General features: G+C 47.9%; 5 protein-coding genes and 1 long non-coding RNA gene across 6 annotated transcripts in view; 1 reads left to right on the plus strand and 5 right to left on the minus strand.

The window, feature by feature from the left end:
- LOC136009074 (ly6/PLAUR domain-containing protein 2-like) overlaps positions 1–7,820 on the minus strand; it is a 9,013-nt gene extending 1,193 nt beyond the window's left edge. The window contains exons 1-2 of the mRNA XM_065669163.1: positions 7,754–7,820; positions 394–513 (exon numbers count right to left, since the gene is read on the minus strand). Coding sequence (XP_065525235.1) covers positions 394–513; positions 7,754–7,820 — 187 coding nt within the window. The remainder of the gene's footprint in view (positions 1–393; positions 514–7,753) is intronic.
- Positions 7,821–20,244: 12,424 nt separating this feature from the next.
- On the minus strand, positions 20,245–26,814 carry LOC136008992 (lymphocyte antigen 6E). The gene is made up of 3 exons (XM_065669053.1): positions 26,430–26,814; positions 22,142–22,261; positions 20,245–21,072 (listed from the first exon to the last, which is right to left on the minus strand). Exons 1-3 carry the CDS (start codon positions 26,803–26,805, stop codon positions 20,864–20,866), a joined length of 705 nt encoding a protein of 234 aa, XP_065525125.1. The 5' UTR covers positions 26,806–26,814; the 3' UTR covers positions 20,245–20,863.
- Positions 26,815–33,643: 6,829 nt separating this feature from the next.
- LOC136008998 (uncharacterized) lies at positions 33,644–68,531 on the plus strand. The gene is made up of 2 exons (XR_010610303.1): positions 33,644–33,905; positions 68,290–68,531. It is a non-coding gene; the product is annotated as an uncharacterized LOC136008998 (long non-coding RNA).
- On the minus strand, positions 52,540–58,693 carry LOC136008993 (lymphocyte antigen 6E-like). Its single transcript, XM_065669054.1, has 3 exons — positions 58,608–58,693; positions 54,883–55,002; positions 52,540–53,700 (listed from the first exon to the last, which is right to left on the minus strand). Exons 1-3 carry the CDS (start codon positions 58,657–58,659, stop codon positions 53,492–53,494), a joined length of 381 nt encoding a protein of 126 aa, XP_065525126.1. The 5' UTR covers positions 58,660–58,693; the 3' UTR covers positions 52,540–53,491.
- LOC136008996 (lymphocyte antigen 6E-like) lies at positions 62,709–66,710 on the minus strand. The gene is made up of 3 exons (XM_065669063.1): positions 66,607–66,710; positions 64,046–64,165; positions 62,709–63,191 (listed from the first exon to the last, which is right to left on the minus strand). The coding sequence occupies exons 1-3, from the start codon at positions 66,656–66,658 to the stop codon at positions 62,983–62,985; spliced, it is 381 nt and encodes a 126-aa protein (XP_065525135.1). The 5' UTR covers positions 66,659–66,710; the 3' UTR covers positions 62,709–62,982.
- Positions 68,532–79,397: 10,866 nt separating the features above from the next.
- LOC136008997 (lymphocyte antigen 6E-like) lies at positions 79,398–84,446 on the minus strand. Its single transcript, XM_065669064.1, has 4 exons — positions 84,395–84,446; positions 82,092–82,211; positions 80,951–81,213; positions 79,398–79,605 (listed from the first exon to the last, which is right to left on the minus strand). Exons 1-3 carry the CDS (start codon positions 84,444–84,446, stop codon positions 81,056–81,058), a joined length of 330 nt encoding a protein of 109 aa, XP_065525136.1. The 3' UTR covers positions 79,398–79,605; positions 80,951–81,055.
- Between the last annotated feature and the right edge of the window lie 20,477 nt (positions 84,447–104,923).

The following is a 104,923-nucleotide window of genomic DNA, read 5'->3' on the forward strand; positions in this document are numbered from 1 at the left end:
CCCACTTTACCAAGCCTTGCTCATCTCTATTGGCCTCTCTACTCCAACCAGCTTTCACAAACAGATCTCGGGTCAGGAGAGCACTGTTTAACCCACAACCATGTAAACGGCCTGGAGGGCCAGAACTCTTTATCTCAATGTCTCAGGCTCAAGTCAACAAGTTCTTAGTGACCATGATCAACACTGAGCATTAACTATGAGCTTACATTCACTAAGTATTATTGCACATGAAGACTGCTTTCCACAGCAGCAGAAGGCTGCTCTATGCCTCAAAGTTCTCTTCCAGGCTTACATATTCAAGGGAGAACAGGGTCTGCTTCCCACATGGGCAGTCTTCACTTTAGAAACACTGACTTGTGTTAAAAATATGGATAAAGAAGTAATTGCCCTTACCATCCTCCAGGGAATACATAGTAGTCTTGCACATGGTTTCGTTACTCTTGCAGGTCTGGATCGTCGTACACTGATCGACACTGACAGGTTCAAGGCAAGTGTAACATTCCAAGGTTTGCCCTGCAAGGAGGAAAAACATAGGCTGGCATTAGGTGGACCACCATATGCTGTCCATGTTCCTTCAGCTACCTCTGGGGAGGGTATCTTCCCAAAATTCTTATACCAAGAACAGGGATGGAATAGACAAAGGTATTTATACCAATGGGAATAAGAAATTCAGTAGACTGGTGGTCAAAGTGCAGCCTCAGATGTGGGTTCAAACCCATTGTAACAAGTTGAGCAAGATAGAGTCACACACATAGAAGTCCCCATGATTCAGAATAGACCTTGTAGCTGGTATACCTCTATTCTGTTCTTACTTTGTAGTGTTTTTCTTCTTGCTTTTGCATTAGTAGAGCATCAGAAAGAGATCATAAACTCACAGAATCACAGAATGATGCAGGTTGGAAGGGACCTCTGTAAGTCATCTAGTCCAATCCTCGTGTTCAAGCAGAACCACCTAACACCAGTTACCCAGGACTGCGTCTAGATGGGTTCTTACTATCTCCAAGGATGGAGACTCCCCAACCTCCCTGGACAACCTTCCTGTTCAGTCACCATCACAGTAATAAAGTCTCTCCTGATGTTCAAAGGGAACCTCCTGTGCTTCTGTTTGTGCCCTGTGCCCATTGCCTCTGGTCCTGTCAGTGGGCATCACTGAAAAGTGTCTGGCTCTACCCTCTTTGCACCCTCCCTTCAGGTATTTATAGTCATTAATAAGTTCCCCCCTTGAGCCTTCTCTTCTCCAGGTTGAACAGTCATAGCTCTCTCAGCTTTCCCTCAGAGGAAATGGCTCTTCACTGAATTCTCTCCAGTCTGTCCATGTCTCTCTTGTACTGGGAAGCCCAGAACTGGACACAGGACCCCACATGTGGCCTCACCAATGTTGAGCAGAGTGGAATAATCACCTCCTTCTGCCTGCAACGATTCATCCAATGCAACCCAGATACAAGTAACCTTCTTTGCCACAAAGATACATGGCTGGTTCATGTTCAACTTGGTGTCCACCAGGACCCCCAGATCCTTCCAGCTATATGGCCACCAGCATGTAGTGATGCGTGGGTTTGCTCTTTCCTATGGGCAGGACTCTGCGCTTGTCCTGATGTTCCTGTCAGCTCAGCTCTAAAACCTGCCAATGTCCCTCTTGATGGCACCTCTGGTGTATCACCCGCTCCTCCCACTTTTGTGTCATCCACAAGCCTGCTAGGGATGAGCTCTGCCCTATCATCTGGATCATTAATAATGGTGTTAAATAGGACTGGACCCAGCATTGACTTTTGGGGTCAATACTGGGTTAAGTTACTAATCTTCAAGTGGACTTTGTGCTGCTGATTATCACCCACTGATCTTGGCCATCCAGACAGTTCTTTATCCACTTCACTGTCTGCTCATCCAGTCTGTACCTCAACAGCTTGTCTATGAGGATTCTATAGGAGACAGTGTCAAAGGTCTTCCTGAAGTACAGATAGACAATATTCACTGCTCTCCCCTCATCTACTAGGCCAGACACTTCATCATAGCAGTTTATGAAGTTGGTCAAGCATGACTTCCCCTTGGTGAAGAATCTGGATACACGGAAAAATCAGACTTGAATGTGAGTTACAGCAGGGAGAACTTCACCTGATGCTGTCCAGTCTGTCAGCTCTTTCCAAAGACTGGGAGCTCTCAGACAGGAGAGTGTCCCAGAGAGAAGGAATTGTCTGCATAAGATTTACTGAGCCATGAGAACAAATTAAGCACAATCCTTCCTCTGTGCTGAGATTCTGGTTTTGTGAGAAAAATGTGTAAGAAGTTGTTTTAAAAGGATGACAGTGACCACAATATGCATGGGGCATGTACTGCTCTCAACAGAGACTATAGAAACAGCCTTTGGTAACCAAGTCTCCAAACCCAGTCCAAATCCACACTGCTTCATCCTTCATCTATGCACTTCACCAGTGCAAAGATGCTCTTCATCAACTCCCTGTTGAGCTGCAAAGGCCCATCCATGCAAGCCTGCAGGTGCCAACTGGCTCCTAGACACGCAGAATAACCACAGTCCAAGTTTTTCAGTACCTAAAGAAGCCAACAGCTGATCTGGGTCCTTTCTTCCACCACCCTAGCAGATACCTGCATGTGTGTGCCTTACAGGCATAGCAATGCATTTTGGTACCCTCACAGACCAGCAGCCCCTCCTTGCTCTAGAAAGCAGTTCTTACCCCATCTATGTGACATCCCTGCCGAAATCCCTTTAAACCCCATTGAAAAGGAGAAACAATTCATCTTATCTCAGCACGCCTAACGTGGGGTGTCACAACAGCAGGCTCAGGCAAGCAAGCCGCCTTATGAAAACAGACAATGCAACTTCACCCTAACTAGTAAGCCAGAAAGAGCCCTTTTCTAAATAGACACAGCAATTCTCTTCCTTCTATTCAAAGCAAACTTTCTGGTTCTGTTTGCCCATTGTGGGCTGCTGTTTTGTTTGCATTAATTCTACGTCTGACAGCTGTCAAATGCAGCTTTAAGGAGCAAGCTTCATCATTATTCTCAGATTTCATTATATTCATCACTGGATAAATCAAAGCCACAAGATTTGTGTTCCTCTTTGGAAAGAAAATAATGCGTGTCCCTCCCCTGCAGAATCCGCTTTCAGGCCCAGTGGTGGAAGAGGGAAAATGTCCTTACATAAGAAGCAAAGAAATACAAAGGAAAAGGTCTTAACATTGCTCCACATCCCAACCAGGCACAGTTAAAATCACACTTTACAGTGCCTGGACCTGGAAGAGTTGTGTAGAGCATGCAAATATAAAATCATAGAATGGTTTGGGTTGGAAAGGACCTTACGATCATCCAGTTCTAACCTCCTGCCACGGGCAGGGACACCTCACTCTAGACCATGTTGCCCAAGGCTCTGCCCAGCCTGGCCTTGAACACTGCCAGGGATGGAGCATTCACCACTTCTTTGGGCACCCTGTGCCAGTGCCTCACCACCCTCACAGTAAAGAACTTTTTCCTTATATCTAATATCTATTTATCCTTCTATGTAATAAATCCATTAACAGCTCCTGCAGTGACCCTGCATAGGAGTTATCTTGGCCAACCAGAGTAACACCAACTCTGAGCTTGGGATCACCAGTATAAGATAAGGGGTTTGTTCAAGAAGTTATTCTGGTGGGAGGATGGAGGGATGGGGAGTCTATGCCATGATGTCCTTTCCACTGTGCAGTCACCTTCCCCCAGTTGAGGTTATGGCATCACCACTTGTGGGTCTGGTGCAATGAGGGAATTCCCTGCTTTTTAGGGAATGAAAACACCAATATCCCAAACATCCTCCCATGCTTGGCTTCATGGAGGTGGTGATGGAGAAGAAGCAACTGAATCCTACTGATGGAAACAGGGGGGTAAGACTTGCATGGCATATCTGGACAGCCTAAACTCACAGGGCTTGATCCCTATCTCCATATTCCATATAGGTCACCGCCAGTATCGGGGGTGGTTGTCTACTCAACCTTGACTGTGTGCTTCAACCCTAACCCCTCCAGCAAGGAGATAGGGACAGAAAGGAGGGAGGAAGGATGGTGAAAGTCACTCCTTGTGGTGACACACTCTTAAATTCTCCTGCAAAGAGGAAAGTCCCTGAGGGAAGTCCACAAAATGCTTCACACTTGGTTGTCTTCCAAGCTGCAAGTGTCTTTGACTTCATGCAAACCACAGTGTGTTAACTATAGAGCTAGAAACATCAGCCCTGCACTACCTGGACCACCAGCTTTGTGTCCCAGCCCATCTTTCCCAGTTCTAAATGGCTGAAGATTAATAAGCCACACGTACAACGTATAACACACACTGCATTAAACTGGCTGGGTGACTTTCAGGGTTAAGTATCAAAACAGGAACAGAAAGTTAAACATATGTATTTTTTATATTTTTATTATGAAATACATAAATATTTCTAAAAATGGATTTCTATTTCTAATTCTAATTATATTTATATTTATGCTCATGCTTATATTTATATATATTTATATATTTGGTTTTGTATTATCAACTAATACCATTTTTTAAAGAAAGATGAGAATGAAATGGAGCAAGAACACATGAAAGTGAGAGCTGAGATTTGTATTAAAGAAATTACATGGTATAATTACACTTTGCCTTGTAACACTTCCTAAAGAGCCTGAACTAACAATCCCAATGAGACCATGATGGTCCTTAACATCTGACAGGCTGGAGATATTCCAAAGGCAGATTGTGTTGCTGAAAACTGCTCAAAGTGGGAGGCATGGATTTGAGAGGGAAAAGATCAATCTCATCCCATCATGTTGCATCTCCAGGGATAAATCAGAGCAGGAACTTACCAAACTCCATGCAAGCGATGGTAACCAACAGAAGAGACAGAAACACCTTCATCTTGCACAGCCCCTTGTCTCCTGGTCACTGGGCTGACAGCGCTCTTCACCAGTGGCTTTAATGGCTCACGTCCTGGTGGCTTGCCATATACCGATTCTAACCCCCAATCCAATTCTGCTGGAAGAACGAGTCTGATTGAGCTATAAATGAATCAAATGGGTTACAAAGCAGGCCCCACCTCCTGCCATGCCGTCATCTCTTTTCATGTTCCTTGGAGAAGAAAATGAGGGTTTGTATAGTGGACAACTTGTGAGATTTGTTTAAGCCAGGTGATTGTGGTTAGGCACGATGCGTAAACCCAGGGGTGTTAAATAATCCCAGTGGCCATGCCTTGCCTTTCAGCTTGGTGACGTTTCTTCTGTTTTTGAGCTACATCAGTGGTTTCCACGAATCCTGGGGAAGAAAACAACCTGCGAACAGCAAGACGTTGAACCTCGTGTACTTTCCTCCTCTGGGTTTTTACCCTCAGCAAGAGCCAGAGGTTATCAGGAGGAAGAGGAGAGCTGATTGCAATCCCTTACTCACTGCAAACACATGGTTGGGGTTTTGGCACTGTAATATCTCTGCCTAAGCTGAGGGCTTGGAGTGCACTGCCTCTCTCTCCTCACCTTGCGCTTTACAGACTGAGCTGGTAGGAGCGCTTAGAAGACAGCATAGAATCATGGAATGGTTTGGTTTGCAAAGGACCTGAAGATCATCCGGTTCCAATCTCCCTGCCAGGGGTGCCTCACACTAGACCATGCCACCAAAGGCTCTGTCCAACCTGGCCTTCAACACTGCCAGGGATGCAGCATTCACAACTTCTCTGGGCACCCTGTGCCAGCGCCTCAGCATCCTCACAGTAAAGAACTTCTTCCGTATCTCCAACCTGAACTTCCCCTGTTTCAGTTTGAACCCATCACCCCTTGTCCTATCACTCCAGTCCCTGATGAAGAGCCCCTCCCCAGCATCCTTGTAGCCCCCTTCAGACACTGGAAGCTGCTCTGAGGTCTCCACTCAGCTTCTCTTCTCCAGGCTGAGCAGCCCCAATGTTCTCAGCCTGGCTCCATACAGGAGGTGCTCCAGCCCCTGCTCATCCTCGTTGCCTCCTCTGGACTTGCTCCAACAGCTCCATGTCCTTCTTATGCTGAGGACACCAGAACTGTGCACAGTGCTGGGAGTGGGGTCTCACAAGCGCAACAGAGCCAGGCCATGAAAGTTTGGTCCAAGGCAGTTCCTCAGGTTCACTCTCCCAGTCCGTTCAGGGAAGACAGTGCATGGAGAACCCCCTCTGTTCTGAGCCAACCCTCTCCGCGTGTGACAGTTTGCCAAACAGTCTGGCTTTCCCATTGCTTGATTTTGCTGCTCCAGGCATCTTCCCACTTTTCCTGTGCCTCAGGCCAGCCCTATGTTAGTAAATCCTTCTACAACGTGTGATGAGCAAGTTTGATTGTGGAATGGCAAAAACTGAGAAAGAACAACTGTGGTTATGCCAAGTACCCACCCAAAAGACACTTTTAATAAGGAAACACAGGAGGGAAAGCTGAAACAAAGGTCTTGGAGATATTCCCACCGCCTATGTTATCTCTTACACCAACTTTATTCGGGGTTAGTATGACTCAAATTTGTGAAACATTAAAAGGTCTTCTGCTATTCCAAGATAAATAACCCCATCATCACCTCTCCAAACCTAAAGCTCTTGTGGCAGTGGTCTCAACGTTTTAGCAATCTCAGCCTCATTTACTAAAACCACTTCTGTGTGATCTACCCCCTCAGGAATTTGGACCCATTGTTTTCACACTTACCTCCACAATCACAGAATCGCAGACTGGTTTGGGTTGGAAAGGAACTGAAGATCATTCAGCTCCAACCCGCTGCCATGGGCAGGGACACCTTCCATTAGACCAGGTTGTTCCAAGCCCCTGTGTCCAACCTGGCCTTGAACACTGCCAGGGACAAAGCATTCACCATTTCTTTGGGCAACCCTGCTCCAGCACCTCACTACCCTCACAGTAAAGAACTTCTTCCTTATCTAATGCAGTCATAATGTTGATTATGAATGTTTGCCAGTTATTTCCAGCCCAGAATCATCTAGAGAAAGGCATTTTGGTGTATTCTTGGTTTGGAATTTCTTGTGTTTGGCAGAGAACTTCACAATCTTACTAAGAAAGGAGAAATACATTGATGATGTCTCCTTTGTTCCTAAGGAAAGAAAAGAAAACCCTAAACATGGAAAGGGTGTAGTTTCTGGTTTCTGGTATTAAGTGACCTCAACTAATGTGTGCCAGATGATTGGTTTCACATGCACATCTGAAATGTGATCTTCATTACATTGTACGATTTGGGATGGAAGAATAGATGCCAACACCCTACTTAAATCCCATGACCTCCTTCAGTGAGGAGATGTTTCTTGGGGGGGGGGGGGGGGGGAGGTTACAGCATACTTCACTTGTTTATAGTTTCTGTTGATCTTATCTGAGTCTTTAAGCATGGCCTGAAATGTTTCCTCTGTTATGCACACCCTATGCAATTGTCTTGCAGTGCTGGCAAGCCACCAGAGAAATAACAACAATTAATGGGAACATCCAAACAGGGCTTTGTTGAATTCTTTTTGTTCTTTAGTGGGTAATCACAGCCTATTGTGTTGGGGGGGGGGGGGGTCCATTAATAACAGAGAAGGAAAACAGCAAAGACACAAGCTGCATAAATCTGCTTCAACAACCCACAACCCTCAAGGGCCTTTGAGAAAAGAAGACATTTTGCAGTGCATTTGTTCAAAGGAAAACCAGGACAAGAAATCTCCACATTTCAGAGGAGTTTGTTACAACTTAGAGCTCAGAGTCAAATTTTTACTTTGAGCCTGAGAAACCTGTGCTGATCTCCTCTCCTGTCCTACCTGGCCAGCTGAGACAGTCTCTGATGGAGGCATCTTCATCTGATGTGCAGTCCTGCAGCAGTTGCATCCACTCTGGAAATGGTCTCCAATCATAGAATCATGGAATGGTTTGGGTTGGAAAGAACCTTAAAGCTCATCCAGTTCCAACCCCCTGCCATGGGCAGGGACACCTCACACTAGACCATGGCACCAAAGGCTCTGTCCAACCTGGCCTTGAGCACTGCCAGGAATGGAGCATTCACCACTTCTCTGGGCACCCTGTTGCAGTGCCTCAGCACCCTCACAGTAAAGAACTTCTTCCTTATAGCTAACCTAATCATTTTAAACTCTCCACTTCCTTGATTCTATTCAGTTCTTCATATATCTCCTAGGTATTCCACAGCTTCCCACTGCAGATGGATGCAGGAGCAAAAAGCTATGATTGGATTCAAAGGTAGATGTAAACAGGTGCTGATGTGACAGTATCGTGTGCTAGTGCTGAGCTTCGGCTGCACACCTACAAGTAGGTTAAATCCCAAACCCCTCCTGAACGATGAGTAAATATGATTATCTCATCTCCTATCTTATTATAAAATCAGATATCAGGAAGCTGAGACGCAGAGAAGTCAATTAGGTTTGTGGAGCAAGGCAGTAGTGTCTCCAGAAACAGAGCCAGCATTGTATTCCACATGGTTTAACCATAGTTAATGCTCCTTTTTCATCAGTGCTCTTCAGCTCTTTTGCAACCCTGATAGGAGGTGCATGAGTTACTATAAGCAACATTGCTGGCCTGAAAGCCACATACTTAGAGGTTTATCCTAAGCTCTGTCAATTATTTGCTACCTGGCCTTGGAAAATGAACCTCAGTTGCTCCATTCTAGGTATTAAGTTGGTACATGTTGCAAGGTTGATCGTAACTACAATATAAGCTATGCATTAGAAAGGCTAAAGAGATTCGTGCAAACAATTCATGCTTTTCTCCTAGTGGCTTCAGAATAGTGTCAATCACAGAATCCCAAACTGGTTTGGGTTGGAAGGGACCTTGAAGCTCCAAGCCCTCTCCAAGCAATGATGAAAGCCACTTGAAGAAGCCAACAGCAAGGATGGGTCAGTCTATTCAGCAGACCTGCTGGCATGAAGTGTGCTGGGGATTAAACTACCATGAACTTAGCCTCTGATGCAACATGTCCCCCAACTATCTCTTATAGGAATCACAATTCTCCAGAGATGAGAACCACTTTGCACCACAAAGAGAGAATTAAACACTTGTCTTTGCCCTCCTCCATTTCCTCCATTGAGGAGAAATGTCTTTAATAATTAAAAGAGAAACCTGAAAAAGCAAAGTAAAAACTAAGCAGTGCCAAGCCTGAATGCGGCCTATCCCTATGAATAATGCATCAGGAATCCAACCCTGCAGCTCTTTTAAGGCCGTTTCCACTCAGGCATCACTCATTAGCTCATTAGTCACAGCAGCCTTATTCCTACTAATTGCTTTTACTACAATTCCCTACAATGTATGGCCAAGATCCAGCATGTCTCTGTCTGGCTTTAAAACCATTACATTGGCACAGCTTTGCAAGACACTTCAGCCCTTTTTCAAGCCTGTTGAGCATGTAAAGGTCAGGTGATTCCTGGAACTGAGTTGTTGGAAGGTGTCCTTGGGAAAAGGCCATGTGTCAAAATGAGGAGCAATAGGCTAAAGCATCCTGCTGAGCAGAGAGTTGTGATTGTCAAAGTCAGTAGTAGGTCAGTCTGCTATAGATTGCAGCTGCAGGTGGGTACAGGAAGCTTGGCAGCTCTCCCCACACTGGTTTCCACCTTGGTACTGGAGTAGGACATGAGGGATGCTGGTTAGTGCAGGGCCTGGAGCACAGATCAGACCAGACCACAAGTACAAAGGGTTTCTTCAACTCTGATGCTCCTCCTATGTTCGCACCAGACCTCACTGTATCTACCCCAGCCATGTGTAGTGTGCCGTGCCTCACAATTACTGATGCTTTGTATAGTCACCAGGACAGGATGGAAGGAAACAAGATGATTTCTTTCTATAAGGAGTCCTCTTCTTTGTATGCAATGATTCACCTGCCTTTTTTTTCCCTTCCCAACCTGTTTTCACCCCCTTTGAATTCAATGCAGGCACCTCTTATCTCTAGGATATTATTTAGACTAACTTTGTGTAGCACTGGACTCTTTCCAGATGGCACCTTCACATTTATCTCTTGCCTGGCCAGTGGCCATCGTATGGACACAGTGGACTCATGGGGGAATCCTACAGGACTTAATAACTGTTAAAGTGTGTTCTCCCTCTCCGTTCATAATGCATATGAAAGGATTGATCCTATATTTATAACTAGTGGGAATTTGTCTTTCCTGTCAATGTTTTCTAGTTTCCTTTGTTCCTTTTGGCTTCCAAGCTGGTATCTTTCCCCTTCCATCAACCATGACTGACTGAGGCAGTAATCACTTGCCTTGAGATTATTTGTTCCATCCAGCTTTCCAAGGCATTATTAATGGTGAAGGAACTTAAATCACTTGCTCAGCATAGCTGTCACCTGCTTTAATTATCCCCTACCTCCCTTCAAGACTTAATCCAATGAACAAGGGATCCTTTCCTATCTGAGTCACTTCTCATTGACCCAGAAGGACAGAACAAGGACAACACATGTAACATAGTAAAGAAGGCAGCTTTGCCTTCAGGCCCTTTTCATCTTCCTTTAATACTGCAGTGCTTGGCATTGAAGCTGGAAATATCCATATGTCTCGACTGGTACGAGCATGTTCTCCTTTGCAGTGTTCAAGGCCAGGTTGGACAGAGCCTTGGGTGACGCGGTCTAGTGTGAGGTGTCCCTGCCCATGGCAGGGGGTTGGAACTGGATGATCTTACGGTCCTTTCCAACCCAAGCTATTCTGATTCTGTGATTGTATTCTATGTTCTCAGGTTCAGTTTCTCCAAACCAGGAAAGAACCCAAGTGTCTTGAAGATATCTCCACTGCCCATGTGACAGGCTCAGCCTGATTCCCACCAGCAGCAAGACACACTCCAGGTTTGGCCTCCACATGGAAGATGCTTCTGACCCAAAAGCTTCTGGTTCCCAAAGCGCTTCTCCCTGGTGAGGGAAGCAGCCCTATGATGATGTTTTCCAACCAGGTGAGCAGTGATGATCCCAGAAAACAGGCAAAGGATGGTTCATGGGACACAAGAGCACTTTATGGGCACTTGTCACAAGGAGAGGAGCACAAATGCCCCCAGCCTTGCCTTATGTGCAACTCAGTGTCCACTGAGAGACCACTGGAGATTGTCTAGTCCAACCCCTCTGTTCAAAGTAGAGTCAGTACAGCAGGTCAACCAGGGCAGTGTCCAGTTGGGTTTGAACATCATCAAAGATGGAAACTCCATGACTTCTCCAAGCAGGTTTTCCCAGCATTCAACCACACTTCTCATATTTAAATGGAACCTCCTGTGTTGAAGTCTGTGCCTGTTGCTTCTTGTCCTGGCACTGAGCACTGCTGGAGTCTGACCCCATCCTCTTTGTACTCTCCTTTCAGTTATTTATAGACTGGTAAGAGGTAAGATTCTCCCTGAGCCTTTTGTTTTCCATAAGGAAAAGTCCCCATCTCTCAGCCTCTCCTCATAGGATAGATGCTCCAGCCCCTTCATCATCTCCATGGCCCTTAATTGGACTTGTCTCCAGTATAATGATGTACCTCATGTGCTAGGGAGACCAGAACTGAACATAGGATTCCAGATGTGGCCTCACAAGTGCTGAGTAGGGATGGAAGGATCATCTCCATTGACTGCTGGCAACGTTCTGCCTAATGCAGCTCAGTGGCCTTCTTTGCCTCCAAGAAACGTTGCTGGCTTATGTGCAACTCGGTGTCCACCATGAGCCTCAATTCCTCGTCTGCAAAGCTTCTTCTATACTACACAGCTCACAACCTGTCCTAGTGCCTGGGATTATTGTTCCCCAGATGCAAAGCTTTGTATTTCCGTTTGCTGAATGTCCTGAGGTTCCTCTCTGTTCATTTCTCCAACCTGTTGACGTCCCTCTGAATGGCAGCACACTCATCTGGTGTATCAGCCACTCCTGATACCATATATATATCCTTATCTATATATCTTATATATGTATCCATATATCATCTATACTGTATAACATCTGCAAACTTGAGCTTTGCCACATCACCAAGGTCATTAATGAAGGTGATGAACAATGTAGCCCTGTGGTACCCCACTAGTGACTTGCCTCCAACTGGACTTTGTGCCACTCATTACAAGCCTCTTGGACCAATTGCTCCACCAGTTTTCAGTCCATTTATCTAACCCATACTTTGTCAGCTTATCTATGAGGTTATTGTGGAAGACAGTGTTGAAAGCCTTAAGTTAGAGATAACCGACATCCAAATCTGTCTCATCATACACCAAGCTGGTCAACTCATTGTTGAAGGCTATTAGACCAGTGAGGTCTAATTTCCCCATTGTGGGAAACCCATTCTGACTCCAGGGTTGTGATGCTGCCTTTTATCTTGTTCCCTGCTCTCAGCATCTTGGACTCCACCACCTCATGGTCACTGCAGCCAAGGCTACCCCGGGCCTTCATATCCCTAACAAGCTCTTCTTTGTTTGCATGCATGATGTCCATGAGAGTACCTCTTTGTATTGGTTGTGTCAGGAAATTGTGACTTCAGAAACCACCTATATTGCTACTGCTCTGCTGTGTTCCTCCTCCAGCAGATACTGGGACAGTCAAAGCCTTCCATGGGGACCAGGACTTGTGAATATGAGACTCGTTCCTATTGTCTGAAAAAGGAAGACTGCATCTATTTCTTCCTGATTAGGTGGTCTGTATCAGACACACAGTACAACGTCACCTATGCTGACCTGCCTGCTCATCCTGACCCATAAGCTCTCACCCATCCCTAGGCAGAGCTTCATCACTTCAGCTGATCTCTCACATATAAAGCAATTCTCCTTCCTTACCTTTCCTGCTTGCACTTCCTAAACAGTCTGTAACGAGCCATGGTAGCCCTCACTTATTTGAGCTATTCCACCATACCTCTGTGATCCCAAGTTTTCATGTGGTTTGGACAGTGACTTGACCACAGGTAATACAAGGATTTGTCCAGTTCTGGTGCCCTCAACATAAGGACATGGAGCTGTTGGAGCAAGTCCAGAGGAGGCCACGAGGATGAGCAGGGGCTGGAGCACCTCCCGTATGGAGCCAGGCTGAGAACATTGGGGCTGTTCAGCCTGGAGAAGAGAAGCTGCGTGGAGACCTCAGAGCAGCTTCCAGTGTCTGAAGGGGGCTCCAAGGATGCTGGAGAGCGACTCTTCATCAGGGACTGCAGTGATAGGACAAGGGGTGATGGGTTCAAACTGAAACAGGGGAAGTTCAGGTTGGAGATAGGGAAGAAGTTCATTACTGTGAGGGTGCTGAGGCGCTGGCACAGGGTGCCCAGAGAAGCTGTGGCTGCCCCATCCCTGGCAGTGCTCAAGGCCAGGTTGGACAGAGCCCTGGGTGACATGGTCTAGTGTGAGGTGTCCCTGCCCATTGCAAGGGTTTCCAACCCAAACCATTCTATGATTCTATGACCTACGAGCTTGGATTGTACAATCTGGAAAACAGGCTGAGAATGGGCTCAGGCGGTCTAACAGCATCTGACATAAAAAGGGAGTGAAGAGGAGGCTGAGCTGGACTCTCCTTGAAGATTCCCATTGACCACAAGTTGCGGGAAGGGAAATTCTGGTCACACACAATGAAAAAGATTTCCCCGTGTGAATGTTCAAAAACCGATACAGGAAACCAGCACGGCCGTGGTGTCTCCATGCTTGGAATGTAGGGAAGAGCATGCTGAGCTAAAGCACCTCTTCCTCATCTCCAGGCTCCAGATGAACTTCTTTCTGCATCATGTCCCTCAGTATAAGGGACTTTTCTCGACAGGTCAGCCCACCCATCCCAGGATATCTTTCAGGCATTGCACTGGGAGATCTGGGGCCTGCCGCTGCCACCTTCTGACAAGAGAAGAAAATGCAAACGCCTCGTCCCAGCCCAGTTCCCAAGGATGGAATGGAAGAATTACCAGGATTTATTTTGGTAGGGTTCAATTTTTGCTGTTTCCAAACTACGGGATCATTTGTTTCCAACCAGCTTTAGGATGAGATGCCTCCTTGTGGAACTAAAACAGGGAGAAACAATCAGAATCTAAATCGCCTTGGCCAAACTAGGAGTTGAATCCCAACTTGAGCAGCTATACCTCGCCCTTACAAAGAGCCTGAGCCCTGCAAAGGCTTTTAACACTGTCTCCCACAATAACCTCATATACAAGTCACCACCACCCCATATCTATTCACTGCTCATATTTGGGTCTTTGCCATCTTTAATAGTTGGACTATGATATTAAATGGGTGCTGTTCCTGGAACCAACAGGTTTAACTGGTCTGAGCTCAGCGAGGGGTCATGATGCAAAACTCAGTCTCCTGTGTGAGAACGGGTGACTGAATCCCTGCTATTTTAGCCATGAGAATACAGAATCAGAGCCAGGAGCACCTGGTCATGAGGGCATGCAAAGATTCTGGGTGAAATACAATACACCAGTTGTTGTGTTTCGTGATTGCATGGAGAAGGAGAGCAAGGCAGCTACTCAGACCTCTCCCCCTATGGGTTTGATGCTGTGTGTTGCCAGTCTAACTCCTTCTACACAAAAGACAAGAAGTATTCACTTATCAAGTGTCACAGGAAGCACCAGATCACCAATCCCAGGGAGACCAAGGTACATTGTACATCGGTTTAAATCCCTTTTCCTTGTGAAATGATGAGCAGGAAGATTGGATAAGCCACGCAAAGCACCTCCCATCATTCCACTATCCTCCCATTTCTGCTGCTGCTCAGGTCAGCATTGCAGCCTGGAGGTGGCATCTTTCCCCTCGCTCGCCATAGCATGTGGACCTCAATGCCCATGAACTGGGAATGAAAGGAATCACGAGGGTTAGCACTGGCAGGAAGGTGGAGCTCTTGCTTCAGTCATTTATTTCCTTCCTTTAGCACCACTCATTTTCACTTGCAAACCATCTCTCTACACACTTCCCTTGTCTCCTCCACGTCAAAACTAGCAAATACAGCCGTTTTCTGGAGACTCACCAACCTATTTCTTCCTCCAGAACCTGTGTTTGCCGTGGAGTCATGACTCCATAGACTGGAGGCATGTCCAGAGGGACAGTAAAGCGAAGGGATGGAGAAGAAGGAATTCCCCTACTTCAGACCCATTTGCTAGCACAGTGTCTCATACCCTGAGATGATCTGCACAGCCTTGGGATGACAGTGAGAAATGTCCACAGAGCCAGATGAAACGGAACTGGCAACAGCTTGTGTTGTTTAGTTCCCAGAAAGACCTTCAGGCATTGGGCATTACTATATCTCTGAACAGGATATGGATCTTAACAAGGGAAGTTATGGACCTTAGCAAGGTCCATATGAAAATGAACCTTATATATGGACCTTAACAAGGGAAATATGGACCTTAACCAGGGAAGCACCTCTATTACCTCTGTGTCATAGCATCAGTGGTGTCCCCTCTTAGATCTGGAGAAATGGCACCATTTCCCTTAACTTTCTGAACCTGAAATGTGGGAAAGCCCATCCTGGGCCTGCCTAGGGACAAGCAGGTCTCCATGGAATAGCAGGAGCAGGGAGAAGAAAGGAGAGGAATGCCAAGCAAGAGGGAGGTGTGACCTCTTAGGAGCAGGTTTCTTCTTTGATCGCCTTCTGTGCAATGCCCTTCAGTCCCCAAAATACTCCCTGTCACCGCTGGTGCCCTCCCATCCCCAAAACCACTTACACATTGCAATATACAGATTGCAAGGAAGGAGAGCAGTGGAGAAGACCCTTTCCCAGGAAACAGATAATCCAGGCTGGCATTATCCAGAGAAAAGGAATAAATACCTTTCTGCCTTTGTTTCAAGGCATAAAAAGAAACTAAGAAACTCTTGAGAGCCGTTGCCGTTATTCTGCAATGTCTCACATTCCCCAGGGAACATCATCTCCTTCTCCCACGGGATCCAACCGTGCTCCCAGAAATAATAAAGCTTTAAACAAAGATCAGGATGACACATCTTTACAAAGCAGCAGGAATTCTTGCTCCCAAGTTCAGGAGGATGGGGGGGGGGGGGGGGGTGCGTCTCCAAAGCAACCAGCCCCATGTCTGTGTGTCCGTGCGTGCATCTGTCCACAGGCAGGAGTGGGAACAGGGAGCCCCAGGGAGCTCAGGAAGAGGAGCAGCTGCCCATGGACACCCACACAGGGGCTATTATGTGCCCAAAATAGCCACCCTCTCCAACAGGAAGAGCAGAGGCTCGAAGGACAAATCCCATCTCCATTCCCCATAAGGTCATGGACAAGTCAATGATATTTATGAGCACGCCTATTGAAGGCAAGGACAAACCCTGTTCTTTATCCATCACCAGGAAGAGACTCCAATGGCCTTGAGATGGCATGTATGGATTTATCCCTCACTGTATCCTATAGGGAAGGGATAACTGTCTTCCTTTTGGCCTGCAACCCCCAGCCCTGGGCTTTGAATCCAACCCAAGCGCTTAATTTTCACGCAGCAAATCCATAATATCTATAAAACCATCCAAAAACATTGTTCCAATTGTACCTTTTTTATTAATTCCATATATTTTTATTAGAGTATAAGAAACAATATGTAACATACGCTACACTTATACTGGTGTTAATATATTTAAAGGAATCAATGCTGCTTTATTCTGCTTATTGTGTTACAACAAAGGTAATACACGATTACAAACCTCACATACATGTATTAGTAAAATCGACATTGCAGTGGAGCCATCTCAGTGAAATGAGATCATCCAACAAAGTTGAAATAAAAGCTGTCAATAGTTTTCCTGCAACACTTTATTGGCCTTATTATATTTTCATGGAGTGTTTCAGTTGTGATGAAAAGGTAGGGTTTGGGCTGGAAAAAAGTGTTCCTTCGGAAGATGCTGGACTTGGGAAACCTGTTTAAGCCTTTCATGTCTCAATTTACACTATTAAATCTGGACAAAACACTCAACTTCATCCTGATGTTGCTGATTTGCTGCTTCACATGCAATTATCTGGTCAATGGTTGCTAGCCCTTGGCTCCCTATTCCTTCTTTCATATGCTAAGGGTTCCTCCTCGTGCAATCTGGGCTTCAAAGCTTCTCTACCAAGTCTACCAAAAGCCAGTAGATGGCAGGACTGACCCACGGCTTGGCTTCCTTGTGCACCACGATACTCCCACAATACAAGACTGGGTGTGTCTACGCCCATTCCAGGTTGATAGCCTCAGACAGCAGCTTTCCAGGGGTGAAATAACTCCTCCAGGATCAAGGAAGGAGGCAGAGCCATCTTCATCCCAAACAGCCAAGACCCACAACATGGCAATGAAAGCACAGCCCCGGCCATAGAATCCTACGGATTGAAGCAGGGGGCTTGTGATAGGGCCCTAAACCACCAAGCATCTAGATGTGCACCACACCTGCCTTTCCCATAAACAGGAGACCACGGATAACTATATCTCATTCCTGCATGAAGGCACAGCCACCCGGACCAGAACTACCAGGCTTCCCAAAGGCATGGTGGGACCACAGCCTCCATGGCAAACAGGGATCCTGGGTGGCAAGTCATTTCAAACAACTTGAGTACATTAACACCAAGCAAAGACATTCTTTGAATAACGATGTGGATCCTTTGAGTAATGATTAAGCAACTCTGCCTTATTTGTTCTGGCTGTTTGTGCAAGGAAGTCACATCAGGTTCGTGTTATCCAAAAGGAGAAAAACAGTTGGAAGAGCCTCGTTTCGTTCTTAAGCCCTCCTTTTTGGCAAACAGCAAACCCAATAGACATGGATGGAAAGGGCTGGTGCTGCAGTGAGCTTTGAGCATGTACAGACAATAGACAACGAGAGCCCTTGTAACGCTGGCGTAGTGGTAGACAGCAGCAGCTGCCGTTGAAATACAGCCATTTCCAGGACAGAAGCACAGAAACCATATTCTCATTAGCTCCAAAATAGGCAGACATTTGACTTAAGGTCTTATTTCCCAATGAAAACTGTTCCAGGATATTTTACACCTGTTTGGAGCAAAGCTGCCTCCCTTTACAACCTCTCATCATGTCAGGAAAGATGAAGATCTAAGTTCTCTGCTGAGATTTCCCTCTCGAATTCCACAGACCAAGTAAACACATTCAAAGCACTTAAGGGCTGTCCCACCATGGCCCTCAAGTTCCAAAGCAGGCATTTCGTTTAATAAGCCACCAGTTTCAGTGCTCTATAAATGCTGGGGTCTTACTATTTATTTCCTTATTATTATTAATGGTTTTAATTACTACAGCTGCATTTTCAGGCCTTTTACTCCTGGGCTTTAAAGGTTCTCACGTTTTCTGCTGCTGGGTATTTGAGGGCAAAGAAACATCCTCTTATAGTTGGACCAGAAATGTGATAGTTGGCAGAAATGATCATAGGATGCTTTGGATTCAATTGCTGAGTAACTTCTCTCACATTTGACAAGCTGTCATAACCTCCTGCTCTCTCAAATGTACATGTATCTGTCAAAGAGATCCTTGCCACGTGTTTGAAATATCTCCTCTTCCATCTACAAAGAGCACAGGAATACAGCACATGAGGAAGACAGAGTGAAGAGGGAAGAAAAACACGATCTATTAATCAACTATAGGCTTAAAAGCATGCGTGAACTGACCTTCAGATCTGTCCCCTGGCAATAGCATGAATATAACTTGTTATTCGTATAGCGCAAGTAGCTGGCTAAATGCTCCTCCCACCAGCCCTTGCTCCCTTGTATAACTGAGCCCTTGGCACGAGCAAATCTGCTGAAACAGGAAGGAGATGGCCATTAGAGGAGACAGTCAGGTCTCTCATAACCCTGCTTGTTGCTTTAGCCCAGAGGGCTGTCCAGTGTGGCATCCTGAAGAGCCTCATAAAGGCATGAACAAGCATCAGGACCCAGCTATGCTGAGGCATCAGGACGTGGTTATGCTGATGGCTTTTAAATCGCTCACAGCAGAGGTGTTGTGAGCTCAAAACCAAGATACCTTTTACCAGGTGACTTAGAAGAGTTACAGCCTCATTACGTGCAAGGTAGAGTACTTCAGGTTCGCCTTAGTCTCACTACAGCATCTACTCACAGCTAATGGCAGGGAACAAAATAACCCTGCAAATGAGATTTGTAACCCTCTTGGGAGAAAGGCTCAGGCAGAGGAAAACTAGGGGATATTTACTGCATTTCTAGTCATGTATTCCCCAGTTTTCCCTGTTCTCTATGTGCATAGCAGAGGTTGGTGGCATACCTCAAGCCCTGTGGTCCCAGCAGGCAAGGGAGGATGTATTAACCAGAGGAAGGCACATCCAAGGACCAAGGAGACAAGCGATGCATTCTTACCAAGCTCCTCACCTAATTGTGGGTCATGTCACGATGGGACCAGTCCCTCCTGTTGTAAAGGCTGTCATTAGTATGTGTCATTTTAATTAAAAGATGGGGAGAAGGAGGAGGAAAAAGCATGTAACCACTTTTGGTGCTAATGTTTCCATACATCTGCACCCCATTTTCCAAAAGAAGCTGTTTATCACTCACTTAAGTGGGAATAAAGGTGTAATTTATCAGTGTGTGCAGCTTTTGTTTCTTGTTTGACAGAAAACAGAACCACATACAAGGAGGGCATGACTAAAGAGTGCCAATGTCACACTTCATTTTTGCTGTTAGATGAAGCAAAAAGCCCAGTGCACCTCTGATCCATCAGTGGAAGTGACAGCAAGCTTTCACCTGACAGTTTAAGGCTCAGTTTTGGCTTGGTTTGTGTTGAGCAGGTCCACAGGTAGGCAAAGCAGGTAGGAAACCAGTAGAAATGGCAGGACACACTTCCCATGGGATGGCTGAGAACTTTGAGGAGCAGCATTGCTGGAAGACCTGGGAAGATGCTGGGAGCTGAAGGACAGCAGGAGTGGCAGGGTTGGTGGTGAGGTCACCTTCTGCAGTCCATGTTGCACCATCAGCCAGGGATTGCAGGTTGAACCTAAGGATCTTTGCCATTGACTTCACTGTGTTTTGCAGACCTGTTGCCCTGGATCATTTAGGTATCATTGTCATTATCACCATCATGAGTCCAAAGTGGGGAAACTGAGGCACCAAGTCTTTGTATCATGCACACTACTTGTTGGAGGTCCTGTTCTTCACACACTTGCTCCTTTAGGAGTGATGGGGTTGATTCAGACCACGATAACTGGCATTTTGCACTGAATCGCACCTGGAAAAGGTGATTCCCAAGAGAGGTGAAGCAGGCTGTGGATCAGAAAGAAACGGACTTGCTGCTCAGAGGTGAACTGGAAGGAATGCTGAGATGAAGCCACTTGAGAGGGTAAGAAGCCCTCATGCCAGGCATAACATTTGGGTTTTCCATAAGAGCTTTTCTAATCTCTGCGTCCAGAGCAAGGAAACACACACAGCACACGTCCCAGCTCAGGTAACAACAGGAGCATGTTTATTCAGGTCTGGCACTTACAGAGCTTGGAAGGACAAAAGGACATGTCATTTTCCAGAAAAGTCAGCCCAGCATCAGAAGAAACAATAGGATTTTATAAAAAAGAGACTGCAGCTGCAAGGGGCTGGGAATGTGTCTCCCTTTGGGTCATGCATTCCCAATCCCCAGGCCATCCATGTGCTGGAGCACACCAGTGCCAGGCACCTCCATAGAGGTGAGAGGCAGGAAGGTCTGAACACTTCGACTGGGTGGTGTCTGGGGTTCAATCGGTTCTCAGCGAGTCCCAGCTTTGATTTAACCAACCTTAGAAACGAGGGTGAGGGGGAGTATTAGGTATAAAAGCAGAAACCCTTCCAAAACGATCCACCTTTGCCAAGGAGGCGTGAGAGTGCAGTGGGGTATGTCCACAGAAGGAAGAGAACAGCTTGGCCAAACCGCCCAGGTCTCCAATGCTGGAAGAGCATAAAGTCTGGGAAACAATCACCTTGGAAGCCTGTTGAGAAGTAGAGGATCTCCTTGCAGACAGCAACAGAGAAGATATTGGCTAATGAGACCTGCAACAGCCTATGGAAGACGGCTCTTCCTCGGCCAGCCCCATCACTCGTGAGCCCTGAGGATATAGATGAAGCTAACGAGGACCCCCAAGGCCAGGACCGTGTAGCTGGCTTTCACGCTGCTGGAACCACTGATGTTGCAGAGGAAGGAGTCGCAGCAGTACACGGAGGCAGCCGCTATGCCAAGGTTAATCCCAGCACTGGGGCAAATGGGAGAGCATCCTTTCGAGATGGACTGGCCAGACTTGCCGCCTGTATTTAGGGTGAGGTAAGAGGAGGAGAAAGAAAAGCAAAAGGAGATTGGGTTTAGAATGTTCCACCTACTCTGCAGAGGAAGCAACAGCATGGAAATAGCCAAAGCATCACAGGAGCATGGAGAGGATGAAGTGCTTCTAAGCATCAGGCTATGACATTAAACTCAGCCAGCTCAACACCCATGATAACCTCCCTTACAGACACTGGAAGCCATGCAGCACTCCAGGGACACCCCTTGCAGGCCATCAGCCAAAGTTTGGCCACAACAGCTCCAGTGAAGAATCTCAAGTATCTCACTCAAGCTTCACCCTGGGACTCCTCAAGCGAGACACGGGGCGTAAAGCACCAGGGAGGCACTTAAGAGTAAAGTCTGCGTTTCACTCGTTGGCTGCAAGAGGCACAGCCTACACTTAGCAGCAGGAGATAGGAAACCATTAGCACTGCGCTAAGACGACAGGTTTATAAAAGCTCCCTGCCTCCATTTGTGCACGCACAAGCCACCCACATCAAGGGCTGTGCAACTCAGACATGCAGCATCCCTCCCTCTTGCAAGCTGGGCTCTGGGCTCTGCAATGGTGCTTCCTTAGGAGCAGCAATCAGGAAGCACAGACCCCACCAGATCTTTCCTGTCTCTTAGGGAGGAGACCTGCAAACCTCCCTTCCGGGCAACCCCACCTCATTCACAGGGAGCGAAGAAGCAAAGGCAGGACTGAGGGATGAACTAAACCCCAACACAGGGCAAAAAGCAGGAAGGGCAACCCTGGAGCTTCCTCCAGAGGAAGCCTGCAGCATCCTCCACACTTTCACTTATTCATCAGCAGGCTCCCTGCCCCCATTCCGGAATTCCCTTTGGATTCCCTGCGTCGGTGCAGGCACGTGGGCTTTAACATGACTCCGTCTGGCAGCACATCCCTCCTAAATCCCTTGGGATGGTCCGACACTCAATCTGATCACAGAACTTTTCCCCTTCTCCCACCCAAAGGGAGGAAAACCTCCCCACAGCTCACGAGGAGACCCGGGAGAGCAGCCAAGAGGGGCAGAAGATGCCGGTCCTGTCAGCACTCACCGATTCCTACTCCGACGTATGTTGTCACACAGTGGTTTTCATTCTCCCCGCACTTGACAGGCTTCAGGCAGGCCCAGTTGGAGGATGCATCCGAGCAGGAAAAGCAGATGAGTGTGTGGGCTGCAAGAGAAAAGCACACAGCAGTCAGGGGATGAAGGCAGGAGCTCTCGACATGGTGGTCCCCATCGCTGACACATGGCACGTGGCCACAGCCACACTTGCTATTTTGGCTGTATCAATCTACCTTAGGTTTTTCCCCCCCAAAAAATGGCGAAGTGAAGGGTTCAAGCATAAGCAAGGGGTGATGGGTTTAAAGATAAACAGGGGAAGTTCAGGTTGGAGATAAGGAAGAAGTTCTTTACCGTGAGGGTGCTGAGGCACTGGAACAGGGTGCCCAGAGAAGTTGTAAATGCTCCATCTCTGGCAGTGTTCAAGGCCAGGTTGGATGGGGCTTGGAGCAATCTGCTTTAGTGGAAGGTGTCCCTGCCCATGGCAGGGGTTGGAACTGGATGATCTTAAGGTCCTTCCAACCCAAACCATTCCATGATCCTATGACAACGGATGCATTTTGAGCTCTTGCAGGATCAGCCTCAATACAACCACAGGTAAACCTTTATGGCACGCTCCTGTTTGCACCACACATGGGCCCAAGGTACAGCTACCAACCTGAAGCTAAACAGCAGAGGCAAGTTCAGGCTTGTAACCTAGAGCCTGAGATCTGGGTTTATTCAGCTCAACTGCCACGGGCATTGACGGGAAATGCTCCAGGCATGACCACAGGTTTGAGCTTCCCATGACCTGCTTTTGGCAGCAGGGTACAAAGCTCAGGCTATGCTTGAGTTAGTGCCCGTGGTGGAAACAAGTTCTTAGCTAGAGCAAGGCAGCACTGCAGAAGGACCTGCAAGGACCTGCCCTGTCCCACTCCCCAGGGAGTTATAACGCCATGAAGGCAGCGTATGCAACCAAGCTTTTAAGTTGGAGTAGGGGGATAGCAAAGAAACCCATGCCTTCTCCATGGCAGGTCCTCTAAGATGGCTTATCCTATGCCAGCAGGAGGACTAAACCAGCTGCTTCCCATCCCTCATCCCTCAGATCTACCCAAGGAAGAGAAAAGATTGGAACATCCCATTCAGAGGTGGGAAATGGTTGCAGAAGGAGCCTGGACCTGTGACTCAGCAGGGACACATGCACTCTGCAGTGGCTGGATGCTCTTGTCTGCATTTTACATACAAGAACATCACAGCCACACTGCAGTTGTTGACCTACATATGAAGACAGATCAGGTTTGTTTTGAGCACTCAGACAAGCCCTCCCATGAGGCACTGCCTTTCTCTGCTGTGTTAACAGGATGTAAAATGGAATGGGGGCTCATCCAAGATGGGAAGTGCAAGGCAGCATCATTCCTGCTCTTCCTATCTCCTCCCGCCCCACCACAAACAGATTATCCTAAGCCCTGGGAGAGCTCACTGAGGCTCAGCAGTCCCTGTCATGGAGTATTTGGAAGAATGGATAAATACTGGTCAGCATGACCAATGGGACTGAATGACTTCTTGAGGTTCTCCTGATTACTGTTTCTATTGGGAAAATAAAGCTTTTTATTGGGGAAAAAAATACCAGTAGTTCTGGAGGAATGACTTTTGGGCAGCCATGGCCAAGGCAGGGAAAGAAGATTAAAACATAATCTTAAAGAAACAGGTTAATGGGAGATCCTGAACATCACATCAGGACAGCCAAACAACTCTGCTTTGGAGACAAAGCCAACAGCACAACCCCCTAAGCAAGAATTTCCTGGGCTGTCCCATACATATTCCAATGATCATCAGTGTGCCAATGACCCTTGCAACAAAACCGGAGCATGCCAATGCAGCAGCCACAACCTACACACAGCACCAGGATTACAGGGCCACCAGTTGAATCAAAAGCCCCAGGGGAGATGCATCAGCGAACCTTGCCTCTGGATCTATGACAGGAGGAGGAGGGCAGAGCCAGGCATTAAGTCTACAGCCTGTCATTGTCCCTGGGTGTCATTGCCCATGGGTTGTCCAAAACTCAAGTCTGGAACCTCAGAGTTTAGCCCAGCTCCCTGCTGCTCCATTGTTCCCAGCACATTTCTGCTCTTCAGTCTCTGGAGTGACCTACCCCAAACCCTTCTCCTTGCAACCATCCTGAGGGCAAACTGAGGAGGCAAATTGACTCATCCCATTGCAGGGGAACCCCGCCTGCAACCAGGAATGATGTGGATTACAGGCTTCCTGTGGGCATTATGGCAGGACATGTGTTCCCATACGCATTTGCTCACTACGCTGAACGCAGGAGTCGAGGGGTGCAGTGCTATTCATTGAGGCTTAAGAGATTCCAGATACGAACACATGAGAAATACTTGTACATGCACACAAAGGCACCTTTAGGCATGAAATTTACTGCCACGTGACTAAATCTATGCTCCTACCACAGCATCTCCTACCTATTCCCCTGTTTTCCTTTGTCACACCTGCACATTACCCCTTAATATAGACAATATCTTCCCAGGAGAAGCAAGTCTTTCAACATAGTTTAAGAGGGAATAACTCAGAACCGGTGCCACGTTCTGCCCCAGCAAAGCACATCACTGCACAACCCACCGCAGAGTTAAAGAGAGCAAACAGGCTGAGTGCTTTGGACAAAAGGCACAAGAGGAGTAGCAGGATTGTGCCCCAGCTGGAGACAGAGCAAAGAGTTGGAGCTCAAGGCTGTAAGGAGGAAAAGAAAAGAGGGGAAATAAAGGCCCAAGACTGAACAATGCGAAAGGGAAGCCTCATATTCACCAAGTGCACAAGAATCCATGTGTTTATTCCTTTGCTGCTCAGCTCCTCTGAGGAACAAAGAGCTCCTAAATCAGAGCGGAATCAGTTGGGGGAATTCCTCAGATAAGAGGTTGGATCCATTCTCGCATAGAGCAAGGAGAAAAGGGAAAGAAAAGCCTTTAAAAACCCGCTCTGAAGCTGAGCAGCAGTGAAAAACGCTGTTGCTTCGGCACCTCTTCAATTCAGTCCCTGTGCCGAGAGCTCTTTCCTTTTCCATAGCTCTTAGAAAAGATCCTTATGTATATGCAAGATCTTTAGGACACTTGAAGCAGGGGGTAAAGCTCATCTACAATAGCTTTGGATGTGCTGGAAGCGTTTGGAGTTAAAGCTACCTGGAGCCAACCCTTTTGCCTGGCTAAGAACTTACTTTCAAGCCGAAAGGGGTTTTTGGAAGGGGGGGAAATGAAACCTCTTAACAGCCTTGGCCTGGACAGCCCATCCTCCCAGCTGGAACTGAGCACACGCCAGCTGGCCTCAAACCCAGACCCAACGCTTGGATTGCCAGTTGCTTCCCGGATCCCAAAGGGAACGGGGCATAGGAAGGGCAGCAAGCAACTAGTTTCTTCTCACCGGTGTCCTCAGGAGACAAGGAGGGCCCGTGTTAGAGCAAGGCCCAAAACTCTCCCGTTTGCTCTTTGTTTGGCTTCTCCGAACATCGACATATGGAAACAATATGGGGGTTTGGACCGCCCCATGGAGTTTGGATAGTCAGAAATGGAGTCGATGGGAAGGCGGGGATTGCAGACCCTGCAACTCGGATAACTTGCGGTTTAACACCCAGCAACAGGAAGCACGTTCTCCCCAGCGTGGTTGGCAGCCCCAAGATGATGCTGCTCCACAGGGCATGGTCCCTTGGGGGTCACCGCCCCACACGCTGGCCACCACTGCCTGCCCCGAAGGATGGGGGGGGGGGGGGGGTGTGTGCAGCAGTAGCCAGAATCACGACTGGCTCTGGCCAGACTTTGCTCCATCAGCCATTGCCGCGGCTGGGCTCCATCTCCCCTCCACCCTCCTTCCCCTTGACTACATCTCTGCCCGTTCCGGCGCCGTTATCCCGGCTCGCTGTACCGAAAAGGGGGGAGCGGAGCCGGCCCTGGTCTTTGTTCGAGCTGCAACTGGGAAAACCTCCAAAATACCTCCATGCACAGCTGGAGATGCGCACTTACACTGGCACAAGAGCCCTGAAGTTCGTGCTTCAGGAGGGACACTGCTGCGAGGCAGGTCTTGAAAAGACACCCCCGAACCCCGGGCTAAACCGCAGCACGGCTCAGCTCTATCCCCCGCAGCTCCTTTCCAACCCTCAACTTCCAGAACCCACCCTGCAAGACGCAGCACACAAACACAGCCCCATCTGCTCCCAAATCCAGGGCTGGGGAAGGACTGGGGCACCCCGGGAAGAAGTGATGGTTGTAGGAACGTAGTGTGAGCATCCCTCTCCCCCTTACCTCTCTCCACGCACAGCACCGCAGCCAGCACAGCGAACAGAAGCGCCTTCATGGTGCGGCGGTGGGGCCAGCGAGATGCGCAAGGCAGCGAGCGGCGCGCAGGGCTGGCAGCAGGGGGCGGGGAAATGACAGCGGCCCCGCCCAGCGGGCCGAACCGCGACCCGCACCGCCTCCCCCCGCCGCCTCCCCCGGCCGTTCCTGGTTTCGTTTCCCCGCTCCGGAGAACCGGGGCCGGAGGCCAGCCCCCTCCTGGCTCCGGATCGACCGAGGCGGCTCGGCTTGGCAGCGCCGAGGCCGCCAAGAGGGGGGTTAGAGACTCGATGGAGCAGAACCAGCTCTCCTCTCGTCTCGCCCCGAAGACTTTTTCCATCCCCATTTTATGGAATAATAGAAAAAAAAAAAAGGTTGGAAAATTATCTTTAAGCTCATCAAGTCCAACCATTCCCCAGCACTGCCAAGGCCACCACTAACCCATGGCACTGAGGCCTCGTCTCCACAGTGTGCAAACCCTTGCAGGGACGGTGACTGCAGCCCTGCCCTGGGCAGCCTGTTCCAATGCCTGAGCACCCTCTGGGGCAGGAATTGTTCCTCAGCTCCATCTAAACCTGCCCTGGTGCAGCTTGAGGCCGGTTCCTCTTGTCCCATCCCTTGTTCCTTGGGAGCAGAGCCCAGCCCCTCCTGGCTCCATCCTCCTGTCAGGCACTTGTAGGGAGCCATTAGGGCCCCCGTGAGCCTTCTCTTCTCCACACTGAACCCCCCCGCCCAGGTCCCTCAGCCGTTCCCCATCACACTTGTGCTCTTTCAGGTCCTCTCTGTTTCCCTGAGGAAAGAGACAGGGTAGGAGGGCTCCCTGCATGCTAGACCCCAATTATGCATAACCCTTTTCAAGCACATCCCTAATTCGCTTCACCTGCAAGGACCTGCTGCATTCATGCCTCTTCTCCTCCTCTGTGCATTTTCATTCACAGATCCCCCGAGCACTACCCCATCATACATTAACAACCACCCTGAATGCACACATCCTGCATGTACAAACCCATGTGTGCAGGACTCCCTTTATGCATGGATCTCCTACATGCAAGCCCCTTGCATGCATAACAGCCCCTCTTCATGTATAACCCCTCTGCATGTGCAGCCCCATCCAAGCACATAGAGAACCAACTTCCCTAGCTGTTTACCAGAGCCTAAATGGGATTAGACATACAGGATTGGGAAGCTTAAAGATACAAGGGCTGTGGTGCAAGGGACAGCCTGGGCTGCTTGGTAGGATGAGTTTCAGAGCGTAATACACCAGGAAGCTTTGTTGAAGAGGCCCAGGTTCAGTAGGTCCCATAGAAATAACTGAAGTCCTCTAGGAAATGAGCTGCAGGGCATTGCGGGAGGGACCTTGGCTGTCAAGGAAGGCTGGGAGTAGAGGAAACGGCTGGTGAGCCAGCAAGACACGAGCAGGTTTGACAAACTGCATGCCACAGATGGGTTTAATTCTGCATAATCAGCATTCCCTGGCAAATGCATCTGCCAGAAGAAATCCCAGCTCCTGACTTGTCAGAGCGTGTTCAGAGTCCTCCACATGGAAAACAAATCAGTGCCTGCATCCCCCCGCTTCCGTTTGCTCTTCTATGGCTCCGTGTTATTTGCCATTGCCAGGTATTCCCAGCAGGAACTGACTGCGAGCGGTGTGTTTCTGTGGTCTAATATCACTGGCGCAGGCTGCTAGGACCATTTCGTTCTCTGGTTTACAAATCAAACACTAAGAAACTGGGAAGCTTCAGCTTTGTGGCGATTCAGATGCACTCACAGGACCCCGCTGTCAGACCAAGGTTGTGCCCGTAAGAGTCAGTCTGGCTTTTTGTAGCCTATATATGAGCAATGACGCAGGATTTATCTCAGCTTTGAGGTGCAGCACCTGAGGTTTAATATCTGGGTATCAGGAAAGCATAGAATAATAGAGACATGGAATGGTTTGGGTTGGAAAGGACCTTAAGATCATTCAGTTCCAACCCCCTGCCATGGGCACAGGTGCCTCACAGTAGAGCAGGTTGGTCCAAGTCCCATCCAACCTGGCCTTGAACACAGGGATGGAGCATTTACCACTTCTCTGGGCACCCTGTTCCAGCACCTCAGCACCCTCACAGTAAAGAACTTCTTCCTTATCTCCAACCTGAACTTCCCCTATTTCAGTTTGGCCCCATCACCCATGATGTGTTCCTTCAGCTCTCCTGTTCCTCCAATGTCCTGTACACTCCACTCAACCCCATGAGATGCGAACAAGGGCCTTGAGCTTTCTGGTTTTCTCCCCACCACAATTTAACCTTATCAGTTCCATTGTTTCCTGGAGAGGACCTGTGTGCTGCTAGGAAGGAAAAGAGAGGACCTAAGAGTCACAGGGGACACAGCTCACCACGGGATCAGGAGTCACCCGATACTGCTGAAATGGCTGGGTTGGGACAGCATTAATTACAGGATGCGGCAAGAAGAAGAGGTGAGCAGAGCAACTGGACTATGGTCGAAGATGCTCCAGGTAAACGAAGCCCTTTGAAAGCTTGCTGGTCTGTGTGTGCATCTCCCACCTTCTTACCAAGGGTATGGCACAAAGCTCAATCCCCTGACTCTGGTGTCAGGGCTTTCTGTTCTAGACCATCACACAGCAAATCACTGCACTGAATGCTCCAGCCTTTCTTCTTGCACGTTGTTGGAGGGCTTCATTGAGCCACTGGCTTCATAGTGTGAATGCAAGGCAAGAAAAGGTCTCTTCACAAGAAGAGGGAGGCAGCAGGGGTGGAGTCCAGCAATAGGAATGTGGTCTGTGCTGGGAGAGGTGAACACAGGCACATAAACACACTTAAGGGAAAAGGAGATAAGGAGGAAGTTCTTTCCTGTTAGGGTGGTGAGGCACTGGAATGGGTTGCCCAGGGAGGTTGTGAGTGCTCCATCCCTGGTGGTGTTCAAGGCCAGGTTGGATGAAGCCTTGGGTGCGATGCTTTAGTGTGAGGTGTCCCTGCCCATGGCAGGGGGGTTGGAACTGGATGATTTTGAGGTCCTTTCCAACCCTAACTATTCTATGAAACAGCTGGATCATAAAGCAAACTGATGCTAGAGTGAATCATGCAAGGTTTTCTTGCATGATGAGGTGAAATGGCTTGTTCTAAAATCAAGAGATGAAGAGTATTGCAGTTCTATTCATGGACCAACTAAGAAGGGTAGCAGAGAGGGGTACAGCAATTAAAATTAGGCTTACTAGGCCTGCAAAGCTTCAGTGCTGAGTTTGAGCTTGAAACATGGGCCCACTAAAGGCTTGGTCAGCTTTGAAGGAGGTGATCCTGACCCTCTACTCTGCTCTTGTGAGACCCCACTTGCAGCACTGTGTGCAGTTCTGGTGTCCTCAGCATAAGGATACAGAGCTGTTGGAGCAAGTCCAAAGGAGGCCACAAGGATGCTCAGGGGCTGGAGCACCTCCCGTATGGAGCCAGGCTGAGAACATTGGGGCTGCTGAGCCTGGAGAAGAGAAGCTGCATGGAGACCTCAGAGCAGCTTCCAGTGTCTGAAGGGGGCTACAAGGATGCTGGAGAGGGGCTCTTCATCAGGGACTGGAGTGATAGGACAAGGGGTGATGGGTTCAGACTGAAACAGGGGAAGTTCAGGTTGGAGATAAGGAAGAAGTTCTTTACTGTGAGGATGCTGAGGTGCTGGCACAGGGTGCCCAGAGAAGCTGTGGCTGCCCCATCCCTGGCAGTGTTGAAGGCCAGGTTGGACAGAGCCATTGGGTGACATGGTCTAGTGTGAGGTGCATCTGCCTATGGCAGGGGCTGGGAACTGGATGATCTTCAGATCCTTTCCAGCCCAAAGCATTCCATGACTCATGCAGCCGGGTGCCACGCAGTCTCCTCCACCACCACGTTTCTGTTTCAGGGCTTGGGTGAGACTTCCTGAACCCCCAGCAGGGCTGTGCACGTGGGTTTCTGTGGGGCACGGAGCCCCCAGCTGAATTTGCAAATGAGGTGTTTCCCTAGTTAGTGGAGCAGAACTGGCTTGTGGAGCAAACCTGCTGATACAGGCTGGCAGAGGTACCATGGGGAGGGGACAAAATCAGTCATTTCAAAGTCATTCATTTGCCATAGTTACATCGTTCCCTGGAGATAAGAATCATCCAGACTCCACTTCTGCTGGAGAGGATGGAGACTGCTCTATGGAGGAGTCGTGTCCCACCTCCCAAAGCTGTCTCACTGCGAAATGTGCAGTATTGTTTTTGCAGAGCAGAGGAGTGGGAGGACATGGTCCTCTCCAGCCTGAACGAGCAGGATCCCAAGATCTCCATCACTGCTGTGAGGTGTTTCCTCTCAGTCTCCTATGCACAGAGCAGGCTGCTGCAACATACTCATGGCCTAAAGGTGCTCACTACCGCAGATGTGGCATAGCCTTCTACACAGCAAAGAGTGCTGGAGTTGTGATGCACCATCCCTGAGCCTCCTGCTCACGCTATCCTGCTCCATCTGCCTGAATGAGAGGGCTGACAATATGCCATCCCTTCCCCATCGTCCCACCCCTGGGTGTTTCTCCTCCTGAAGCCTCTTCTCATTGCTCTGGATCAGAGTTGCCCTGAAGACCTTCAGGAACAATCTTGGATCACCCAAGGATGCTCGAGACACAGGTTTTTTTCATGGGTTCCTGAAAAAGTGGGCACGTTACCAAGTGCACCTTCGGGCTGCACCCTTTACTGGAACAGACTTTCATCTGCCCACCTAAAGCACAACCTCCAGTCACAATCAGGCTCTCAGATTTATGTACTTTCATTTCTGTTTGACAGCAATGCTTTCGTTTTCCTTCTCTCCCAAGAGCTGTTGAGGTGAAGGCAGTTCACTGGCTGGTGCATGCTCAGTCGGTACCCAAGACATCCATATTCTCACACCTCCTCTGCATGACTCATCCTGTCCTACTTGTTTATTCCAGGCTTTCAACAGGAAAATGATTGTGAAGCTTTAAGGAGGGGTCATTAGGCTAAAGGTTAAACCCTGGTTGTTGCTGTGATCTCTCCAGGCTTCTGGAAGTGTTCTGGAAGATCTGGATTGAAAGGTCACTGAGTGTGATCCAGCATTATAAGAGATTATAAGAGATAATATCTCAGCATATAAACTGGCTCCTCTATGAATGGGCTCATGTGGATCCATAGACCTTAAATGCCCTGACCAGACTCACCAGGGATCACTTCAGATTGTGCCCATGGGCCCAGGAGCCCCATTTAAGCTCAGATCTGAGCCTTTTGTCCTTGCCAGGACTATGCTGCAAGCGTGCCCATCTCCAGCCATCTCCTGGATGGACCTTGGACCTGTGCTATAGGTAGCTTGTCTTCAGGCTCTGTTTCTGGCCTTGTGATAGCCACTGGACCCCGGTTGTGACCTTGTCTCCCATCCTCTCAGCTGATGGCCTTTGAGCTATTCAGTGGGTATACCTGTCTCCAGTCCTATCTCCATCTCCTGGGTGAACTTCGGACCCATGTTGTAGCCCTGATTCCTGTCCTGGCCTCTTTTGACCCATCAATATCATTTTGCTTTGACCTGCAAAGGTTCCTGTGCCTGGGGGCATCTCTCTCACAGCAGTGACCACTAGGTTGTTTTGGGGAGGGAAGAGGCTTTTCAGGCCTTTTCCCATCCCTTCTATCAATATATGTGCCTCTCTGTAAACAAGGAACTCACCAGGCTCCAGGGAAGCTGCAGGCAGGGTATTTGTAGTACAAATGTGAAGTTTGGCATGGAAGACATAGGAGTGGGAGCGTGCAAGCGTATTAAAGCATGAGGAAGAACCAGCAGAGCAAGGGTTAAAAGGAAAGGCATGTGTTGTGTGCTGTAGAGCACCCTCCATCTGACTTCATTCAAATAAAAAGGAGGAACAAACTGACCTGAGATAAGAGTCTTCAGAAGACAAAGAACAGGGTGGGAGCCATAAAAATCTTGGATAAAGGAAACAAAAGGGCTGGGAGATTCAGGAATTTCACAGAAGAGGAGCAAAATTAAAGGGAAAGAGAGCCAAAACTGCATCCTTCCTGTAAAAGCTGTGAAAGACAAGCCCAAAACAAGTTTGTTGTGCTCTGCCAAGCACCTCGTGATGAGAACCGTTTAGCTTCTCATCATGGCTACCTATGGCATAGAAGTGATACTGGCCAGATCATCATGTCGGTGCTTGTGAGAACAGGGATCAAATTAAACCTGTAAGGATGAGCGCAAAATGAACTTTGTTTGAGATTTGGTATGATCAAATTGCTTTCTTCTCCCGGAAGATGCCACAGTGAGTTTTATTGCATTCATTTCCTGTAGGCTGCAGAAGGGAGTTTCTGCTTCCCAGGAACAGTGTCTGCATGTTATCTAATTGCTGATTAATATCTAATGCTGGAGCAGGCCCTGGAGCTGGAGGAAGGTTCCAGATGAGCTATTGTGAGCATTGGGCATAGAGCCAGTGCCTGTTACTGGCCTTTGTGGGCAAAGGAAGATCCAACCCCTGTCACCCCTTTGTGTGGTGCCTGAGGACTTCCCTAGGTAAGAAATAAGCTGGAAAGGGAGAAAACCATTTATCATTCATATTACACTCACTGCCTCAGCACTGCTATTGCTTTTACTGTTGATTGGAGGTGTTCTGGAGGTTGAACAACCTCTGGAGTAAAGTTCCTACATGATGTCAATGGAAAGGCATCTTTGGGTCACCTTTGCTTCAAGACATCGCAATATATTTGACTCTGAACAGCCCAGTCTAGTGGAAGGTGTCGCTGCCCATGGCAAGGGTTGGAACTGAATGAGCTTTAAGGTTCCTTCCAACTCAAACCATGCTGTGATTTTATGATAGGGCAAAGTCAAGCCTGAACATCACAGTTCTGCTCCAATGCAGGGAATCAGCAGGGGTTCGTAGGTACACAGGAATGATACATAAGGTACATGGGAATGAAGCACAGGAGATGATCAGGAGAGACAAGTGAGTTCCTTCTCCAGCCCTAGTGGAGATACCAATGAGATGCTGAGGACCTCATTTTAGCCTACATAGAAACTTCCCCATTGGAACTCTGAGATTCCTCTCTCAGTCATTTCCCTTATTGTGCTGGTTTTGGCTGAGAGAGTTGTTTTCTTCGTAGCAGCTGGTACGGGGTTATGTTTGGGATTTGTGCTGGAAACAGTGGTGATAACACGGATGTTTTCATTATCACTGAGCAGAGCTCACACAGAGTCAAGGCCTTTTCTGCTCCTCATGCCACCCCAGTAGCGAATGGGTTGTGGATGCAGAAGGAGTCAGGAGGGGACACAGCCAGGACAGCTGACCCCAACTGACCCAAGGGATGTTCCGTGCTTTATGACACCATGCTCAGCATATAAAGCTCAGGGAAGAAGAAGGAAGGAGGGGACATTCGGGGTGATGGTGTTTGTCTTCCCAAGTCGCCATTACACGTGATGGAGCCTTCCTGGAGACGGCTGAGCCCCTGCCTGATGAGAGGAAGAGGTGAATGAATTCCTTGTTTTGCTTTGCTTGTCTGTTCAGCTTCTGCTTTACTTATTAATCTGTCTTTATCTCAACCCACAAGTTTCCTTGCTTTTACTCCTCTGATTCTCTCTCCCATCCCACTCAGGGCACGGTTAAACTATGACAGTCCTTTTTGGTACCCAGTGTGAGGCTTGAAGGGTTTGAGATAATGACAGATTTGATTGGAATGTGCTGGTTTGAATTTATAGCTGTTATTGCTATTTAGCTATTAATTGCCAGGCTTCTGTGCTTGATATGGGGCTTGCTTGTCTTGCTGTATAGTAGAATCTAGTGTTTGTTAGTGGCTACTTTTCGTTTTCACTGCTTGCTGTACCATTGTACTGCTTTATCGTGTTACTGTGCTGTGCCTGGGAACATTGTGATATAAGGGCAATGGCCACGTGCCTGGGCTGGGAGATGGCCAGGGCATCGCTGCTGCTTCTGTGCTGCTTTACTGGGCAGGCTGGAACTCCATTGATGGAAGGGACTGTGACCTATGGATGAGTCCATGCAAGAGCAGGACACCTCAAAGACATTGTGGTTATATCTATGCTGCAGCAGATGTAAGGATGCTGGGGAGAGACTCTTCATTAGGGACTGGAGTGATAGGACAAGGGGTAATGGGTTAAAACTTAAACAGGCGAAGTTTAGATTGGATATAAGGAGGAAATTCTTTATTGTGAGGGTGCTGAGGCACTGGCACAGGGTGCCCAGGGAAGTTGTGAATGCTCCATCCCCGGCAGTGTCCAAGGCCAGGCTGGACAGAGCCTTGGGTGACATGGTCTAGTGTGAGGTGTCCCTGCCCATGGTAGGGGTTTGGAACTGGATACCTTAAGGTCCTTTCCAACCCTAAGTATTCTATGATTCTATGTACCTTTGAAGGCATTGTGGTCCAAGGATAAGTCCATGCTGGAGAAGCTACACCTCAAAGCATCTATGGCTGTGGATAAATCCATGCTGCAATAGGTACACCTTGATGCATCAGTGATTGTGCATGAGCCCAAGTTGGAACAAGTTAACTTCTGAAGGGACTGTGGCCCATGGATAAGGCCACACTGGAACATGTACATCTCAAGGAGACTGTGGCTATGGAGAAGTCTGCACCACAGAAGGAATAGCCCTGAAGAGACCTTGGCTCATAGATAAAGCTTCACTTAGAGCAGGTACAACCCTAAGGGACTGCAGTCTGTGGATAAGTCCAAACCAGAGCAGGGGCAAGAGGAGGAGTTAAATGCAGTGTTAGACCCAGTGGTCTGATCCAAAGGGACCATGGGTGGAGATTGTCATGGAAATACCTTTAGATTGTATAACCTGGGACCTGAGATGCATGTTATAGGAATTACTACAGCAGGAACCACCTGAAGCAGTGGAGGACAAATCCTATGTGGAACAGCACAAGTGCAGCAGTGATATTGGTGAGCTGGCATTGGTGCCCAGTAACTCCACACAACACACCACCTCTCCTGTCCTAGGTGACCACCATAACAGATGGAGCCCAAAGTCCCACCATGGGGGACTGAGCAAGAGACTGTATTGGTTAAGGTTAGTCGCTGGTTAGGGCTAAGCCAGGACACTAGTACAGCTCCACCCCATGAGTAATGCTGAGAATGTAGATAGAAAGAGGTCAGTGGATTTTTTCCATCACCATGACATGAGCTGTTATTAGTGCTTCACCTGCAAAATAATGCCACAGGCCCACAAATAGAGTCTGTCTATGAGCTAACAATATTCATACCCAGCCACGTCCTCAGAGATTGATCTGTTCTCAGAAGCTGAAGATGCTTTGAGGGCAGCAGCATCCAAAACAAGTGCAGTTCAACAGAGGTGTCTGAGCTATTGCAGTGTCCTATCAACATCATGAACATAATGTCAATGACATCTGAAATGAGCTGCTCTTCTGAGACCTTCTTCTCCATGTCCTTTTGAAGCCCATTCCTAAGTGAGTCCCAGGAATGGATATGCTTTCCTCTACCATCAGCCACTCAGCTCCGTGTCAGAAATAGTTGCGTTTTGTGGGGACATTTGATCTTGTACCTTCCAAGCCATCAGAAAGTGACTTTTTACAAGGGCCTGTAGGGACAGGCCAAGGGGAATGGCTTTAACCTGTGACAAAAAATCAAGCCTGAACATCCCAATTTTGCTATAGTGAAGGGAGCCAGCACCAACAACAGGTACATAGGAATGACAGAAAGGAGGCTGAGAGAACCAGGAGAGGCAACTGAACTCACTCTCAACCCACAGTGGAAACACCAGTAAGATGCTGAGGACAGTATTTTTCTCGCATGCTTTGATGCATCTTGGTAATGATGCTGAAGCTGCTGATGCTCGAGGCAGTTCTCCAGCTCTTTACCATTCATTAGACACTAGGAAGTCTTTCTGATCCTATCTAAAAGCTCCTTTGATGCTGTGTGAGCCCTAAAGCAAAAACTGGGGAGAATGGAGGTGCATAGGCCTTCCCTTTGGAGAAGAGACTGGAAGGATCTCACCCCATCACATGCCAGTTTACACTTCCTAGTGTAATATGTAAGACCTTCCAATGAATTGTAGTATTCCAAAAAGGAATTCTACCTTCTTTTTCTTAGTTTTTTCCCTGTTTGACATGTTAAACCTGTGACCAGTTAAAACTGCAGCTTCTTTTTCTGGCAGCTTGCTGCAAGGGGGATATCCTCCTCCTCCATTTGTGCTGATCCACGCTAGTGGTAGAGCTCTGTGTTTGTCCTTCCTGAGCTACATCCTCCTCAAACCATCGCTTCCATTTACCCGCATCACCCAGAACTCCCCTCTTTGCAGATTCTCTCCCTTTGTCACCCTCAAGCTCCATGAACTTATTCTCTAATCCATCATTCAAGCTGGTAATTAAAACATTGCATCGTACCAGAGCCGTGCCAAGCAACAGAAGACCTTGTTTCATAGATCATTCCAGCTTGACAGCAAACTGTTGACAGTTATTTGCTCATGATTTCAGCTAGACAGTGTGTTTAGTTGTGCTGATGAGACTGTCATGCGATACGGTGCCAAAAGCTTTAGTAACACTGAGCTATGTGACAGGTACCACTTTTATCCTAACTAAGATTTTGCCAGCTTGTCACAGGTGGGAATAACACCCATCTGTCACAGAGTTCTTGCTGTTCAGCCCCATCTCTTTGATAGCCCCTGCACATTGCTAATTGTGTGATGATTGGGCAAAGAAGAGATTATTGGGCAAAGAAGAGATTCAGAGCGGCCCTGCGGTGAAGGACTTGGGGGTGCTGGTCGATGAGAAAATGAACATGAGCCGGCTGCAGTGTGCGCTCGCAGGCCAGAAAACCAACCGTATCTTGGGCTGCATCAAAAGGAGCGTGACCAGCAGGGCGAAGGAGGTGATCCTGCCCCTCTACTCTGCTCTTGTGAGACCTCACCTGGAGCATTGTGTGCAGTTCTGGTGTCCTCAACATAAAAAGGACATGGAACTGCTGGAACAAGTCCAGAGGAGGCCACGAGGATGATCAGGGGACTGGAGCACCTCCCGTATGAAGACAGGCTGAGGAAGTTGGGGCTGTTCAGCCTGGAGAAGAGAAGGCTGCGTGGAGACCTCATAGCAGCCTTCCAGTACCTGAAGGGGGCCTATAGGGATGCTGGAGAGGGACTCTTCATTAGGGACTGTAGTGACAGGACAAGGGGTAACGGGTTCAAACTGAAACAGGGGAAGTTTAAATTGGATATAAGGAGGAAATTCTTTCTCATTAGAGTTGTGAGACACTGGAATGGGTTGCCCAGGGAGGTTGTGAGTGCTCCATCCCTGGCAGTGTTCAAGGCCAGGTTGGATGAAGGCTTGGGTGGGATGGTTTAGGGGATGGCAGAGGGGTTGGAACTAGATGATCTTGAGGTCCTTTCCAACCCTAACTATTCTATGATTCTATGATTCTATTCTATGATATATTTAAGAGTTTTTTCCAAGACCAGGGTGTGGGTTGACTCCTCTGTATGTCCCCAGCGTTTCCCCCATCCTCTATAATGATGACAAGGGGTTGGAACTGTTTAATCTTAAAGTCCTTTCCAATCGTAACTATTCTATGGATCCTGCACTTGGTGGTATCCGATCTTCTTAGACACCCAGATTACCCTATTGCAAAGGAACAGGAGCAGGTGAAACAGGATGGGTTTGGTGGCTACAATAGAAGCCAAATACTACTTATATCAATATCTCCGTGCCTGGATACCACTTAGTTTGGCTGATATTCCTCATGGATGTGCATATTCATATTGAAAACCCAACCTTTGATTTGCTTGCACCTGATGTCTCAATTCATTTTAATGTTCTTGCTTTTGATGTGTTAGTTGGCTGATCCATGTCAACCTCATGAACATCTGCAGCAGCAAAGTAGCTCTTTTGCTCTTGTGTTAGATGTGGTTAGTGTCTCCATACCTTTCTACCCTTTTACTCTGCACATACTCCAGGCTGGAAGCAGAAACACATCTCCTGACTCCCTATGTGCAGCTCAAACGTTGTTGTGAGAATCCTGTGTTGAAGTTGCACCTCCAACCATCACCTGGATGTCTTCTTACAAGAACAACTAAGTCTGGAGAGCACCACCAATGAAACCTCACATTGCAGCTTCATTTGAAGAGGTGAATGTGACTGATTCCTCCCATGGAGGAAGGAGAGAGTTGGCTGTGCCTAAGCTCCTACACCACAGGAGCTTTGATCTTCTACCTGCACCTTCCTCTAGCCACAGCTACCAGTGTGGAAAGGGAGCTTTGACTTTGTAGTTCAGACCAACACATACCCCATTTCTCACCCCCATCAAGAAGGACAGCTTTTAAGTGTCCCTATTTCTTCTTTATTTGAAAGAATTTCACTGACTTCCCACTCAGAGCATCAGCTCTGGCAAAGTCCATTCCTAAATCCTACCCCCATACTCACTGTCAGAGACCTTCAGCTCCTCATTCACAGTGCGCTTTCAGTCCAGGAACCGGATGGGTGGTGGTGTGACTGGCAATGCAATGAGTAAAACCTTTTAAACTCAGTGCAAACCTGCAAAGGATCGATCAGCATAATCCTGGTATGATCTGGAGCTTTGGCATCCAGAAACTTCCAGAAAAGAAAAGGTTCTTCTATATTTCTGGATGAGGAGACCCAGGAACCCCTCTGTTCATTTCATCTGGTGGGAGGCAACCTCCGTTTGGGTGCTATCAGCAGGCAGCTCTTGCACTGGTGTAGTGAAGAGGAGGGGAAGGGCTAGGGAGGCAATAAGGGCCTGCAAGGGGGTATGACGCATGCAGTAATCTGCAAGCAGGAAAAAGTCCCTGTGAGCAGAACCAAGCAGCTTCCTTAGAGTGCCCAGTTGCCATGGATCCCAATGGAGAAGTGGAACATCACAAAAGGGAGTCCTCAGCCGTAGTTGCTGGTTTCACCTTGATTCAGGGCAGAGCATCCCTCCTTCCAAACCCTGCAGCAATTCCCACTCTACTGCTCTATGGCACAGATGAGGTTTGCTCCCCCTCATTTTCTCTGCCCATCCTGGTCCCCCACATGCCACCAGCCTCAATGGGCTTCTCTTGACTCATTTCCTCCCCACCAGCTGGTCTCACCCGCCACGTCTTTGCCTTGCGACATCCACTGAAACTGGTGGAGATATCAATTGCTCCTTCTGCTTCCCCTGTCCTGTGCCAGCTTGCCTGGTGGTTAAGACAGTAACGGCTTTGGCTCTGAGCCCATCTTTCCTGGAGGTTTCTGAAAGCACACAATATATTTTCAGGGAAGAAGTGTCTTCCTTCTGTGTGGAGTATTTGTGGAGCACATGCTCATGGCATTGAGATACAGCATGACCTTAGCCCCTGCCAGTGCTGCCAGCCCATGCCCTTCGCAGCCGGACATCTCTACCTTCCTTTTGGTTTAAAAAGTCTTTTTCTTCACCTTCTCCTTCCCTTTTGTGTCTGTCTTTGGTGAGAGAAAATCAGTGTGTTCTGCTAACATGTTCACACCTGGCCCTTTTGGCATCTGTCATCTCTGGATATGGGTCACCACTCAGGTCAATGGGAGTCAGCATCTTGTCCCTGCCCCGCGCTGTGGTGTCACCTCCTTCATTTGCTTTGTTTCCCTCTTATTCACTAAAGATAATATGTAAAAACCAGGCACCAGGCTTCAAGGTTTACAATATGAAACATGAAGTTGATGGAGCATCTTTGGCTGATCGTCCTCCTGGGAAACCAGTTGCTTTATAATCCATGTGAAACATCTCAAGGGGGCCTACAAGGATGCTGGGGAGGGACTTATTGTACCTCTGTAGTGGTAGGATATGGGGTGATGGGTTCAAACTGAAACAGGGGAAATTCAGGTTGGATATAAGGAAGAAGTTCTTTACTGTGAGGGTGCTGAGGCACTGGAATGGGTTGCCCAAAGAAGTGGTGAATTCTTCATCCCTGGCAATGTTCAAGGCCAGGTTGGACAGAGCCTTCGGTGACATGGTCTAGTGTGAGGTGTCCCTGCCCATGGCAGGGGGGTTGGAACTGGATGATCTTAAGGTCCTTTCCAACCCAAACTATTCTATGATTCTCTGTGCCTCCTTCCACATGTGCAACCAAACCACAGCAGAATTCCAAGGCAATGCTTCACACAAACCACATTTAGCCATAACCCCCCATGAAAACTAAAAGAAAAAACCCCCAAAGAGACAAAAACTAGCACCAACGACAAGAACGCCCCCCACATACGCAAGAAAAACATGCTCTGATTGTTTGGACAAGTTCTGGTTTCCCTATAGCACAGCTGAGCTACTGATGCTGCCAGCTCGCTTTGTTTTGCTTTCTAGAATAAGAGCTTGCACAGGGATATGATTGAGAAGCTCTGGGCTGTTTGTGTTAGTCGCTGGCTGCCTGCCCTTCTTCTTCTCTGTAGACACCCTTACGTCTCCTACAGAGCTTTTCTGCCTTCACTTCAGCTGCAGCTCTCTCAGGGAGAAGAGGGAACAAAAACCAAACAAAGCCCAGCACAATCAGTCATTTCTAGGCCAGGAATGTGGTTTTGTAGAAGCCATCTCACTAAATGGCTGGGCTTGGCAACTGCTGTCAGGTTGGTTTGGCCCTGCAGAAGAAGAAGGAAATAGATACGGGGACATCATTTCCAGCTGGACCAGGTCCATGAGGAGCAAGTGTGCAGGCAATTCCCAGCACAGTGCTCACCATGCCACTTCCCCTCTCACTTCCATCTCCCTCCTTATACCCTGCTGCTGCCTTTTCCTCTGTCAGCCACGTCTGCTGCTCTCTGCCTTTTCCCTAAGCTCAGCCAACACATTGGAGCTGGGCGATAAAGGATGCTTATTGCAAAATGAGAGCAAAGAGCCAGTGGAGCCAGAAATTGCTCCCCACTGAGGCTGAAGGAATGTCAAAACTACGACCAGGAATAAGCTTCACATTTACTTACTTGGTTTTGACCTGCTTGACTGATGCATGATAACCAACTGACTGTGAACAGAAGACACTGAAGTGCTGACATAACTATTGAGCTATTACTTGTGTTTCAGGCAGGTTGGGTTGTTATTCCTTACAGTGCTTTGAAACTTTAAAGGACAAAAATAGGTCTTCAGCATCTCTTTAGAGCTGTAATGATTTGAAGCCCAAACATGCTAAAAGGTCTGTCTTTTCTCTGTTCCCTTTGGTGACTTGAATGCCTGGGGACACTTAGGATTCAAGTAGGCTTAGGAAATCAATGGGAGTTCAGCACCCAACTCGTTTAGATTCTCTCAAAGCACAACTGATTGATAGCAGCAGTTATCCCAGAGCAACACGCTTTTATTTCAGCCAATGAAGCCATCATGGAGAGTTTTTCCTAACCCATCACAGTCCACATGCAAGTGATACTGGCTAGGACACCTAGGGACATCACTCCATAGCTGCTTTGCTTGCTGCTGACTCCATTCACATTGCATAATGGTTTCTCACAGCAAGAAACCCTCTGATAGCGTGGGGTTTGCTGCTGGCTTGTTGCAGGACACGTTGGAGAACACATCTTAGAGATGACGTATTTAGGCTTGTTGGGCTCTAATGCAGAAGAGAAGGGTGAAAAAAAGAAAGGGTAGAATGTAAGAATCATGGTTAAATGTTTCCATGGCTAAATCTGCAGTGGTAAATAAAGGAAGGGTAAGCACAAGTCCCCAGGGCAAATATATCCTCTACACAGGACTAGCAACAGCATGGCCATGTCTACATTGCTCCAGCATGACGCTGGTTTCCCTGGGCTCCATGTTTCATGTGTCCCTGTAGTGGATGCATGAATGGGTGGCTTTTAGTTCAAGTTGCCTGAAATGATGCTTGTGCTGGGTTTCTGACCTCTAAGATGGTTCTCCTTCAGCATAAAACCAGGGGGAAAGTATTGCATGACCTGAGATTTGTCCTGAGAGCACATGGAGGTCTTTGAGAGTGCAGAGCCCCAGGGACGGATCTGAAGGATTTTACATGGCAGAAGGAATCAGCCATGGTGCAGTTTACATAGAATCATAGAATCGTTTGGGTTAAAAGAGATCTTAAAGCCCATCCAGCTCCAACCCCTGCCACAGGCAGGGACCCCTTCCACTGGAGCAGCTTGCTCCAAGCCCCTGTGCCCAACCTGGCCTTGAGCACTGCCAGGGATGGGGCAGCCACAGCTTCTCTGGGCACCCTGTGCCAGCGCCTCAGCACCCTCACAGGGAACAGCTTCTGCCTAAGAGCTCATCTCAGTCTCCCCTCGGGCAGGTTAAAGCCATTCCCCTTGGCCTGTCCGTACAGGCCCTTGTCCCAAGCCCCTCTCCAGGTTTCCTGGAGCCCCTTTAGGCACTGGAGCTGCTCTAAGGTCTCCCCTTCAGGAGCCTTCTCTTCTCCAGGCTGATCCAGCCCAGCTCTCTCAGCCTGGCTTCAAAGCAGAGCTGCTCCAGACTCCTGAGCATCTTTATAGCCCTCTTCTTTTGCCCAAACTTCTTTGGAAACAACCCTGAGAGTGAATATTGGCATGGAAATCTTGGGTGACATGGTTTAGTGCTAGGTATCCCTGCCCATGGCAGGGGATTGGAACTGGATGATCTTAAGGTCCTTTCCAACCCAAACTATTTTATGATTCTATGATTCTATGGTTAGGGTCAGCAGAAAGCTGGGGGGAAACTAACAGTGAAGCAGTGCACAGACCCCCAGGCTTGAGTTCATTCTGTTGCTGCTATGTATCTTCCATTTCCCCAACTCCTGGTAATGACATCAAACATATAATGACACTGCAGTGACTCTAATAGTGAGCAACAAGGTGGATGGTTCCTAACAGTTGGTGATCGTGGGCTATTGTTTCCATACGTGGCCAAGACTGGGATGAGAGCCCATTCCTTGGACTGTTCTTCCACAGCACAAACAAGGCGGCGTTCAGCAATGTACCTGTTCCAATGTTGTTACGGATAGTCACGCAGTATTTGTCTTCCTTTGAGCACATGGAAATGGTCAAACAGTCCTTGTTGGACTCCTGTTCTTGGCACACGTAGCACATAAATGAGTAAGCTAGGAGAAAAAAAAATAACAGAGAAAAAGCACATTACATGGTTTAGGAACCACAATCCCTACAATCTAGACATCTTCATTTTTCTTGTTATAGACTGATGAATGCTTGTGTGTGAATGACCAGTGACTTTCTTTATCCCTTGACCTGTGGCAGCAGTTAAATCCCTCTCTGTCTCTTATGTCTCAGACTGCAAAGTGTTATCGATCTGTTTGCAATCTCTGGCAGCAGTAGATGTGAGTGGAATTCAAGGACTTGGGGTCTTTTATGATGGAGATTATTACTGAGCAATAGCTTCTCTGTCCTGAGGGCTCTGCCATGTGAATTGCCAACTACTACTCCTCAGTTGCTTCTCCTTTACGAACTTAGGTAGGGTTTGCTAGGGAGAGCTTGAGGATGCCTGGAACATTTAATGTGGACAATGCCCAGTGTCCTACTTGTCTTTCATTTGGCTCAGAGATTACTGTCACGTATCCTTTCTTGTGGTTGAACTCCACTACCTGAACTGGCCTAACCTCAGTCCTGGGAAGTCTGCTGACAGTAGTCAGATGCTTCGCTGAACTTCTGCATACTACTATGAGATAGAGAATAAATGGGAAGTCTTAACCAAAAGGATGGTTTAACTGGTAAATGGAGGTTTGCTGAGACAATTCACACATTTGCAATAAAGACGATGAAGGGCAGGCAGCGATGAGTTGACTTTCCTGTCAAGAATGTATATACTTAGCCTCAAATCCAGAAGGTGGTAGGACAGACCTCTGTAAAGTAGTGATAAAAAGGAAGAAGAGCAAAAACACAGTCTGGATGAGAAACCACACGACAGTGTCTGCAGAACACTCCCCAGCAAGGCAGATTTAAAGGTTTTATGGTGGTGGTTTGGCTCTGAGCTTGCGAAATCCCCCAGAGCAAAAGCATGTGTCTGTGTGTGTGGGAGAGGGGATGAGTTACTGTAAGAACACAGATGTTTTTGGAAAGGGAAGCAAACACAGTGCTGAATGGTTGCTAAGTTCCTGGTAAGTCTGGGGAGAGTCTGCCAGTATGGAAAGGGCAGAAAGCAACTAGAGGACACCTCCCTGTCTGTGCAGTTTTGCCTGATGAGAAGTTGGCAGTAAGAAAGCTGAATCTTCATGTACAGAATAGAGGAGATGCAGCGTTTTCCCAAAGCTTGAATGACGTTGTTATGCTCAAGCCCAGGAAACAAGAGAGTGAAAATAAATACAACAGAATGGGTGCAAAGCCAGACGTGAAAACACCCTCACAGGGTAGTTCACAATGGTTACTGGTCCGACCAGCTGAAGCAATGCAACTCGTAAAGTTCTCCAGGGCTCTGCTTGGGCTCAGGTCTGTATAGTGTCATCACTTAGTGAGGGTAGGGATGGGATAGAGGATGCACATAGAATCATAGAATAATTAGGGCTGGGCCACAGGGGTGATCAGGGGCTGGAGCACCTCCCGTATGGAGACAGGCTGAAAACACTGGGGCTGTTGAGCCTGGAGAAGAGAAGCTGTGTGGAGACCTCAGAGCCGCTTCCAGTGTCTGAAGGGGGCTACAAGGATGCTGGGGAGGGACTCTTCATCAGGGGCTGGAGTGATAGGACAAGGGGTGATGGGTTCAGACTGAAACAGGGGAAGTTCAGGTTAAATCTAAGGAAGAAGTTCTTTACTGTGAGGGGGCTGAGGCACTGGCACAGTCTTGCCCAAAGAAGTAGTAGATGCTTCATCCCTGGCAGTGCACATCGTATTTTCAGATGATGCTACAGCCAAAATAGCTGAAAACAGACTGCAAGTAGAGTTCTAAGTGATTTTGACAGATTGATGCAATAAAAGAATGGATTCAGTTCAACAAAAAGAAATATTTTGCATTAAGATAAAAGTGAGCCACTTAAATGTCAGATGAAGAACAAGTGTTTGAGTTACATGAAAGGACTGTGGTGTAAACAGCAGGAGTCAACCGTGTCACACTGCAGCGATGAAAACAAACGTCACCCAAGAGAACATGAGCAGCAATGTCATGTGCAAGATATGCAAAGTGGCCTTTCCACCCTGGCAAGGCCTTGGCTGGAACGCCGGTGACCAAATCTGTATGTAGCACTTCAAAAACTATGCCAAGCATTTGGAGAGAGACCAGAGGAGAGGGAGGAGAAATGGTCGGTGATCTTGAAAATGTGACCTCATAGAAAAGGTTGGAAATGTTTAGTTTGCTTATTAAAAGTGATAAAATGCAGAGGAAAGACAAAGTAACCTTCTTCATGCAAGCAAAATAAGCTGCAAAGAAGAAAGTAGCGAAGTATTCTACACATCCCATGGTGAAAACACAGCACTGGACAAAAAGAGTTGTTAAGATATTCATTTTCTAAAAGGATGAGTCTGAGCACTTCCAGGCTGTGGAATCTTTGTTGAAAACTTCCAAGGACACATTAGACAAACATCTGCCTGATTTGGTCCAGCACTGAAGAAGGGAAAAGGATTATGACCTTTTAAGGTTTCTTCTGGTCATAATATAATCATAGAATCAACTAGGTTAGAAAAGAACTTTAAGATCATGAAGCCTAACCATTACCCCAGAACTGCCAAGACTACCACTAAACCATCTCACTGAGGGCCTCATCTACATGGTAATGGTGAATTCCTGGATGCAAATGGCAGCCGATCCTCTTTGGGAGGCTGAGAGACCAACAGTTTTGATCCAAAGTTGCTTATTAGGGTCTTATTGGGGATCCCAGATACATGAGAAGGATCAAATAACCATTATCTCCAAGTTTTCCTTTGTTCCTGTGCTAGGCCAGATAGCTGCAATTTCTTAATCTTGAATATGGAAGCCTTGATATTAGAATTACCAGCTTTCTGTGATCTAGACTAGGCTGTAGAAAGGTGTCCAGTAAAACACTACCCTTAAGTCCATTTGGAAGCTGATGCCAATATAAAATGTAATCAGCCCACTATAGCGATAAGGTATCCTGCCATGAATAATGGGTTCAAACTGAAACAGGGAAAGCTCAGGTTAGATCTAAGGCAGAAGTTCTTTACTGTGATGGTGGTGAGGCGCTGGCACAGGGTGCCCAGAGAAGTGGTGAATGCTCCACCGCTGCCAGTGTTCAAGGCCAGGTTGGACAGAGCCTTGGGTGACATGGTCTAATGTGAGGTGTCCCTACCCATGGCAGGGGGTTGGAACTGGATGAGCTTAAGGTCCTTTCCAACCCACACCATTCTATGATTCTATGTCCCACCAGAGTCTTGGATCTCTATTAGCTTTCTCCTTAAACCTAGGTAACACTGAGGACATTGCCTTTGACAATGGCTCTCCTCTGTCCATGTTGTGTCACTGCATCCAGGAATTGCAGGCACAAAATCCTTTCCTTTTATAAGAACTGAATACTTTTCCCACCCCAAAACTGGCCAAAGCTTCTGATCTTCCAGACTTGCTGCAGAACCATCTGTCCATAAAATGTAGGAGTAGGGGGTTGATACATCAGAAAGCAAGAATTAATTAGATGCCTCTTTCTCAACCCCTGCTAGATATGTATCATGGTTTCTGGGATACCATCAGGTGTGGGGGAAATATTGGCAATCTGGTCATGATTCCTATGTGCAAGTAGCGATGTAGCAACACACGCGGAGCAGTCCCAGAAGGAGGACAACATTCGGAGTAGCTCAGACTTCCCTTTGGGAGAAGGATGCCTTTAACATGACATATGCATAGAAAAGCAATTTCACCTCTGCCTCTGATTTCATCTATAGTTCTCACTGTTGTGTTTCCTAAGAAGCAAGGCACATGGCAAACCACATGGAGGAAGAAGCAGTACAGAAAATTCTGTACAATAATACTATATTAAATACTCAAAACCTGACATGGATAAAGAAATCGTAAGTAAATCCATAAGTAAATCTGTAAGTAAATCTATGTTACGCTTTCTGACACTTCCAACTTGCACCATTTGGGAAGATCCCATAGACAATATGGATTTAACCTGGCATCCAGTGCTGAACCATTAGAGCTCTTTCACTCAGTACTACCTGCTGTAAAGAAGAATTAGTCTATCAGGTTCTTAGTTCTGAAGCTAATCGTCAAGGTACAAAAGGAAGCTGGTGACAGCATGGCTGTAATGATGCAATACTGCAAAGTTGGGGACAGCTCACTAAACTTCTGCCGCATTAAGCCCTTTCACCATCTATAAACCTTATCTGAACCAGTAGCAACATGAGAGGCTCACCTTGCTCCACACAGAGGACAGCAGCCAACAAGGTGACAAGAGTAGTCTTCATCTCCACCAGATCCTCTCAGCTGGACTGGGAAGATGTTTAGAGGGCAGGTTATATACCTTTTGAATGGCAGCAGTCTTACAGGTTCCAGATGGCTCACAGGTGGACATGAAATCAACCCAAGGGTGTGTAATATGTATGTGGGAGTTCATGCTGGTGCCCATGGAACCTTGGGGAAAAGTCCCTTTAGCAGCACATTTCTTGCTTTGCCGGTTGTATCAGTGATGGGAAATGAGGATCTGCTCTCTTCTCTTCCAAGCTTCTTCCTTTCCTTCTTTCCAGCAGAAGCAGCAGCCGTGCTGATGAAATAGCAGAGCCCAGAGGCATGGGAAGATAGCCCGAGCAGTGCATTTTCCTTATCCCTTTGGATAGACAGCACGGGATGTACCAGGATCTATACCATTCATTTGCTTTCATTATTCCATAGTACCGGAAGCTCAGACTTAACTGGCCTACACTGGTTTACCCGCAATGAAATCAATGTCTTTTACACTAAAAGATACTAGGTAATGGTTAGTTAAACATATTTCCCTCAAATGTTAATGTTAATCCTCAATTCTTTCTGTTTTTCCATTACTTGTAATTAATCCCTCTACTTGCTCTTCTCTTGGTTGTAATACTCAAATACCCTAAATACCTTTTATTTAATGAAGTTTTGCCTCTATTTCAAGGATCCTTCAGCAGCTCTGCTTTCCTCTATACCCAGTGGTTTCTGGAAATCACCCCTCCATTTACAACACCAACAATTGGCCTCCTGGAATTGCTTTTCTACTTGGAACAAAGCCATCTCTCAAACTGTCTCCTTTTCAATCTCTCCTCTTAAGTCAACCCTTTTTCTTCTATTCCTCTGTGTTGCTCTCCTCTGGATTTCTTGCAATCTCTTTCTGACAGTCTAGGAAATAGACCTTAACACAAGATGCATCTTGTAAGCCCTTGGCCTGACATCTCAGTGGAGCTTCCTCCAAAGTGAGATTAGTCTTGGACAGCAGGTAGAGGAATGTGCAAAAGCAAAATATACCAAACCCTCTCTTCTGCTGGTAATAATGGAATAACTTCACAGGCACTTCCCTAGAATTAGCCATCAGTAGGGTATTTTGGTCTGCTTCTAATATGAATCACTCCAACACTGGATGATTTCCTTATCCATGTGAGTCTTGACACTTTATCAGGCCCTCCTTAATCCGCTCCTAGAATGACATCACCAGGTGGTAAATTCCAGAGTTGTTCAAGCTTGATGTCAAAATAGACACAGAATCATAGAATGGTTTGGGTTGGAAAGGACCTTAAGATCATCCAGTTCCAATCCCCTGCCATGGGCAGGGATGCCTCAAACATCCCTGCTCTTGTGTTTGAGAGTTTCTGTGGTCAGCAGGGGATGAGCTGGTGGTGATCTTCTGCTTCACAGAAGGCAATCCAGTTTACTGCCCAAGTGTCTTATAAACAGGTTGCTCTTCATAATTAGTAGGTGTGTTTTCTTGCAGGTGTTTGGCAATGAGGACAAAAGGAAGCAACCATCTTTTTTCTTCTGATCCTATTAATTATATCATAGACTTATGTTATGTATATTCCTTTTCCCTTCCTCCATGAACGAAAGAGTGCTCTAATTTATTGCCATATCCCCCCTCATGTTGACATTATTATTATTATATATCCAGCATTAGTGCACCCAGGTACTCACATAGTGTGAGGTGTCCCTGCCCATGGCAGGGGGGTTGGAACTGGATGATCTTGAGGTCCTTTCCAACCCTAACTATTCTATGATTCTATGATTCTATGACTTTGCCAACATCTGTTTGTTCCTGCATTAACCTTCATACAATAGGAAGCTGGCTCAGTGCAAGTCAGCTTTGAAAGAGTGGTGAGGCTAAAATATCCTCAGCACTGAAACAAATGTGTGTTGAGAAGTTTGAGTAGAAATCAAGCTTTCCTATGTCAAAATGATCAGAGGGCTGGAGCAGCTCTGCTCTGGAGCCAGGCTGAGAGAGCTGGGCTGGGGCAGCCTGGAGAAGAGAAGGCTCCTGAAGGGGAGACCTGAGAGCAGCTCCAGTGCCTAAAGGGGCTGCAGGGAACCTGGAGAGGGGCCTGGGACAAGGGCCTGTAGGGACAGGCCAAGGGGAATGGCTTGAACCTGCCCGAGGGGAGACTGAGATGAGCTCTTAGGCAGAAGCTCTTCCCTGTGAGGGTGCTGAGGCACTGGCACAGGGTGCCCAGAGAAGCTGTGGCTGCCCCATCCCTGGCAGTGCTCAAGGCCAGGTTGGACACAGGGGCCTGGAGCACCCTGCTCTAGTGGAAGGGGTCCCTGCCTGTGGCAGGGGGTTGGGACTGGGTGAGCTTTAAGGTCCCTTCCAACCCAAATCATTCTGTGATTCTATGAAGCCGCTATCTGGGAGCTGTCCCCAGGACATTAATAACTTTGTTAGCACCTGGGTGCACTAATGCTGGAGCATGACCTCTTCCTAGTATCTGGAGAGGGGTAATTTTGCAGCACAATGACTCGGTCACAGCGATTCCTTCTTTCTCAAGAGGACAGATTATGAAACTCAAAAGCAGTCAGAGGTAACACTTAGCAGCCGGTGTGGGAAGCTGCCCAGCATCACAGCCTTCAGCCTGGAGGAGCGCTTGGAGCAGGGGACACCAATTGAGAAGTGTGGTTGGACTTGATGATCTTAAAGGTCTTTTCCAACCTAGTCAATGATGTGATTTGAACTAAGATTGAGGAAGACTGCAAAATAGCCAAGAAAGCTGAGTCTGAGTCGTCCCTGAAGAGCAACCTCATTGCTACCCATTTGTGAAAACTAGAATGAGACACAGCACGAAGCCATGAGGTGTCTGTATGACACCAGAGCACCAGATAATTTTGAGGAAGGGATGCTTTTGTCGCTCTCCATGGATTATAAAAGCTTTCTAGACCCAGCAAAGACCTTGCTTTGACCTTTTGCATTCATGTTGTCTCTTGCTTTGTCATCAACTTGCTGGGCGTTAATCAGATCTGTGCACATAAGGGAAGAGAAAGGGAAAAAGTTTCATATTGTGAGGAAGAAGACAGCCAAATTATTATTCAAGGAGAGCAGAAGGTCCTTCAGAATCAATGGTGATAAAGCCCTGAGTGAGGGAAAAGAAAAGCTAAAGTTCTACCACCTCCTAGAGGTGCCTTATTTAGGCACGGAAAGGCCTGCTTGGCTGGTTCAGGTCCTGGCGCAGTGACTCAGAGCACTGAAAACCAAGCTCTTAGATAATCCTTACAGAGAGACCCAGCCACCTCCTAGGAGCAATCCCAACTGTTTGAATGAGATGCTTATTTTCCCCCATAAACCACAGATGTCTCTGCAGGGCAGCTCGACATTCCCGTGCATGGAACACGCAACCATGGGAGCCAGCAGATACCAAACCCTGGGAGGAGGGATGTGGAATTAGGCAGCAGCATCTGTGTGGGAGATGTCACATCAGGGTTTCTCAGGGAGGCTGGCAGAGATGAGTCTCTTCTTACACAACACCCATTGCCAAGGGAGGGTTTATGGGTTTAGGACCTCCTGTGCCTCAGGGCAACTGATGCTCTCATCTCTAGATAAGGACCCTTTTATGTCAGGGTCCTTATCTTGAGATGCAGGTCAGTATTGCACGTAAACATGCATGCGTTGTGTTGCTGGGCAATAGGGAATGCAAAACCTATGGGATCAGGAAGAAACCAGGCTGGGGCCCATGGATTGAGCTGCTCCCTTAGGGGTAGAACTCCTGGCTTCCCAGCTCTGTTCCTAACTTAATGCAACAGCAGAAGCAGGCTCTACCACGTGCCTTCGTCTCCTTTGCCCACACATTTTAATACCTTCCTTCACATGCCAGCTTCCCTCCCAGCCCAAAAGAGAGGCACCTGCCAAGTGCAGGTAGCACGAGACATGACCTTCTAAACCTAGATGGTAAGAGCAGGTCTATATTCACAAACTCAGCAGGACAAGACCTGAGGCAGTACTAGCCCCAGTTCTCCTTTGCCAACCAGCATTGTCCCTAAGACATCCTAAATCCGTGGATAACTAAGCCTGAAGTCTGTTTCAAATAGTTCAGTTGTTTCCATGTTATGATTTGGGTACGGGGCAGAATACAGCCATCCAAGCCCACAGAAGAGTTCTTGGCTCATTCAAGGTGTTTAAATGCATGTGTGACTTGAATATCTCTAAATCTGGCAGGAGAAAGAGAACACTGGATTGGGCAGAAGACTGGAGCCAGCTCAGCTGGGGCATGGCAGAGCAATAGCAACCATGGGGACAACAGGGAGTCTCATGGCTAAAGATCGAGCTCTGGCTCTCATGACTGAAATTCTTGGCCAACCTCACAGTTGCACCAAGGAGAAATAAATGAACTGAGGCTCTAGTAAGAAAATAGAGGTTGGAGGTAAAGCCCAGACTAAGGCTGGATAACAGAGCCAAAGAGGAAGGCTGGGAGAGAGAAAAGAGCCAGGGAATGCATTGTTGCGGTTCAACTGGATGGGAGTAAGGGTGGATAAGCAGGATAAGAGCAGGTCGATGTGAGCCAAAGCCATGAGACCACAAGAGATCAGGCTGCTTCAGAGTGGTGTTCCTCTGCTCTCAGCAAATACCCAGCAGGGTGAGCAATGCGTGTAGCTGCTCTCCCTGTGCGATGAGGCTATAGAGAGAAAACCAGTTGGGTGAGCTGCACCCAGCTAATTACCCTGGGAGATCTTTGCTGGGGTATAGGAGAGCTTCTTCAGCTCAGGAGAAAGCTTTTCAGGCTCCTGCGACTCGCTTGGAAGGGTTTGAATGAGCAAATCTCTCATTCCTAAGATTATCCACAAGGAAGGTCAATACAGGGCAATGATTTCCTTCAATATTAACCACGCTGAGCGCTTGATTTGCAGACACAAAAGATTTATTTCCATTGTTAATATTTTGTTATAAGTGAAGCTGAAATTTCCAGATCCCACAGTAGAAACCGTCTGTCTTTTCTGATGGTTTTCCTTTAAGCACCATGCAGGATACTTTCTCCCTTTCAAAATAATCCATAATGCTTATAAAGCAATTTCCACTGGAAGATCTCCAAAAGAAGACTTAATGTTCAAGATGCCTTCACGTTGGGGCCCACCTTGTCCCCCTCTGTCTGCTGGAGAGCTCAACAGCCATTTCCTTTCAGCCTGCTGACCCAGAAGAGAAACTGAGAGCAAGTTAAATAGAATAGAACTTGAGTTACAACAATGACATTTCTGCCAGTGCAAGGGAAAAGAATAATCTGGGGAGAGGCTTCCTGAAGTGAATGCAAAGCAATTGCAATGTATTGCAGCATCATATCAATTCCACTTGCAGACTAACTCCTCTGCTTCTGTTGCTAACATGGATGCATCCAGCCGCTACACCCGATGTACCGTACCACACAGTCACACAATAGAATAAAATAACACTTTATTGTGCCCAGCTTCTGTTTACAACTGTAATCTTAAAGGCTTCTTTGGAGCAAACCGATACAGAAAATAATATGAAGGGGGAAAATGGCACAAGAGAATGGCAGGGATAAAATGAAGGGGAAAAAATGCATGGAGTTATAAAGGCCAATAGTAGAAGAGATGGTGACTGTACGATGCCCTTCTGTATACACAGGGCTCCACATCATGCCTTTCTCTTCCAAGCACCATTTTGAGGTAGGGCTGTGCTCTTATGCACTGTCATCAGAGCATGGAATGAGCAAAACTATTTGCTGACGGGATGTGACATTCCAGGTAGGAGAAACAGGGCAGCATTCAGACTGTACAGATGAGAGCTTGATCCCTTACAACACAAGGCCAAGCAACCTTTATCTCCCTCCAACCTCTTTAAAAACCCATCCGGAGGATGCAGGCGAGACTGGCCAAGACACCCAGTGCTATCATGGTGTAGCTGGTTTTCACACTGCTGGCACCACTGATGTTGCACAAGGAGGTCTCGCAGCAGCTGGTAGCAACACCAGCTATGCCGATGTTCAGGTCAATTGTTGGGCAAAAGGCAGAGCATCTCTTGGTGATACGCTGGTTACGGTCACTGCCTGAAGGGGAGAGAGGAAACAAGAAGAAAAGTCGGTGTGTGTGTGTGTGTGTGTGTTATATATTTTTAATATATTTTACCTATTTTTTACAGATTTCAATGATAGACTGGCTGTACAATATCCAGTGCGGAATAAGTTGTTCATGTTCGTTTTCTCTTGGGTTTTATCACACTGCTTCAATATTTGTATGTATGTGACCTATGGAGAGCATCTCCAGGCCTTACAACTCCTCTGCTGTTTTCAGTGCCAGCGGAGTGCAGCCTAGAGCAAGAATTTATAGAATCATAGAATCATGGAATGGTTTGTGCTGGAAGGGACCTTAAAGCTCCTCCAGTTCCAACCTCTGCCACAGGCAGGGACACCTTCCACTAGAGCAGCTTGCTCCAAACCCCGTTCAACTTGGCCTTGAGCACTGCCAGGGATGGGGCAGCCACAGCTTCTCTGGGCACCCTGTGCCAACACCTCAGCACCCTCACAGGGAAGAACTTCTCTATCTCTAACATGGACATCCCCTGTTTCAGTTTGAACCCATCACCCCTTGTCCTATCACTACAGTCCTTGATGAAGAGTCCCTCTCCAGCATCCTTTGTAGGCCCCCTTCCAATACTGGAAGCTGCTCTGAGGTCCTTATGCAGACTTCTGTTCTCTGAGATCTAATTTGGAGATCTAATGCATTTATACAGTGCAATATTGCAAGACGTCACCGTTACCATGCCTTGGGATTGCTCCTTCCACAGTACCTTGCCCTTTCCAATTCCACCATCTCATAAGCATATATTTGAGCTTGGAGATGAGACTAGGGGTTTTGTGCAGAGAAATCCTGTCTCTTCCAGTCTCTTCCTTTCCTGAGTGTGTTTAAGCATCAGTATTGTTATGACACATTGCAACAGAGATCGGCTATGCTGAGTTCACACTGGCTGCAAGATTTGCTCTCTGTGTGCTATGATCCTTATTACTTCATAGAATCCCAGATTGGTTTGGATTAGGAGGGACCTTAAAGCTCATCCATTTCCAGCCCCCTGCCATGGGCACGGACATCTTCCACTAGAGCAGCTTGCTCAAAGCCCCATCCAACATCACCTTGAACACTTCCACCACACCTCATGGTGGGAGAAGGCTCTGCATTCAGCCTAACCTGAACCCCATATTGTCATCAGAACCTTGGCAAAGCTCCACACTCACCCATTCCCGTGGTAGAATAGGTTGTGAGACAGTACTTCTCATGGTCAGAGCATGTGGTCGTACTGAGGCAATGCAGGTTGGAAGGTGCGTCTTTGCAGGAGAAACATGTCAAGGAGAAAGCTGCAAAAGAAACACACAAAGCCCATCAATCCCATCTAGAAATATCCATAGGAGCACAAAACCGGTGCTGCTGGTGCAGAGGGAGGATGTCAAGCCCAGTGGCCCCAGGCAGACAACCTCCCGGGTGTGCAAAACTTGGCCCTAAATCACTTGAAGCTCAGATTCCTGACACTGATGTGGTTTGCTCATTTAGTAGCCCTCCAGGGATCTTCCTTCTGGATACTTATTGAGTCTTCCTTGCATCCATTTAAATGTATGGCACCCCCAGTGGGCTTTTGGAAAGCACACCCCAGTCTACAACCACTCACAGCAGGAAGCTCTTGTGGTTTCTTTCCAAACTGTTCCTCCAAGCCTCAGTCATTGGCTACCAATTTTTGTACGGAACCAGTGGATTCCTGTCCATATCCTTTCACATCCTCTTCAAGTCATCAACTCTGCACATCCTTTCTCAGAGCACACAGACCATGGCCCCACAATGTATCTCCAATAAGGGACGAGTGACCTAAACCTGCTTCTCTGCGTTTGGTATGAAGATGGATGCTTCCATTTACCTAGCTCATTTTCAGAGCTCTCCTCTAGAAGACAGGGCTCAGCAAACCACTCCCTTGGCTGAAACAGATCCCTTTTTACAGCCATCCATGGGCGATGACTGCCTAACACAACAAAATGTGTACATCTCCAACACTGCATCTGCAGAGCGCCGTGCCAATGGGAATGAATGTAAACAGCTTGCACTCCAGTAAGCTAAAGCAGTCATTCATAGCAAAGAGATCCTTGGGGATGGTTTCTTTGCATGATAAGGGGAATTTCCTACTCCTCTGTTTATCAGGAGCAAACACTCCTGCAGTAATGTCACCCACTGGGGAGCAGACTCATGTTCTCATTTCCAGGATATCTCTATCTATGGACAATTAAAACCCATTTTATTCTTGTACCAGCTCTGTTCTTTCACTTTGCCATACTTGCTCTTCATCTCCCTCACTTCTCTTTTCCTTTGTCTGAGCTTTTTTGCCATCTTTTCAATGCAATAATTTGCCATCATTAGTGCTTTTGCCAGCAATGTCCCAACCTCATTGCTGCCCCTGTTTGACCTTAGACAAGCTCATCTGGCCCAAACAGGCTCTGCCCTGCTTAGCTTCCTGCTAGTGCAGACCTGTCCCCAGGTCAGGCTGTGACCTGAGTATGACACTGTATAGGAAGCCACAAAAATGCTTTTTAGGGTTCTATTCACCCTTCTCTGTGTGTCTTCTCTCCCCATTCCATCTAACAAACAGCCCCTTCTCCCTTTCCATGGCCACCCAGCACTGACCTTCACTTTCCTCTTGTGGTCCATAGTCTTCAGAGCTCCTACTCTCTCTCTGTTGTCTCTCTCAGGACACAGAGACCAGGCAACTGGGCTTGCAGTGGCTCAGATCCTATCTCCTTCTGTTCCTGTGCTCAACACCCTTATGATTCCAACAGCTTCAGACCTGGCACTCTACTCACTCTGACTTAAAATACCAAGACCATTCCAGTTTGGTTCCTACCTCAGTCATTTCCATCTCCGTAACCTCTCAACTGTCCTGCCTGGCTCTGGTATTCAATGTTGTTCTGATAGTACAGGCTATATTTATATGTATTTTAAAGTCTGGGACCCTCCTTTACACCATCTGCACACAAACTTGTGTGGCTTCATTCTCTTTCCTTTTGCAAACTCCGCACAAGAACATTCCTGTTTCACCCTGCTGCGACCCACCCTTTCCTCCCAGAATAGCCATACACCAGAGCAGAGTCCCCAAACTGGGTTTTCCAGACATGCAGCTCATTTTATTCCTTAATTAATGCAGCTTCTTTAATCAAGCCTATTCCAAGAACTTCCTTAATCTATGCAGGAAACAGTGGCGCTTGTTGCATGCCCAAGTCCTGTTTCATCCCAACCTCCCAAAGATGCTGATTTCAGAGCCCAGATGCCCTGGGACCCTTCAAGCCAGGAAAGGGGGCAAGCTCTCTGTAAGGGTGATTTTGCCAACTTCTCTTGGTGCACAAGAAGTTTCCAACTCACCATTTACTACAGAGGACTCTGGATGTGTATGGATGTATATGGACGTACATGGATGTATATGTTAAGACATGAAGTCAGATGATAGGATGATTTTGCTCATGCTACTGAAAATGACTCTGATTTTATTGCATCAACTGAGATATCTGTGGCAATAAGGACTGAGTGGGGAAGGGAACAGCACGTCCCACTCAGGATGGTTAAACCAGACTGCCTGCGGGTATCTTCTCTCTGTACCTAGCAAGACCTCTGCTCTCACTGAATAAGAACATTCCTCAAGGAAGATCTTCATGTGAATAATTCAAGCCAAATAACTTCAACCTGTAACGCATTAGCAAGTGCCAGCAGATGTAGGATTTACGCTGTTAAAATCAGTCAGGTTCAGGATTAATTGGAACAGCAACCAGCCTTCTGGCTACATTGCACAGCAAAGTGGTGCTGCGAATGTGCTCATTTCCACTGACTCCTTCGCTAAGTTTGCTGCCTCATTACGTGATCTCTTCAAAATACGTGATTATAGCTGATGATAAGCTGCAGGAAAAGAATCCTTTTATTGCCCTCGACTTTCTCAGCCCCATTGATCATGATGATTTAGCACATGCCAAGTTTAAAGCCTGTGAAGTCCCACAGTAAGAACATTTACAGCCTCAAATTAAGTGTGAGCCTCAGTGTTCTATTAAACCAGGACCAGAATGATCAGTAATGTGCAGGTAAAACCCTACAGCAGAGCCTGACAAAAAGTCAGCTTGCAACAAGGCAAAAGCTCCCCTAGCTTAGGGCATTAAGCGGATATTCCATATCCTCTGGAATAGCCATAGGGATATTCATGGCTGCACCCTTGCCTGACCCACAGCCCAGGGCAAACAGTGCATATCCTAGAGGCACAGGCAGTGGTCTGTGGCAGACCCCAGCCATGCAAAACTAAAGTGCAGGTTCCCAGTGCATCCCGATTTATGGAACAGATCTTCACAACTCGCAAAGAGTTATAAAGCAGGTATGCTTTAAAAACCACAGCTATCAGAATGAGAATGGGACATCTCCATCCCAGACCTGTGATTAACATCGGCAAAGTTGCACCACGAAGTAAGAAGCTGCAAGAAAGGGATGGGAGACAGAATTGCATCTTCTTGTCGCACAACCATCTCTACCAGATTAGGTGATGATGGTTTGTTCTTGCAACCAAACAAGCAAGTGAACATATGTCAAATCTGCAGCTTTATTGTATATATTATTCATTCCTTGTCCAGCTCTTTATATTTCTCAACTAACCCACCTTGTCATGGAGCTGCACTAAGGAATCTCAGCTGCCTTCTCTGAGTCCCTCCAAGGGCTGGGTTGAGACTCCATGAATGAGGGGAGGTGGATATCTCACTCCCAACTTCCGCTCCTCAGCATCCTCCCAACTTCTGAGGGGGATATATCCCTGGCTTCTTACCCATTCTTATTGTCTAGAGCCTAATAATCCTTCAGCTTTGCCATTCACACTGCAAAATCCCCTCATCATCCTGCAATATCGAAGACATGATCCGGGGATCTCACTAATGCAAAGAAATCCTTGGAGACTCACCACTCTCGGTGCACAGGGCTATGACAAGCACGACAAGAAGAGAAGTCTTCATCCTTTATAGGTACCACAGCCTCCAAAACAAGCAGGTCTCACGCAGGGCAGGTTTTATACCTCTGCAGTGCTTGCTTTGATGCGGGGATAATAAATATAGGGTTGCTGTGTCAGATGATGGATAATGAGAGGAGCGTGTCAGCACTTGTATGTGGAAGTATGTAAATCTGAACAGGCAAATGCTCTCCCTCCTCGTTTTTTTCCTACTTGTTTCACAATGCAGCTTGTTCATCTGGTGCTAAGTATGCACCAGTTTCTAATTCTGGAGAAGTGGAGGAAAAGCAAAGCACGGAAACAAAACAGTGTCCACGTGAGAAGAGGCCCTTTCCAGGCCTGCCTGGGTCTCAAAGCAAGCTGCATCCGGAAGGATCCTATCCTCACATGCTGTTTTAGTTCATATGGAAATGGATTGAATTTGAAATTGAAATTGGGATTGAAACAGCTACTGAATGTCTCCCAGGATTGTCAACACAGCTAGATCAGAAGAGAGTACTCTACTGCTTCTCATAGGGGAGCAGGCATATTTTCTATGGGTATTTCAAGAAAGCAGTTCAAAATCATAAATGTTTTTGTTAAAACATTGGATATTTTATATGAGGGAAAATGTTTTCTTATTAGAAAATCATTTGCCTGAGCAAGGAAAATGACCACTTCAATTAAAAAATGGAAATAACAAAATAACACCCACTCCCATCATATTGAACAAGCTGGGATTTCTCTCTCACAAATTACGAAGAAAGAAATATCAGGGACTAAAACCCAAACCAGTTAAAGCATGGAGAATGAGGGGTTAGAATCATAGAATAACAGAATGGTTTGGGTTGGAAAGGACTTCCAAGATCATCCAGTTCCAGCTCCCTGCCATGGGCAGGGACGTCTCACAGTAGACTATGTCACCCAAGGCTCTGTCCAGCCTGGCCTTGAACACTGCCAGGGATGGATCATTTAACACTTCTTGGGCTTCTGAGTTGCCTGGCAAGGACCTGAACTCATTAAGTCTTCAGAGAAAGAAATTATAGCCAAAGCCATGTGAAATGCCAAATAGGAACATTCCACTGGATTTCCACAGAGTGCTCTTTATTCCTCCTTTTTCATCTTGTTTCATCCTATCTCTCTGCATAAAACCAGAATCTTTCCCATTTTTTCCTGGTTGCTGTTGCTTTTTCCTCCCACAGTTGCCTTTCTGCCATCTACTTGTGGGGATAGAGGAACAGTCCCAGAAACAGTCCATCTGGATCCCTTTCACATGATGCTTGTAGCTGCAGGAGCAACCTGAATGCCCCAAACCTCTGCCAGCGACTGCCCCATGCTGCTCTCCATCTGTTTCATTTCCCTTTCTTTTTAGCCTCAAAGTTGCTCACATTTCCATCTCCCATTCAATATTTTGGCCTCCGCCTACAGTCATTATCTCATCCATAAGGCATGTTAGTTCTTGAGGTGATTAAGTCTTTCCAACACCTCTAAAGTGGATGCATAAATATTGTTCGTATGGAGAACCTGCATGACTAAGGTGAGGAAATTTGTGCTTTCCCAATAGGTAGAGCATGAAACTCAGCTGGAACAGAGGTGGCAATTAACCAAGAAAGCTCAAAGGAGGGGCGTTGTTTGGCTTTGAAAGGCCAATGCCTTCGTAAGGCACCATGCAGGAGGAAAACAGAAGCTGGCACCTTCCATGCAATGCAACCCTCTCTTGCTTGTGTAATGTTTTGTTTTCCCCTCTCCAGAAGAGATTTCATGAGTCTTTATTAGAAAATCATCTTTTATTGCCTACTACTTGAGGTACTAACAGGAAAGGGGGCTCTAGTGACACGGCGATGCCGTTCTGCAGCCGTTGCACTGCAGAGGCAGCCCACATTCAGCTTTATTTCAGCCAACAGCATCCATTAACAGGTACAGAAATAGCAGCTCAGCCAGGCACTTGGGTTTTTTTCCCTCCTCCCTCGTAGTCTCATCCAAGCAAAACCTAAAATATCTCTTGCCTCCTGCAAGCTGCTGAGATTTGGAGATGACAAGGCTCTATTTCTTAAAGGAGTTATTGCAGGATTTCTGACAGTTGAGATTTTCCATTACATAGTCCTGCACTCTTCCAGCTGGTCCCATGTGTCCCTCTGATAAAGTTATCTTCATCCCGCACCGGTGGCTGGTAAGAGAAACCTAAAAGAACACATAGGGTGGAAAGGACACAGGTGATTGGGACATTAAAGGGACTGAGGAAACAGAAGATAATATCAGAGTTTACAAGTATTTGGAAGTTGTGAACTTCAAGAAGATTTGGGAAAGAGTACCAAGGTATTTAACTGGAGATGGAGAGTGTGGTGTAAAGATTTAATTCCTTAACACTCGCTGAGTAGAGAAGGGAGTGTTTTGCTCATCTTGTTCTAACCCTGGCTGAATTCGTCGTGTGAGAAGGGCAAATGATTTCTTTTGGTGTAAATATGTTGTTTTCAAGCTGAATTTGAACAGTAATTACGAAAATCAGAGGGTTTTACTAAATGTGGATTCTCAGGTTGGCTAAATGCTTTGGGAATCATTTCAGAAATTGTTCTGATTAACATATAAGAAAAACCATGGGAAAAGTGATTAAAAGTTAAGTGCAAAAAAACAAGTTTCTGCTGGTCCTTCAGAACAGAAATAGAATCACAGAATGGTTTAGATTGGAAAGGACCTTAAGATCATCCAGCTCCAACCCCCTGCCATGGGCAGGGACACCTCACACTAGACCATGGCACCCAAGGCTCTGTCCAACCTGGCCTTGAACACTGCCAGGGATGGAGCATTTACCACTTCTGTAACACTACCATTCTTCAGTGAGCCCATTTTGTATTTAAACAAATATCAGAATACCCTCCTTGCCCAGAAATTAAATCTTTATAGGATGATTAAATCTAACAGCATCCTCACAGCCTTTGGCCAGCGCTGCCATTTATCCCCGTTGCACAGAAGCACATGCGCTCTGAAGCCCATCCTGAAAACTGACGGAGCAGGTTTCCCCCTCAAATCCAGTTGGGCTTCAAATGTGAGGGCTTTTTTCCAGGTGCCACTTCTGTACAAGCCCTCCCAAAACAAAGAGCTGCAGTTTAAGCTGTTCAGTTGGGAATTACTCACCATCCATTTCCAAGTGTGCATGTATTTTGCCCATCTTAGCTATGGGTTTGCTCCAAGAGCTGCAGGGGATCTCCACCCCGAGAGTTGCAGGGGATCTCCACCCCATGTCCTCCTTCCCCAAGCTTAGAAATACAGCAATGACAGAGGAATCAAAGATTCAGAGAACACCAGGTTGGAAGGGAACTCAAGGATCATCTGGGCCAACCTTTCTAGTCAAAGCATGACCTAGACTAGATGGCCCAGCACCTTGCCCAGCTGAATCTAACAGTGTCCAATCACTTCCCTGAATCTAACATTGTCCATCACTTCTCTGGAGACATTATTCCAATGACTGATTGTTCTCATTGTGATAAAATAAGGAAGGGAAGGAGCAGATCAGCTGTCTACCTCTGCCAAGCTCTTTTAGCCCATTTTCCCTGTTCCTGTCGGCAAGTCATAAGCAATCGTTCAGACAATAACATATTCTCCAAGCACTATTCTTCTTTCCATGAGGACATATTCCAGCAGCACCATCCTCATCTCAACTTGCACATCTCCAGCATGTTGGGGTGGGACTTTTACCTCTTTCAGATACCAAAACCACCCACCCATCAGAGAACTTTGCAGCACAGCCAGGAGCACACCCAATACCTGCCAAAGCCCCAGTCCCGTGTGTTAGCAGTTACAAAACAATTCTTGCCGTTGCTTGCAATGGGAACAACACAATCATTTCCAGATTGACACCTTCATTTCTTAGCACTGAGTGATCGGGCAGAACATCTGGCTTTATGGAGTATCTGCCTTCAGCTGCTGGGTGCAACGGAGCCAAGTGAGAAAGGCAGCCAGGAGAGGACTCCCAGGTGCTAAAAAGAAGAATTGAATGTGAAGAAGAGATTCAGACAAGAGCCCTTTCTGGTAAAGCTGTTTTCTCAGGCCGATCTTAGTGTGGATATAGCAAACACACTCTAGAATAACATAAATCTTTATTTTGTCTGGTGATTGTCACACACATGCTATCAAAAGAGCATTCCCAGGGAAAATCAGTATAAAACAACAAATGATACCGAGGGGAAAACAGGAGCTACACTGCTGTGCCATTTCTGTGGGTGGAATCTGAAGCAGTGCCTTGGAATAAGCAAGGTAGCATAGACCCTGTGGAAGACACTTGACAGAGGATGTCGGTTGGTATTGGGGAATACCTTGTAGGTTCTTGGGTTGCCACATCTTCTCCCACCCCTTATCACAATCCTGCCTTGATGACACAGATCAAACTAGCCACAACTCCCAGCAACATCACGGCGTAGCTGATCTTGATGCTGTTGGCACCACTGAAATTGCACAGGGAGGTACTACAGCATTTGGTGGAATAGGCTGCCACACCGAAGTTCACGTTTGTCTCAGGGCAGTCTACAGAACACTTCTTGGTGATGCGGTGTCCCATGTCCTTGCCTGCATGGGGAATAGGCAAGAAAGGAGAGCTGTGATTTAAGGTTCTTTTGCAAGAGCTGACCAGAGGATGATAGGAGGAGGTATATTGCACTACGCTTAATTGCAATGCTATTAGTGGATGTGATGAGTGCTGGATGAGTATCCACACAACCTGAATTAAATGCATGGCACTAGAAACGCCTTGACAGAAATCCATACCCTGGTTCCTGTAGGACAGCAAAAAACCTCACTGCCAGGGCATTATTTCTTTTCTTTTGCTTTTCCTCCATGACAAAGCATGTGTTTGCAATAGGGTTTGCTCATGAAAATCTGTGTGCCACAGGGTGGTAAGGAATGGACCCCAGAGCATCACTGAGGAATTCACTCACATGTTGTGATACTTCAGCCTCAGTGGTCCATTCTTTCCAACAAGACCAACTACTGCCCTAAAGAACTATTGCCCATCTGTCTCTGGAAGGACAATGTTGGAACTGCAAGCCGTCCTGTTCCTGCTGTGTGGATAATTAAAGAAGAAGAAGAATTGCTGATAACGCACCTGGGTCTTGAGCAAGCCAGGGAGTGTTTGTGTGCATGGGTGCAAGCTCGGGCTGGGAAACAGCCTGAGGAGTGATTGTTTATAGAATGGAATTTGTAGTGACTGAAGACAGTCACTGTGATGGATGTGGTCTCTGTCCGGCTTCATAGTTCAGACCCATATCTGTACGCTATGTAGTACCATGCTAGAGTGGATAAAGTGGAACTAGTTTGTGGAAGCATGGTGAGTGTGTATGTGTGTGTGTGTGTGTTTAGCTTCTTTCCTTACAGATGCCACAGACCAAGGAAACAAAAAGCCTTGACGTGTTGCTGGTACTCACCAAAGCCAGCAGAGCTATATGTGGTTGTACAGTATTTCTCATTGTCTTCACACTTGTAGGTTTTAAGACAGTTCCAGTTGGAGTGCTCGTTTTCACATGTGTAGCAAAACAGCGAGGAAGCTGGAGAGAAAGAATGCACATGACACTTGTTAGTGGTTTCCAGCAACATCCTCCTGGGAAGGAGGTGTCAAAAGCCATGTCCCTTCTTGGAAAATACAAGGGGAAAAGCATGTTATGAACAACTTTTTGTGATGAGTGAAATAAGACATTGGTTTTGATTCACGAACCTGAAGAAGCGAAACGAACAGAACAAGTTTTCTTTCTTTACTCAGCATTTGCAGTGATTAAACTTGAAAACCCATTTTTGAGCCCGAGCAGCACATCTTCCCTTCCTTCTCCCCTGGGTCCACATTGACCTGGTTGAGAGCCAAGCTGCAAAAGCAGACCTGCCCCGCCAGGTCTAGTATGACTCTGGCAAGGAGAGGATAGACACTGTTTTCAAGTAAGAGCTTGGTTTTTGGTATTATTCAGACAGCATCTGCAAAACGCTGTAGAGACATGATTTAATTAAAGCCTATGACACCCCTGTGAGCTAAACCACTGAGCACAGAGCCACATTAAAGGGAGTTCCCTGGGAGAGACTGCTCTGGACAATAGAGAGATTATATTTCTACCAGTGCCTGGAACGATGTGTTCTCAGCGATATTATTAGCAGGGCTGAGCCAGGTCTATACAAAGCCAGAAGGAGGTAAGATATGAGCAACACTGAAGTGAATCGAGTCAAGCTTCCAAGCTAGGCAGTTGGCCATGCTGGAAACACAGGCATGTGCCATCCTGTTCCCTGGATGTGGATTTGCAATTGGTGGGAACTCAGTCCCTCCTGTTCAGAGTCCCATGAAGTGCTCCTTATTTCTGAGCAGGGGTGATAGATGCAGTTGAAGTGCTCTCAGGAAAACCTATGCCATTGTCATGAGCAGTGGAGAGCTCTAGGTTGATAGTGACCAAATTGCAAACCAAGGAGGATCCTCCTGAAATTATCCCTGTTTCAGTTCCCTTTGGTTTTCTTAACCCAGAAGCACTCCTATTTCTGCGCAGAATAGCCCATTTTGATTGAATTTGAACCTATTTTTAACACAGGAACTCCCCTCAGGGATTCTCCAAAGCGTAGCTGCTGTTGATTCAAATTCACCTCTGAAGTTGAACCTGCCCATACCACTTGGTTAGACGATTCCAGAAGCAGTTTTAAGTCATCTTAGGCTCAAACTACCCCAAGTAGGAGAAGAAAATGCCTCTCCTCTATGATATGGGGAGCTTGGGTGCCTTGGGTCCAGTTCAGATGCCTTGGGTACATCTCTGAAGCCAGCTCTGGGTGCCTTAGCATATGACTGACCATCCTGCTCCGAAACCTACCCAGATGCTCTTTTCTAGTGCCAGGTGTTGCCAGTGCAGATGCACAGAATCATCCTTGTTCCATCTTCTTTTTAACGTCTCTTTAACCATTCAACACTCGCTGTTTCTCCATCACATGGATAAATTAAACCTCTCACCTCTCCTCATGGTTCCCTAACCTGAGCTGTGAGCTATGTCCTTTCATAGCCCATGACAGAGCTATCCCAGACACGCTGCCCGGCAAGTGTGATTGCATTTACAAACCCTGCAGTTCTCTCTGATCCGCTTTTCTGCCAAATCTCACAAAGTTCAAACCACTTCCTGCTGCAGATGGAGCCGAAGCCCCAGCATGTGAACAACAGCGAGTGAAATGCACTCCTGATGCAAGGAAAATCCCTCCCAGTCAGGAAACAATAACAGCTTAAACCATTATAGCTGTTCTAAAGCCTTGCCTGCGTCTGGCCTCCACCCTCCATTAGCTCTTGTTTTGTGAAGGCAGCCAGGAATAGGTTTAACAGTGCAAAAAGGCTTGCAGTGCTCCTTGGGATTGCAAATACAAGCACGGAGTCAATGTTTCTCAACTGGGCATTTCTACACTATGATCTAGTTATATCTGCATCTCCTTTTGAATGAGGAACGAGCTTTGAGGTTCCCATTGCAAACACCAGACACTTAGAAAAGCTCTTCAAACCTATGAGCAAAGAGCTTTCAGTCTTCCAAATATCTGCCAACAACCTGGTTTCTTAATTGTAATGTCACTGTAGTGAATAAAGTGCAATGCTGGCAGAGGATGCTGTGTCGATGCCAGCATTACCTTTATGAACAGCAACACAAGTTTCATTCAGGAGCAAGAATAAAACCAAAGGCTCAAAACTGTGAGCACAGCTTAATTCCTAGTACAATTATTCAGTTGCCATGTCTGTCTTCAGATGTGAGTGGTCAGAGCTTGATATTTGAGGGTGGGAGAAACCAAAGCGGCGAGCTCATCTTCTGTGGTTATGGATACATTAGCAGAACTCACCCAGAAGCTAATACTGAACCACACTAAATATCACTCCTGACACCAAAGAACTGTACTACTAACACCAAATGCAATAAATGCTGTCCCTGTGTTATCTCTAATTCTTCTTCATCCTCTCCGTCTAGCTCTTCCAGCCTCCATAGCTCCTTACCTTGCTCAGCACACAGGACTGCAGCCAGCAGGGCAATCAGAACAGCCTTCATGGTCGTTGTGCCCTCAGAGCCTGAACAATGTGGGATGGTGCACCACGGGATGGTTTTATACCAGGACCATGGTTACTTTAGCTTCCTTTGATTACAGTAATTTGAGGTTTGGGGAGTGACAGCACATGAGATGTGATCAGCAATGGGTGTGTTTGTGCGTAGGAAACTCTTACAAGACTCCAGATAGCTCTTTTTCTTTCCTACGTTTAATTCAGATCCAATCTATTTTTCATTCCAAGGCCTTCTCCTGCTGCCTGTGTCTGCATTGCTGGTCTGGGGAACAATTTATCTGATTCAAACATCAGAATCCCTTCTTATTTCATTGGGTTGAACTGCAAAACCTGAAGCAAAGCAGAGGGAGCTGTGCCAGGCTGGGCTGGCTCACTGCTTGCATAGCAGGCATCACCTGGCGTCCTCCACCCTTTCTCTCTGCCATGATATAAGGGCTTCATAACTATGGGAAATGGGAGAGGAGGCAAAAAGGATTTTTGCTGGATTGTCCACCGTTATTCAGAATGACATTGGTTTAGTGTGTGGTGTCCCTGCCCATGGCAGAGGGGTTGGAACTGGATGATCTTAAGGTCCATTCCAAGCCAAACCAGTCTGTGATTTTATGATTTTATGATTATCTCACTTGTACGAAGGAAAGTGCTTTAAGTAGGAAACCAAATGGTATTGTTCCTGCAACGACATTATTTATGCCTGGAGACTGTCACTCAGAGGCTGCCATGGTCCAGGCAGGGATAGGGCCTGATGCTCAAGTTTTGCTCTGTTCCTCCATCCTCCAGAAGCATCCAGCGTTTCCAAGCGACAGTGTTTGTTGTTACCTGTAGACCAACACTGGACTCTGTCAGGTTTTTCCAGTCTCTCGTGACCTTTCCAGTCCTTCTGGGATCCCTCCTTCTGCTCCCACAACCACCTCTTGCCAAATGATTCAGGATGCAGCAGTATTCATGGGAATGGCTGCAGGAGTTACACTATGAATGGGAGCGAAGATCACTGAGAAATAAAACAAGTCAAGAAGACATCTCAGCAGACCAGAACTCTTCTTCTTTAAAGAGAGCAATGACCAAGGGGTGCTTAGAGTCAATGCCTGTAAGGTCACAAATGATGTGGAAACAGCATGAAGAACATCCAGTTGCACTTTGGTTTCCCAAGGAGTTGGTTCATAGGCCTTTCCTTTGACCATTAGTCTGCAAGATGCTGAGCAGATGGCCCCCTGCTCAACCCATGTGATGAGTCTTTTGCTTCCAGTCATTCTTCCTTTGCCCAGTTCCTTTTCTACAGCAGCTTCATCCCCCAATGGTTTCTGTCTGTGCCTGTGCCCAAAGCAGGATGAAGTGGATGAGCATCCAGTTTTCAGGGCCTTTTCTGTTCTCTGGTTTGCGCTGACCTTGAGCATGGATCTTTAATTTATCTCCTCTTTTAGCAAGGAAAGACCCATGTGACAACTGATGTAGCATCTATACTTTTTCTCTGGAAAAGCCATGCTCTCCAAACAAGACATTGCATAAATACATGCATGAATGACATCGGGCAGGAAACACGATCTGCTGGAGTATGCAGGGATATAGTAGGTATTAGCCTGTGTGTTTGTTTTAGGTATAATAGCCAGGCTTCTCTCCTCTCAGCCAGCTGGAGAAATGGAAAACAAATCTTCCTTCCCGTCTATCCACATCAGAAATCCAGACAGGAAACTGAATTATCGCCCTGAATTCAGCTCATCTCGGAGCCAACCGAGCAGCAAAATGCAGCTCCTCAGCAGGAAGGAAAGGAGCAACTCATGAACGCAGACCACAAGGAGGAAGAAGAAAGGCTTGGAAATTCAAACAAATAAAGGAGCAGTAAATAAATGACGCTGTTTAAAGCAAAATGCAGCTGAATAGAAAATCCGCAAGTGAGAAATGGGCAGTAGGAAGTGGAAATGTGAGAAAGCATTTAAATAGATTGGAAAGAGGGAGGGTTAATAATAACAAACGAGACAAATATTTCACCCAGAACTGGGAAGAGGGAAGGAGGGAGCTGAGAAATACGGGTGCAAAGCAACATAAATCAAAGAAAACCCATAAAGCTTGGTGGGAAATAATTAAAGACCCGCAAAGTAAGGGTAAGAAATAAGATGGGATGGGAGGGAGGTATCAATGCTTCACTGTTTCTACTATGGTGGCATTACTTAGTGCAAAATGTACATGATGTGCAGACACTACTCAGGTAGTAATTACAGAGCGTTTTCTACAGCTCCCTACATCCCAGTTTAAGCAGTCATTCCACTGCAGGGTCTCCTGTGGAATACATCTAGGGCATTGCCTGACCCCTATCCTTGTGTCCTTGAAAGAGAAGACTGGAAAAGCTTTGGGAAGCAGACTGGGGTCTGGCCAAGTCCCAACCCCACGCTATTCCTGTGCCCTGTTGATACTGCAATCACGCTGTTGCTATTGCAATCACGGCCAGGGCCGCTGCAAGGGCTCTGGGCTCCAACCAGCACCACAGCATGGTGGGGGATGCATGTCCTTTGAAGCAGAGAAAAGCCCAGATTTTCTTTAAGCAAGGGATAAAAAGAGCTGGAAGAAAAGCCAGGGCAAAGGCAGCCAGGGTGGTGGGAAGTGCAGGTGGTGTCAGGAGAACAGTGTGGAGGAGTTAAAACTGCATTCCTAGGGACCTAGAATAAAAGAGAGGGGAGAGCAGTGCGGTGAATCTTGCTAAAGGAGCTGGGCTAGGAGCGTGTTAACCCCATGTGTGTCACAAAGGGTATTAAACAGTTAACAGGGCATGTTTTAAGACAGAAACCTTAACCCACTTCCAGCTTGGCAGTGGACAGCATGCGCTTGTGCCAGAGCTCCAGAGCGTGTTGTGCAAGGCCTGTTCCTTTTGTGTAATTGGAGCCAGACAAAGCGTGTTTTCAACCCGTGATGGGTTGAAGTGGAGCAAACTGCCAGGTCCAGGGTGATTTTAATATCAACTCTCCCCACTTTCCCCCTTTTTCCTTCTAGAGAGTGGCTCCAATCACAGCTCTCCTCTATGGTGTGGGGAGGAAACGCTCTGTTTCAGCTCAGGATTGATGCCTCCTTAGGGAAAGGAGAGGCCATGGCCCAAGGTGAGAAGGCAGAAGCCATGGGTAGAGGTCCTAGTGTCCCTGAGTCACGCAGATGGTGCATGCAGGGCAAGCAGTCCAGCCCAGTCCCAGACAGCATCAGGCTTATCTGGTTGTGTCGTCTCCTCCTTCCTTGGCAGGTCAGGGAAGGATGGGTTGCTTCATCTGGCTGTGCAATGGCAACAGGGTTGGGTAAAGGACTGGAAGTGGGGAATCCAGAACCACAGGAAGAAAGGAAGACCCCTGTGTGATATTTTGCCTGTTCCACCTAAGGTCTTACTACTGCAGGCAGCCTGCTCTACTCTTCCCAAAGCACAGCTGGGTTTGCAGCTGACCTGGTACGCTCCAAACCCACCATGTCTGGCTGAAATATAAGTTCATACGGGTAGACTTCAATCTCAGTGTGTCACCAGGAACTTTGCTATCCAAATGGGTGAGAAACCTGAGTCCTTTGGAGCCCTGGCTACCAGCCAACAAGGAACCAAAGTTATTTTGTCACATTCCTTTAACCTCCAAGGTCCTAAGAGGTAATTCAATCCCATCAACTTGGAGGATCATGGGGATTTAACAAACAGCACCATCATGTATGGAGTCAACTACCGTGATTCACATCCTCGCCAATGCCCTGCCTGAAGGGCTACATCCAGATGGGCTCAGCAAACAGGGCACAAGCCAAGCCCCAACGCCATCCATGCCACTGGACCATCAACATGGCTTGGGCACACCCCAACCATCATTGTCCCAAACAGTGCCCTGACATGGGGCTGCTCCTTGCAAGCAATTTGGAGGTAACCAACTTGTTTGTAGAGGAAAACGGTTGGAGTTATGGATATGAATCATCCTTCCTGGATCCAGGGCCAAGGTTTATTACTCTATGGTGGCATTTCTGCAGCCAGGAAGGGGGATACTGGGGACCTGCAGGGTCTGAAGGAAAAAGGGGTTGAAGAAGGGTGTTAATATCCCTGGCAGTGCTTAAGGCCAGGTTGGATGAAGCCTTGGGTGGGATGGTCTAGTGTGAGGTGTCCCTGCCCATGGCAGGGGGGTTGGAACTGGGTGATCTCAAGGTCCTTTCCAACCCAAACTATTCTATGATTCTATGATGGTTGGGAGGAAGAAGAAGAGGTGAGAGAGAAAACCCAGAACCCTCTCAGAATCCCCCCCCAAAGAGTTAATGGGTTGATTCTACTCCTGCTCAAGGGGGACACCACTGGCCACAACTGTGTTTGGGGAGAAATGATCCTCACAGGTTTATTCCAATGCCTAAAGGGGTTACAAGAAACCTGGAGAGGGGCTTCAGACAAGGGCCTGCAGGGACAGGCCAAGGGGAATGGCTTTAACCTGCCAGAGGGGAGACTGAGATGAGCTCTTAGGCAGAAGCTCTTCCCTGTGAGGGTGCTGAGGCGCTGGCACAGGGTGCCCAGAGAAGCTGTGGCTGCCCCATCCCTGGCAGTGCTCAAGGCCAGGTTGAACACAGGGACTTGGAGCACCCTGCTCTAGTGGAAGGGGTCCCAGGGTATTGGAAGTGGATGAGCTTTAAGGTTCCTTCAACCCAAACCAGTCCATGATTCTATGACTTAAGTGTGCACTTGTAACGCAGCTCAGTTGACAGTTCCCATATCTGTCATTGGTTTTTGTCCACGGTCCAACCCTCCTGATCCTCTTTCACTGTATGAGCAGTCAACATGCAGGCACTAAAAGGGGACACACTCTGCCACATGTTTACACTGGTCCTGATCTTCCTTTGGAAACCTTGGGCTGTGATAGGCGTTTCAACTGTGCCAATATGAACGCTTATGAAAGAACAATTGAAAGCTTTTCCATGGAAGCTTTTAGCCAGACTCTCCAGGAAAAGTAGGTGACAGCTCCCACGTTTGTCTTCACAACTGCCTCTGTGATCACTGTGGGGTTGTTGTGTTTGCTTTGTGGGGTTTCTTTGAATTGAACTGTAAGATCCTGGAGTTACACAGTGTTGTACACAGAGAGCAATCATCCGAACCTGCCAGGCCAGTGATATGTGGGAGAAACTCATCCACAACACAACAGTGGGAGGAGCTGGTCTTGTGGGAGCCTCCACATCTATCTGCAGGGACATCAAGGAAGCCTTAGTCTACTTACCCATTTTGCTTCAGTAAGAAATAACATGTTCCATATCTACCTATTGCAATAGGTGAACATGCACATCCTGCCCTGAGAAGCAACAGTCATGGTATTCAATGTTGCTCTGTTTGGTTTTAATTTGCTTTAGGTTCTTGACTCATCTTCTGTATTTCAGGCCTGGAAGTGATTCTCTGTGCTGAAATCCAATCGGTTGGGTGAAAGCTGAGAGTGAAATGAGGAAAGTACCTTTCTTTGTGTGTGGAGAAGCTGTGATGAGCTCCACAGACAACCTCTCTACTCTTCATTTAATTTAGGGGCTCTGGGTCTGATGTTTTACAAGAGGGTCGCAACTGAGAGTGGAAAAACTGAGCGCATGCACGGGAAGATCAGGATTATAGAAACATAGAATGGTTTGGGTTGGAAAGGACATTAAGATCATGCAGTTCCAACCCCCTGCCATGGGCAGGGACACCTCACACTAGGCCGTGTCACCCAAGGCTCTGTCCAACCTGGCCTTGAACACCGCATTCACAGCTTCTGTGGAGCATTCACAGCTTCTCTGGGCACCCTGTGCCAGCGCCTCAGCACCCTCACAGTAAAGAACTTCTTCCTTATCTCCAACCTGAACTTCCCCTGTTTCAGTCTGAACCCATCACCCCTTGTCCTATCGCTACATTCCCTGATGAAGAGTCCCTCTCCAGCATCCTCGTAGGCACCTTCAGACACTGGAAGCTGCTCTGGTTTCCCTCCTGACCCACTCCTGCTGACCCATCCAGGTGCAGCATCAAAACCCCAGTTGCACGTTGAGAACAAGAGCTTGGGCCATCCCTCATTACATCTAGAAACTCGTCACACCTCAGGTAATAGCCACGCTGAAACCTCCACAACTGCGGCCAAGGCGGGCAAGGAGAGCAGGGCTGTCCTGAAGGAGATCCCATGGGAGGCGGAGGAGCTATGGATCAAGGCAATATCCTGGCTGAAACCATCCCAGCCCCATGGGTGTGTTCAGCAGGGCAGAGACACAAACAGGATGATGCAGATACCATCATATTCCTCACTGGGTGAGCAGGAGGGTATTTTCCCAGGAGGGTTAACAAAAAAGTCAAGGCTCTTGTGTTGTTTGGGGTTTATTAGTATTAGAATCACAGAATCATAGGATAATTAAAGTTGGGAAGGACCTTAAGATCATCGAGTTCCAGACCCCATATTATTATTATTATTATTATTATTATTATTATTATTATTATTATTATTATTATTATATTATTTCAAAAATGCTCAAAAAAACATGTAGATGAGGCTCTCAGTGATATGGTTTAGTGGTGGTCTTGGCAGTGCTGGGGTAATGGTTGGACTTGATGATCTTAAAGGTCTTTTTCAACCTAGTTGATTATATGATTCTATATAGAATCGTACATCTATATATCTATATCTATATATATATATGATTCTCTATTTGGAAAAGACAGGCATGGATTTGCTGGGTGCATTTGGTGGTGGAGTAGAAGGAAGGAAGGGCATTGGTCCTCCTCACGAGCATCCCTGCACACTACAGCTCGGCTTCGGCTTCTTCCACCCCATCCCCGTCACTAGTGGGGTATGGTGAGTGCAGCTCACACACCGTGATCGATCCCATCCGCCTCGGAGCAGCTCACCAACAACTCAGAGCAAACAAGGGCTTGTAAACCTCATGGATGACAGCCTGGGAGGGGCATGGGAACCAAAAGCCACCCACGCTGATCCAGGGAGCAATACCGGGGTGGAAGAGCCAAGGAAAGGGCACGGTAGGAACAACGTGTCCCGTTTGGTTTCACACACCATGTACCAGGCTTTGACCCATTCCCACCTTGTTATAATGCCAGGAAAAGGACAACTACATCTCGAAGGACTTTTACAAAGACTTCCAGAGCCTCAAAACTGAGCCTGAGCAAGAAAAGGCATGCCCAAAGCCATCTCTCGAAGGCATGGGAGAGCAGTGGCTTTTGCTCCTCAGCCTTGATGCCACTGCAATCACTGTTCCAGCTGCTTTCCTTTACAAACTGATAACCTCTGCAGGAGCAGGGCAAGGAAACAGGATCTCCGCTGGGAAAAGAGGCCCACGAAGCTTTCCTCCCTCTGAAAGCAAAGCCCAGGGATGTGCCTTCCCATCTGTGGGCTGTAAACACATTACTTGGCATCAGGCCCTGGTTTTGCTCACAGCTGCCTCCCTGCATGGAGGAAAACCCGTTTTTATTCATGCTGAAAGGGAAACAGGATGAAGCAAGCACTGAGAGAAACAAACCTGGGGTGGGTTTAGCACCAGGAGACCCGGTCTGCACCCAAAAACTCACCCCTGTCCTCCAAGCATGGCTTTCACAACAGATACACTGGCTATGTCCTCTCCTCTGCCACATCCACAGCTCCAGGCATTGCCTCTGGTGTCACTTCATCTCCAGTGCCCTCACTGGCACGCAGTCCTGATGGTGGGATGCATCCTGCCCACCCACTCCGATCCCACCTCATTTCCCCGGGGAAGGGGAGGATGCAACTCACCATCCCGAGTAAGCAATCCTTGCATGGAGTCAGGCATTGCTTCCCTTGGGTTTCTCATCCCAGTTGTGGTGGGGACCTGGCCAGGCCGATGAAGTGCTCTGATAACAAAAAAAGAGCTGTGAGCCTACTTCTACAGTAGGAAATAAGTCAAGAACAGGCACATTTGCTGTTCACAAACACTGACCCATGCCAAGAAACACCTTCCGGACCATGCCAAGGAGACAGCACAGGGCCAATGGGCCCTTTGGATGTGACTACCCTGTTTTGGGGATGGAAACGGTGCCACAAGCATGCCATAATGTGCAGCTTCATGAGTGGAGGACCCTGCGTTGTGCTGCTTACCTGGATGCATGGATGGATGGATGGATGGATGGATGGATGGGTGGATGGATGGATGGGTGGGTGGATGGATGGATGGATGGGCGGATGGGTGGGTGGTTGGGGGGTGGATGGGTGGGTGGATGGGTGGGTGGGTGGGGGGTGGGTGGATGGGTGGATGGATGGATGGATGAATGGATGGATGGATGGATGGATGAATGGATGGATGGATGGACCTGCAGCGTTTAACCTCAGGAGCTTGGTTTCACCCACTTTCTTCTTGCACTTCCCAGTGCATCCAGAGCAGCATTTAGCATAGAGGGTCTGCAGTGGGAGGTGAGGTTATCAGTGGGGATGCTGCTGTGACAGCCTCTGATCCAGATCCCTCTTGCTCCAAGTAAGAGGAAGAAGCCATGGAGGCAGGACCATTTTGGTAATGGTCATTTCATTGCCTAGGAGATGCTGAACATCGCTCCTGCTGTTTTCCTTGGAAGCAGGAATACATCCATGGGAAGTGCTAGGTTTCTGTCACCAGACCTTAGTGTGGGTATTTTGGGATATGAAATATGGTCAGACCTAAAAATTCATCAAACGCTGCTTCCTCTGAACCCTTCACACCACAGCAGGCAGCAAAGTATGGGGAGAGCATCTGTGTCCGGATACATCCTCCCCATCAGGAAGGTCCATATTCCCAGGGAAAGCTTTGTGCCACTCTAATCATGAGGAAAAGGGACACAGAGCAGCCTGGGGATGTTGTTCTGGAGTGGACAGAGCATCACCCTGCCTCTCAGCACTGCTGACATCCAGCTGGGATCATAGAATCACAGAACGGTTTGGGTTGAAAAGGAACTTAAGCTCCTCCAGTTCCAAGCCCCTGCCACGGGCAGGGACACCTTCCACTAGAGCAGGTTGCTCCAATGCTCTGTCCAACCTGGCGTTGAGCACAGGGATGAAGCATTCCCTGCCTCTTTGGGCAGCCTGTGCCAGTGCCTCAACACCCTATCATGCAGTGACCAAGCAACCGATGCCCCAAACAATGCACACACCCTTGCCTTCCCCTCTGTGCCTCCATCCATCCACTGGAAATGCTCCTGTGTGATGGGGATGCTGGGGAGCGATGCCTTTCTGTGCTGTTTGCATGCCCAGCTCCCAAGAAAGCTCCTAACAAAAGCTCCTTGGCACCACAATGAGTCAACGCACAGCATTTCTGGAGGAGTGAGCAACGTGGGAGCAGCCCCAGCTTTGCTATGACAGGTTTCTGCATTGCATTATGGAGAGGATGAGTGTTCACACTGGTTAGAGGAGCGCAGTGCTGCAGGGGCAAGCTCTGAACGCAGACATCTGTGGTGGGTGGTCCCAATGTAAGGACATCCATGGGATGCTGACATCCAAAGAGCCCTCTAGGTCAGGGTGAGAAGCATTGCATTGTTATCTCCATCTTATGCACATGAATCAGAGACACTGAATGACTCTCCCAAGGTCAATGGGGAAGCAGTGGTAAAGCTTGTTTTGAAGTCTCACCTAGACCACCTTCTTCCCACAGTCCATGGGCTTCTCCCCCTCTCTACTTCCATACAATTGCTGGAGGCATCAGGCAGTGAGTTGAAGACAGGGTTAAAACCCATGGGTGAGGAGGAAGAAGGTGGAATTCCCACTGTGTTCACGCATGGTGGCTTGCAGGTGCTATTGTTGTGTTTTGGCTGTGACCACTTATGAAAGGCATGGAGGGAGATAGTGATAGCTTAGTTTTATAGAGATAGCTTAGTATCAAAGGGGCAGGAAGATATCAAGGAGCCATTGCAAAGAGGAGAATCAGAAAGAGGGGACAGAACGACCCACAATGGGACAGAAATGCACAGCTCCACCTGATTTATCCCCTCTTTACTCATAGGTACCAAGAAAATCAGGTTCCCTTCATGCTTCAGGCCACACAGCCATAGCAGAGGGTTGCATCCCACTTCCAAGCATCCCATGGACACGAGCGTGGTACCAGCTTTGGGGTTCGGATGCAAACCCTCCTTGAGCTGATATTAGATGGACAGAATCACCCTGCACAGTCAAACCAAGGCATTTCCCTCATTGCCATCAGTGTGGGAGAAAGCAGACACTGGAGGGTAGCCAGAACCTGCTGGCTTTGGTGTCAGGGACGCGCATCCATCCTTCCCTGGGCCGCTTCCATCTCATCCCACGCACAGTTGCTGGTTTTCCCCCTGGATATTGCTCCAGAAAATAGGCTTTCCACAGGCAAACACCACTTTGTGGCCTGTCCAGCGCTGTACAGAGGCACCAGCTCCCTCTCGTGGGCTTAGCCTGGCTCTCTGCACTGGAAACCATCCAGAATTCCCTTTTTGTGGCTATTCCCCCACTTCAGAACATTCCTCAGTGCACAGACATGGAAGTTTCATGGAAAGATGCCAAATTCCATTAAGATTCCTCTCGGAGGCAGGGTTTTTATAGCTTGGCCACCTTTTTCTCTTCCCTTTCTCACTGAGGCTGGGATTCAAAGCAACTGATTTAGGCATGTAAGTGGCTGGTCTCTATGATTCACTTGCTTGAGGCCTCTGAAGAGAGTTGGGGGTCTCCACTGAGCCCTTCAAGCATCATCTTTGATGCCTGTCCTACTAAGGGCAGATCACCCCAGAAGTGCACCCTGGGGGGGCAAGCTCTGACTGAGGCATCCAGCACTTAGATAAGTCAATGAAAGCCATGGCACGACTCCCCGAAGGCCATTTCAGTTTGCAGGGCTCGAAATCGAGATTCATGAAGTCAAAGCCAAGAAATGAAGGGAAAATAAAGATTAAAACAAGATTAAAACAACTCTTCCGATTTGTACCACAAAAAAAATGTGGCTTAACCTCAAAAAACTGCCTGGGAAACACTGTCATCTCAGCTTTTAACTCTGGTTGGAAAACTGTTTACCCCAAAGAGCTGGAATTTCCCCCAAAGCTGAATTTCCTGCAGCATTTCCACCCAATGCTCAGTGTTAGAGTCCAGAGAGGGCTTTGTTCATCCTGCAGCACACCCTGGTACCTGCTGGGGACAGTCAGGTCACTTCTTCCCTCTCCCTCCTCCCTGGGTTGAGTGATCCATCAGGTCCCACCAGCACCCTGATGATGCTGGACACCCCACAGACCAAATGAGGACCTCATGCCCTTGCTCTGAGTCAGGCAACACATCAGGGGCTTCAGGAAGGTGGTTTGGTGCTTTCCTGCCTGGTGCGATGCTCATCTCAATGGCATGAGTGGAAGTGGGACATACGGGGTGGCTGCTGGCCATAGAAAGGCTTGGATGCCCTCATCTGATGTCCCCTGCCTGGGATACCACTGCTCGCCTTTTTGCAAGGCTTTATAGCTCTATCCTGCTTGCAGCACTGCTCCAGCCTTGCCCACACACACAGCTTGGTGCAGGGCTATATTTAACGCCTGGGTTTGGCTGTGTGAGGCTGTAAGCTGGAGCTCCAACAGCAGAGGGGAAGGGTGACAACCACACACAGCGAGTCCAACTGTCTTAGAGGCTGGACCCGAAGGAACCACACCACAAGTCCCCCTGACAACCACCCCATGAGGCTCTTAGGTATTTAATCTGCTGGTTATTAGCAGCAACCAGTCATTTATGATGATGTTTGTGCCTGTTGCTTCATTTCAATGCTGCTTGTGCCAGCTCCAGCCACTGAAAGGACTCTGTGTTTGCTTTGTGCTGCCCTTCCAAGTGCCACACTTGGGCACTTCTCTCTCCGAGGACCTTTCTCCATGCCTTGCACTGGGGTCTGTTAGCCCCTTTGGAGGACAACAGCCCTCTCTCTGTCCCCATGTCTGCCTGGTTGGGTATCCCCTCCCCTGATGCCTGCAGTAACGCTGTGCCAAGTCTCTAACATATTCCTCCCACATCCTGGAGCATCTCCAGCTCTGCTTTTGCAGCGTGGGATGCCCCAAACCACTTGGATGTTGCACCTGAGGGGATGTTCCACTTGTGCTGGGGAGAGCAGAAGGGTTCCTTCATCTCTCTCCTACCTCTCCCATCACCATCACGTCTCTGAAGAGGGTCAGAGAAGCTCAGTGCAGTCTATGGTGATGGCAACAACTATTTCCTTTCCACACAGTGCACAACCCCTTTCTGTTTAGGGTCCTCCAAGCAACTTTCAAACCCAAGGGGTAGATTCTGATTTGCACAACACCACAACAAGGGGCACAGGTTCAGGGTGATTTTCTGGACAGCCTCATCCATGTGTCAATGGCTTCTGTCTCTCCATGGTCCCAATTTGTCCTGATTTCTGGTCAAAATCAGTAGTTAAGAATCACACCTACCTCTTCTTCCTCCCTGAGCATCTCGGATGTGTTGGAGAGGAGGAATGGCCACCAGAGTAGGGGAGGATGGCAGATTTCAATGCCCTTGTGCTGCAGTGCAAGGGGAATAGCCCTTTGCTCTTCAACTATGCCCATGATGACTTATTTCCCCTTACATTAGCTATGACAAGAATGCTTTTCTGCAGCAAACCAAACCAAGCTAAAATAAAGCCATTTTTGCTTTAAAGTGGGAAAAATATACCCATTCCCAACTGTGTTTTCCTGCAGACTGTGGCGGATTATGTCTCTGCTACAGCATGACGTGTAAATCCAACACAATGAAATATTAATTATTAGAGTCTATCCAACTGGGATTCCTCAGTGCTTTCATGAGCTGAATAATTCTGGCACACAGGAACTAAACCACACGAGTCCCCTTGGTTCTTTATATGAGGAAATATTGTGTGGGGAGTAAATGAGAGCTGAAGGAAAAGAGGGGGCTTGGATGGCTCCGGGGTGAAGAACAGGGTACGGAAGAGACGGTGCTCTAATGAAGAAGTAAAGGGAGGTGCATCACCCATTGCGGCTCCTTCGGCATGGAGATGTGCCCTCGCAGCGTGGTGTAACTGTGAGAAGGAGGGTAAAGGAGAGTAGAAGTCGATTAATAAGAGAGCACACACATCTCTGAAGAGCCCCGCTATGCAGCACTTCAGAAGGAAGCATTCATCCAGCACAGCCCCAGGCACCAGCCCAAGGCAGCTCAAAGCCCCTTTTGTCCCCCCTCCTTGTTTACCAGGGTTGGGTTTGAAGCACAGCGTAGAGCATCATCCCTTGGCTAATCAGATCTGGGAACTCAGGGTGACCCCAGTTTAAGCTTTTCCATGCTTTTTCCAGGGAAAAGTGCTGCTTGGGAGGAGGGAGAAGCATCCAGCAATGAGAATTCTCTGCATACTCATCACTGTTCGTGTTTTTCAGCTTCCTTTTACCCTGATTTCTCCACAGCGTCTGGAAGCATGGACATGAAATATTCGCCCTCTCTGAAATCTGTATTCTTCTCCTATAAACGCCTCTACTGTTCCTCAGCAGCTCGACCCAAATGCTGCAAATGCTTCTCATTACCCTGTGGTTGCTTTGGGAGATGTTGGAGGAACAGGTAAAGGAAGGGTTGGTTGGAAGACACGATTCCAAGTGGTAGGTCCAGGGCAAGTTCTAGCCCTGGGTAAGGTCACTCGGCTTGGAAAGAGCCACAAGCAAGCAAGGGGTGACCAAGGACAGCTGCTGGAAGTGGAGGTGGGGAGAAAGACTGCAGATGTGCGCAGATGTGTGCAGATGTGCAGATGAGCACCAACAGGAAGAGGTGCATGGCTGATGTGTCTGACTATTAGTGGGACACAAGGGGATGTCATTGTCCCTAGTTAGGGCTGAGAAAAGGGATGGATGGAGGGGTGAGGGGTACAAGGGAGGAGAGTTGTGGTTAGCACCCATTATGGGTGAGATATATAGACACATATAGATACAGATATAGATACATATACAGATGATATAGATATAGATGATATAGATATATAGCTATAGATATAGGTAGATATAGATATGCAAAAGCTCAAGTTTCTATATACAGGACAGCCTTTTCCTCTTCCCCAGCAGCAACCCTGTGAGTTTGCAGTTTCCCTTCTGAGCTGGTGCAGAGGGGTTGTTATTTGTGCCCACCCCTCTGTGTGACTCCCAAATGCACCCTAGATAAGGAAGATTGCAGGAGAAACCCCTATAGAGATCTGCAGGACAAGCAGAAGCAGCATCTCGCCCCCCCAGGCTGCAGGACATAGCATGGTCACTTCTCCATCAAGCTGCCAGGGTGACAGAGCTCAAGCATGAGAAGGAAGTGAAAAGATACAGGTTGGGAAGCAATATAGGGGAGGAGGTGGTGACCATAATACTTTATCTATTCTGCAGTGTGTTTGATGTCCATACCCTCCTGGTGGGATCTGACCATGTTCTTCAAGCCTTCAGGAGCCGCTTCGTTCCACCACCACTGAGCAGGTGAAGAAGGACACCGGCATGGGACTCCAAACCACCTCAGTCCTTAGCTAGCCTGGGTCCTGGGCACGCACTCAGGTTGCACAAGAAGGATTGGCAGCAGTAGGAGGTGTAGGTAGCCAGGCCCAGCTGGAAGTTGTGGCGTGGGCAGGTCTCGGAGCACTTCTTGGTGATCCTCTTCCATAAAGACAAAAAGCCTTGTCCAAAGAAAGGAGAGAGCAGCCTTAGCAATGAGAGTTTGTTGAGTGCTCCTCAATCTTGTACAGAAGGGAGATGGGGAGATGAGTCCCATTGTCCTCCCACAGCCCCAAGGACCAGCATGGCCGGTGAGACCCACCCCAATCCCACTGCAGCCCAGTAATTGCTGGTGACCAGCTACACAAGGCATAGAATCATAGAATGGTTTGGGTTGGAAAGGACCTTATGATCATCCATTTCCAATCCCCTGCCCTAGGCAGGGACACCTTCTACTAGGCCAGGTTACTCCAAGCCCTGGCCTTGAACACTGCCATGGATGGGGCATTCACTACTAAATATCCCTGCTCCATTCAGTATCTCTGTTGGGCATCTTTCACCTGACAGCATGGACACTCATGTCAAGGCTTTTTCAGTTTTATGGTGGTATCCATGAGACAATGTCCATGACTGGACTGAAAGCACATCTCGAGGCTTCTCTGCTTGAAGGAACTAATTTAATTCCGCTTTACATCTCTCTAGATAGACCTTCTTATCCCGGCTTCCTGCTTCTTTTCATCTCCTTGTCTTATCAAGATTCAAATTCATTCATTCTTCCTCTGGATGATCCACTCTTAGCCCTTCCTCTTCTCTCAAGGTCCTCTGCCTTTCCAAGCAGGCATGAAATCAAAGCTAAAGAGAAGCTGTGATTGGGAGAAGGACTTCAAACAGTCCAAACGTCATCACTGTAAGCCTGGGCTAGCAAAGGTTCCACCTCCCACATGTGCTTCCCCATGACTCCTCACCCCATCCATCAACAGAAGGCAACCATCACAAACCCAGCCAAGGCCCCACATCCCATTCCTGAGACCCCATCAGAGGATACATGCCCAGCACATACCAACTCCTACAGAGGCAACATTGGTCACACAGTACTCATCCTTCTCTGAGCACTTATTGGCCTTCAGACAGCTCCAGTTGCTTTGCTCCCACTCACAGGTGTAGCAATACAGGCCAGTTGCTGCAGGAGGAGACACAAGATACGGAAGATGGAGACAAAATGCAACCAGTCCTGGCAGCAAAAATTGCCTCCTTCTTTCTGTCGACTCTCAAATGTGTGAGGTGCAGGTTTGCTGAAGGTGATGGGGTTGCAAGAGCCAGGAACAAACCCACTCCTCCATCCACACACTTGAATTTTACACCCAACACGTATCTGTGCAGACACACACGGATGACGCAAGTCTGTCCTTCCTGCCCTGCACTCAAAATAATAGCACAATCATAGAATCATAGAATCATGGAATGGTTTTGGTTGGAACCGAACTTAAGATCATCGAGCTCTAACCCCCCTGCCATGGGCAGGGGCACCTCACACTAGACCATGTCACCCAGGGCTCTGTCCAACCTGGCCTTGAACACTGCCAGGGATGGAGCATTCACAACCTCCCTGGGCAACCCATTCCATTGCCTCACTACCCTCACAGTAAAGAACTTCTTCCTTAGATCCAATCTAAACTTCCCCTGTTTCAGTTTTAACCCATTACCCCATGTGCTATCACTCCAGTCCCTGATGAAGAGTCCCTCTCCAGCATCCTTATAGGGCCCCTTCAGATAGTGGAAGGCTGCTATGAGGTCTTCACGCAGCTTCTCCAGGCTGAACAGCCCCAACTTCCTCAGCCTGTCTTCATACGGGAGGTGCTCCAGTCCCTGATCATCCTCGTGGCCTCCTCTGGACTTGCTCCAACAGCTCCATGTCCTTCTCATGTTGAGGACACCAGAACTGCACAGTGCTGCAAGTGGGGTCTCACCAGAGCAGAGCAGTGGGGCAGGATCACCTCCTTCAACACGATGGGCCAAGGGCACCTGGTTTGATGTGATGCAGGGAGTGGGGAAGAGCAGGGTCTTCTGTAGGAGTCTATAAAGATGTCCCAAGGCTAGATGTCCCCTTTCTAGCTGTTAGAGACTATTAGACTATTGCCTAATTGAGAAGTAAGAATTGGCAGGTGAATAGGGTTAACTGGGACCTCTACAGCCTAAAGAAGTCAGTCTCCCATGCCCACATCTTTGGGTGGGACTCCAATGCCCTCAAACATATATTCATTACCTGGGTTGAAAGACCACAAAGGTGAGAAGAAGGGCTTTTAGGGTGTGAATTCAGCCCTAAGACACAAGGAGTCTAACCCTTCATTTTTACTGCTAGGTTACCTAATGCAAATTAGGGCAATCCTCATTTTGGCACTGAAGACAACCCCTCTGTCCCCTGGGCCTTGTTAACACTTGGGAATCGCTGTTCTGGTGAGTGAGCAAAGCTAAAGAGCAGCGAGGTTTTCCTAAGAAAAATGAGGCAGAAACGACTATTCCAAGAATTCATTTTCCTGCACCAGACAATGTGGCAGATCTCCAAGCGCTGGCAAACCCTGCTCCTCTTTCCAAAATGAGGATGACATTCATTCTCTCTGGTTATTAACTGCCTTTCCTACAGAGACTACAAGAACACACACTTAGAAGGCTCTGATTTCATTTGCATTCTCTCTGTGTAATAAAAGACATAATCTATAACGCAAATAAGACAAAAATATCCATCTTCACTCAATCTCCCATCATAAGGCTGCTTAACCCATTCAGTCCACAACCCAAATTATCCCAAATTCCCCAACTTTGTCCCAAAATCTCTGAAATCAGGAAGTTGGGACTTTGAGCTGGGCAGAAATCAGGGACAATCAGTAGGGAGCTGCACAAGGGCAGATGTGGTAGGTCTGGCCCTGTCCTATGGCTGCTGCTAGAAATGGACTGTGGTAGGAAGCAGATGCATAGTTGCTGATGCCTTGTGCTTTCATAGGCTGAAGCACTTCTCATCAAGATTTAGAAACAGACACAGTCTTGCATCATCTCAAGAGACAAAAGCACTGGGAAGCCTCTTTACAAAGGCCAAATGGTGGCAACTTCCTCCTTTTTTATGCCTTGTTTTCACAAAACCCAGTAATGCGTGTGTCCATAGGGAAATTTCCCTGCATAAAATAAACCTTTTACACATCCAGGCTGAGAACACAGATTAGAAACCCAAAAAGGAGCACTGTGTCCTTCATCTGCACCATTGCAAGAGCTAAGACACCCTCTCCCATGCTTCATTCCCTGTCTACAAAGCCTCCCTGACTCTAAACCACACAATTATTCTTTGTCTAATAGCAAACCGTGATACCTCACCTTGACCTGCACATAGGATCAAAGTCAGCACAGCAAGGAGGGAGGCCTTCATCTTCTTTGAGTAGTCTCCAGAGCTCAGGAAAAGCACCCTCACCTGAGGACAGGATATTTATCTTCCCTGCCTTTGGAGTGATGATGAAGACAATGATTTGGAAACAGTGGGCAGGGATCATGCATTATTGAGAGGCGAGGAATGCATGTGGGTTGTTTTCTCACCATGGCATTGCCTTCAGGCTGCTCTGATGGGTCCAAAGAGGAGTGAAAGCACTAAAGCGATTCACTCCACTTATTGCTTTTAATACTTTAATTTACCTATGGTCAGGCTAGCAGTGCTCCTGATGTCTGAGTGGGGTTTTCGTACTGTTCAGCTTCAATCTGATCATCGCATCTGTGGCCAGATAGTTCAGTGAAGGCAGCTACTCAAAGCAAAATGGTACCGAGTAAATTAATGGCTTCATCTATGTGGATTATTGCCAAGTGTTAGACCTGGAGAAGTCCCAATATCTACACTCAGGTTAGATCTCGTTGTATATTCGTGGCTGGCAAGATAAACAGGAAATGCCTTAGAAATTCCTGATAGCCTATAAAAGCTGCTGGTTACCTACAAAGTCCTAAATGTTCCACGTCCTGGTTTTCAGAGCTGCTGCTGCAAGAGAGCTATGGCTTTAGTGTTCAAATGCAAAGGCTGGGACACTGGAGGTTGGTTTCTAGCTTTGCAACAGCTTTTCTTTGCTATATCTGAGGAAAGGATAGAAACACCTTTCTGCATGGAGCATCCAATTCCAAGTCCAATCAGATATAATGTTCTCAGCCTGTGTGATTTCTCTGCATGCTTACAGTTTAGGTGGAGCTGGAGCTGGTAATTTCAGCCCTTCTGGGGCCCCTGTTTAAGTGCCTGTCCTGCTTCTGCTTCCAAGGAAAGAGTTTGGAGGAGGTTGGATGCTGGATATCAGCAGACATCTCCATGAGTCACCACTCAACAAGCCACCAAGGAGTGGAGAGGATGAAGGAGGATCAGCTCCTTTGAATAAAGCCACTTGGGCAATCAACTCTCTGCTTGCCCCTTCCTTCTCCACCCTGTAAGACTTGGTCTGCTGGAAGGGAACAGAGACCCAACTGTGGCTACACTGCTTGGGGTTTAGAAGATGGAGAAGCAGAAGAAGAGGCAAAGGCCCAGAAAACATATGGAAGAAAGAGATTAGATGGACGAGGGAAGGGCTAAAATGACTCGGGCACAACATTAGTTCTTAGGCAGGAGATCAGTCAGATGAGTAAGCAACCCTGAAGCAGGGGTCATGCTCATAAAAGACGTTTAAAGCATGTGATGGGACTCATCATTACACATCACAATGATGGCATAGAGAGGAAGTTCAAAGGGACACCGAAACCCAAAGCATCTTCCTTTCCAAGATAAAAAGAAGGGGGGGGGGGATTATTTAAGTGAGATTTTTGGCAGATTTGCAGCTATTTTTGAGGTTTCTGACACCAGAATAGGTCTCCCAATACAGGTGACATAAAGTAGGATCAACCAGATGGTGAAGTCAGCCCTGATAACCCCACGAGCACTCACCATTCCTCTCCACCAGACATACAACTTCAGGGTGTGGAGAGGATCAGCCACATCTCTTGCCCAAGAGATGAAATCCTGCCAGACCCAGGGCCTGCATGCCACTGGGGATGCCGGAGAAGGTGTGTCAGCAATCCCAGAATCACGAGGCAGGGAATGAAGAGATAGATCTATTCCAGAGAATAAGGATTGCCCAGCGTGATTCACTGCATGGTGTCCTCCTGTAGGGGTGACACTTTGGGAATCAGCCTGGGAAGCCAAGGCTCAGTGTCCAGGAGCAACCTGGCAAAGATTGTGCTGATAAAGCAGTTTGGCTTTAAGCAGATTTGACTGCTTTTTGAGGAAGAATTATAGAATCATGGAATGGTTTGGGTTGGAAAGCACCTTAAAGCTCATCCAGCTGCAACCCCTGATCCACAGGAAGGGACCCCTTCCACTGGAGCAGGGTGCTCCAAGCCCCTGTGTCCAACCTGGCCTTGAACACTGCCAGGGATGGGGCAGCCACAGCTTCTCTGGGCACCCTGTGCCAGCGCCTCAGCACCCTCACAGGGAAGAGCTTCTGCCTAAGAGCTCATCTCAGTCTCCCCTCGGGCAGGTTCAAGCCATTCCCCTTGGCCTGTCCCTACCTGCCCTTGTAAAAAGAAGGGGAAAACAATTGTGTTACTCTTCAGTATGATTAACAAAGTGCACTTTTGACTTCATACTTTACTATTTAAACAAAGAAATGTGCCTGACTCACTTTATCCCCTCACTTCCAAGGACTGACAGTGTGAACATCTCTCTGACACGGAGCTGAAGAGAAGTCACCTGGTCCAGGGACCCAAATCTCCTCACTGACAGCAGGAAGATGAGCTGCAAGGCCACAGGATGTGGTCCACCACTGGCAGGAGTGGTTTGACGGACAAGTGTGATGATGGATAAGGGTGCACAATGGGCTGCTTGGCATTTTGAGGGTTGCTGGTGGCCCACTGAGGCAGATAGCTGGGAAGTTACCATCCTGGCCTCAGGTATGGCTGATGCAGATGTGTGAGGTGTAGGACTGCCATGGCTGGCATTTCCTCAGAGACACAGATGGGAGACTGAGGATGCTGGGGTCACCCTGGATGGCCAACACATGGAAGCAACATGACTGCAGCATGGAAAGCAGTGCTTGGGTAGGGCAAGGCAGAAAACAACAATAAAAGAGTCCTGTATCCAGCATCACAGAGTAAAAATGAAGCTACATCCATATCAGTATACTATGTGCGTCCAGGGTTGTGTCCAGGACCATGTCCAGCATGGAGGCCAAGAGGTGGACATCAACAGTGCCTGTTTTGAGTCCTTCCATTGTGCCATCTCCTCTGCTTTTCTCCCAGACATTGCATGGGGCAATGGTGGTTGTTCCGTGTTAAAGCCTTGCCAGGTAACATGCTAACAATGATTAGTGAAATGTGGATGACAGCATTCCAGACCAGGAATGCTCCCAGGAACTGTTTATTTCCCTACGTTAGCTTCAGCCTTAGAGACCAGAACCTTGCAGGAACGTTAATCACATCCTTCAGGATGAGAGCTTGGTCCCTGACTTTACTCTTGGCCGTGCCATACATACTGCATATACATACATACGTAGTGTACTGCACAACTGTGTTGGAGCTGGAGAGTAAACACAGCTCTATTTGGTTGCCCTCTGCAGTGTTATGGCCATTGAGGCTTCCCGGATGTAGAACAGCGATCAGAAGTCAATGAACAGGAGTAAGCCAAGGATCTGCTCATCTTCTGAGAGCTTCATACTGAGCTCTTCTTACAGGACAAGTGACCACATATGGAACCACAGCAGCAAAGGAGGACAGAAGCACAATGACTGGGTCCCATGGGATCTCTTCCTTTTATATGCCCTGATGTTTTTAACTGTTCGGCTGCCTGTGGTCAGAGCATGATGTCTGCCTCATCAATTCTTAGGTGGCATCTCAGAAGGTTCCCAAATATTGCCATTTATCCCACTATCATCCCAATCTGTATGTATTCCCATTTCCCACCCAACTCCTAGTACACCAGGGGCTGCAGGACAGAATTGGTCCTCAGTACCATGCAAGATTGCAGCACCAGGGCTTTTCCAGCCTTAAGTAAAACCTATTGAAGCAACTTCAGAATGAAATCCTGTCCTGTTCCACATCCTTCATTTTGGATGGGGTTGGGGAGCAGGGGATGCCAGGTTAACATGATAGCACTTGTTTTTTGGCAGGGAAGACAACAGTTTGAAGCATGTGTCTCCCTAGGAGGAGAAGAGGCAGCTCTGTGTGAGGAACAACCCCTGGAGAAGGCAAGATCCAGCTCTTCCCATCCTTGAGTCCAATGACAGTGGCTGAATAGTGATTTCCTTGTGGCTCTTTCTCTCCATCTTTCTCCTCCTCCCTTGGGGATTTACTTGTGCTTGGTCTAGCAAAGCTCACTCTTTGTATGGTTGTGACCTCCTCAAAAGCAGGGCAAGGTGGGTTGACACCATCCTCCTCCTGACTCAGATCTGTCCCCATCTCAGACCCTCACAGATGTCCCAATGCTTAACTCCAAGGCAAAAGGGGAGCTTGGATCTAACCCTACCCATGGGAATACTGCAAAGTAACATGGTCTTAAACCCTGTGGTTTCTCCTACCCAGCTTCCTATGCAGTGGCCAGGAACTCATCAGGGAAGTCCTGCTGTGGAACAGGAATATTCAGGTTCAAGAGCGCAGCCCAGGCAGCCTGGGGCTAGGTTACACCGAGGTGTTGAAATCCTGATGAGAACCTGCCCCTTGGCTTCCTCTCTTTCAAGCAAGGCAGGGAAATGATGCCCCAGGGGCATCCTAAACCTAATTACTGGTATTACCTGGTTTTATGGTGTCCCTGGGACTCCTCTATTGCCTAAATCCCAGCTTGGTCTTGGTTGTTACATACAGGATCATACCTGTACATGGGGGCATTAATAGGGGTATCCAGCAGTGGTGTCCAGGTATACCAAGCTCCAGAGGAGGTCATCACCCTTCCAGCTGCCCTGGGGGTGGAACCACACTGCAATACAGCTGTAATGGAGGCAGCTAAGTCTACATGAGTAATACATGGAGAGCCCATGGACTTTCAAGGGCTGTCCCATGGCTGTCCACACTATTTAACTGTTAGCATGGTTTTGGCCTGACCAACTAGGACCATCCCTGACAATTCCAGATCTGCTTTCCAATGGGTATTTTGGATTCAGCCACCTTATTTTAGAAGGAGAGAGCTCCATTATACACATGGGCACTAACTGACCCCAGGACCAGAACCCAACACAGGGCATTTCATTTGCTTTATGCCTTCCCAATGCTGTCCCAGACCTTGTCAAGACCAGAGTCTAGACAGGATACCAGAACAATACCATTGGAGACGAAGATTCATTGTTCTTCCAGACCTTTCCCTATAAGCCTTCAGAAATATCTGTCTGGATGGAACAGTAAGAGACACACTCTGACCTGGGGCTGTGCTGATCAGGGTTGTATCCTCCTCCTCCTCACCTCCATCTCTGTGTGTTTGCATAAACCTGACCCTGTTGCTTAGAAAACCCCAGCCTTGCTGTTATAAATAACTGAATAAAAAAGAATAAATAGTAAACATCTTGGAAAGTTCTTATTTTATGTTATTAATGGTGGCTGCAGAGCCCTGTTGCATGAAAAGCTATAAAAGAATAACTATAAAGCTATAAGAAGCTATAAAAGAATAACTATAAAGCCATAAGAAGCTATAAAAGAGGGATCTCTTCTCTACCAAGTCAAGCTAGCTTCAAACTGGCCTTTCCATGCCTGAACATCTCAGAATACATTCACAGGCGCAGATGGGTAAAATGACTGCAGGTGCTGGAGGACCAAGATGGGTCAAGCAGCTCCAATAGGGACCTCATCAATAGTCCAGCCCAGAAAAGGGCCTTGATAACACTGACCGGAACTGCAGTCCCCAGCACTATTGCAAGAGGTCCCACCCCAGATGCCTCATTGTGATTGCAGTTGTCCTGACTGCAGCATTCAAAAGTGTTTTGAGACACACTGCAAGCTGAAGTGGAGGTTTTGTGGATCAGCTTCTGCTGGTGAGCACCTGCAGCAAGAGTCCAATAAAACCAACCCGTGAACCCTCCCAAGAGCAAATCCTGACTCTACTCCGCAAGCAGCACACGAGATCATAGAATAGTTTGGGTTGGAAAGGACCTTAAGATCATCCAGTTCCAACCCCTCCCAGAGGCAGGGACACCTTCCACTAGACCATGTCACCCAAGGCTCTGTCCAACCTGGCCTTCAATACTGCCAGGGATGGGGCAGCCACAGCTTCTCTGGGCACCCTGTGCCAGCGCCTCAGCACCCTCACAGTAAAGAACTTTTTCCTTATCTCCAGCCTGAACTTCCCCTGTTTCAGTTTGAACCCATCACCCCTTGTCCTATCACTCCAGTCCCTGATGAAGAGCCCCTCTCCAGCATCCTTGTAGCCCCCTTCAGACACTGGAAGCTGCTCTGAGGTCTCCACGCAGCTTCTCTTCTCCAGGCTGAACAGCCCCAGTGTTCTCAGCCTGGCTCCATACGGGAGGTGCTCCAGCCCCTGAGCATCCTTGTTGCCTCCTCTGGACTCCAACAGCAACATGTCCTTCTATATGGGTTATGGTGTTCATTTAACTACTCCTTACCCGATGCTCAATCAAAGAAATAATCAGGCTTGACCTGTAACCTAACACTATTCAAGTTCTCCCAAAGTCACATGGAAGGAGAAGGTTCACTAACCCATGCAGCTCATGCCAGTGGGACTCACCAGCACCTACCTTCCTCACTACAGCCTCACAGGCTGTCTCATTCTTGACGCATGGGGAAGTCATCAGGTACTGCTCATCGCTGGTCTGGTTGGTGCAGGTGTAGCACAACAGTGAGTCGGCTACAGAGGAGGAACATAAGTGATTTTCATGAGCTCAAAGCAGGAATCCCCTTCCCAGTTGGACTTGTTCCCATCCTCATGCAGGCCACAGAATAAGACATAAAGGATTTGGCCAAGGTAGTTCTACCCTTCTACTATCCCACACCCAGAGTTGCTGAGCACACACTTCCCTACAGAAAACCCCTCCTTCCAGCTGGGTGGGAAGCAGAAACTTCATGCAGACATGGATGTTCAACTACTTCACTACAGCACTTAGTAGCTGGTCACAGAGCACTCAACTTTCAGCTCAAAGCTGAATTTCACACCCATCTAAAGAATGTGGCATGGGCGGGTTTGCAGAGTAAACCCAAAGGGCCCTTTCTGATGGCACACTGTGAGAACAGGGGAAAGTGATGGATTCTGGCTTGCTCTGTGGGCAGGGTGCCTGCAGCACAAGTGCTTTGGCAGCACGAAGGAGAAGCAAAGCTGACCATACAGACAGGGAAGGGAAATCTTATCTATCACTATCTTCTGGCTTCTTAAAGAACACTGGAGTTGGTCTTTGAGGCCAAAGCACCAGCTCTTTTCCATCCTATCCTAAGGCTTGCCATACTCAGGGCAACTCACTACATCCATGGAGAGGACAGCAGCCAGCCATGCCATCAGGAGAGCCCTCATTCCTGTTGTCTCTGCCCAAATAGTCCTCAGGGGAAGCAGGTCCCAATGCTCTGTAGTATCCTAGCTGGGAGGGTGGTCAATGGAAAGGCTGATACAGGTCAACTCGTGTTGCACAAGCCAGACCAGGGGGCTGACATGGACTTGCAGAGCAAGACAGCAGCAGTTCCTCTTTAAAAGAGGGAAGGAGATGAAAGGCGGGTAGGATGTGGTGACCACCTCAGGAGGAAGCAGGGCCAGATAAGGGGGATGAAGAGTCAGACTCGCACACTATGCATTGATGCTAGAGTAAAGGAGATACGCATGCTGGATCCAGGAAGGAGAAGACACTCTTTGAGAACAGGGAAAGTTCAGGTTGGATATAAGGAAGAAGTTCTTTACTGTGAGGGTGCTGAGGCGCTGGCACAGGGTGCCCAAAGAAGTGGCAAATGCCCCATCCCTAGCAGCATTCAAGGCCAGGTTGGACAGAGCCTTGGGTGACGTGGTCTAGTGTGAGGTGTCCCTGCCCATGGCAGGGGGTTGGAACTGGATGATCTTAAGGTCCTTTCCAACCCAAACCAGTCTGTGATTTTATGACCTGGATCCCCATCTTTAGTTGCTCACTCAGGGTCAAGCCTGGAGCTTTGGGTTAGCACTGGGGGGGGGTCTTCTTCTCCCTGCATTTATGCCTATTTCTATCCTGTGACTTAGTGCTGCTCCTCCAGCTCTGTTATTCCAGCTCCAAGATTGGTGTGGTACCAGACAGATCAGGGGAGATTAAGAGACTCAGAGAAAGGCTGGGATAAAGATGCAGTACTACTGCTACAACCTCAAAAGCTCATATTATGGGTAAAGAAAAAGCGCCCCATGTATGTGAGCATATGTATTATTAGCATCATTGTAGTCTTAACAGTCTGATCCAGGAATCATTGTTGGTCTAGATTTAACCACTATAAGAAACCAAAGAATAATCCTATATATAGAATATAAATATATTTATATGTATATATAATATATATAATTATCATTAATATTACTATTACACACACTTAGTGGTTTCTACCCCTTTTCTTGGTGTTATGCTCTCCCTTCCCACTCTTGGGGGTTTCATGCTGGTGACATTATATTGAGTTGGCAGCATCTGGAGCCCTGCACCAGGAAAGATAACACGTTAATGTTATGTTTGATGGTTCCTTCTTCCTCTCCCCAGGTTCCACCCACTCATTTCAATGATGCTTGGTAACTTTATTTCTTTTTACCTGCCTTTTTCCCTTGGCCTGCAGCCACATGTTACATCCCCATTTACGACAGGCAGTGAAGGGCCTGGAGCACAAGTGTGATGGGGAATGGCTGAGGGACATGGGGGGGTCAGTCTGGAGAAGAGAAGGCTCAGGGGGGACCTGATCGCTCCCTACAGGTGCCTGAGAGGAGGATGGAGCCAGGAGGGGCTGGGCTCTGCTCCCAAGGAACAAGGGATGGGACAAGAGGAAACAGCCTCAAGCTGCACCAGGACAGGTTTAGATGGAGCTGAGGAACAATTCCTGCCCCAAAGGGTGCTCAGGCATTGGAACAGGCTGCCCAGGGCAGGGCTGCAGGCACCGTCCTTGCAAGCATTCACACACCATGGAGACGAGGCCTCAGTGCCATGGGTTAGTGGTGGCCTTGGCAGTGCTGGGAATGGTTGGACTGGATGAGCTTAAAGGGCTTCTCCAACCTGGCTGATTCCATGCTTCATCACCCTGTACCTGCGCGCCTTTGCAGCACATCCCACATCTCCACTTGCCAAGATCTTCGCTGTTGCACCAAGCCTACATTTCTCTACACCGTGCCCTTGGGTCAGAGTTATAAATACCTCATTCTGCACAGAATAATGGCTTGTTGCTGCTGTCTATAGAAACCTACAGCTGCACTATACAAAATATACAGGAAAGTAAAACAAATTAGTTGTAGCCACTTGGTCACAGAGAAAAATTGCTCTTATCACTCAGCCAAGTTAATAAAGAAAAGCCTCAGGCAGGGCAAGACAAGCTCAGGCAGAGCCAACCTCACAAGCCTCAACGCAGAGGTCTTGCAACCTCAGTACAAAGATGCTGGTCCAGTACTAGCAATGGCAATGCCAAATTAAAGTGCTGAGGAATAGAAACCATCTTGTCTTGGAACCTCAAAGGGGACAAACTGGACTGAGTTGCTCTTTGGTTTATTCATCGGATCATATCTCCTGGGTTTGGGTTTTGGGGGTGGTGGTGGTGGTTGTTTTTTCCCAGCACACAGGAAGGAACTATGAGAACAACCCAGCTCAGCCCTTGGAGAAGCTCTTTCAAAGGTGACAATATAGGGAAAGGGGGAAAAAAAGGAAAGGAAAGGAAAGGGGGGGAAAAAGGAGGGGAAAGGGGGGAAAGCAGAAGAAGGGAAGAGAAACTTAGGGGTTCTGAAGCCACAGACCAGGCACTTTGGCCTTAAGGGAGTTAAAGGCCCACACTGCCGAGCCTGCCCAATTGGCTGTAGGGAAAGTGGAACTAAGTCAAACATCACCAAGAGCAGTAAAGGACACCATGGAAGGAGTCCCGAGTGAATCACAGCCTGCCACAGCACAGGACACACATCAATTGTAGAGATGCTCAACTCTTTGCCAGCATGGCCAAGACCCCATTGTGTGCTCATGTGGTGTCAGGACAAAGCCGCAGTTTGTGATACCCCCTTGAATCATAGAATAGTTAGGGTTGGAAAGGACCTCAAGATCATCCAGTTCCAACCCCCTTGCCATGGGCAGGGACACCTCACACTAAACCATCCCATCCAAGTCTTCATCCAACCTGGCCTTGAACACTGCCAGTGATGGAGCACTCACAACGTCCCTGGGCAACCCATTCCAGTGCCTCACCACCCTCACAGGAAAGAATTTCCTCCTTAGATCCAATCTAAACTTCCCCTGTTTAAGTTTTAACCCATTACCCCTTGTCCTGTCACTACAGTCCCTGACAAAGAGTCCCTCCCCAGCATCCCTATAGGCCCCCTTCAGGTACTGGAAGGCTGCTATGAGGTCTCCATGCAGCCTTCTCTTCTCCAGGCTGAACAGCCCCAACTTCTGGGAATGAAGCAGAAAGCTGGATGAGACAGCAGGCTGTAGCTATCCAATACAGGATCCCACAGGAGAAGGAAGAGAAGCACAGTACAAAGATGAAAAAGGACTGTGCCATGTTCCTGGGCCAGGAAGAGCCATCAGAGGTGCTGGGTCCAGCTCCTCATCTCCCCTCACCACCTTCAAATGCCATCCCCAGAAAGGCAGCAGCAGAATTCACTTTTGCAGACACTTGCATTCATCCCATGCCTAATTTTGTTGGGAATCATAGACTGGTTTGGGTTGGAAAGGACCTTAAGACCATTTGTTTCCAACCCCCAGCCATGGGCAGGGACACCTCACACTAGACCATGGCACCCAAGGCTCTGTCCAACCTGGCCTTCAACCCTGCCAGGGATGGAGCATTTGCAGCTTCCCTGAGCAACCCATTCCAGCGCCTCAGCACCCTCACAGGGAAGAACTTTCTGCTTTAATCCAATCTGAGCTTCCGTTGTTTCAGTCTGAACCCATCACCCCTTGTCCTATCACTGCAGTCCCTGATGAAGAGTCCCTCTCCAGCGTCCTTATAGGGCCCCTTCAGACACTGGAAGCTGCTCTGAGGTCTCCACGCAGCTTCTCTTCTCCAGGCTGAACAGCCCCAATGTTCTGTACAGGAGGTGCTCCAGGCCCTGATCATCCCTTCCTGCATAAAGAAATGGGGACAGTGCTGGGTGCAAGAATGCCCACGATGAATGGACATTTAAACCCTTCGCGTCTTCCCTCTTGTAGAAGTGGTGTTTGCAGCACCAAGAATGAACTTTGGGAAGCCAAGATCTGTTTCTGCCTTGGGGGACTACTAAGAATGAAACATGAGGCCCTAATTAAAAGCAGTTGTGATAATTGCCACCCCATTGTCTTCCACTTGGGCAAACTAAGCCTTCAGGAGTCAAAGAGTCCAGCTAGAGCTTGAGAAATAGATGGAAGAGATTACACAGAGCAGCTCTAGAACAAGAAAAAACAAAGCCAAATTGCTCATCCAAGTATAGATAAGCTCTAGGCGAGGATTAGAGACTTCCTTGTCTGTCCCACCTTGGCAGGTAACTCATCTGCCCTGTTTACAAGGGAAAGGGCAGTCTGTATGCAACCCAGCAAGCTCGAATCACAGCATTCTTCTGAAAGGCATCAGCTCTCTGCCTCACCATCCCTCCTGCAACACAGGGCAATACCAGGACGATACAAGGGAACTTCTGGAAGCTACCTCAGGCTGCAGAGAGCTCACATCAAGCTCTTCTCTGGCTCGCAACAGGAGGAGGAACTTACGAGCACTCGTGGAGCTGTGAAAGCAGTTATTCAAAGGCTTATTTTCTGACTCAAGACAATCACTTATAATTGCAGCTTAATCCAGACTTGAATGAAGAATATTAATAAAGCAATTTGATAGAATTCCTCATGCCCCAGCTTGCCAGGGCTCAGGATTAGGGGCAAGAGCTGCTCTCAAAGCTTGGGACAACCTCAGCTAAAATTCTTTAAGCTTCTTTAAAATTCTTTATTTCCCTTTTGAATAACCCATCTGGCTGAAAACATCACCACTACAGCTAAAAAGATTGCATAGGAAGAACCAGCCTATGTGTTAACTCATTTACTCCCTGTGGGACATCCACAATGGGCAGCCATCCCCCTTCCGCAGCTGCACAGAGCAAGTGCCAGTTGTCCTTCATCAGGGCATAAACCTGATATCCTGGAGTTTCACCCCTGCTTTTGAAGCCTTTCCTCTATTAAACTGCCCTTCATTTTATCACAGGGATCTCATTTCTCACAGGTCAATGGTTTGCTTTCCTTGGCATCAGCAGTGCCGCATTACAAACACGTGGCAGAGGTTAATTTCGGTCCCATTTGAGCTTATTTTACAGCAGCCTGAGCTTGGCTGACTGCTGATGAACACAGAGTACAACCGTAAAGCCAGGGAGCTCCTTGAGCATGGTTTATTTATGCCAAACCACAGATGTGATCTTCTCTCCTGTGTTGGAAAGGGAAATGCCTCCATCCATCACATTCAGAGACAAGAGGGGCTGAAGCACAGCAGCAACAACCTTAAGTTAAATATTGCTCTACCCCTTTCTTCTTATACTGAGAAAAACATTCCCCTTTGAAGTTTCCGTTCATTTTTCACCATTTTTTCCCCATTTTACAACATCAGACCTTTTTAAGGGAAGAAGGAAAAGGATGAAAAACCCTCTGGAAACCCTTCGCATCTTCTCACATCCCCACAGGGGTTTCCCACCTATCAGGCTACAGTTCTTCTGTTTTCTCCTTAATCTGATCACTCACCAGGGAGAAGATGCAGAACAATTTGGTGGCCTTCGATGATGGGGCTACGGAACTGATGGATAACAGTAAAGCAGTTGATGTCATCTACCTGGACTTGTGCAAAGCGTTTGACACTGTCCCACACCACATCCTTCTCTCTAAATTGGAGAGATATCGATTTGATGGATGGACCACTCGGTGGATAAGGAACTGGCTGGATGGCCGCACACAAAGAGTTGTGGGTACCCTGGAGACAGAGGATATAAAGAAGGCAGAGGTGCTGAATGCCTTCTTTGCCTCTGTCTTTACTCCTGCAGACTCTCCCCGAGGGCCCCGGATTTCTATAGCCCCAGAAGGAGTCAGGACAAAGGAGGAGTTTGCTTTGGTAGATGAGGATTGGGTTAGGGATCAGCTATGCAATCTGGACATCTGTAAATCGATGGGTCCGGATGGAATGCACCCACGGGTGCTGAGGGAGCTGGCGGAGGTCATTGCTAGGCCACTTTCCATCATCTTTGGAAAGTCGTGGGAAACGGGCGAGGTGCCTGAGGATTGGCGGATGGCAAAGGTCACACCAATCTATAAGAAGGGCAAGAAGGAGGACCCGGGTAATTATAGACCGGTCAGCCTTACCTCCATCCCTGGAAAGGTGATGGAACAACTTATTCTTGACTCCATCACTAGGCATATCAAGGATGAGGGGGTCATTAAGAACAGCCAACATGGTTTTATGAGGGGGAAGTCATGTATGACCAACCTTATAGCCTTCTATGAGGAAGTGACTAGGTGGAGGGATGATGGTAGAGCGGTAGATGTAGTTTTTCTTGATTTCAGTAAGGCATTTGATACTGTCTCCCACAGCATCCTCATAGATAAGCTAAGGAAGTGTGGGCTTGACGATCAAGTAGTGAGGTGGATCGAGAACTGGTTGAAAGGAAGAAGGCAGAGAGTTGTGGTCAATGGCGCAGAATCTAGCTGGAGGTCTGTGACTAGTGGAGTTCCTCAGGGGTCGGTGCTGGGACCGGTGCTGTTTAATATTTTCATCAATGACCTGGATGAGGGAACTGAGTGCACCCTCAGCAAGTTTGCTGATGACACAAAACTGGGAGGAGTGGCTGACACACCAGAGGACTGTGCTGCCATTCAGCGAGACCTGGACAGGCTGGAGAGTTGGGCGGGGAGAAACTTGATGAAATTTAACAAGGGCAAGTGTAGAGTCTTGCATCTGGGGAAGAACAACCCCATGTACCAGTACAGGTTGGGGGTTGACCTGCTGGAAAGTAGCGAAGGGGAAAGGGACCTGGGGGTCCTGGTGGATAGGAGGATGACCATGAGCCAGCAATGTGCTCTTGTGGCCAAGAAGGCAAATGGCATCTTAGGGTGCATTAGAAAGGGAGTGGTTAGTAGGTCAAGAGAGGTTCTCCTCCCCCTCTACTCAGCCTTGGTGAGGCCGCATCTGGAATATTGTGTCCAGTTCTGGGCCCCTCTGTTCAAGAAGGACAGGGAATTGCTTGAAGGAGTCCAGCGCAGAGCCACAAAGATGATTAAGGGAGTGGAACATCTCCCTTATGAGGAGAGGCTGAGGGAGCTGGGTCTCTTTAGCTTGGAGAAGAGGAGACTGAGGGGTGACCTCATCAATGTTTACAAATATGTAAAGGGTAGGTGTCAGGATGATGGAGCTAGGCTTTTTTCAGTGATATCCAGTGATAGGACAAGGGGCAATGGGTGTAAACTGGAGCATAGGAAGTTCCACGTTAACATCAGGAAGAACTTCTTTACTGTAAGAGTGACAGAGCACTGGAACAGGTTGCCCAGGGGGGTTGTGGAGTCTCCTACACTGGAGATATTCAAGGCCCGCCTGGGCAAGTTCCTGTGTGATGTACTGTAGGTTACCCTGCTCTTGCAGGGGGGTTGGACTAGATGATCTTTTTAGGTCCCTTCCAACCCTTGGGATTCTGTGTGATTCTGTGTGGTCAATGGCTCGATGTCCGGCTGGAGACCAGTAACGAGTGGTGTTCCTCAGGGATCGGTGTTGGGACCGGTCTTGTTCAACACCTTTGCTGCTGACATGGACAGTGGGATTGAGTGCGCCCTCAGCAAGTTTGCCGATGACACCAAGCTGTGTGGTCCGGTTGATATGCTGGAGGGAAGGGATGCCATCCAGAGGGACCTTGACACGCTTGTGAGGTGGGCTGATGCCAGCCTTATGAAGTTCAACCATGCCAAGTGCAAGGTCCTACAGCTGGGTCGGAGCAATCCCAGGCACAGCTACAGACTGGGCAGAGAAGAGATTCAGAGCGGCCCTGCAGAGAAGGACTTGGGGGTGCTGGTCAATGAGAAACTTTGAACATGAGCCGGCTGCAGTGTGCGCTCGCAGCCCAGAAACCAACCGGATCCTGGGCTGCATCCAAAGGAGTGTGACCAGCAGGTCGAAGGAGGTGATCCTGCCCCTCTACTCTGCTCTTGTGAGACCTCACCTGGAGCATTGTGTGCAGTTCTGGTGTCCTCAACATAAAAAGGACATGGAACTGCTGGAACAAGTCCAGAGGAGGCCATGAGGATCATCAGGGGACTGGAGCACCTCCCGTGTGAAGACAGGCTGAGGAAGTTGGGACTGTTCAGCCTGGAGAAGAGAAGGCTGCGTGGGGACCTAATAACAGCCTTCCAGTATCTGAAGGGGGCCTATAGGGATGCTGGGCAGGGACTCTTCATCAGGGACTGCAGTGACAGGACAAGGGGTAACGGGTTAAAACTTAAACAGGGGAAGTTTAGATTGGATCTAAGGAGGAAATTCTTTCCTGTTAGGCTGGTGAGACACTGGAATGGGTTGCCCAGGGAGGCTGTGAGTGCTCCATCCCTGGCAGTGTTCAAGGCCAGGTTGGATGAAGCCTTGTGTGGGATGGTTTAGTGTGAGGTGTCCCTGTCCATGGCAGGGGGGTTGGAACTGGATGATCTTGAGGTCCTTTCCAACCCTATTCTATGATTCTAACACAAGCAGCAGCTCAACAGCACATGCTCCCTGCTGAAGGGTTTCATCACACACCCACCTCCCTCTTTGCACTGATTCAGATGAATCAGCCCAAAGCCCATCTCTCCAACCACCTACAGGTGAGCAAAGGCACCACCGTTAAGCAGATGAAAGAGCAACTAAAGCAGCTTCAGTATCTGCTCATCCTCAAAGTGGTTGTGTCACCCTCCCTGAAGAAGTTTAAAAGACATGGAGATGTGATGCTTAGGGACATGGTTTAGTGGTGGACTTGGCAGTGCTGGGTTAATGGTTGGACTCTATGAGCTTAAAGTTCTTTTCCAACCTATTCTAGGATTCGAACAACGTGCCAGGACCCTCAGTCCATCCCATGCATCCCGTGGGCTGCCAATCACAAACGGTATGGAAAGCAGCTTTGGGAAACAGGAGGTTGACACAATTTTAAGGATCAAAAGGATCCCCATCAAGATGGACACTCATCCCGAGCTTGACCCATTCTGAGGAGAAAGCATGTGGGAAGGTTTCCGATGAGCATAGCTTGGTCTAAGGACTTTAGAATCATAGAATAGTTAGGGTTGGAAAAGACCTTAAGCTCATCCAGTTCAGTGCCATTGTGCCAGCTTTATGTTTCCATCTCTTTAGGATGCTGATGCAGAAGCAAGAGGCAGGGACAGGGCTCTACTGGAATCTTTAACTTCTTATGCAGGAAGAGGTATTGCTTGTACATCCTCAAGCTATAGATTTGAGATGGTCCTACCTCCTTCTGCCACATCCCTACAAGCTCATGAAGTTCAGTGAGGTCCCATACATGGGGCTGAATGACCCCATGCAACACAGCAGGCTAGAGCAGAGCAGGCTAAGGTGAGGTAAAGTTGCTGCCTTCAGCTATTCAATGGAGGAAGTAGCTATAGAGACACCACAGCTCAAAGGCACACAGAGGAAAGACAAGCAGCTGGTTATGAGATGCATCAAGGGGAATTCGAACCAGATGTAAGCACGGAAGAAGGGTTTTCCAGAGCAGTAATGAACTCAATAATTCCTCAATATTTCTTGGAAGAGACTGAACATAGGCAGCAGATGCCAAAGCAAGACAATATGAACTTCTCACCACCTCCTGCCACCCACAGGTGCCATCACATAGCACAGGATGGCCCTAGCACATAGGAAGGGAGACAAACCCCATCTCCCAGAAGGCTCTTTTAAAGGATCACTGTGTAACTAGAACAGCCCTAAGCCCATCCCAGCATGAGCAGTCACCTCTGTTTGTGGTGAATTCGTCTTGAGGTCTCCTCCCAACCAATATGAACAACAGGCATCTACGAAAAGCACATTAGTAACTCAAGGAGTTCCAGGGGAAGGTCCCACTTATGGTTTTGCCTGAAACCAGATCTTCCCTTTTTGGGTTGTTTTAAACTGAAAAGAGAAGGAAGCAATTGCAAAGGGAAAAAAAGCTCAATTTTTTACTTATTTCACCAGTCAAATACTGGCAGAAATGGTAGTATCTTGACTCTGGGCTACGAAGTGTCTTAAGCATCAAAGCAGAGGCTTTTCTATGCCTACAGAAGGCACTTCTTTAGAGAAGCCAAGCTAAAAACAGTGCTGGAAGAGCCAAGGCAGACAGGGTTAATCAGAATCATAGAATGGTTTGGGTTGGAAAGGACCTTAAGATCATTCAGTTCCAACCCCTGCCATGGGCAGGGACACCTCACACTAGACCATGGCACCCAAGGCTCTGTCCAACCTGGCCTTCAACACTGCCAGGGATGGGGCAGCCACAGCTTCTCTGGGCACCCTGTGCCAGCGCCTCAGCACCCTCACAGGGAAGAGCTTCTTCCTTATCTCCAACCTGAACTTCCCCTGTTTCAGTCTGAACCCATCACCCCTTGTCCTATCACTCCAGTCCCTGATGAAGAGTCCCTCTCCAGCATCCTTGTAGCCCCCTTCAGATACTATCAATAGCTTGGAGTCACTGAACAAGCCCAAACTGTTGGGCTGGGAGAGGGATCCTACCCTCAGAGGTGTCTGATGGGGAGGAGATGCTCTTCAGGGCCTTGAGCAGTGCAAAACCCATCAGATGAGGCACCAGGATACTGCTGCTTTGCGCCACTGTGAACATCAAGGATGAGCAGCTCAACTTCTCTAACCTGTATCTCATTTGCTTATGGCAAAAGGCCAGAAGGACACTGCCCAGACTTATCAGCCTCAAGCTTAGTTGTTCCAAGCACATTGCGTTACTCACCCCAGCATGAGCTCTTTGATACCTGGCACACACGTGAACTCTCCACCTTGTTTTACTTCATACCTCCCATGCATTTAGGCTTCAATCTTGATGCCACTGAGCTCTCTGACAGAAGTGATCAGGCCCCATAGGGAAATACAAGCCAGGGTGACACCCTTCTGGGGAAAAGACGCTTCATTTAAGCTCCTAATGAACAACCAACAATTACGGTTCTGCTGACACTGGCAGATCTTTACAGCCCTGACATCCAGAGCATCCAAGTGTGGCCAGGCAGCCCTACAGTACTGCACAGAGCCCATATGCCAGCCTGGACCTCCTTGTTTGCTGCAGGACAAGAGGCAAACACAAGGTTCCTTAGCTGAGCTCTCATTGGAGTTGAACCACTTCAGTTTTGCTCCAAGCATGGCCTCTTGCAGGGAAGCAGGATGCTTTGATACAGACAAGGGAGATGTGGAGGAAAGCACAGCCACCTAGGGAGTCATAAAAGTTCAGGTTGGAAAGGGCCTTAAAGTTACCCAGTTCCAACCCCCTGCCACGGGCAGGGACACCTTCCACTAGGGCAGGTTGCTCCAAGCCCCTGTGTCCAGCCTGGCCTTCAACACTGCCAGGGATGGGGCAGCCACAGCTTCTCTGGGCACCCTGTGCCAGCACCTCAGCACCCTCACAGGGAAGAGCTTCTGCCGTATCTCCAACCTGAACTTCCCCTATTTCAGTCTGAACCCATCACCCCTTGTCTTGTCACTGCAGTCCCTGATGAAGAGCCCCTCTCCAGCATCCTCATAGCCCCCTTCAGACACTGGAAGCTGCTCTGAGGTCTCCACGCAGCTTCTCTTCTCCAGGCTGAACAGCCCCAATGTTCTCAGCCTGGCTCCATACAGGAGGTGCTCCAGTCCCTGATCATCCTCATGGCCTCCTCTGGACTTGCTCCAACAGCTCCATGTCCTTCTTATGCCAAGGACACCAGAAAGCATGAAGCACTGCATGCACCCCCCTTTGTGGATCCACTGCCCCATCAACAACAGGGTGAGGAGGAACAGGGCTATGTGGTATGGCAATTACTCAGCTTTTCCCCCCCATTAACTCAGCAGAGGATCACAGCACTGATGGCAACCTGCTGGAGGAGAGGCCAAGGACCAAGTTATTCATTTCCCTTCCCTATGGTTCAATAGAAACACCTACAGTGCTCATCCAATTGCATCCGACTCCTTTTTCCTGTTAGTAGTAAAGAGGAGCACTGTTTTATTAGGGGCTTGGCTACAATTCCTCCCTTATTAGGGATGCAGCAAACTTCCTTACCACAGTCTGTGGCAAATATTCACTTTAACCTGTTTTTGAAAGCCAGAAAGCATTTAAATAGGCTGGGCAGAAAACCATCTCCATCCATTCAGACCACACTGGTTACCTCTGTTACATCCAACACAGGTCAAGGCATCCTTGGCAGCTCCTGCCTGCTGCTTGTACAGCTGGTAACTAGTCTACCTTTGCCAGAAACAAACCTTGCCACCATTCAGATTGATTTAGATCCCTGATTCAGGAGTCCATTGCCTGCATAAGCTCTTGGGGCTTGAAGAGACAGTCATAGAATCATGTTAAGTCCAGTTAAGAGTGTCACAAGCTGTCGCCTCAGCCAAGCAGAGGAACACACCCCGATGCAGATGTTAAGACAGCACTGGCTTCACCCCTGCATTACCACTTGTGTTTGTCACTCTGCTATCATGCAGCAGTTCAATTCTGGTGGCTCAGTGCTGTGCATGGGCCCTTAGGGATGAAGCACAGCTGGGGTTTGAGAGCTGCAAGTAAGCTCTTTGCTCGAGGACAAAGGATTTCCTATCAAGCCTAATCCCCTGTAGATAACTGAGCACATACAGACCCTAATAGGCTGGCTAGGATCTCTGCACATCAGCTCAGAGCAGAACCACATCTTGGCTGAGTTGCACAAAGCCTCCACTCACTGATGCCCAGGGAAAGCAACACTTCCAGTTTTAATGAAATGCATTTCCAGGACCTGACTTCCAACCCAAACAGCAGGAGCTGAAACCCAAGAACAAGAGGCTGTAAATGAGTGCATGGGAAGCACCAAGAGCTTTGGATTAGAGTGACCTGAGCATCAGCCCTGAGACGCCACAGAAGGCTGTGCTGCCAATGCAACAGCTTGCTTACCCCGGGATTCACTGGTGTGCAGGCTCACTGCTGCCAGGTACATGCTGATATCCCTTATTGCTTTCCCCTTGAAAAGCAACCAATTAGGCAGCAAGAACCAGTAGTTTGTACATCAGACCCTGCCTGCTCCATGCCCATGGGGAGGATGCAGCCTGATGACAAAGCTCTCATCTCCAGCACATTGGTACTGCCCCCCAAAGCGCATCCCATCAGAGCCTGGTCCAGCCCCACAATCAGCATCATCTTTTCCTCACTGTGGAAGGACAATTTAGTTTCTGCTATGGATACAGTGAGCTGAGCCAGAGCATCCTGAAGCAAGTAGGGGAAAGAATAGCCCCAAATGCAGTATCCTCTCCCAGGCCAAGGCTGAACTACACAGAGGTGGTTAAAGCACACTTGCTTGTGCCAAGGTGCATTTCATCCCTCCAGTGTGAAACCTGCTTCTTAATCCAGCATCTTCCCCTCCCTCTTCCTCCTCCTCCCATGACATTCACTCCCTCCCACAGCATTTTTCCCTTTTAATTCTGTTTGTGCAATGGCAGCATTTTCTCCTGGAGGAGAAAAGGCACAAAGCACCCTCACATGTAAAACCCTTCTTCCCTTCCTCCCATTGCATCCCTGACCCAAGCCCAGGTCTTGTACTTGGTGCTGTTGTTGCCTTGCGTTTCCCCATCAAACTG

Source organism: Lathamus discolor, chromosome 2 (assembly GCF_037157495.1).
Source record: "Lathamus discolor isolate bLatDis1 chromosome 2, bLatDis1.hap1, whole genome shotgun sequence".
Taxonomy (NCBI): Eukaryota; Metazoa; Chordata; class Aves; order Psittaciformes; family Psittacidae; genus Lathamus; species Lathamus discolor.

Bases quoted from the DNA above. Each gene is read 5' to 3' on its own strand.
- LOC136008996 (XM_065669063.1), bottom strand. From the start codon at position 66,658: ATGAAGGCTGTTCTGATTGCCCTGCTGGCTGCAGTCCTGTGTGCTGAG. The intron at 64,166-66,606 runs GTAAGGAGCTAT...CTTTCTCTCCAG, and splicing joins AGTCCTGTGTGCTGAGCAAG to CTTCCTCGCTGTTTTGCTAC. The intron at 63,192-64,045 runs GTGAGTACCAGC...TTCCCCATGCAG, and splicing joins ATATAGCTCTGCTGGCTTTG to GCAAGGACATGGGACACCGC.
- LOC136008992 (XM_065669053.1), bottom strand. From the start codon at position 26,805: ATGGGGATGGAAAAAGTCTTCGGGGCGAGACGAGAGGAGAGCTGGTTC. The intron at 22,262-26,429 runs GTAAGGGGGAGA...TTTCTCTTGCAG, and splicing joins GGTGCTGTGCGTGGAGAGAG to CCCACACACTCATCTGCTTT. The intron at 21,073-22,141 runs GTGAGTGCTGAC...CCCTAAATACAG, and splicing joins ATACGTCGGAGTAGGAATCG to GCGGCAAGTCTGGCCAGTCC.
- LOC136008993 (XM_065669054.1), bottom strand. From the start codon at position 58,659: ATGAAGACTTCTCTTCTTGTCGTGCTTGTCATAGCCCTGTGCACCGAG. The intron at 55,003-58,607 runs GTGAGTCTCCAA...TTTCTTTTGCAG, and splicing joins AGCCCTGTGCACCGAGAGTG to CTTTCTCCTTGACATGTTTC. The intron at 53,701-54,882 runs GTGAGTGTGGAG...TCTCCCCTTCAG, and splicing joins CTATTCTACCACGGGAATGG to GCAGTGACCGTAACCAGCGT.
- LOC136008997 (XM_065669064.1), bottom strand. From the start codon at position 84,446: ATGAAGGCCTCCCTCCTTGCTGTGCTGACTTTGATCCTATGTGCAGGT. The intron at 82,212-84,394 runs GTGAGGTATCAC...CTCCTCCTGCAG, and splicing joins GATCCTATGTGCAGGTCAAG to CAACTGGCCTGTATTGCTAC. The intron at 81,214-82,091 runs GTATGTGCTGGG...TCTTTGGACAAG, and splicing joins TGTTGCCTCTGTAGGAGTTG to GCTTTTTGTCTTTATGGAAG.